The sequence below is a fragment of the Chamaea fasciata genome, unplaced genomic scaffold (genome assembly GCF_029207755.1).
Source record: "Chamaea fasciata isolate MVZ Bird 193981 ecotype frontalis unplaced genomic scaffold, bChaFas1.0.hap1 SCAF_8, whole genome shotgun sequence".
NCBI lineage: Eukaryota > Metazoa > Chordata > Aves > Passeriformes > Sylviidae > Chamaea > Chamaea fasciata.
Window position 1 is genome coordinate 1,387,076 of NW_027094093.1, and position 129,520 is coordinate 1,516,595.

At 46.9% G+C, this 129,520-nt stretch overlaps 5 protein-coding genes across 5 annotated transcripts; 2 read left to right on the top strand and 3 right to left on the bottom strand.

Moving 5' to 3' along the window:
- Positions 1-24,150: 24,150 nt before the first annotated feature.
- On the bottom strand, positions 24,151-31,746 carry ASB1 (ankyrin repeat and SOCS box containing 1). Its single transcript, XM_066189221.1, has 5 exons — positions 31,675-31,746; positions 31,422-31,568; positions 29,380-29,682; positions 25,947-26,332; positions 24,151-24,529 (listed from the first exon to the last, which is right to left on the bottom strand). The coding sequence occupies exons 1-5, from the start codon at positions 31,707-31,709 to the stop codon at positions 24,396-24,398; spliced, it is 1,005 nt and encodes a 334-aa protein (XP_066045318.1). The 5' UTR covers positions 31,710-31,746; the 3' UTR covers positions 24,151-24,395.
- Positions 31,747-50,569: 18,823 nt separating this feature from the next.
- Positions 50,570-77,147, bottom strand: TRAF3IP1 (TRAF3 interacting protein 1). Its single transcript, XM_066189356.1, has 15 exons — positions 76,948-77,147; positions 76,302-76,370; positions 74,809-74,970; positions 73,824-73,964; positions 73,240-73,692; positions 72,484-72,561; positions 68,005-68,080; positions 65,963-66,061; positions 64,174-64,255; positions 63,845-63,928; positions 63,412-63,523; positions 62,881-62,917; positions 62,277-62,353; positions 52,500-52,723; positions 50,570-51,080 (listed from the first exon to the last, which is right to left on the bottom strand). Exons 1-15 carry the CDS (start codon positions 77,068-77,070, stop codon positions 50,915-50,917), a joined length of 1,983 nt encoding a protein of 660 aa, XP_066045453.1. The 5' UTR covers positions 77,071-77,147; the 3' UTR covers positions 50,570-50,914.
- A 2,084-nt stretch (positions 77,148-79,231) lies between these two features.
- USP40 (ubiquitin specific peptidase 40) lies at positions 79,232-103,888 on the bottom strand. The gene is made up of 32 exons (XM_066189357.1): positions 103,835-103,888; positions 102,033-102,249; positions 101,743-101,810; positions 100,872-100,985; positions 99,937-100,101; positions 99,369-99,515; positions 97,685-97,828; positions 96,575-96,703; positions 96,229-96,327; positions 95,530-95,637; positions 94,685-95,006; positions 94,179-94,260; positions 93,163-93,334; positions 92,605-92,689; positions 91,769-91,839; positions 90,596-90,915; positions 89,679-89,805; positions 89,281-89,338; positions 88,955-89,008; positions 88,450-88,538; positions 87,964-88,050; positions 87,461-87,497; positions 86,916-86,980; positions 86,747-86,821; positions 86,211-86,337; positions 85,034-85,128; positions 83,788-83,906; positions 83,243-83,308; positions 82,812-83,022; positions 82,593-82,688; positions 81,765-81,859; positions 79,232-81,258 (listed from the first exon to the last, which is right to left on the bottom strand). The coding sequence occupies exons 2-32, from the start codon at positions 102,229-102,231 to the stop codon at positions 81,153-81,155; spliced, it is 3,732 nt and encodes a 1,243-aa protein (XP_066045454.1). The 5' UTR covers positions 102,232-102,249; positions 103,835-103,888; the 3' UTR covers positions 79,232-81,152.
- A 5,712-nt stretch (positions 103,889-109,600) lies between these two features.
- On the top strand, positions 109,601-121,348 carry LOC136293037 (UDP-glucuronosyltransferase 1-6-like). The gene is made up of 2 exons (XM_066189299.1): positions 109,601-110,509; positions 121,232-121,348. Exons 1-2 carry the CDS (start codon positions 109,661-109,663, stop codon positions 121,346-121,348), a joined length of 966 nt encoding a protein of 321 aa, XP_066045396.1. The 5' UTR covers positions 109,601-109,660.
- A 3,547-nt stretch (positions 121,349-124,895) lies between these two features.
- Positions 124,896-125,998, top strand: LOC136293038 (UDP-glucuronosyltransferase 1-6-like). The gene has a single exon (XM_066189300.1). The coding sequence runs from the start codon at positions 124,997-124,999 to the stop codon at positions 125,996-125,998; it is 1,002 nt and encodes a 333-aa protein (XP_066045397.1). The 5' UTR covers positions 124,896-124,996.
- The last annotated feature ends 3,522 nt before the right edge of the window (positions 125,999-129,520 follow it).

The following is a 129,520-nucleotide window of genomic DNA, read 5'->3' on the forward strand; positions in this document are numbered from 1 at the left end:
GCACCAGCCAAAAGGCGGATAAATAAACGTCCAGGAATCTTGTTTATCATATTTAATCCATCACATTTCCCAAACAGCCCCCTCCAAAAATGCTGCAGCAGTGTTTACATCATTCTGATTGAAGGCTACATCCGTGCATGCAAATGCCCTTGCTGGATGTAGCTCCAGTTTCACACGAAGGCAGTCCCAACCAGAGCAAAAAAAGTTTTGCATTTCTTCCGTCTGTCATTCCTGCCCAACCCAACCACCCAGCATTTGCACACTCATTTTTATTTTTTTTTTCCCTTCCTTTTCTCCACTTTTCTGGTGAGTGTTACCTGATTCTGTGATTTCTTGCTAAATGAGCAAGTGGAATTCACCTGGGGGCCACGAGGAGAGGGTTGATCGCTATGCCAGGGAAAGTGGCACAGTGCAAGCACTCAGACAAGCAGCCTGGAAGAGTTTGGCATTGCCACCATCCATGGCAGGGCCACTGAGGCTGGGAGCATCAACCTCCCAAGTGGGGAAAACTGCGGGAGTCCACCTCAGGCCACTGCAAATGGGAGATCCTGACAGGGAGGTGTGAAGGGAAGAGGGAAAAAGCTCTTTTAGCACCAAGTTAAGGAGTAGGAGATAGTCACTGAATCCACATGAAGGCAATGAACCCAGGCAAAGGATCATTTCAGCAGCTGGACTGGTGGAAGGTGTCCCTGCCCATGGCAGGGGGGTTGGAATGAAACGAGCTTTAAGGTGCCCTCCAACCCAAAAAATTCTGGGGTTTTCCTGTTCTGTGGTGGTGGAGCTCAGAAAGGACCACAGAGGGTCCAACACGCCACATGTGACTCCATGAAACATCTCCTGACAGTTCCAGCTCTTCAACAGATTGACCAGCTAAGAAAAAGTAAAATTAAAAAATAAAATAAAAGGGCACTTCACCTGCTTGGGATCGGACAGCAGTTTGTCTCATTGAAAATTACATTTTCTATTTCTTTCATGGGCTTTTCCTGCTAAAAGGAAGACAATCAAAACTGTCATTTTCCATTCTCACCTTCTCCTCCACCACCTTTTTTTGTCCCGTGGCCAGAATCACTCATCGCGCAGGATGCAATTCATCCACTGTAAACCACATTTTGCCGTGGGAAATGTCACCCTGTGCTGCCTCTAGTACTGTCCAGAGGTTGGATTTCTAAAAGAATTGGAGACAGACAGTGTAGAAGGGTTCTGATTTGGATGTCCCCTTGGATTTGGGGATGGCTTTTGAACCCTTATGGTTGAAAATCTCCAGCCCCAAAGGAAACAGCACCTGTTTCGTCCAGCCAAGCAGCACAGACATTTCCCAGGTGGCTCCTTGCACTCCTTGGAATAAAAATAAGGCTGTCAGGTGATGCATCACAGAAAGATCAGTATTCTGCCTGTCAGAAAATACCCACCCCTTTATTTATAAGTGCTCTTAGCACGCCTAACTCTGAAATTAGGGCCTTGCAGCAGACTGAGACAGACACCGCTCTCTCAAGCAACAGCAACCCGTACAAATTGATAAAAAAAGCTTTCATCCCTGTAAAAAAAAAAAAAAAAAAAAAAAAAAAAAAAAAAAAAAAAAAAAAAAAAGAGCCTGTAAACCCACTTTTCCCCTTCTTCCTTCACCTTCTGCCTACTCCGAAGCAGGAGCTGCTTCTGGCCTCCAGATGTCAAAACCCACGAGCTCTTCCCCTTTTTTGCTATTTTTGCCTCGCGCTTTGATCTTTAGCAACGGCTTCCCCGGGAGGAGGAGGGGAGGCACACGGGGTTTGGGGGCTGGTTTGGGTTTTGGGGTTTGGTGCTGCTATGCCCCCTCCGAGGCTTCACCCCCTCACTTCCCTTTGCCTTCCAGAGGGAAATCCATACCTCCCCCCCCTCCTTCCCCCCCCCAAAAAAGTAGGGTGGAAAGTGAGGGAATGGCAGGGCTGGGAGGATGGGAAGAGGGCAGGGTGGTGGGCAGGGAAGGATGTGGGTGGGCATGGCTAGGCAGAAGGGGGGCAGGATGACAACTTCCTGGGGACTCAGCACTGAGGCCTGAGTGGGGATGGGTCCTGTGTGAGGTGGGAAGGAGTTCGATCCATTATTTTGGGCCAAAACGGGATGCAGGGCTTGATGGCAACCTCACCTTGAGCCACAGGGGAGCTGGAGGTGCAGAAGGCAACAGGCCTCTGCCAGCCCCTGCCCCAATCAATCTCACGTGCTTCAGGGACCTCCAGGCATCCCTAAATAACATGGAATTCCCTTCCAAAGGCAACTGAGTCACACCCAGAGCACCACTTTGGTTATAATTCACTGCCTGATCAATGGGCTGTACCACCCCATGCTGTCTTAGCCCCACTAACACTTCAACCCACCCTCTCTCCCATGAAAATGAACAAATAAATCAGTTTCATGCCAGAACACACCAGAAAAATGAAACTATACTGCCAGCGAGATTCATCCCTGGAGCAAAGGAAGCAGTCTTACAGCTGGAGAGTCAATGTCCAGTTGGAGAGTTGTGAATGTCTTCTTTTTGCTTCCCTGCCAATTTTTTATTGTTGTGGTGGGCAGTATCAGGAAGTTCACACAGCACAGCTCAGCCTCACTCAGCAACTGCAGGCTGGCAAAACGTTGCCCAGAGGATCGTGTGGCTCAATGCTTTTATTGCCAAAAAACCCGAAACAAAGCACCAAAACACACACAATAAAAACTGAAGGAAAATTTGATGAATTTAAAAAACTGTGGGGACAGGAGGTGGACATTAATGTCTGTGACCAAAACAAAACAAATCCTCTCAGGTATTTGCACAAATTCTGCATCCCTGGATGAGAGCTTGGGGGTGGGGAACTGCCCATATTCCAAGGGATACCTGGACATGGCACTCAGTGCTCTGGGCTCGTGACCAAGGAAAAACACTTGAATTTGTGTTGAGTTTCCCTTCCCTCGGCTCCCCAGCACCCACCTCACTCCTTGTTATCCCCCCAGCCCTTCCCTGCTCCTCCCACCTCGCTCCCAGCCACCATCACCTCGTTGCTCATTGTGGTGACACAGGGGTGACACAGCAGAGTTTGGACAGACTCAGAGCCCCCTCAGCCACCTCCTCGTCCCCAGAGGAACTTGCCTTCACCTGGAGAGCAAAGTGCCACACCTTGGGAACGCTGCCAGCCACCACCTACCTTCTGCTGGGCGTTCTGGGGCCCAAAAACCTAAACTCAGTGTCAAGAGCAGGCAAACAGGTGTTTCCTCACTATGTACACGTAAACAAATGTGTGTCCCTGGCGTGGCACTGAACCTGCTGGCCGTTTTCTGTTTAAAAGCTTTGCTTCTGCCCCGAGGCACTCGCAAGAACAAGGCCACGATGCACATTACAGACAGAAATCTCCTCTCCTGCAGCTGCAGTGCCTCTGTCCCTTGAAAACGGATCAAACCTCGCTGCCTCCAAATGAATTCCTGCATCCCCACGAGCTGCATAGTTGTGGCTGTTTAGTATTCCCAATTTAGGCATTGGCAGAAACAAAGAGTGAGTGAGTCTAAGAACACATATGCTGAGAAAGGCAGTGCTGAAGGGTATCCCACCCCTCATTTAAATGGGAGAACTAAAATATCTCTGTGTGTGTGTGTGTGTGTGTGTGGAGAGACACAGGCACAGCATTTGCTTATCCTGTGCCCCCTTTGGAAAAGCGTTAATGCCTTCTGGGAAATGTGGAGAAAACGTAAATATCTGGTTCCGAAACAGCGCAGTTTGTCACTGTGCTTTTCTGACTTCCCTGCAGCAAAGCAGCAAGGAAAAAAACACCAAATGCTTCAGCTGCCTCCGTGTCCAAACTTGTTCTGTCCCTTTGGAGCAAGTTCTTTCCACATAGGATTTTTTATGCTTTATGAATCACAGAATCACAGACCGGTTTAGGGACCTTAAAGCTCACCCAGTTCCACGCCCTGCCATGGGCATGGACACCTTCCACTATTCCAAGTGGCTCCAAGCCCCAATGTCCAGCCTGGACTAGGACACTTCCAGGGATCCAGGGGCAGCCACAGCTTCTCTGGGCACCCTGTGCCAGGGCCTACCCACCCTCACAGGGAAGAAAATTTTCTTGATATCTCATCAAAATTTCCCCTCTTTCCGTGTGAATTTCCCCTCTTTTAGTTTGAATTTTCCCCCTTTTTGATCTGAATCATCAATTTCTCAATTGAATCACCAATTGGTATTGCCTTGGGGTAAAATAACCTCTGCCCCAGCTGATTTCCAGGGAAAGGGCTCTAGATGCAAGAATTAGCCTCAAATCCCCCCATTTCCTGACTGATACTCAGACCATGAGGGGTGGGATGGTTCCTCCTCCAGAATCAGCCAGTTCAGGATGGGTGTCCGTCCTCCTGAGGAGCACCAAGGACACCAGAGGAACAGCCATGTCAGTGACCCCAGACTGCAAATGAGTCAGCAGGTGTGGAGATGGAGAGGTGCTCTGAGCCCTCATGTTCAGGGAGAAGCTGATGGTCCCCTCCATGGGGAAACACAGCTCTGGAGCAGGAATTTCATCAAAACACCACGGCAGCCCAAAAAACCCTAAAATTTTGCCGTGGAAATGTTAATGGAGATGGTGGAATCAGACCAGCTACAAAACACTTCATTAACGTGCATATAATTAACAGGTTCCCACCACGCAGCCCCCCATGGGACCCTCCAGTATTACGGGATATATTTTAGTTTGCCACAAGGTAAAAGCTCTTGCCTCCAAAAGGTTGTTATTCCCTCAGTGGCTCTCTCCAAGTGCTGAGGATGTTAAAGGAGACATCTAGCAAGGGCAGCAGGAGGGCATCAGTTTCTCCTGGTTTTTTTTTTTTCCCTTGCTGGAAAACTGGCTGCAGCTGGTGGCCCTTGTGACCTGAATATCTGCTGTGTCACACAGAGGTTTAAAAGCAAATGTTGAGCCACGGGCAACAGGTTTGGGAGAGGTGGGAAATGGAGGCACGAATTTTTGTTGTGAGGGAAGATGAGCCTGAAAGGCAGGATCCCTGCTACTGGTGACTGGGATGGAAGTCTCCAGTGGGAAAGGATTGCTGACCACCCCCTGCAGCCCCTGGGCTCCCTCCCAGCTGCCTTTGCTCGAGGTGTTTGCACAGGAGCACGGCAGATGAGGCACAGATGACCAAAAAAAAAGAGACTGTGTAAACATTCACCCCAAACACGCTTTTTCCCAGACATTTCTCTCCTCCCTAGGTGGAGGTGACACCCAGTGGTTGTTTGCCATAGCCTTTGGAGCCAGCATGGATGGAGAAGGGTGGCTTCTCTGGGACACCCAGCAATCCCTCGGGATGAGGCCAGGGAGGATGAAAATGCATGTGGGAATATTTGCCCTGAATTTATGGACACCAATAAAACTGCTGGGGAGGAAAGACAATCAGGGCAAACTGAGAAGTGTTCCAGCATTCGCATTCCTCCACCTTCTACCCCAGGGGCGGGGAGACGCTCTCCCTCATGTCCTGCCAGGAAAAGAGATGGCCGTAAAACTGCTGAGATCATTTGCAGTTCCCCCCCGCTTCCAGTCTGCAAACCTCATCCCTGCTCCCCTCTCAGAGACTAGGAAACAGTTTGGGCTAAATTAGCGTGGAAGCTGGAAAGCCTGGGATTGGAATCATTTCCCCGCTGGCCTTCCAGGGGCTCCGACGGGAAAAGCCCCCAGGCACAACCAGAGTACAAGATCTCCTGCCAGGTCCTCTCCTGCTTACACCTCTCCATGCTCCACCTCTGGGATCTGCTTTAGCACTTAGGTGGTGGGGCAGCGGGGGGAGAAGGTTGTTTTTCTTCTCTTCAGCCTTTGCAAATGGACTTCCAGATCCCAAGAAGAAAAAAATAATAATTGGCTCAGGCAAATGCAGGAGCTGAAAGGCATCACTTGGCAGGTGGAGGTGTCGCTTCTCCCATCACTCCTTTGGTTCTTTATTGCAAATGCAGACCCTTCCTGAAGGGAATGGTGAAATGCTGAATGGCAGATGGAGAGGGACTTTGGACAAGGACAAGACAAGGGGAAATGGCTTCCCACTGCCAGAGGCCAGGATGTTGGGAAAGAATTGTTCCCTGGGAGGGTGGGGAGACCCTGGCACCCTGGGTGCTCAGAGAAGGTGTGGCTGCCCCTGGATCCCTGGAAGTGTCCAAGGCCAGGCTGGGTGGGACTTGAAGCAAGCAGGGATAGTGGAACCTGTCCGTGCCCACAGCAGGGGGTGGAATGAGATAAGCTTTAACTCTCTCTTCCTACCCAAACCATTCCATGATTTTATGATTCTATGTACTCCTGGCCTCCAGGATCATCTGAAAGACGGTGGCACAACCCATCCTGCATGTTTTGGGGTTGAACATGCTCCAAACAGACTTGGGAACCACAGAGGAACCAAAGAGTGCTGAGTGAGTGCACTTATGCTTCAAAATGCAGCTGAAAGCTTCCCAAAATCACCTGTGAAGATCGATTCCTGCGTGGATGGGGACTTCGCTCCCCCACAGCTCAGGAAAATGGCCTTCTCCCCACTTTTCAGGACTACCTCACTCTCTGGAGCTGACACACGGGCCTGCAGCAGAAGTGGGTGTAGGACCCAGACTCCAGCAGGACCAGCTCTGCCTGTTAATCCCCAAACCAGCCTTCCCTCCCGATGAATAGGAGGCAATTCCAGCACTCTGGCAAAGCCGCTTGGAGAGAGGTGATGGAGCCCTAAGGCTACTCCTAAATCTGTCACATAGCACGTGCTCCTTCCCTCAGCACTTACATATTGATATTGCTGGGGGAGAGAAAAAACCCAAAAAAAGCACAGCCCTGGCTGTCCCTGTGGATCCCAGAGGAAATGGTTTTATGGGACTCTGGTGGATGCAGAAAATAACTTCCACTTAACGGCAGGCGTTGGCTCAGCGTTTGCTGGCCCAAGACAGATCAAACACTTCAGAGCAATTCCCAAGTTATTGGTCCTCCAGCTCAGGGGTTCCCAGCCAAATCTTTATCCTCTGCTCCTAAAAGCTGGTTCTACTTTAATATTCAGGAATAATATCCCTTAAAACACGCATTTATGAATGAGCAATACTTTCCTCACCTCCAGAAAAGCCCGGCACCGGGCTGGAGTCCAGGATGCAGCAGCAGCACCTCCTGCAAAAAAGGTGCTGAGTGGCGGTGTCCAGACCCCTCAAGAGCTTTGGGAATTAGATCCAGCCTGCCATGGGCACCTTTGCAAGCTGAGCATGGGGAAAATCACCCCCAGCCATGATGTTTGGTTAATGAGCATCTGTACAATGCTTTCAGTCGTTGTGTGAGGACATTTTTAGTCCTTGCGGCCCTTCATCCCTCATTATCCCAGTTTTGAAGTTTTCCCGGTTTTATATATATATGGTTGTCTTTTACTGTTTGAGGATGGTTTTTCCCATATGCCCGTGTTTTGTCCCATAATGGTTTGCCCGAGTTATTTATCAATCCATCATTGTTATGTGACACCTGGGTCCTGCCTGTCACTTTGAAGCCTCACTCTGACCTCTAGAAAGTTCTAGTGAAGACTTTAAGTGATTGGTGGGGTCCAGGTTCCCCTTCCCCCCTTGTCTCATGATTTGTTCTATGGTTTGTCATTTAGGTTCAGGGTCACTCCCTTCCCGTTCTGGATTGGTTCCAAGTTGTATCCTCCCCACTCCCCCACCCCCAGATTTAAGGTGAAAACCCGTGAGTTCAGGCGGCTTCAGCGGGCTGACTCCTGGGTGAAAGGAAGTTGTGTACATTTAATAAAACCCAGCTGAAGTTCCCCAACGGAGTTCCATCCCTTTATTTCTCGCATGGTTCACGCTTCTGCTGAGGCAAGGACTCAAAGGATAGGAACTTTATTCCCAAATACAGAACCGTACCTTTTTGCAACGTCGGTGCCAGAGCCGGCCAGGAAGCCCGGGCAAAAGCCCCAGGAAAGGCACCGCATTATCCAACCAGCCTGTAGGGATGAGACTTGGTCCCCCAGGCCGACCAGGCTTTTGAATGGACATTGCAATGTCTGAGTGCAGCATGGGTGGACTCAGGATGTTTGAAAAATGAAACGGCACCCAAGCTGGATGAACCTTGGTGGCCAAAACCTTGGCGCATAGGGAAAGAGCATGTGCAGCTCAGGGAAAGAAAAACAGCACAAGGTAAATGGAAAACTCTCACCCAGGGCTTTGCTAATCGACACCAGCTGGTGCTCTGCTAATATTTTGATAAAGTCCTGTTTTCTCTCCAGAACAGAAACTTTACAGAGAATTTTTTTTTCCCTCCCCCACCCCTTCCCTGCCCTTTCCTTCTGTCAGAGTTCTGGCATGGTGTAAAGGGGAACATGTGTAGCAGACAGAAATGCTGGATGAAAGGAGACGAAAAGAGAGGAGGGTAAGAAATCCCTCAGCTCCATCAGCACATCAAAACCCAGGTTGTACCCCTACAGTCCTCTTCTCCCTCCATCCCCATCCCAGGCTCCCACAGCCTCCTCCTCCCAGTACTAAAGAAGAGCAGAGCCCACACAAAGGGTGGAGGATTCTCCTTAAAAATCTGAGGAACCAGTTCATTCCATATCCCCTGCTAGATTCCTCTTCCCAGCCCATGCCTAGAGAAGCTCTGGAAAAGTTGCAGGGCTTGGTTGTCGCAAAATCCAAGGGAGGGAGATTCCAGCTGTCAGACCCAAGGGAGATTTCAGGAATATGCCAGTTTTATGCTGAATGAATGTGTGAGAAAAGGGGGGGGAAAAAGAAATTATGTCAATGTCAGCAGATTGGATTTTGTGATCTTGGAGGTCTTTTCCAGCCTGAAGAATCCCATGATTCCAATGACCCTCCCAGGGAGCATGGGGGGTTTATTTTATTTAGCCTGCTGTTGGATAATGAGACAGATGTCCACACTGTGTCTTACTTTGGATAGATCTAAACCAGAAACAAATGTTTAAATGGGATGAATGAATGTGTGGAGTGTACCCTGATCCAGGATGTCTGATTAAGCCAAGAAAGAGCCCCTGAGTCTTTTGGGTTTGTTTTTTGTTTTGTTTTTTTTAATAAACCCATTTTATCATTTGAGGGAGCTGCTTTCTAGATGGAAAGTGGGAGTACCCACACAAAGGAGGGATTCTTGGAACACAGTACTTTTCCTGTAGGGGAGAGTAAACCATAGGTGAGAAAATACAGCTGAAAATAGGCAAAATACAGGAAAATGCAGGAAAATACGGGAAAAGTGGTGGCTCTGTCTCCTAGTTTGATCCCCAGGGGGATGGGGAAAAGAAAAGCCTCTTGGGGAATGCTGAGTGTCTGGAGGAAACATAAATGCTCAGATGCCTATGAAAGCTCCAAGCAGTAATTCCAAGGTGGAACAGAGATCAGACTCACCTTGGGAAAGAAGAGGGAGAAAACAAATGCGGAGTGAAGCGGAGCAGCAGAGGCTGCCCGGGTGAAGATCAAAGGAGAAGAGCGGGTTCAGGAAGCCACCTTTGGAGCCAGGGATATCTCTGGTTGCCCTGGCCTTCCCTGCACAGGTGTCCCTCTGTTTGGACAGCTGTCCCTGCCCCCAGCTGCTCCGAGGGGTTGGTGCCGGTAGCTGGGAAGCTGCCAGGGCTCTCCAGGGCAGCCCGGAGCCTGTGTGTGGTCAGGGCACTGCCTTCCTTCCCTCCCAGAGCCAGGGATTATACAGAGCACAGCTGAGGAACTCTAAATGCTCCAGAAGGAGGAGAAATGGGAGCTGGGAATTCAGCACTGTGGCTGCCCGAGGCACCACCATCAGTCAGTAGGGTTTATTTTAATTTTAAAAGCAGATATTAGGGATGTATCTGTACTTAATGCCTGTCCCAAAAGTCTTCATCCTTTCTAAAGCTGAAACAGCAACCAGAGCAGCCCAGATGCCCCCAGCTCACTCCAGAGCAGCAAAAGCAGGGGAGAAGAGCCATCGTTCCACGGGAGTGAAGGGTTTGTCCCCCCATTTGTCACCTCTGGCAGGCAGGGCTGGGGCTGCCATCTCAGGACAGACCTCTCACACTGGCTTCATCTTCCTGAAGGCCAGAGTCACCTTCTGGTCCTCCTGAGCCCCAAAAGCAGCTCAGCTCGTGAGGCCACAGTGTCACCCTCAGCGAGGTCCTGCCTGAGACTCCTCTTGCCCTTTTAATTTCCCTCAGCACATTGCCCTGCCCTCAAATCTTTACTTCACTTGTTGGGTTTGGCTTCTCTTTTGTACTATTTTTGGAGGAGTTCAGAACATGTTTCTGACTTTGGCCATCTTCTTCCTATAATTATTAGTAATATTTTTCCTTCCAGACACTGGCCTCATTCCCACGTTGGCTGCAAAGCTTCAATCGTCATTTAATTCAGCCTTCCTCTCTTTCCAGGAGCACCTTTTCACAACACTGTTAGTGAGGTAAATCCATGGAAAATAAAAACTTGGATAACCAGGGGCTGGGGCTTATGGAAAGCACCTTGAAATACATCCCTGGGTATGTTTTGTCCCAGAAATGCTTCCTCTCCCACTTCCACGAGGCCTGGTAGGACTTTCATGTGCCTGACAGGACACAGGGAGACCCCTAGCACCTCAGAAGCTTTAAAATGCATTTTTTTCTCCCTCAGAAGTTGGGATCTGGCAGCCTCCTGCAGTGGGGATATGCATGTTTGAACACAAGGGACCTCTTGACTGGATAACACCTCCCACACCTGGGACCAGCCAAGGGTTCACCTTCGGAGCCCCAGGAACCAAGAGAGGTCCCATGGTTCCAGCAAGGAAACAAGGAGACCTCATACAACACAGGGAGATTCCCAGCATCTTAGAAGGATTAAAATACAATTCTTGCTCCCAGAAAAGCTGGGATCTGGCAGCCTCTAGAGTGGGATATCCATGCTAGAGCCGAAAGGATCCCCTGAACAAGCCTCCCCCTTTTGGGACCAGACAAGGGTACCCTTTGGGAGTCCCAGGAACCAATGGAAGACCTGACGCCCCAGCAAGGGGAAAAAAAAGGAAGAGACATGGGAAAGAAACAGGAGAAAGAGTCTAGTAGAAGCAATAGGTATTCCTGAGCTTGACAAATATTCCTTCTCCTCTGTGGTACTGGCACTCTGTCTGCTCTCCTTCAACCCTGAGACTGTGCAATATTCCCAAGACATATCCCTCTCTGAGTTCCCCAGAGCTCCCCACCTCTCCTGCTCCCACACCTCCACCTTTTCTCCTGCCTCTATGTGTGTCCTTACGCAAAATTAGCAAGCAGCATCTTGGGGAAAACTTTAAAATCATTTTAAAGGGACTGATGGGAAAATAATGTCCTTGCCAAAGGAGCACGAGCCAAGTGATGTTATTCCCAACAGGCTTCCCAGGGGCAGGGGAGTGCTTTCAGCAATGAAATAACACAGCCTGTGTTGGGACCCCCACCCACCTTCCCTGGATTGAGCAGCACGACGATATCTTAAGGCACCACTGGGTGGGTTTTCCAGTAATAAAACAAGGAAAACCTTCATTTTCCTGGGCCCCTGGGGTCTGACCCAAAGCAGGCTCCTGCCTCCATATAAAGGCAGCACAGTGCAACTGGGAGAAAATTCCTTTATTTGTTTGAATTTGATATTCCTGCCTGCTTTGCCAGAAGCTTTCCTTGCCCTCCACAGTCTTGCACTGCACAGCAAGTGGTGTTACACAGGACATCAATTAAAATATCCAAGGGGATTTATCCCACTGAGTGAAAACAAGATGAAATTCAGGGGTTTTCCCATTTGAGCTCGAAACGAAGCAAATCTTGCCTTCTCTTTGGGGTGAAACTGAACCACAAAGAAAAACCTGGGGGGCAAGGTAAAGGAAACCAGGTAAGCAGGGTGGGTTTTTTCCTGAACTCATGTGACCCCAAACCACATAAACCAAACACTAAACTCAGAGCTGAGCTTCAACATGGCTTCAACCACATGCAATTATCCCAATTAAAGGAATTTTTTTAAGGCCCTGTTAGATCCTGCCAGCTTTTTAAGTGGGAGCAAACTTGCTTTGCCAGCAGATGTTGCCACTTTTGCAGTGGGGCTGGAGTTTGGGGCCGCGTTCTCGGAAAAGTTGCGTGCTCAGGCTGTGAGGAAAGGCAGGGACAAGGTTCCCTGTCAAGATGAAACACATTAAAAGAAGCTCACATGCTCCCTGATCGTGCTGTGCCAAGCATCAGGGAATGTGACCAGCTGAAATTGCCTCCCAAAAAAGAAAAGCTAGGGGCTGGTGGGACTGCTGGAACCCGGGATTATTGAAAAAGAAAACAAAACCTGGAAACGTTTGCCGAACGAAACCAGATTTTGGTGATTATTTTGTAATTATTCATGGTTGGAGGGATAAGAAAAAAAACCCAGGATTTAAATGGGCTTATTTGTTTGTTTGTATGAGTCCAAATGCTAATGGTGATGGTTAATAGGAATAATAAAAAAAAAAAAAGAGGGAAGAAGTGTGTATAATTGGCATTCAGTGCATTAGTTCCCAAGTCAACCAGCAAAACTGGTCTTATCACTGAGGGCCCTGTGTGGATTTTATTCCTAAATCTGCCTTTCAAATCCTGGGTGCTGTCCAGGAATTACTCTAATTTAAAAAAAAAAAAAAAAATTTAAAAAAAAAAATTAAAAGATATCCTGGAGGTTTAGGAAGTACATTTCCCTGTGCACCACACTCCATCAATGATGCTGGCATGGAAAACAAGGGAAAAAAGCCCATTTCTTTCTCATTTTTTGTAAATAAATAGATTTAAGAATAATTCTAGGCCGCTTTGAAATGACTCTGTGCCCCTTGGAAGTTCTGCCTTCAATCTGAAAGTGATCTCAGGAGTCCAGGAGTGTTGGCGAGCAACAGAACTGGTGGCTTGACAAGCCCAAGGCAGGATGTGAGGATTCAAGGTTCCCCTCATGCTCCCTTGTCTGCTGTCTTGAATATCCAAGGACAATTATTCTGCAGGCTCCCCAGCTGGGCAAAGATGCCACAGCCCTGCAGGACAAACCGGCAGGACTGCACACACCAAACACAGAATCCCAGCATGGTTTGGGATGCAAGGGACCCTAAAGCTTATCCTATTCCACCCCTGCCAGGGGCAGGGACACCTTTCACTATCCCAGGTTGCTCCAAGCCCCAACGTCCAACCTGGCCTTGGAAACCTCCAGGGGTCCAGGGGCAGCCACAGCTTCTCTGGGCACCTTGTGCCAGGGCCTCCCCACCCTCACAGGGAACAATTCCTTCCCAATATCCTGTCCATTCCTGCCTTCTGGCAGTGGAAAGCCATTCCTTGTGTCCTGTCCCTCCGTCCCTTGCCCAAAGCCCCCTTCCATGGTCAACAACAAAACAACCAGCTCAAACAATCGTCCTGATAGCCTGGGAGGTGACAAGTCTTCCCAATGTCCATCAGTGATTTACGAACATACATTCCCCTGACACCTCAGACATTTGAGGGCCTCTGAAAGTGCCTAAGCAAGAATGGAAAAGCCCAAACTCTCTCTGCTTCTCAGAGCGTGGCCTTGCACTGACTCAGACCGAGACCTCACAAGGTCCCAGACGTGATGTCCCAGACATCCTGAATGGTGGCACAGCCATTCCTGACCTCTCTTGACTCCTGGAAGAGCAGCCACTGCCTGAGGCTGTTCCTGTTTCCTGTTGGAAGCAGCCCTAGCCATGAACAAACACCACGGGTGGGCACTGAAACCTCCAAGCTGAGACTTTTTGGGTTCCTTCCTAAAGATGGGAGCACTGTGCATGGAGCTGCCCCGGGTTATTCCAGACAGATGTGCCAGAGGTCCCAGATCCTTCTGGAGCAGTGCTGGGAGACTTGGCAGCCCAGCTCACCAGCCCTAAAGTGGCAACATCTTTGAGCAATTCACTCCAGTCCGGGATGTCTGAAGCATTTTTTCCACCCAGAGACCTCATCCCGGCCCCTGTGGATGAAACTCTTGGAGAGGGCTGCGTCCTGCTCCTGCAGCGTGGCATGAGAGAGAGCTGGGAGTGCAGCCACAGGCCAGAAGGAAGGGATAATTTCCTGTGAGGAAGGGCAAACAGGTATAGGGATTCATTTTCTGGAGACATGGCCAAGAAATCCTCTTTCCTAAGGAAGGATGGAAGGGGACAGTTTTGGGGGAAAGGTTGAAGGAGCCTCATGAGATGGCAGGTGCTGACCACAGGAGCAGCAGCCTTCTCTTTCGTCCCTACTCAGGGGACAGGGCTTGCCTGCTGCACCAGGGATGCTCCATTCTTCCAGAGGGATCCAGACCCATCTGGTGATCCTGGCTGGTGGGAAAGATCCTGTTCAAGCCTACTTTGACAGGGGCACTTTAACAAACCCCACCTTGCAGCTGCCAACAGGCACTGGCATTAGCTGGATTTATAGCCAAGCTTTATCTGTTGCCTGCAATTCTAATTTGTGGCTCGTAGGCCATAAAATTCCAAGTTTTCCAGGCAGGGAGAAAAAAAAAAAAGTGATGATTGACTGTTACTGCTGCCTCTTATTTTTTTTTTCTTTTTTTTTTTTTTCCACTGGAGCTGTTCCTTATGCAGTTGTAACCAAATGGTAACCAAATAGATTCTCTAATGGCCAGAGCTGTTTATTCCAAAACAGTATGGATTTTCCATTGGTGATTCAAAAACCATAGGGTGTCGCTTTCCCTGCTTGGCATGAAGCAAGGTCAAGCTTTGGGGATACAGAGAGGATCCTGATGAAAACTGTCCCTGCCTCAAGGAGGATCCCTGAGAATTAAAGTGCCTTTCACTGTGGGTGAATGATGGATTTTTTAAAAGCCTCTCCAGCCTAAGCTGCAAACCAGCCATTGGTTTCCCAAAGTGAGTATTTATTAGACTCTGCACAGCTCAATGCTTTTTAATCCCACTTAAAAATCCATTTTTCTTGGTCAAGCTTACATTTACACTGGAAACTGGGTTTTGAAAAGAGCTTCATCAATAGTGCCCAGCCTACCACACGCCAGGGATGCTTCCTCTGCCATTCCCACATGGAATGACAGAGCCATGCTGAGCTCCACCTGCTTCCATCCTGCAATTTGGGGGCTACGGAGCAAAGTTCCTCTCCCTCCTGATCCAGGAGAAAAATTGGAAGCATCTTAGAACTCCAAAAACAGTTGCAAAGCTGCAGGAACCCAAAGGAAGGTGGGTGGGGGGAAACGCAGCAGCTCAGAAAGATGGGGTTTGTCAGGTGGGGGATTTTCCACATTCCCGTGAATTCTGAAAGCCTGGAAAACGCTGGCATGTTTACCTTGCAGAGGGGGGGAAAGCATCCAGACTCTGGATTAACGCACCAGGCTCAGGTGCATTATTCAGTGCAGGTTAGATCAGGGATTTGGGCTTGGATTTCCAGGAAGGTGTGGAGTGATGCAAACGAAGGCTCAGGAGAAAATAGCCAGGTGGGATCAGTTCCTACCTCCGCAACATGGGAAAGGCCCAAAAAAAAGAACAACTTTGGTAAGTGCAAAGGAGATTTGGGGAAGCTTTTTTGTGAGGAGCACCAAGAACTGGAATAAAATACACGGGAAGAGGGTGGGGCTCCTGGGAAGGAGGCTCAGTGCACATCCCTGGGAATAGGTTAGACCAGGAACACGGCAAGCGTGCGGGAGAGCGCTGGGCTGGGCAGAAGAAGAGAGTCCAGCCCAGGCACAGCTCAAGGGACCACAAAGCATTTTGGCAAGCAGAGCCTCCCTGGGAGCCAAAGGGCAGAGCAGGGAAGCTTCCTTGCAGGCCAATTACCTCGGCAGGAATCTAAAAGATATTCCCATTGCCTGCGAAGCCGCGCGCCAAGTCTGGTGTTTGTTTGTGTCTGTGTTTATTTCTCAGAGCGTTTCTTTCCCTGCACCCCAGGGAACTGGCTGGATGCAAGCTCTGGCCTTCTCATGGAATAAGAATTAACTCCTGGATCTTGGCAGCACTGGCAAGAGACCGGCTCCTGCTGAATTGCAGCCTGACGCAAGTCCCATGAGCCACAACATACCCAAAAATCAAGTTCTGCCTGTGCCTCATCTGCCTGAAGACCCAAAAAGCCCAGGGCCCCTCTGTCCCCTGATTCTGTGTTGCAGCATGGAGCTCTCAGCACTGCTTGGGCACCTGCTGTGTCCAGGCCACCCAGAACTTGAAGCGCCCACAATCCACAGCTCCTTGTCAATTTTACAGGTGAACAGAGGGGCAAAAATCAAGAGTGAAAAGTGCAGCACTGCCTCACACAGCAAAATAAAGTTTGCCCAAGTCCAGTTTCTCACTGGGGTTTGGAAGTCCTGAACCAATTAAAATCTTCTGGTACAGACTGGTTTTGCTACTCCAGTGGGCGACGTCACCTTGCACGAAGGGAGGCTCTGACCCATCCTTTGAGCGGCTACTTCTGCTGTTAGGAGAGGGTGAGTAAGAGCTGAAACACGTGGGGACTTCAGCATTTGGGGCCATTTGGTGAAAAAATCCTCTCTCCCTGTCCCCAGTGGGGCTAAACCAACGTCAGTGCTCGGCAGTTGCAGGGAAATGAATCGCCGGGTTGGACTTCCCGCACGCCGGCGGTGAATCACAGCCACCAGACGTGGCACTCATCCAGGGCAACCAGCTTGGACTCGGGGAGTCTGGGCACAAAGAAGTGATGGAAAAACCCTGAATTCAAGGAGAAAATGGGCCTGGCTGCGCCCAGGCTTGGATGCTCCCATGGGATCCAAGCCACATCAAGCCGGAGGGCTCATTGCTCCATCCCCCATGTGGTGGATGGATGCAGAGAAGGGCAAGAGGCAGCTTCAGACACTGGGAAGGCAAAATGCTGATGCACTTATGGAGTCACCTGCACAGGGACATAGGGAATCCTGTCAGGAGGAGGGAGCTGTGGGTCTGACCCCTGAGCAGCATCCTGGGCTGTGGAACCAGCTCCATCTGGGAGCCCATGCATGCCTCGTTTTAAAGGGAGGTGGTCTCAGGAAGCACAAAAAATCTATCTGATTCGTAATCTAATCCTCGAGTGACATTCATGGCATGGGAACTGTTTTCCATGGAAACCTATCTGCAGGAGGACATCCATGCCAGATGCCTTGATTTAATCAGCCCATGTAATATCCTCAGTTATGTTCAACATCTGACCTCTGCTAACCAGATCGGGCACTTCAAAGCCGGGTGAAGCATTTTTCATGCTGGAGAAAAGAACCACGGAATCTTCAGAGCTGGAAGGATCCCACAAGAATCACCAAGTCCAGCTCTTGGCCCTGCCCAACAGTCCCACCCTGTGCATCCCTGAGAGCATTGTCCAGACCCTCCTGGAGCTCTGGCAGCCCCAGGGTTGTGCCCATTCCCTGGGGAGCCTGGCCAGTGCCCAGCACCCTCTGGGGGAAGAGTTTTTCCTTTAACTGGATGGACACCATAGCTGGGAACCAAAGTGAAAGTCCAGCCAAGGTTTCCCAGTGAATTCTATGCTGGTTCAGAGTTGACATGATGCATTTTCACCATGACTCTGTGGCATTTTGAATGATCTCTTGTGGGAAGCAAGCACAAACCTGCAGCTGTTCACAGCAGCACAAAGCTCAGAGAAGTCTGAATGCACAAATAATCTCTAATTCTCCCATTTTTTGTCTTTGGATAACACAGAAATATGGGATTTCTGTTTACCTGCACCCTTTGGCCTCTCTTGATGCACAGACACATCCACAGAGGGAAGAGGAACAAGGTTCCCAGCAATGGGAACAGTAAAACTTCCTGGCCTTGTTTGCGTTGGCACAACAGCTTCTGCTGACATCTCTGCATCCTTCATGGTCCACGATGCATGAAATATCCCGGGTTATCACTGAGCTGAAGGTTTATGGATCCAGCCCAAAGTTCACTGAACACCCAGCAAGAACAACTCCCAGCAAGAGGGACCAGACACTGTCTCAGGCTGCTGAGTTAAAAATAGTTCTCAACTGTCAGATCTCACAGCTGGCCCCCAGCTCTGTTTGAGTGATGGCCCATGGCAAGGGGTGGGGTGAGATGGGCTGGAAGGTCCTGGGAATCCCTCTGGGATTCCATAATGCTCCAGCTTGAAGAAAGTTTGCACTGATGGAGGTTGGTAAATAAAGGACCTGATACTAAATGGAACTTAGGACAACTGGGAATTTCTGCTTGCTTAATGGTATTTATAGGATTTATTGATGAACGTAAAGCCTTGAACACCTTCAGACAACAGTCTTACAACCTATTTATTATAAAGCCAAGTTCCTTTACAGCTCAGTACGATGGACCTGGAGGTGAATGCCCAGGTGCCATGGGCACCTTCCACTATCCCAGGTGCTCCAAGCCCCATCCATCCTGGCCTTGGACACTTCCAGTGATTCAGGGGCAGCCACAGATTCTCTGAGCAACCTCAGGGCCTCCCCACCCTCACAGGGAAGAATTCCTTCCCAATATCCCCCATCTATCCCTGCCCTCTGGTAGGGGGAAGCCATTCCCCCCTTTCCTGGAACTCCAGGCCCCTGTAAACACTCCTTGTGTAAAGATAAGGTCAAAAGAATAAAACTTACAGAAGCTGCTCCCACACTGATATAAAATGCTCAATCGCTAAAATTATCACCAAAAAAAAATTTTTGGTAAAAACTGCATTTTGTGGGAAGTGAAACAAGGGGTGAACCCATTAATACATTCCAACTGCAAACAAAAGCAGGCTCAGAAACACCCACTAAACAATCCAGCCCACTCCCTGTGCCTCCTAAATCTCCCGTGCCTCCAACGGGTACTGCAGGCTCACAATGCCATGAGTGACACCACAACATGGGGCTAAAAGCACTCAGTGCTATTAAAACTGTTTCTTAATTTAACTTCCAATTTATGGAGGCATTTTACCATCCTTCAACTCTCATTTTCTCTGAGGAAACGCAGGCCCCACTTTGCGAAACGTTAAAATAAATGGATGTCGCCAAATTATTAAAATGAAAGGCAAGCGCAGTGTTGGCCAAGCAGATCATGGCTGGAGCCCAGCTTCCCAAATTCCCCGAGCAGCTTTCAGCTGATTGTGGAAAGGCGCCATCAGCGGGAATGCCGTGTCTGCAAGCATCACCTCACCCTGGTATGTTTGGAAAGCTCATGGACAGCCTGTGCCACGGGGAGGGGAGCGTGCACGGATCGTCCATCATCCTGATGCCTTGAGGGGGGTGGCTGGAGCCATAAATCAACAACGTTCTCCTGCTCCATCCTACCCACCCTGCCTTTATTTATCTCTCCGTGCTGGACCATGGAATCGCAGAGCACTTTGGGTTGGAAAAGATCTTAAAACCCATCCTGTTCCATGCCCCGCCATGAGCAGGGACACCTTCCCCAAGGCTGCTCCAAGGCTTGTCTCAGTTTGGAATTTTTAGACCCTTTTTTAGGAGCAAGGCCATGGTGGCACACGTGGACTCCTGGCCAGGCATGCTCGGGCTGGCTGAGTTCCTGTTGGAAAGCTCCGTGTGCCTCTCACAAACAGCAGATGCTCCAGGCCGGGGAAACAAAGAGCACTTTCCTGTAAACAACAGCACACTGCAGCCCTCTCCCAGGCACGAACAATGGGAACCAACAAAACAAGTGAAAAGAGGTGGAAAACAGAACAGTGCACGTGTGCGGGGAGGGGGAAAAGTGCTGGATGCAGAGGGAAGAATGGGAAAAGTGCTGGATGCAGGTGGGAGAACAGGAGAAGTGCTGGATGCAGGTGGGAGAATGAGCTCCATGGGGGCTGCAGCCTCCTGTCACTGTGCAGGGCTGGGGGGGGCACAAGGCTTGGGCAGCCACTGCCCTCTCCATGAAATCTCAGAAAGTTCGGGTGGGAAGGGACCTTGAAGCCCATCTCATCCCACCCTGCCAAGAGCAGGGACAACTTCCACTAGCCCAGGCTGCTCCAAGCCTTGTCCAACCTGGCCTGGAACACTTCCAGTGATGGGGCAGCCAGAACCTTTTCCTTCTTTTTGTTCCACAACCCTTTTCTTTCTCTTTCTCCACAGTTGCAACTTGCAGGGGTCACAAAGAGCTCCTTTGGGAAGGAAGACAAGGCTGGAGGAGCTGATGGGGAACAACGACAACAAAAAGTTAAATAACTTGGGGCTTCCCCAGCAGCGCCTGGGGAGTGGGACCAACAAATCCTAGAGGAAATGCTCTGAGACTGCCAGAGATTTGGTCAGTTCTCATTGCTCAGAGAGAATATTTGGGCATCACACAGTACAAGAAGAAATATTTTCCTCGCTGCTGCGAGAATGAGATTAAAGAGCATGAGTAATAAGGAACATGTTGCAACGCAGTTATATAAAGCAAGGATGGGCTCTCAGGTGAGTCTGTCACACAGGAAATTCAGAGAGGAGACCAGAAATCCCAGCTTGTCTGTCCTGGAGGGGACAGGTAAATAACATGCAGTTCCTTTAAACAATTCCACATTCATTGTCCCCACACTGGCAGCTCAGACACAGAGATCTCTCTCATTTGAGGATAAATCTCCAGTTCCAAGCTGCTGCACAGAGATGTTGTCACTGACTCATGGGTACCAATTCGGGGTGGCCTGGGGGAAGATGCATGGAGAGGCAGGAGGCAGACATTCCAAATTAGAAGAATATCAAGGCTGGATGTGTTAAAATTTAAGATCAGGGCTTGTTCAGCTTTGTTTTTCAACACCATAATTCTAGACCATTTGATCATTTTCTTCCAATTTAGGAAAAACTCTGGTTTTGCCATCAGAGGAAACGCTGGCACCAAATCAGACAAGCATCTCCCGAGTGAAAAAAGCAGGAATCCTAAAAAAGGGACTGTGCCCTTGCCTGGAGGCAGCTGCAGGGACTAAATCCTGAGATGCACCTGCTAATCCTCAGGAAAAACAGAGCATCTAGCAGGAAGTCTTGCTGCTCAAGCTTGTAGGGAGTTTTCCAGTGAAAATGCCACAAAATAAAAAAGCTAAGTTACAAGAATCAAAATATTTAGAGGAATTACATCTACTTGCATGCCAAGACAAACTGAGGAGCTGCATTTCCAGAGCTACCAAGGGAGCAGGAGCAGAAATGAGAGGTTTAAAGAGCCCTCTTCAGCCAGATGTGAGGGTGGAAAAAATTCACGATGCCCTGAAAATCGCCCAGGATGGCCAAGGCAGGAGGTGGCATTGGCGCTGTCCCTGTAACTCCCGCACAGGGACCGTGGTTCTCCGGCCCCCTCCAGCGGCTACAGAACGGGGAGAGGCCGGCAGGATCCAGGATTTCCCAAATCCAGAGCTATCCTCTCCTTCTCTGTGCTCTTGCACCGGAGTATCTTTATTGGGCTGCACATGGACCCAGGCTCACCACAGGTACCTCCCGCCTGCCCTCAGGTCTGATCCTGCTGCTGTCCCAAACCATTCTGAGCCTGGGAAAAGCCAACAGGCACTGAGGGGCACTTCTGGAAGTGGCATTTTGTCCCCTCTGTTGTGTCCTGCCACGGTTTTCTTCACTGGAAGAGGAAGGGCTAAGATAGTGCAGTAACTCAAGGGCTGGTTTGGGGCAAAAAGGGCTTTACTTGACTTTGGGGACTAAAAAAACAAGAAACAACAACAACAACAAAAAACCCCTCCAAAACCAACCAAAAACCCACTTCAAGCCAACAGATGCCTTTCCCACACCTTTTGCAAAATGAGCAGGAAATGATATTTGGATCCCAGCTACCAGCATTCCATGCCCTGGAAATCCTCCCCTAGCAACAAAGACAAGAAAGCCAACGTGAAAAGACAGCTTTGGAGCAGCTTTGGCTGATTCCAGATCTGGTTTGGTTCTTCAAGCATTTTCCAAAGCTTCTTATCCTGTCCCATTCAAGCCTCCAGCAAGGCCATGCCATGCACACTGACATATTCTGCAGAAATATAGTGGGCATTTTTCAATGGATGGAATGTACACTGCAGGAATTTCCGCCCCCCACAATTACACAAAACTCGATTTTTACTCACATTATCTGAGCATGCCCCATGGACAACATGGATAAAAACACCTTCACAAAAGGGAATGCTTTGCTACATAGGAGGGAATGGTGAGGTCGAAGCCAAGGAAAAACAAATGCTGTTTATACAGTATGAAAGGATAGAAATGCATGAATTATTGAGATTTCATACTGGAAGACTATTGTTTCCTGGGTTTAAAAGGACAGGGTAAGGCAGAGGATGTAGGATTTGGCCCCATAGGACAAGACAATGAAGTCTATGAATATCCTGAATCTATTTCAAGATTATTATCTCTCTACAGTGAAAATTCCAAATTCTCTGTGTATTAAACCAGCTCAGCAAAGCTGAGCTGTTTAAGTAGCCACAGCAACCAATCTCCACAGGGACTTCATTCCAACAGAATCCTGTTCCCTTACAGCTTAATTTTATGTGAGTTGTCCCCAAGCTGGACTCATTCCAGGCCCTCATGCCTAAGGTTTGGCCTTTTCCAGAGGCAAAGTCCCTCATTGAAGATGGGAGTTGGATGGATGATCCAGGCACTCCAAAGCTTTGATTCTGCACAACTCCAAGTCACTGATGAACCTCAGGCTGGTTTGCTACTGGGCTGGGAGGACCATCCTTAGATCCGTGCTCAGGGGACTCCTTTGGATGGGATCTCTAATTAACATTGTAACAGGCTCAGCTTTAATTACAGACCGGACTTACATCAAGCACCCAGTTGAGTCGACTCTCTCAATTCCTTTGGGCCACCCTCTGTCCCACTGAGGCATTTCACTGCAGCTCATCCCAGGTGAAACCAGCATCCAGAGGCTGGTTGAGCACAGGAACCCCAATGGTCTCAACCCCAAGGCTGCCAGAGCTTCTGGAGCATTTGGACAAGGCTTTCAGGGATGCACAGAGTGGGATTGTTGGGGTGTCTGTGCAGGGCCAGGGCTTGGATTCCATGATCCATGTAGGTCCTTCCAGCTCTCCCCACATCCATCCTTACCACCTTCACCCCAGTGGGGGTCCCACTTACAAACTAAGTAAAAATCCTTAGGGAAAAAACAAGGATTGGGTTTTCCCTAAGGATTCCCAAATGTCTTGGCATTTTCTCAAGACAGCCCATCTCATTTTCTGCCTCCCCATACTGGAGCTCGGGAGCATGGTGAGCTCCTGCAAACCATTATGGATCCCCCAGCAAGGTGCCAAGAAGCTTTACAACCTGTTTGCATCTCCCAGGCATGTTCACACCTCTATAAAGCCAGTGCACAACTCGCTGCCAGCGCCAGGAAAACCGAAACCAGCTGCGGGCCTGGGAAGGGAACGGTGCAGAACTCCTCACCTGCCCACAGCTCCACGTCCATTGCATCTCACCTGGAGAAGGTCTGGAAATATCCTCTGTTTCTGTTTGCTTTTGCCTTTATTTATGCCTCTGGGAAAGGAACATTTTGGAACCAGTGTTGAGGCCTATGGGGTAAATCCATAGGGGCCAGGGACAGGGCTTGGAGCAACCTGGGATAGTGGAAGGTGTCCCTGCCTATGGCAGGGGCTTGGACCTAGGTGAGCTTTAAGGTCTCTTCCAACCCAAACCAGGCTGGGATTATCTGATCTTTAAGGTCACATCTGGAAAATTACCTCTGCCAGCTGGATGAGCATGGGAAGAAAAGCTAGCAAAGAAAAATCATTAAAAATACCCCCAAAACAACACCACCACCAAAATAAAAAATAATAATAAAAAAACCAACCAAAAAAAAAAAAAAAAAGCCAAAAAAACCCAAGCCAAAAAAACCCAAGCCAAAAAACTTGTAACACAGTGACTTTACTTGAATCAGCAAAGTTAAAGCAAGTTCCAATCATCACCTGAGATTTTTCCCAAGATCTTGAGGCACCATCATCTCTATCCTACTCAAGTTGCTGTTTTGACAATTCCTCTGCACTGACCCTGTCACTGGCTGACCCTGAGAACCCAACAAAAGGCTGCTGACTCCCGGCACAATGACTCTTCTGGGAGTTTGTGGCATGAAGAGGCACTGGAAAGCAAAGGCACCCAGGCTGCTGGATGCAACACTGTGATTCCAACCACAAAATCTCCCAACTCCTCAAACCCCCCCCCCCGCTTTTTTCTCCCTTTTCTACAATGCAAACAGAACAGACATGTTACGTGGATCTGGGTGGGTTTCCTCTGGTCTGACTGTGGGATATGGAATAAAATGTAGGTAGGAACTTCTGGTTTTATGTGCTGTGATGGGAAAAATAGTTTAATAGAGACACCTTCCCACACAGAAATGCCACAGAGACCCCAGGCCTGTGTGTGTGTGACACAGATCAGTAACAGAGGTTACACACTTGCCAAAAGCTACAGGATATATTGTATTTACTCCAGCAGCACCCACACACCTTTAGCAGCCTCTCCCCAGGGAGATAAGACACACAGAACTGCTGCACCCTAAATCTGGAGGGGGGAAAAAAAATCCACAGGAGCAGGGAATTATGTGCACTCCACGAGGGGTAAAGGGGCAGGATTGGCACCTGACTCCGTCAGGGCGCCCATTTACAAAGTCACACTGTCCCCAAAAGCAGCCAGCCGCCCTTTAACTGTGTTCGTGGAGTAAAAATTGTTTAATGGGGTCTGGGATTGGGAGGCTGTGGATCAGATCCAGGCGGGATTTGCCAAGGATTCTCCGTACAGTTATGCGGCACAGAGACAAGAGGCTCCGGGTGCGGCCTGCAAGGAAAAACACAGGGAAGAATTACTGGGGAAAGAGAGAGGGAGAACAGCAACACCGAGGCGGGGCAAGAAAGCCAAGCGTGCACGAACCCCACCTTGTGAGGAGGCCAAACCTCCTGGATTTGGAGCAGCCGCCACACGGGCAGGTTGGAAGGGGCAGCTGGAGGCTGGGTGGGCTGGTGAGCACGGAGGCCATCACTGCCCAGCCCACGGCAGGAACAGCTGTGCCGGGGGCGTTAGCTTGGATATTACGCAAAGGTTCTTTCCCGAGAGGGTCCTGGGGCACTGCCCGGTCTCCCCAGGGAATGGGCACGGCCCCAGACCTCCAGGGTGCTTGGACAACACTGAGGGATGCACAGGGTGGGATTGTTGGGGTGTCTGACTTTGATCCTTGTGGATCCCCTCCAACTCCATGGTTCTATTTGGATCATTTTAAAATTATGTAGATCGTATTTTTTTCTCACCCATCCCCTTGGAAACAACAGCACTGACAGCCAGCTCAGGCCTTATCCCAACTTTCCTCTGAGTCCATGGAGAGCTCTTCCAGCACAGGGACAAGAGGTTGGTGGTGCCCATGTTGATTCAAGAACTGGACTTCCATGGCATCACTCCATTATCCCATATGCTCCACCTGAGGAGTCCCATTTGCCTCCTAAACCCAGGCCTAGTGGAACTTCAGCTTATGTCAGCTTCCTTCAGCAGAAGCCCAGGCAGGTTTGAAAACCAGGCCCATGCAGAGCTGAGAACCTGGGGATGTGAGTTGTATCCCACAGCCTGAATCCCTTTGGAATTTCTCTGGAGTTCAAGAGGGAACTTCCAGCCACTTCCCATTTCCACCCCTGGTGCGAACCTGTGGCCTTCACTAGGTGGGTTTCCAAGGTGCTGCACTTTTCTCCACCTTTTTTCACCTCCATCCTGCCCCTTTTTACCACCGTTGGTGGCTTTCCTTCCCAAGCAGTCTGTCCAGATTAAACCCCCTCTTGCATCCGGAGCCCAGGGTCACACAGGAACAGCTGGGACACACTTGTGTGGCTCTGGAGGACTGGATGCCACTGGTGATCCCCAGCTCCAAAGCCTAGCTCGGATAGGACTCCCAAGCCTTGCCTACATGAGCAGGCAACGGAAAAGAGCTGGGAGAGGTGAAAAAGGTGGAGTAACAGACAGAGGTTGGGCTGCTGAAGGACTCAAGAGGGGAAAACACCGTGTGAAGGTACAACACGCAACAGGGGAAAAGCAGAGAGTGTAGAAGTCATTAATGCTTTGTCAGCTTGTTAGACCCCATTATCTAATTGCTGAAGGAGTGAGGACAGCAATACCCACCCCACCACCTCAGCAGCACCTTCCCTTCCAAACAACCCCTCCAAAGAGCTCTCCCGGAACCACGGGGCCGCTCCAGGGACCCAAACCCACTCACCCCTCGCCTCCTTGAACACCTCCAGCGCCTCGGCGTTCACTTTGACCCTCCCTGTGGCCTCGACTCCCAAAGCCTCCACCTTGACGAGGTTGAGATCCGCTCCAAAGTCGATGAGGAGGCGGACGAAGGCGGGCTCGCAGCCGTGCCGCAGGACGGCGTCCAGCACGCACACGGGCGAGCCCCGCGAGAAGCCCTGCACGTTGATGGGCCCGCAGCAGTTAAAATCCGGGTTGGCTCCCGCCTGGAGCAGCAGGCGGAAGCAGGGCAGGTTGTGGTAGGCAGCGCTGATGTACAGGGGACACACCACCAGCGTGGTCAGCGGCCGCAGCGCCTGCCCCGGCCCGCGGGATGCCAGCTGGTGGTTCACGTCCACGTCCGCGCCGTACCTGCTCCAGGAAGAGGGAGGGAGGGTTGGGAATGGCAAGGCGTGAGGCTGAAGGGCTCATGCAGAGTGAGAGCCTCTGGAACCCGCCCATCCCTGCCCTCAGATGGGCCTGGCAGCGCTTCTGAGTGGGGGCAGGCAGCCAGCACAGTATGATCTCCCAGAAGCAAAGAAGTTTTCCTGCCCACAACAGCCCGGGATTTGGAGAGAGGAGGAACAGCAACATCCTTGCCCTCCTGATGGATTGGGTTTGCATGGCCACGTTTGGGTAGTGGGAGGATAACAGGGGTGGCTTCTTTGAGAAGCTTCCCTCATGTTGGATGAGGAGGAACAGGTGTTCCTGAGCTTGGGGGAAGGTGTTTTTTAAGATTTATTCCACTTCTCATTACTCTACTCTGATTTTATTAGGAATAAACTGATATCCCCAAGCTGAGTCTGTTTTGCCTGTGATGGCATTTCGTGAGTGATATCTCCCCCCTTCCTTTATCTCTCCTGTTCCTTATCTCAACCCAGGAACTTTTAGTTGAATTTTCTCTCCTCTCGTGTCTTGGCACCAGGGATGGCTCAGCCCCGAGCCAGCACCACGTAATGCTGGATGCTAACGAGCTGCCTGGGGAGCAGGGATGTTTCCAGATGACTCCACTGAAAAGGGATGCTGAAATAACTTCCCTACCAGGATAAAATGGGAAAAAAAAGCAACACAGGCACTCAATCCCAAACTGCAGGGAAATGGAAACAGGAATCTGCACTCCACAGTGAAATACTCGTGACAAACCCCTGCTCCCAAAGGAGCTGGAGGGGCTGGAATCTGCTGGGAATTCCTGCAGGCAGTGGGGACAGTAATTCCATGTTCCTCCCACGCATCTTGGATGGGAAGAAGGAGGAAGACAACACAATCCCTAAGGAGTAGCTGGTTTTAATTGCAGAGCCCTGTCCATTCTACGCACAGAGGGAGAAAAGGTTCCTTCACCCACCAGTCCCCCTCCCCAAACTGCAAACTGAGCACTCAGAGAAGCGTTTTTTTCCTAGATAGCTTTATATTCCTTGCAAAAGTTCATAAAACTAAGGACAATACCTGGGGAAAAATCCCACCTCAAAGCAGGCACAGTTCTCCCTGAAACCAGCAAGGACTGCTCCCTATCCATCAAATATTTAACCAAATCTTTCAGTTCTGAGCATGGGAAGAGTCTCATTTAAATTAAGCACACCCAGAACAAGGGCTGAGAGAGTCCTCGAAGAGCTGCAAATGGCACAAAGTGTATTTTTTCCCTTAAAATCAGATTACACAAGCATTTGGACAGAGCTATCAGTGCTGCTGTGGGATTTCCATAGGGCTGTTGTAAGGCCATTGCCTCCTGAGCAGACAGCAGATCTCCCTTCATTTCAGTCCTTCCCTCCCCCATTATCTCCACCAAAATTCTCAGTGGAAGCCCTCAATTCAAAGCAAACCCCCAAATTCTACTTTTAGCAGGGTCAGGCATGCACCTGAGGGATGGGGGGGGATCTGGCAACTCTCTTTCTCCCAGTTTTAGCCTGGCAAAAAGATCCTCTCATCCTTGCTACCCTCAATTCCACTGCAGGTAGCAGTGGATTCCACTACAGCATGACCCCAAGTTATGAGGAATGTCATTTATACTCTGGCATTAGAACCCTAAATATTTCCAGCAGCCTCCCAGTAAAAATGGATCCCCATTCCATAGCCACGTGTGGATTTATTATTCATGGATGGGATTTCATCTCTTGCTTGGTTCAGCACTTGTAGGAATGCTCAGGGATCCCAACGGTGCTACCATGGGATTTTCAAACCAGGTGATGTTTAGACACCTGCAGCACACCTGACTGGGTTCAGGTTCTCTCAAAATAGTCCCTCCTGTCTCAGGAAAAGTGTCTTCCTCATTGCACTCCCACTGCCAAATCCTGTAGAGCCAGCACTTTAAACATCCCTGTAACATAAAGGCTGCATTTTTCACTAAGCAACTCTGCACAGATCTGTGAAATCCCTTCTCCGAGATATTTGAAATTTTGGGCAATCTGACAATTTGGTATTAGCTTAGCAGCCTTGGGAGAGACATTGCCTAATAAAAAGAGATTGGACAAACTCCAGTTCATTTTTAATCCTGAAAGTTGTCCAAAATCTTGCTTTTAATATTGCTGGTGAGGTATCCCAAGGAGCAGACACATAAATCAAGGCATCAGCTCTCCCTGTGCTGCTGAAATACCATTTGCTACATTTCACCCTGCCTGGGTGGAGAGAGCAGGGGAGATTTTTGGCAATGCAGCGAGTTGAACCCTGTATCAACAGGCCCGTGCTGATGGGAACATCCTCCTCTCAGCTTGTTGGGAAAGGAGCAAGGAGGGGGGGATTATCTCCCCTTCTTCCTCAAAGCCGCCCTTGTATGAAAATTTGAAAAAGGAAGAAAACCCCCAAGGGTTTTCAATCTTTTCCTATTCAAATCCTTTTGTTATTTTCTAGCATTTGAGGTCATCAAGGAGATTCCTTCAACTTTCTTCTCTTTCTCTGTTTCTCCCTACAACCTACATTTTCCCATTATGCTCCATTATTATTTGGCATCCACGGCCCACATAGCTGTCCAGCACGATCCCTTGGACAGAAACCTTCTATTTTAAAGAGAAGGGATAGTAAGGGCACATCACAGAAGCAGCAATTCAAGTTCCCACAGCCTCCTCCTACACCCTGAGCCCTGCTGGTGCTGCCAAGGGAGTCTCCTGAGGGAAAAACCAACACCCAGGGAGGTTTTTAGGGGGAATCCACCTCCCTCCTAACTCCAGTCAGGAGCGTGGTGGAAGTAGGGGGGATGGCAAGGTTTGGATCTGACTGGATGGAGGGCTCAGAAGTAGAGACTCCTCTCTTGGGCTTGGATTGGAACAGTTGGGAACAGACCCGCTGCCAAGGCCAAGTGACAGGAAATCCCTTTGGGCACCCCTCCACCCTCTCCTCTCCAGTTCAAGAGGTGTGGAGGCTACAACCAGCAAGGAGGGAAGGGATCCCAAGGGAGAAGGAAAAGGGAGAGCCCAGCCCCGAGCTCTGACCTGATGAGCTCCCGCAGGATGTCTGCGCGCCCCACCCGTGCCGCGTGGTACACCGGGGTGCTGCGGTGGTGCCGGCTCCCGTTGGGATCAGCGCCGGCCTCCAGCAGGATCTTGGCACACTCCAGGTGCCCGTTGACCACGGCCACGTAGAGGGCTGTCTGCCCCTTGACGTCCACCAGGTCGATCTCGGCCCCTTTGCGCAGCAGGAAGTCGACGCAGGGGCCGTGGCCGGCGGTGGCCGCGATGCGCAGTGGGGTGCAGGGCAGCCACCCGCAGCACCACACCGACTTCTCGTTGATCCGGCTGCGGGGGGGAACACGCAGTCAGAGGAGCCCCCACTCCCTCCAGGAGGGTGCCTCCTGGAAGCCTGGGCACTGAAACAGGCTCCCCAGGGAATGGGCAGAGCCCCGAGGCTGCCAGAGCTCCAGGAGCGTTTGGACAACACTCCCAGGGATGCACAGGGTGGGGTTGCTGGGGTGTCTGTGCGGGGCCAGGGGTTGGACTGGATGATCCTTGTGGGTCCCTTCCACTCAGGATACAATTCTCTGATTTCTGGCACCTTTAGCAGCCCCAAAAAGCCCCCGTCAATCACCTGACAGATACTGCCTGGACGGATAAAGAAAAGCAGTGCTTGGATGGTGGGCTTTAGTTGTGCCAGGGGCGGCACACCTGCACAAACCCTGCTTCAAAAATCGCCTATTAAAAAAACCCCAAAACTAACCTCTCCCTTTTGTCTCTTTTTAAAGGGAAATGTCCCAAATTGGTAGCCCAGAGAAGCTGTGCCTGCTCCATTCCTGGAAGTGCCCAAGTCCAGGCTGGACAGGGCTTGGAGCTACCTGGTCCAGTGGAAGGTGTCCCTGCTCATGGCAGGGGTGAGATGGGATGAGCTCTGAGGTCCGTATCTACCTCCAGATTCAAAGACATCACTTCTCTGCTCATTCCTCACCTGTGGAATGGAGCTGTGGGCCCCACCCTCTTCTTCCTGTCAAACTCTGCTTTTTCCTACAAAAACCCCTCAGCCCAAGGGGTCCCAAGAGCCCCAGCTGCACAGGTAGCAAAAAGAAGGGCTGGCTCATTCTCATTTTTTGCTGAAATAACACCTTTTTTGAGGCTGGGAAACATTTAGCACTCTAAGCAGATTTCTCCATGATGCAGGAAAATTAATTAACTATCCCCATAGTCACAAGGTTAGCACTGGGCAGATTTTGTAACATGGGGTGTTTCAGGTTTACAGTTGATTGTAATCCCTTTTGTATGTTTTTCTTATTATCCGTAGGCTCCTGTTTTCCTGGTATCACATTCCTATCCTGATCTGAAAAGAGTTCACGCACAGCTGCCACAGCCTCATGAGCTGCTGCGAGATTTGCCTCCTGGGAAACCAGAGGAATGATCTGGGGGAAAGGAGAGCATTCTCCCACCCTGACACCTCTCTGATAAAAACCCCCATGCCTGGAATTGTCCAAGGCCACGCTGGACAGGGCTAGGAGCAACCTGGGATAGTAGAAGGTGTCTCCGCCCGTGGCAGGGGGTGGGATAAGATGAGCTTTAAGGTCCCTTCCAACCCACACCGTGCTATGGAAAAACGGGATGAGATGGGGGTCACCAGAAGGAGCAGGCTGTGGGGGCAGCAAGAACACCCCAGGAAACACCTCTCCCCAAAAACAGTGGGTGGGATGGGAGCCCCCAAGAGGTGCAGGCTGTGGGAACAGTAGGAAGAACACCCTGACACCTCTCACAAGAAAAAAGGGCTGAGGTGGGAGTCCCCAAAAGGCGCAGCTGTGAGGATGGTGAGTGAAGCATCCTCCCTGACGCCTCTCCCATAAAACCCCCATCCCTGGAAGTGTCCCAGGCCAGGCTGGAGGGGGCTTGGAGCACCCCGGAATAGTGGCAGGTGTCCCTGCCCACGGCAGGGGTGGCACTGGATGCTCTTTGCGGTCCCTGCCCGCGCGGTCCGTGGGAAGCGGGTGGGATGCGGGGCACCCCGTGGGCTGCGGGGGGAACAGGCGGGTGGCGGGGTCGTGTCCCCAGGGCTAAGCGCCCACCTCTGGAAGCTCTCGTCCTGCAGCAGGCTGCGCAGGGTGGGCAGGTCCCCCACGAAGGCCGCGTCGTGCAGCCGGGTGTCCTCGCAGTGCTCCAGGGGGTGGTCGCAGAACTGCTCCCGCAGCCATTCCTTCAGGTTGCGACCTGCGCTGGAGAGAGGCACACAGCGGCATGAGGAAGGGCTGGCAAAGGCGGGGTGACCCCGCTGTTTTCCCCCGGCACGGCCACCCCCGCCGAGCCCCCAGCCCACGGTACCTGCCCGGGGCGGGCGCGTCCCCGCCCTCCGCCATCGCGCCCCGCCGGCCCCGCTCGCCCTCCCCCGGGCCTCCCTCGGCCCCTCCTTCCCGGCCTCCCTTCCCGGCCTGATTGGCCCCGCTTCTCTTCCTGCTCCTCTTAAGGTGGACTCTTCCCCGCGCCGCCGGCCCGGCCGCTTGTTTTCCTCCGGGAATTGCGGCTCCTTCCTCCCGCTGCGGGCGGCAGCGGAGCTCGGGCAGCTGCGGTGGGCATCGGACGGTGCCCCGCAGCTTTTATGGGCTCCTGGTGTTCTACCCGTTTCTGGTCGTTTTGCTGATTGTATCTCGGCTCTCCCGCAGCGCAGATTGCGGGATCTTCAAGCATCATCCAGTGCAGCCCTGCCCAGGATGCCCCAACAATCCCACCCTGGGCATCCCTGAGAGCTCCTGGGGCTCTGTCAGCCTGCGGCCGTGCCCATTCCCTGGGGAGCTTCTTCAGTGCCCCAGCACTCTGGGAGAAGAACATTTTCCTGATCTCCAGCCTCAACCTCCTCTGGCACAGCTCCAGGCATTCACTTGGGTGCTGTCACTGGTCACAGAGAGCAGAGATGGGAGCTGTCCCTCGGGAGGAAGATGGAGGCCATGCTGAGATCTCCTCCCTCTCCCTCCTCCTCTTCTCCAGCTGAACAAGCCAAGTGCCCTCCTCATCCCTTCACCATCTTCATTCTCTCTATTCCCTTCACGTCTTTGTGACCTTTCTTTGAACACTCTCTAATAGCTCTATATCCTTATTATTGCTCTCCAAGCATTTAAAACACACCCTCAGCTTCCGAGTGCACATTTTCGAGTCTCCAGTGGCAGCAGGGAATGGTGGTCATCCCTCCCTCCCTCCCTCCCCACTCCTGCTGCTCTGTGACAAGCTATCCCTCCACAGATGCCAGGCTCTTGCTGCCAACCTGGCTTCCTGTAACTGTTGTAATTTGGGCTCGAGGAACACACAGGAGAGGGGCACAGTCTGCAAATCAAACCCACTCCCTCTGCCTGCTGGAAGATCAGAAGGGGATGGGACTGATGGGAATTTCAGATCTGCTGGCGCTGCCACCTTCCCCTGCCTGCAACCCTTATGCCACTGGATGAGGCACACCCGGGGCTAAGAATTCCTTGCTTGGTTTCTAACCCCAATTCACAACTGCATCTAGAGGCTCTGTATGCCCCACTCCGTGTCCTCTCCCAGGCAGGGGAGCAGTCATACACATCCCAGTTCCCTGCTGCATCCCTTACACATTTAATGGGAATACATTTAATGAGCTCCTCCAGCTCCAGTGGAACAATGGGGGCTCATCCAGAGGAAAAACCATGTTGGTCCGTGGGCTTTTTTTTTTTTTTTAAACTTGGAGCTGATTCTTCTCTCCTCCTGCAGGGAAAGTGTGGACAGATGAGAAGGGGGAGCAGAGGATGCAGCACTGTTTATTTGCAATATATCCACGTGGGCAAAGCAGAGCCCTAGAGGGGAATAAAGCAATGGATAAACAGGACAGACAAAGCTGGAGTTGCTCATGGTTGGAGGTTCTTTCAGTTCTTGCTGCAATGAAGACGGAAAGTTCTTACATACCATATCCCACTAGATTTTCCAGCAGTTTAGCTCCTGAACCAGGCTTTTATTCTCTCCTTTTTTTCCCCCCCTCACTTTTCCTTAAATGTACGTGAAAAGCAGCCCATCCCAAAATGGGCCGGTGAGTTCTTGTACAGCAGTGGTGAGAGGGAGTGACTGTGCAGACTCGGCCTCCAGCTCTGAGAATCCATAGGGGTTCCAGAGAAATCCCATGGGGAAATGCACAAAACTCTGCCAATTCATATCGCTCTAAGTGGCTGCAGCAGGGAAGTGGAAATTTGCAAACAGCTCACCATTTGGTGAAGACCTAGGAAACGCTTTTTCCAAGTCTGGAGAAATTGTTTTGTCCGACATATCCTGACTGCTCCTACCAGATGTACCAAGCTGAGAGCACAGGCTGCTGGCAATCCACACAGAAACTGGAGCCTCCAGGAGGAGGCTTCCAGGGTCTCAAAATAGCCACTTATCCAACACATGCTGGCTCACCTGCCAGGCAAGACCTGTTCTCCAGCTCCTAACCCTGAAGCAATGTAAAAACAAAAAAAAATTATTTAAGTAATTAAATAAATAAATAAAGCAAATAAAACTCCTCCTGCTGCTCCAGAGGATCCCTCAACCACCCCCTCCACACTCACTAAGATTTCCCACTGCCCCTCCTGAGCAGACACATCCTCCCACTCTCCATCCTCATGCTCCAAGCAAAACAAGGAGTTCACCCATCCTGCTCCTGGAAACAGGATCAGGAAAGGAACCAGCCCATCTATGGGGCCCCGCCAGAGTCCTTTCCCCACAGGAACCTGCTCCTGTCCTTCCTTCCTTCCTTCCTTCCTTCCTTCCTTCCTTCCTTCCTTCCTTCCTTCCTTCCATCCATCCATCCATCCATCCATCCATCCCTCCCCCACACCACTGGAGAAACTCTGCCTCACTTGAACGTGGGCAAGGAGAAAAGAGGGGGCAGGGGTGAACTGTTAATCCACAGCTTTTACTCCCTGGAATAAAGCCAGTGGTTGCATTTAGTGCCAGACTGAGAAGAAAATGCACCTCCCTCCCTCTCATTCCTGGATAAACATGGACATCTTGGGAGCCTGAAAAGGACAATGATTTATACCTGGTGCTAAAACCAGTGGTTAGTCTCGCCACCGCCACCACCTCCAACACCCTTTTCCAGGGGCACCACACCTTTTAAATCCACCCAGGCTCCTCCCAGACCTTCCAAGCAGCAGGAAAAAAGCTGCATTATGAAATAGTTTGCAATTGCAACTGTTTCGATGCCAGGGTCACAGTGAAGAAAAAGAAAGAAAGGAAGAGGGAAAAAAAAAAAAAGCCGTGACCAGAAGTGTAATTCACGCTTAGCTCAGTCCATAAAACTTCTCCCTGCCTGGATCTAAGCCATCGGCTTGGATTTGTAGTGAACTCTCAAATGAAGTTGCCCTAGTGATAAATAGATCTTTGGGGAAAGAGGTGAGGGGGAAAAAATCCCTCATCCCCTTGTTTTTAGTGCAGCCCGACGTTTTTCTGGGGAATTGGTGTAGTTCCTGAAGTGGACATGAAGGCATGCATTAACAACAGAAAACGGGAGAATGAGAGATGGGAGAATTGAATTCCAGCATCCAGGATGTCATTAGGACTGGGGCTGGAAGCACAAAGATGACAACAGAAAAGTTGCTTGGAGTCCAGGAAGTTAATTCTGCTGCAAATGGGCCTAAATACCTCTGTCCTGAGGGGAAACAGCCAGCACTGAACATCAGCCAGCTGAATTCTAACCTTCCATCAGGTGTCCAGCACTTCGATCCTTCAATCCAGACCGGGAGAAAGCGAAGGGTGTGGAGTGGAGATTATACTGCAACACCACAGAAAGGCAGGGACTAGAAAATCCCACCCATCATCATCATCCGTCATCATCATCATCATGAGACAGGGCTGAACAGTCACGCTGCTGCTCCCAAAGAAACTGGGACAATCCATCCTGACAGTGAGGAAAAAGGCTAAAATTGAGTGAAGAACCGCCAGGATTAACACCATTAAGGAAAAATGGCCCCCCAAAAAGGGGAGTGTTCCCTACTGGTTGTGCCCAGAGGGGTGTGGGTCACACCACCTCTGATCCTTGGAATTTTGGTTAGGATTTTCAGCCTTGCCCAGAGGGTGCCTGTTGATAAGGAAACAGGGCAGTGATTGTCCTATGTGCCTCATTCATTTCTCCCAATTAAATTATGGGATTCCTTGCTTTTCTCTCATTCTTTTCCTATCATTTATTTATGGCAAGGGTGTGAAAGGGTCTGGAAATCCTTGCGTACTGCAGGAACACCTCAGGAGTGTGAAGAACTCAAATCCATCAGCCCAGTGTCTCCATGTCTTCAGCAGGATCCAACCACAGGTTGATCCCAGCTCATGGATCAAGCACGGTTGCAGATACTTTTTCTCCAGGGCTGTCATCATGAACAAGTTTGAGGCAGGGAAGGAAAATGCTGATGGAGGTTTTATCACCATTTTCCAGGAGAAACAGCCATCCTTTGATGGAAGATGTGGGAATATCAAGAGAAGCAGGCACCTCCTTTACCTCAGTCCACAAGGGAAACACCGCCTTACAGGCAGGTTAGAAAATCCAGAAAATGTTCTGAGGACAAGTTTCCATCCACGGCAAAGGGCTGCCCAGGAATGAGTCACTTAGGAACGTTTTAGCCCAACTCCCACCGGGGGATTTGCAGATAAAAGGGATCTATTTATATTCTTAGCTGGTTTTGGGTTGTTTTTTTTTTTCCCGTCTTAAAAAAATACTCAGATTTTGTTGGGGAAATAACACTGGAAAGGGGTTTTTTGCACTTCAACAACTTCTTTCAGCACCCGTGTGGAATTGTCAGAAGAAATAGCTCAAGGAAAACAAGAGTGGGGGGAAAAGAAAAGAGCTGGAGAGGAGAAAAGCTCATTTCCATCATGCACAGGAACTGGACCTTTATGATCCTTGTGGGTCCCTTCCAACTCAGTGATTCTGTGATTCCACATCCCTCCCTCTTCCCCTGAGTGCGGTCACTGTCCACTTCATCCCAAAGCAGCGTTTCTGACACACAGAGAGGTCCAACAGTGAACGTTTCATAGAAATCAGTGAATGGTTTGGGCAGGAATGGACTTTTAAAGATCACCCAGTCCAACCCATCAACCAGTGAATCTTCCATAGAAATTACAGAACAATTTGGGCTGGAAGGGACCTTTAAAGATCATCCAGTCCAATCCATGAAGGCATTCCAGGCAGTCCAGATCCATGCCCAGGGATTCAGCTCCCAGTGCCTTGGGAGTGAGGTTTTAAATGAGGTCTGCTGCAAAATTTGTTGTGATCAGCACCGAGTAACCCTGTCAGAAACCTGCATTAGCCACAAAAAGGCTCATCAAGAGCCCCACAGCAGCACCTACACCTCCACACTCCCTCAGAGGAGTTGGTTTGTGAGGTGCATCCATCTAGGAACAGGCATCAGGAGCTCCACGGCGCTGGACATCTATGGAGAAAGCACAAAGGTGACAAATTCTGTTGAAAAGGAGAAAATACAGCAAGCAGGGGACTGTGCAAAAATAGGAGACATAAACAGATGAATTAAGCTGGCTCTCCAGGCAGCTCTGGCCTTGCAAGTGCTTGACTTTCCCACCTTAACACCATGCTCTCAGCACACTTATTTCACCCCTGAAATTCCTTGAAAATACAGCTGCCCACCCGCCTGCTCCACAGCTTAGAGAATCCCAGCGCTGAGTGAGTGCAGGCACTTAGGGCTGCCCCAGGCACAAGGGTCTCTTTATGGAGTGGCTCTCCAGGCACACAGGACCTGGAGCAGCCTCAGTGAACTAGCAGAGAAAAATAAACATCCTTCTCATGGAAGTGCCTCACACAATTTCATTAAGCCGGGCTGCAGCGGATGTGTATTTATTGAATGGAGCCCTCAGAGAAACAAAAAGGGGGGAAAGAAGCCCCTGGGCTGCTCTGCTGAGGGGGTTGTTTAATGAAACCCAACAAAGCAAGAACCACCTCCGCCCTACTCAAAGCCCAGCACTAAAAAAAGAACCCCCAAAGTCATTTTTAGCCGCGATTTCCGTGAGCGCACTGCAGGCTCCAAACCATTCCCTGAGGAAGGAAAGAAAGGTGTCTTTGGGAAGGAGGGGCACAGGAATTCTGAGCAGGATTCCAGGCAGCGGCATTCCTGCCTGTTTTCCAGCAGGCCCTGGATGCTGGCCCACCTCTGAGGTGGGGTGTGAACACAAAACACTTTCCCCGTTGTTTGCCTCGCTCCCATCCCGGCCTGCCTGCCACTCGCTAATTAAGAAAATGAAATTAACCCTCAGCTCCACACGTTCCCTCCCAGGGAAGGGATTTCTCTTTCAAGGTATTCCAGGTCGTTTTTCTCTGCTTATGTTGTCTCTTTTTTTAAATTGGATTTGCCTCCAGGGATGCTACTTAAGATGTTTCAGTTACCAAAACTCAGCTTCCAGTCTTGTTGCCCAGAGAAGCTGTGGCTGCTCCTGGATCTCTGGAAGTGTTCAAAGCCAGCTTGGACAGGGCTTGAAGCAACCTGGGATAGTGGAAGGTGTCCCTGCCCATGGATTGGGATGAGCTTTAAGGTCCTTCCAACCCAAATTCCATGATTCTGTGAAAAAATAACTCCAATGATCCTTTTTACAGCACCTCTCCCACCGGTGATGCAACATTTCTTTTATCAAATGACCCCAAGTTCCTGTTTCTCCTCTCAAAAAGAGGTCATGCAGTGGAGATGCTTTAGAAATGTCACCCTGCTGTGCTTGAGAGACACAGAAAACACAGCCAGCAGTGCCTGAAGGACATAAAAATGTTTTACTTGTGATCAGGGCGGCAGTAGAGCAATAAAAACTTTAAATGCTCCTAGAAAGGTGTGATCTTAGCTTTCAGAATCACAGAATGCTTTATTTCTGCACTCAGAAAGGTTTGCAAAGGGAGGTGAGTGGTTTTGCTACGCTTGGCTGGGCTGGGGCAGAGGAGCAGAGATAATCATTATCATTATCCCTAATTAGGGATCCATACAAACCTCCCTTCCTCAAGAAGTGAAAGTTAAACTCCAATACAACACAGTTCGCTCTTAATTTTGTTTGTTTAATTAAAGCTAAACCTAAAGAAAATGGCAAAAAAAGAAAAAGAAAAAAACAAAAAAACACCCCAGTCACCAGCACCTGGTTATTGCCAGAATCCAAGGGTACGCAATCTGACTCCCACTGCCTTCATCAGCTCAGGATTTGACAAATCAAAGATTATTTAGATTTTTCAGGGCCTTATAACAGCGCAGACAAGCCAAAAGCTGAGCACTCCAGCCTCAGCCTTATTAGCAGCCATTTTCATAGCCATAAACCAAGAGAACAATGTCTCATTTTCTAATTAATGCAGATTGTCATTAATAGATCCCAACAAAGCTGCCTTTCATTCTTTTCCTCGCTGGTGCATTTGGTGAAGCACTTAAAGGGGGCCAGCCCAGTGCACGCACAGAACTGTTTTAATTACATCCTGTGAATTTATTTTTCCAGGGAGAAATATTTCTCAGGGAAAACGTCTATAAAAGTAACTTTAGAAGCAAAGTAATTTTGTGTGTGTTTCCTATAGGAAATCTGTTTAGTTTAAGTCCCAGGTTCTAACACTCCCTTTTTGCAGCAGCGTGACCTGGAGAATGCTGCTGACAGCCACGGTAAAATCCCGGTATCTCCTTCTGAAATGAAACTCCTGGTGGATTTGGGAGCTATGTCTTGATGGGACCCGCCCTCCTCCCCTTTGATTGGATTTTCGTCACGCAGGGTGGGGGTCACAGACGCCCCCCCCAGGAGGGGTACCTCACCTTCAGGGCTGCTCCAGGTGGGGGTGCTTGTGAGTTATTTTAACTGTCATTTGTTTAGCCAAGGGCTTGTTTGGAGTCTCCCTGCTCCAAAGAGAAAACCTTTATGGATTTTCCAGCCATCGAGAGTTCCCAGGAAATGTATCCTCCAGGAGGGGCTTTGCTCAGGTTTCAGTGTTTATTTCTTTCCCTTAGGAAGCGACAAAACTGGAAACTCCAGCCCATGGCCCCTTTGTCACCATTAAACTCCCTCTGGGTTCTGCTTTTTTCCACCTTCATCCCGATCCTCTGGGAGCTGCACCAGGAGTAGCTTCCCTCACCTGAGGAAAAGGGCCTGGCTTCCAAAGGGAGGCAAAAGCAGATTTTCCTCTAGATAACAACAAGGAGTTGGACACTCCAGAGTGTCCAGTGTGTGCCCTGCCTGGTGAGGGAATTCATGTGACCAGGCTGGCCTTCCCAGACTGGAAAATCAGCCTGGGTTTGTGCATGGAAGAATGGAATGCTCAGTCTGGAAAGGCCCTCTAAGACCACTGAGTTCAGTCATTTCCCAGCACCATCAAGCCCACCACTAACCACGTCCCCAAGTGCCACATCTACACGGCCTTTAAGTCCATGGATAAAAGCCCATTTCAGGCACAAGTCAAAAGACTGAAAGAAAATCCAGGGAATTTAGCAATTCCATCTGCAGAGCGGGGAGGGTAAGCTTTGCCAGCTACAAAACCCTCTCCTGGTTCCTTCCTCGTTGCGGTGATGGAAAGTTTCCACTTCTCGCTCCAGACAGTGCATTAGTAGTACCACAAATGAGTCTGTAAGGACCAGTTTTAATTTGGGGAAAGCCAGTCTTTCAATGCTGCAAAATGTGCTGCCACATCTCCACTGCCAAACACACGTGGGAAATGTGCGGGAAGTGCCGGAGGCCAATGATGCAGGAGAACCGTGGAATCACAGAGGGATTTGGGTTGGAAGGGACCTTAAAGCTCATCCAGTTCCACTGTGGCCATGGGCAGGGACACCTTCCACTATCCCAGATTGTTCCAAGCCCCATCCAACCTGGCCTTGGACACTTCCAGGGATCCAGGGGAAGCCACAGCTTCTCTGGGCACCCTGTGCCAGGGCCTGCCCACCCTCATAGGGAAGAATTCCTTCCCAATATCTGAAATAAACCCACTGCCTTTCAGTTTGAAGCCATTCCCCTGGAAGAAATTACAGCTACAGGAAGGACCAACTCACCTGAATAGCTCCTAAAACTCCAGGAGGGTGGAAGGTGCTGTGTTGAACAGAGAAAACGTGGAACAGCAAGGCTGGCACTTCCTAAACACTTTCCAGTTGGATTGGTCTGAAGGAAAAAGCCGCTCTTGGGCCCAAGGCCTGGTGGTCTCCAGATGGATAAGAAGTCCAAGGCTGGAACATCCCATCCTCCTGCAGGAGATTCATGCTGACTCCAGGGGACACCTCAGGTTTGTGCATTGAACCAACTCGCCCTAGACAGTGAAAAGATTTAGTGCCTAATGTGAGAAGAAATCATGGAAATCCTTAGGATACACAGCAGGCTGCAGTTCTCACCCTTGGCTGAGGCCTTCTTTGAAGGCTTCCACGCACCAAAAGGTTCAAACGACTTTTTCCGTGGCTGATACTTCCCAGCTGGCTCTCCTGGCAAGGCAAGGGCACCCAGCTGTTCTGTGGCAGGGGACAGAGGAGATGTTGAGGCTTTATGTCCCATCTCCCCGGCTTGTCCCTGGGTAAGAACCACCCTGTGAGAGCGCTGGGATTTTGGTCATTTCCTCCTTCCTTCTCTCCAGGGGTTTTAATTAGCATTGCCATTGCACTCCTTAATTTGACCACACGCCTTGCTTCCAGTTTAAGCCCCCCTTTCATTTTTTTTCCCCTTGTTCTGATCCCTTTAAGACTCAGCTGTAAAACTCCACAGACCTTGTGTCGTAACACTTCATAATCACACTTACACTCTGAGTAACCTGACAGAACTCAGCTTGTTCCTGGTGATCCAGGGGGATTGGGAACAGCATCTCATCCCTTGCTGCCGAATGCTTCCCACTGCAGGTTTTCTTGGCAGGGCTCTGTGGCAAACCACTGGGATGAGCTGAGGCACCTTCTGCAGGGTCCTGCATTTCTGTGGAGGGGGGTAAGACAGAAAGGGAAAAACAAGATTCTTTTTGGGTCGTGAGTGCCCAGGACAGCGATCTGTGTGTGAAGAGAAGCAGGAAAACGATCTGTGTGCGAAGACAAAAGCCTGCCAGTGCAGAAAATGGAGTCAGGAATCCTTTGGAGCACAAACACACACATGTGGGCACATTCATCCACCGAAACTGGCGTTTCACTCACAGGTCACGAAATCCTGGAATGGTTTAGGTTGGCAGGGTTCATAAAGATCATCCCATTCCACCCTCTGCCGCGGGCAGGGACACCTTCCAGTATCTCAGGCTGCTCCAAGCCTCAGTGTCCAACCTGGCCTGGGACACTTCCAGGGGCAGCCACAGCTCACAGGGAAGGATTTCTTCCCAATATCCAATCTAAACCTCATCTCTTCCAGTTTAAAGCCATTCCCCCTTGCCCTCTCAGCGATCATTCCCTTCCTCCACCCTGCAACGTGCTGCAGCCCTGTCCTTGCACATTTTTCCTCCTGGCTGCACTTTTCAGGCCCTGATCCAGCCCTCTGAGGAGCTTTCCATCGGCTCGAGCAGCTCTTGGATCAGGTGCCTCCAGTGAAATCTGTCCCAGCCAGATCCCATCACGGGGGTGTCGTTTGGGAGCCTCAGTTGTAAGCCTGGGCTTGGCTCCCTCGCTGACCTCTGCACAAACCTCTCCTCGTTTTCCTTGGCTTCTCCCGCGGCTTTGCCGCTGCCTGTGGCTTCGGTGGTGGCTCAGGTTACTCGCTGATGGCCTGTTCTCCTACCTCTGCCTTTCAGGAAGGGTTCACTCCAGGATTTATAACGGGTTCTTGGTAGTACCCTCTGTACTTCGATCTGTGAAACCATTTCAGTTTAACCACCTGTTTTCACACACTCATAATTTCACAAAGCATCCACCTTTTGGGATAAAATTTTCCATGCTTCAGCTCTTGCCTGAGGTGCTAGTTTGTTGGGGTTTTTTTGCCTTTTTTTTTTTTTTTTTTTTTTTTTTTTTTTTTTTTTTACTTTAAATAAAATTCCAAAAGAAAAAGTAAGTTTGATCCAAATCCATTCCACATTTCTGCGCTTGGCCCCAGGCAAGAAACTTTCCTTATTCAAAAAAAACCCACCCCCCCAAAAAAAAAACCCCCCCCAAAAAAACCCCAAGAAAAAAAGAAAAATAATTCTAACCACACTTCTTGTTGTGAAGCTCAAAGGAAAAAAAAAAAATCTGCTTGGGAGCTGCCACAAACACTGTAGGAAAAGTATTGGAGCCTAGCCATGGGCTGAAAACCTTGATTCATCCCAAAGACTTGAAAATGAGGTGCTTCTCCTTGCCTTGCTGTCAGGCCGTGGGTGGTACAGTGCCTGTGGTTCCTCTGACACCAGAGCCCGCGGCCAGGCTCTGCCCCAGCCTCTCCTGGAGCCAGTGGGAGCTTTTCCATAAAAATGGATTTTTTTTTCCTCATGCTGGCAAGTCCATCATTAATTATGGGTGGGCTCAGAGTTCCCTGAGGTCAGGAGGAGCTTCCCAGTGACATCAACCACTGGGCAGGTTCAAGGGGCTTCTGGGGGAGAAGCCGGCACAGGTTGTAAAATATATCCCAGGTTTTCCTTGGATTTTTCACTCAGGGCTCCTTGGGAAATGGAACACAAAGAAGTAACAGCAGGCTGTGAGATCAAGCAGTCAAAGTAATCAGGAAATGGTTTTTAAAAGCTTTCCATTGCTCCAGAAATAATGTCTCAGCTTCCCTGAGCCGTTTGTGTTCTCCCTGGTGTTGACAAACACATCCCTCGTCCTATTTGAGCCTGTCCTCATTCCTGTCACCAGAGCACGCTGTCCCAAGCCACCCGAGAGCCCCACACAGGGCAAACAGAACAGTCCTGACCCCAAAACAGAGCTCTGCCTGCCCCAAACACAATTTTCCTCCTCCTGCCTTGGAGAGTTGTCCCACTAATTGCCTCCATGGATTAATTCCTGGTGGCACCAGCCTTCACTCTGTACTCCAGCTTGGAAATCCATAACCTGGAAGTGTCCAAGGCCAGGCTGGACGGGGCTTGAAGCAGCCTGGGATAGTGGAAGATGTCCCTACCCATGCCAGGGGTGGGACTGGATGGGCTTTAAGGTCCCTTCCAAGCCCAACCAGTCTGAGATTCTGTGATTCTTGGAGTGCAGAGACACCTTTCAGCCCTGGCTAGATATTTTTCCCAATATCCAATCAAAAAGAGTGGGAGCTGACCACAACATGTCCACGTTGATCAATCCCTGCTGAGAGCACTGGGAGTGTGTGAAGGTGTGAAGGTCACCTAGGACAGGTAAAACTGTGCTTTACTATTTGATTTTACAAAGGGCACTTTGCACTTGAACAAAATAAGGACAAATTTTCTGACCAGGCACTGGGAATGAGCTGGAAGTGAAACCCAGTAGGCATCAGACACTTCACACAAACCCTTGGCAAATTTCAGAGTTAAATGGACACCAAAATCTGCCCTTGATAACCCAACATTTCCCCCAAAGTGCAACAGAACCTCCTGCCCATCACCTCCTTTCCCGCAGGCCCTGCATGGCTCCATGAATTTGGGAAGGGCTTCCTGCCTTCTGGGGGGGCTCCAAGCACACTTTTCTCCCCTGGGGAGCCATCCCACAGTGGCTCCCCACAAAGCCCAGCCTGATGCTGAGGGCAGCAGTGGAAGCTCCCACACATTCCCCACCTCTGGATGCAGCTGGATGCCTTGGGGTGGTCCTGTGCTCCTGGAGCTCTGGGCAGTCACACATGGAGAGCAAACACAGCCCCTGACACCTGAGAAAGTGACATTGGAACAAAATCCCACGTTCTCAGCGCGTTCCTGCACGGCTCCCAGTAGCTCCACCGGCAGCTTTGGAGCCAGCACAATAGAACAGTATTTGGGTGTGAGAGACCAGGGGCTCCCACCTCGCTCCAAAGACAAGGATCCCATTAATGGGAGCTCCCAGCTCACAGCCCAGCGGGGTTAAACATAAAACCAGCCCATTCCTGACACTTCACTGGAATGCCAGGAGCTCGGGAGTGCTGAAACTGGAGGAGAACACCTTCCCTTCCTGCCAGGTTACCTGAGCAGCACAAAGCTATGGTGGGTGGCCTGGATTCTTCCTGGCTGCAGGGCTGGTCCCCTGCAGGAATGCTGAGACCATCTCTTGCTCTCCTGTCCTCGTCCCATGTGTAGGGACAGGCGCAGTTTTCACACTGAAAACCCGTCACTGTTGGAAACTCTCCACTGGCTCTTCTGCTCAGTAGCTTCTCCACATCCAGGCTGCTCAGGATCATGGTTGGATGGAGTTTGGAGCAACCTGGTCCAGTGGAAGGTGTCCCTGCCCATGGCACAAGATTATCTTTAAGGTCCCTCCCAACCCAAACCGTTCTGGGATTCTGTGCTCACTTTAAATCCAGGTCTCTTGGAGCACCCTCCAGAACTGATATCCCTTTGCTCTCCTCTCAGAACGTTTGTGTTTGGACCCAAACTGATGGGACTTTTGCTCAGCTGCCACCCTGCCAGGAGCAACAAGAAGCAGGAATAAAGTTCCCAGTGAGACTAGAACAAATAAACCTTCCTGTACATCGAGCCGAACAGCCCACAAAGGGCCCTGCATCTTTGTACAACCCAAATAACGCTGCCTCTCCTCCACGTGCAGCTGCCAGGGAAGAAAACCCCACAGCAGTGCAGGGAGATGCCCAAAGGAACCTCTGGCCCCACGGGAAGCTTGTGCTGGAGCAGGGTCCAGGCAGGACGTGTAGCCCCATGGAAAGAGAAGCCCACACTGGAGCAGTTCCTGAAGGATTGAATCCATGGAAAAGGGACCCACACTGGAGCAGGGAAGAGTGAGGAGTCCTCCCCTGAGGAGGAAGCCGCAGCACAGCCCACGAGTGAGGAGTTACCACAGTCCCCGTTCTGACCCCCTGCACCATTGGAGGGGAGTAGAGAAAACCAGGAGTGAAGCTGAGGCTGGGAAGAAGTTGAGGCTGAGGGGTGTGCAGAAGGTGTTTTTAAATTTTAGGTTTATTTCCTGCCCTACTCTGATGGAACTGATGATAAATAAATCTAATTTCCCCAAGTGGAGTCTGTTTTGCCCGTGACAGTGATTAGTGAGTGATGTCTCCCAGCCCTTAACCCAAGCCTTTCCTTACATTTTTCTTTCCTATCTGGTTGAGGAAGGGAATGATCGAGCAACTTTGGTGGGCACTTGGGAGCCAGGGTTAGGCCACCACAGATGATCAGGGGAGTAACTTGGGTGTTGTAGAGAGGAGCATCTCTTTCTCTTCCCACTGCCACCTCTCCAGTTAAAATAAAATAAAGTAAAATCAAACAGCATTGTGCAAACGGTTAAGGGCTGTTTGTCTTCAGCAGGACGTGTGGAGACAAAGCTGCTGGCACAGGGTGCCCATAGAAGCTGTGGCTGTCCCTGGATCCCTGGAAGTGTTCCAGGCCAGGTTAGATGGGGTTTGGAGCAACCTGGAATAGTGGAAGGTGTTCCTGCCCATGGCAGGGGGTTGAATGGGATGAGCTTTAAGGTCCCTTCCAGTCCAAATCCCTCTGGGATTCCATGGAAGCCCAGGTCTCTGTGTTCTGGTCCATCAGTGTCCCTTGTGGTTGTTTCCGTCCCCTCCCGTGCTCCAGCCCCCGATGCTGACCCAGGCCCCACCTCAGGTTCGCTCCAGTTTCCAGCCCTGTAACGTGCACTGGAAGTTCTGCCGAGATTATTTGAATTGGACAGGGAAACTTCCTTTCTCCCTCCTGATGTTAAAGCCAGAGCAGCTTGGAACCTCCAGCTCAGAGCAACTTATCCAAACAGCTTCTCCTTCCCAGACGTGGATCCCCAGCTCCTCCCAAGCTCAGCTGACACTTGGGCTCCAGCAGCAGGAGATGCTGTTCCAAAAAGCAGAGAAAATCTGAAAGCACAGGAGAAATCAAGTACCTCTTGCCACTGAGCTAATCCTAGGGAAAGCTGCTGGCCAGGAAGCAATCCCTGTGGCTGGGCTGCCAGCCCAGGAATGAGGAGACGCTGGGCAGCTCCTGCCCCACTTCCCATCCCTTTCCTTCTAGATCCATTCAATCCTCTGTTTGTTACCAAAGCTCTCTGTTAAACCTTGAGTTTTGTTTAGGAGATTGTTATAGAGGTGGGATGCTGTCATTTTTTCCTGGATGCAAGAAAATCTTTTCAGTTCAATGCAAGTAAAGGGACCCACACTGGAGCAGTTCCTGAGGAACTGACCCCATGGATAAAGGGACCCACACTGGAGCAGTTCCTGAAGAACTGACCCCTTCAGAGATGGTCAGAGGTCCCCTTTTCAGAGAGAGGTCAGGTCCTGTTATGCCCTGGCCATGCAGGATCTGCTGCCCTTCCCAGGGAAAGAAAATTCCTCCTGTTTGCGTCTGTATTTGGGCTGAATCTGTTATTTCAGGTATTTTAATACTTTCTCCTTTTCCTTCTCTGCCTTATCCTGCACAGGGCAGAGTGAGCCCATTGCCTTCTGCCTGATGCTTCTCAGTAGCCAAAAATTGCCCAAAAGGGGAAAACAGCTGGGAGGGCAAAGCCCACCTTGCACATTCACCACAGACCTGAATACACCCAGCCAGGAGCCTCAATGACCCAGGCAGCACCTGAGCACACAAGTGGCCCGAAAAAAGCAGCCAAAGCCATCCATTCCCTGCCCATTTCTGGGTACACAACAAAGCCAAGCCTGTGGGAGCCAGCAGGGCATAAAACAAGGCCGACCCGAGCAACCCCTGCCTCACAAGTCATAAATCTGGGGGGGGGAATTCCTCTCCCTTTTCTCCTGGGAAGCGTTTCCCTCCTGTGGTTCACTCTCAGCTCGTGGATATGGGTAGGAGGGGGTGGGACCTAATCCTTTTTTCATCACGTTAAATTAAACTATAAACCATACCTCTTAATTCCTTTTAATTAAATTTCTCCCTGGAAAACGGAAATGTTATTTTGCCATGTTTTTTCACAAAACAAGGCAGGGAAGAGACAGACCTCGGTGTTGCAGGGAGTTTTCCAAGGAGTTGTGGGGGCTGCCTGAGGCTCTCCAAGAGCTGAAGGCTCTCCATGGCTGGCAGATCCCAAATCCATCCCTTCTGCTAGACTGGCTCACCTCCACAAGGGTAAATCCGGGAGGAGGGAAGAGCACAAATTCATCTGAGGCAGAGTCCAGCCATTTTAGATAGTAAAGTCTTAGTGCCAACCCATCCCCTTTGGATGCTCCTGCTGTAGAAAGGACACACTCCCAAAAGTCCTTGAAACGCTTTTACACAGCCTCAGTCCTGCCTTTCTCTCCTACAGCATCCATCTGTGGTGGTTACTTCCCCAGTGGGTGGATCCAAGGGTGCTTCGTGGGAAGAAAAGATTGTTAAAAATCACTGGAATATTTCGTATTTCAAGCAAAACTGTTGGAGCAAGACCAGCAAGAGCAGGCACCGGCTCAAGCAAGTGCGAAGCCCAGACTGGACTCAGGGACAACATGACTGAGTTGGAGATGCGATGTTCCACACATCAGAAATTCCTGATTTCAAGGCAAAAATAGCAATGCTAATGAGGATAATGAGACTGGAGCAGAGGTAGAACTCTTTTCCCAGATCAGCAGACAGCCTTGAGCCGCAGCCTAGGAAGACACAAAGCCCTCAGCATTCACCTCTGAGGCCAAAGCTTCCACGACACTTCCACACCACTCCGCACGTGTTCATTCCACAGCCGCACATTTCCCAGCAGGGCCACAGCAAGAGTGAGCTCCGTCCGCACTGGGGACACTGCAGGGCATCAGGGGAGTGGGATTTTGGAGGTAAGGGGGTCCAGAGTTCAAAGAACCCACAGGGATCATTGATCCAACTCCTGGCCCTGCACAGACACCCCAACAACCCCACCCTGTGCACCCCTGGCAGTGCTATCCAAAGGCTCCTGGAGCTCTGGCAGCCTGGGGCCGTGCCCAATCCCTGGGGAGCCTGGGAAGTGCCCAGCACCCTCTGGGGGAAGAACCTTCTCCTGATCTCCAGCCTGACTCTCCCCTGGCACAGCTTCATGCTGTTCCCTCAGGTCCCGGTGCTCAAGGAATCAGCTGGATGTAGAAGCAGCTCAGATGACCAGCCCAGCTGGACTGGGGACACTGGGCACTGGTGTCTCTGGTGAGGTCCCAGGTGAGCAGAGGGTCCTCACAACCCCACCTGGCCCCTCTTATACCTAAATTCCACCCAAATCCTGTATCACACACCTCAGCCCTCCAGCCTTGCCTTCCCGTGCACTCCTGTACACAAAATTAAACCTCTGCCATTCCCACCCTCAGTCTCCAACACCCAGAGCACTCAGGGATGTCTGAGCTCCAGTGGAGACCTCTGAGCTCACCTCACTTGTCCCCTTCCTTCCAGCCTCCTGTCCCTGAGTCCGCCTGGCCTGGGGAGGAGCGAGTGTCACCCCTGTCACCCCGCAGTGTCCCTCCCTGCCCAGCCACGGCGCTTTGGGATCCTGCCACCAGCGGCACCTTTCCAGCTGAGAAACATTCCCGGCCCGAAGGCAGAGGGGCTGGCAGCCCCCTCCCGACCTGCTACACGGCACAGGAATGTCAGGCACGTCGTGAAACACAAATCCCGCTTCCCAGAACTGTCAGGCTCCATTAGCGCCGCAGGGGCTGACAATGAGAAGGGCTTTCAATCCCAAACCACCGCTCCGGCGAAGTTTCCTTTGCTAATGAACCACCCACAGGCTGAAACACAACTCCCGGGCCCTGGGTGCGCGCACACACGTCTCCTATCCCCTCCTCCAGGCACAGCTGCTCCCGTCGTCTTGGTGCTGCATCCTCAACCTGCCTCAGCTCCCAGGCTTTGTTCCATCCCTGGAAGCCAGAACAAATCCAGAAAGTTAAGGCTGCGTAATGTTAAAATGCAATTAAACCTTAATACCAACCAGTTCTTGTTTGAAGTGACAGTCGAGCAGCAAGCGCAAGAAAATGGGCACATGAGGAAGCACGAAGTCGTTCCTGAGTTCTCCCAGGCGTCCAAGCCCAGGCTCCCCACCCTGAGAAGGGGCAGGCACTTCTAACACCAAGGACAGATGGACACCAGGGTCATGTCACCAGGCAAAGACCACTCAGAGCCCACCAGCAGGGACACAATGAGGGGAGGCTGAAGGGAATGGCATGGAGCAGCTGAGAGAAAGGAAAAATCATGATTGAAATCCTGCCAATCCCAGGCTCCAGCAGCACCACGCTGGATTTTGTGCACGGAGAGGTGTGGGAGGGGACCAAGGGGTGACAAAGGCTGGGGGACAGGTGAAGAATCTCTCTGTGCCCTTCAGGGGTGACTTGGAGCAGTGGGAAGCTCATGGGGGCAAACACCACCTGAGCAGGCGCCTGAGCAATCCCACCAAAACCTGTATTGTACAATCCAAGTATTTAATGGGAAAAGGCTTTCACCAACAGTTCTGGGCTTTGGAGGTGCTGCTGGACATCCTGAACCACTTTTCCTTCATGTGCTGAGACCCAGGATGCAGTTTAGGTATTGGAAAAGGGCCATGCAAACACAAAGAGCTCAGTGTCGCAGGCTGCTGTTACCAGAGATCAAAAAATTTTTCCTCTTCCTTCCCAAGCCCCCAAATGCTTCTCCACCCCTTCCAAAACCCCACACAGCAAAGCCTCCCAACCCTTCCAAACATCTGTATTTAACACCCTAAACACTCAGGTTATGCTGATGGATCCTTTGGTAGACTTTTAGGTCCAGACACCAGATAAAGAAACCATGAAGGAAAAAAAAAAAAAAAACCAAACAAAAACCCAACAACCCAAAAAAACCCACAGGTACACCAATCAAAGAAGGAAAAACAAGGCCACTAACACTTCATCCACAACCCAAACAACATCATAAAATCCTTGGCAACAGCCTTGCAGGGGACTAAAGCCTCTGCACCCAGCACAGAGTCACACAGTTGTGTCTGCACTAATACTCTTTGCAGATTTAGGAATCACTAACGCTGGACTCTCATGGGCAGAACACTCCAAGGGTCATTAGGAAAATGCACCAGACATCTGCAGTTCACTAAAGAAAAATCAGTGGAATTATTCCCCAAGAAAAAGCTACGAGGACATGCACTGGGGAGGAAACAGGTACTTAAATTAATCCTTTCCAAATGAACATATGCAATAAAAATGGAATTAACACCTGTGCAGATAAAACACTTCAGCTCCCTTACGTGGTGATGCTCGAATTGCATTTTCACTTGGTCCTAATCAGATTCCTGACAGCTCCGAACAGGATTCAGGAACCTTCTGACCTGCAGGAGTTTGGAACATTTAAGGGGGGAAAGGAGTTCTTTAATACCCATTTATCAGGATAGCATGTTCAGAGGGAATTTCAGGAGAGATATGGAGAAGGAGATGAAGGATGAAGTGGCCAGGGAAGGAAAGGGAAGTGAGAAACAGCAGCTCACAGTTAAACAAACAAGTTCTTTTAATAGCTCTGCAACTCGAGCTTTCAAGTGAATATAATTTTATCCTGCATAATATCAACATCTAGAAATTAATGCAATAATGGGTTTTTTAATATAATTTTTAGGGTTCTGGTCCCTAAACATTTTATACCTGAACAAGGCATATCTGCTATTTGGGATTTGGTTTTTTGGTAGCAATGTCAGTCAGTGAGTCCCAAGGCTCTTTCATTTCTTTTCCCTCTTCTTCACCTTCTTGAAGACAAGTTTATGCTAAGAACCATCCTCTGGATTTTTTCTTCATTACTTAAAATATTTGCTTTTACAGCACAGATCTTGTCTTGCTGGTCTTTAATCAGCTGCTCCAGTTCAGCCAGGTCAGCTTTTAGTGGTTCCACAGCGCTGTCTGTGATGCTGGAAGAGAGACAAGGAGCGTGATGTTGTTGGAAACTTTCAAGCTGCTTCAGGTTATTTAACCCTCCAAGAAAGTACATTTCAATACCTGACAGGCTGCAAAGTATTTCATGGAATCACAGAATCCCAGGATGGTTTGGGCTGGAAGAGACTTTGAAGCCCATCCAGTCCCACTCCCTGCCCTGGGCAGGGACACCTTCCCCTACCCCAGGGTGCTTCAAGCCCCCTCCAGCCTGGCCTTAAAGTTGTTCCCACCCTTCCTGAAAGAAAGTTTGGAATAAGAAGCACAAAGCTAGTAATATGGAGAGAGGGGAATATTGTACAGAGAAGATCACCCATAATTCAACATTAAAAATCACTTGGCTCATCTGGTTTTTCTGCTAAACTCTGAAACAAAGGACAGAGAAGCTGTGGCTGCCCCTGGATCCCTGGAAGCGTTCAGGGCAGGGCTGGACAGGGCTTGGAGCGCCCTGGGATAGTGGAAGGTGTCCCTGCCCATGGTGGGGGTGGGACTGGATGAGCTTTAAAGTCCCCTCCAACCCAAACTATGCCATGATTCCATGATGTAGAAAAGCAGCCATCAGGAGCTGCTGACCAGGACAGGCAATGCCACACTAGCAGGAAATTTCATAAATCCTACACTAATAAACGCAAGTTACATTTTAATAATAGTTTCCCATAATTTTGCTTATCTTCAGGAACACTGCATAGCCAGGAAATGTCAGTCTGCAGGAGCCTGCTGTCATTCTGAATTACCCAGTCACTCAAGGGCTCACCACCTAAAGTTCAGATCTCCAAATCCTTTGGTTTTCCCTTCCTTTCCACCACAGAAATCACCAAGTCACTAGGAATCACATGGGACTTCGCTCACTGGGATGCCGCAAGTGTTCTGTCACAGAAGCAAAGCAAAGAGGGATGAGCTTCCCAATCCCAGGACATGTGGGAAGCACTGTCTTCTCTACGGCTGTTGCTCTGTAATCCTGCCCTGAAGGACTAAAAGTGCCTCACTGCACTGATTTGTGACACATTGTACCAGCAGAGAACTCAGCTAAGAATCCCCGCATGCTGCTGCTGCTGCTGCTGTACACAGATTCAGGGAGCAGCAAGTCTCTCTGAGCTGAATATGGCTCCAAAAATATTGATCCCTATCTCATGTTTAAGATCACAGCCCACACAGCTGGAAGGGATGTTCTGTTTTCGAGGAGTGTACAGACACAGAGGTGAGACAGGTAAGGCCAACAAAGCTGTTTCAACCACTGTCATTGACACCAGAACACGACAAACCCATGGCACAAAGAGCAGGCTGGGATTTAGGAATCCACTCCTGCTCTGGGTTCAATATTTATGTTGTTTGTAAGTTTTAAGGGCCCCTAAAATCCGTCTCAAGAGAAAACCCCAGCTGGCCCTGGTCACACTCACCTCTGCTCCCTCTGCAAAGCCTCCGCGTGCTCCCTGTTCTCCTGGCGCCACGTGTGCAGCTCGTTCCTCATGGCATCCATGTCCTCCTGGATGTAATCCACGATCCTGCCCAGCCTGAAGGCATTCTGGCACACAGTCTGAATGGACACCTGGAACTTCTCAATTTCTTTGGCTACCAAGTCTCTCTCCCTCTTCCTGGATGCTTCTGAGACAACTGGCTTCTCCTAACAAGAGGGACGAAGAGGGAAAGTATCAGCATTAGGGAAAACTGTTGCTGCAGGCTGAATGAAAGATGTTTGGAGACTGCAAACTGGGAAGTAGCTGGAGAAGTGTTTATGACAGTCCGAAATGGAAGAGAAGAATTGTGGAATCACAGAATGGTTTGGGTTGGGAGGGATCTTAGAGCTCATCCCATCCCTGCCATGGGCAGGGACACCTCCCACTATCCCAGGTTGCTCCAAGCCCCAGTGTCCAACCTGGCCTGGGACACTTCCAGGGATCCAGGGGCAGCCACACCTTTCTGGGCAAGCTCTGAAAGCAGCAGCAAGTTCTGCTGCTGTGTGGGAGCTCCAGGGCACAGCCTTCTCCAAGTTCTCTGCATCAGCCCCTTCAAGATGCTTCTCTCCCTCCACTGTCCATATCTGGGTTTCCAACTCCTGATGCTGCTCCTAACAAGAGCACTTCAGAGCTAAAACAGCCCATGCTTTTTCCCTGCCTTGCACTCCTGTTCACGGCTGTTAAGCCATACAGGCTGCAGGTGTGGCCTCCATAAACTCCACTACTCCAAATGAATTTGGGCTTGTGCTGCTTCCCTCATGTGCAGCCAGCAGAGTCTCTGTGGTGCAGCTCCTGAGGCCTCCAGCTCACTGCAAGTCAAACTCAGTTTGCTCCAGAAGTAAAGCCAGCAGGAGCAGAAGGATGCTGTAAAAAAGAGCAAAGTGATGCCACAACTGCTAATACACTGGAATAATCTTATTCCAGCAAAGCCATTAAGGAAAAGTCCACTGGGATTTTCTCCCCAGTGAAGAGAAAACAACCTCCTTCTTCTTTCTTTCCAACACTGCTGCAGGGTCAAATTCCCAAACCCAGACACACAGAGCTTGAAGTAGAGTTCATTTAAAGCCACTTCGGTCGTTTATTATATGCCGGACAACTAGAAAGGCCTTTCCCTGCCACCGCAACCAGAGGCTGAGCCAATTCCTAGGCACAATTCCTGCTAAACACAGAGGTGGCAGTGCTGGGACAGGGAATCGGTCCCGCTGTCCCCTCCTGCCCTCCTCCCAACTGCCTGGCTTCCTGTGCAAGCTGGGGGCTGTTTGCTCAGCTGGCTTTTGGGAGGCTGCAGGGCCTCCTGCCAAGCACATTTCAGCAGCCCTGGGCTGGCTGGAGGACTCAGGGACACGGAGAGATGTGTTTGAGGAAAACACTTTGCCGAAGATCCGAAGGCTGAGCCTCGCTCGGGGCTGCTGCCCGTGCTCTGCCACACACGCGGAGCAGCAAAACGCCGGATTTCTGACTTCACTGGGAGTTCATGTTTGAGTGGTTTAATTAGGAACTGGGCTGAGGTGACAAACGCTGCTGAACCCGTGCCCTTCACTGCCAAAGTCACTTCAGGAGTGCTGGCTGAGCTGTTAAAAACAACAAGGCCCCAAATTCCCTCCTGTTCAGGCCATGCCTCCCTCGCAGCAGCAGGTGTTCCATTACACCACACAAACCACAGGAGTCAGAGCTTTCCTGGAGCCATCCATGCATTTGCTGTCCTTTAGGATGGAAGAGCTGCAATCTCACAGCTTTTCAAACCCTTCTCTCTCTATCCTGACTCTTTTCCCACTCCTTTTCCTACTCTGCGCTCCACCAAAGCCGAAGGGAAAGCTCAATCCACAGCACGGGATTTTCCACATGGGGCTCAGAAGTGAACAATGCAGAAAAGCACCTCCAGTCCATCAGCACAGTTGTATCAGATCCAACAGCTTCCCAGGAAAAAAATCCCATTCCCTTGTTTTTCCTCTCCTAAGTGCTCCAAATCCTTACCACTCTCCTCGCCGCCATCCATTATCCAAAGGCTCAGCCAAGAAATACGGAATTTATTTCACATATAGCACTCTCAGAAGGGAGAAGACTCAGCCATTATCTGAGGGTTGGTGTGTGAAAACCTGCTTCATTTCTATTTTCCAAATGCCAAGTTTTGGAATGTTTCCCAAGGCATTCTGCTGGAAAAGCTAGCAGTCCATGGTTTGGATTAGTGCACTCTTCATGGGATAAACACTGGCTGATGGCCTGGCCCAGAGAGGGGTGGGGAATGGAGCCACATCCAGCTGGGACTGGTCACCAGTGGGGTTCCCCAGGGGTTGGAGATCTTTTCCAACCAAAAGGATTCTGTGATTCTATTTCTCATCCTTGTAATGCTGGCATGACCTCTCCGATACCTAGACAGACCAAGTGGCCACACTTCCCTCCACAGGGAATTACAAGATCAAAATAAAAAATAAAACAGAAATGAAAATCCCACAATTCAGTAAAGAAGCAAACCAGAACTGTATGCTTTAGATACAGAATGTATCTATATACAGATCTATAAATACATAGCTCTGTAAACTCAGGTCCAGCTCACAATTTGAAATATTCCAGGCTAAAATACATAGCTGCTTGAAAAGCTCAAGTAAAAACAACAAAAAAATTTGGAATATTTTTAATGAATCAGTTACTTAAAGTGTATTAGTAGATACTGAAAATTAATTCTAGTGTCCCTGTAATTCCAGTTCTTTGTGCAGTTGAATACTTCAAAAGTGAGATTAAAAGGAGAAAACATTATCCCATCCAAAGTCAGTCATGGAATTACAGGATTGTCACAGTTGGAGAACACTTTTAAGATCATCAATGCCAACTGGCATTGCAAGAACTGAAACATAACACCACTAAAATCTATTAAATACAATTTGAAATAAAAATCTAGCAAATACTATTCATACAGGTTCATCAATAGACTTGTTTAAAAATTAAAACAAAAAAAACCCAGAAATTGATAATTGTCTTTGAAACACTTATATGATATTGAAGTGGTGTAAGAACTCCCGCGTTTCAAGAAAACTCCAAGAAAAGCTTCCTCCCAAGAAGGATTTCCCAACCTGAAGGCTGCTCAAGGGGCACATTGTGTCCCTCATCCCACAGGTTAGAAAAATCACCATCCATTCTTTCTTTGTCTCATTAACACCTGTGCTACCAAGATCCCAGAATCCCAGAGCGGTTTGGGTGGGAAGGAACCTCAAAGCCCATCCAGTACCAAGCCATGCCATGGGCAGGGACATCTTCCACCACCCCACGATGCTCCAAGCCCATCCAAGCTGCCCTTGGACATTCCAGGGATGGGACAGCCACGATTCCACATCCTGCAGCTCAAGGCTCACAATTATCACCGTGACACTCTCAAGCTTTGCCAACTCACGCTGATTTGACGTAATTAAGGGGAGAGAAACCCATCAGTGCCTGTTCCCAGCTGCACAGTTCCAGCTATGGGTTAAAATCTCAGGAATGATGGCAGATGGTTTCCTACAGGCAGCGACGTGGGCGGTACGAGCCCCGAGTGCCACCTTTGCTCACTCTGCACAAACTCCTAACAGGAGATTTTCAGCCAGGAGAAAAATGCCAGAATCCGAATTGTTCCAGGCTTTTTCATTAGGCCCTACACCTCAACGAACCCCCCTTTCACAACAGCCCCAGAACCAATAAATTACCCCTGTATAAAAGGCTGGATCACTTCTGTAGGCCCAACACGTTTCCTTTCCTTCGTGTTTTTCATAAGGCACCAAGATAAATGTTTACTTTGGATTCCTGGAAAAAAGGCTGCTTTTCCCATTACCTCAATGTGAGCAGAACACAATGTGGACTTGGGTGCAGGGACCCGAGGAATCTGAAAGCAGGAATTTTCTTTTTTAATCAAGAAGGGGGAAATTATCAACAAGGCTCCAGAAACCACCAGAATTTCAAGAAACAGCATTTGCTAACTTTTATATACCTTCCCCTTTGTTTCTTTTTTTTTCATTAACGGTTTTTTGAATATGAATCAAATTAGTACAAGCATCTATCAAGCATTTTAATAGTTTCTACAGCCCCTTTTAACTCTATTATTATGTCCCAATAGGAAAACAGACCCAAGTAATCACAGTTTTATTGAGCTCCACCATTTCCCCCTACCTCTTTCTACAGGACAGGGCAGAAACTTCATTTTGGACAAGTAACTGGGATATATCCAGTGCAAAACCAACAAGGTGGGGTGCTTTTTTATTGTATAAAATATATTTTTTGATCATAAAAGGGTGTTTTCTTTTCCTGGTTTTTACAGAGTCTGTGTTTTAAGTAGATTGTAACTATCCACCAGGGATCCCCATAAGAAACTCTTTCACAGAACCAGGGGGGAAACAGTAAATGTTAAAGCATTTCAAATGAACAGGATGCTTTTTCTGCTGATGCCAGGTATGGGGTTCAGGCACAGGGCAAGGAGTTAGGAGACACAATGTTCTTTATCAGGAGCAGTTCCCAGAGTCAGTCTGACCTGCTCCTGAGCTGGAAGGCTCCACAAGAAAATAGAAGAATGGCTCTTTCAAGAGTGCTTTTTCAAACTCCTTTCTCCTTTTTTTTTTTTTTTTTGGAGGGTGGTGGTTTTCCCTTCAGTTCATATTCAATCCTTCCAGAAAGAGCTGGACTTTTCACCCACCCCAGCCCACACACCCATCCTGCTTTCCTGGCAAGAAGTCAGTTCCCAAAATCTGCTGTTATTTGGGGCAATATTCAGCACACAAAGCAAAATCATGGAATGGTCTGACTTGGAAGGGACCTCAAAGCCCATCCCATTCCACCCCTGCCATGGGCAGGGACACCTCCCACTGTCCCAGGCTGCTCCAAGCCCCAGTGTCCAACCTGGCCTTGGACACTTCCAGGGATCCAGGGGCAGCCACAGCTTCTCTGGGCACCCTGTGCCAGGGCCTGCCCACCCTCACAGGGAACAATTCCTTCCCAATATACCATCCATCCCTGCCCTCCTGCAGTGGGAAGCCATGTCCCTTCACCCCTTGTCCCCAGTCCCTCTCCAGTTCTCCGGGAGCCCCTTTAGGCCCTGGAAGGGCTCTAAGCTCTCCCTGGAGCCTTCTCCTCTTCTCCCTGGAGCACTCTCCAGGTGAGCAGTCCCAGCTCTCCCAGCCTGGCTCCAGTGCAGCAGGGCTCCAGCTCCAGACAAGCCAGGAGATGATTCCAGCTGTAATTAGTGACAGCAGAGCCCATTAATTTACCCATGATGCCACACTGGTGCCAGCTCTGCCCAGCATTCCCTTTCTCCACACACTCCCTGTGTCCAGAACCTCTTCCTCCTGAAAGAGCAGCCCCTTCCTGGTGAAAAGGAGATAAACCTGCTCCTTGTGTTAAACAACTTCCCTCTCCCCAGGCTGTGCCCCAGCACCTTGAAAGATGTGACAGGCCCTGTGCTGTGTCCTTTACACACTGCACCCTCTCTCAGGGGGCAACCACAGCTGCCTCAACACTTTTACACATCCCTTGTGTCCGCAGATCCATCTGCTGTCTCACTTGGATTTATAGTGCACCCACAGGACAGGAATTCCATGGTCTGGGGCACGAAAGAGCCCTGACACCAGGATTATCCCAAGAGTGGCCCTGTTCCTCTGTTCACAGCTCGTAGCACAACTGCTTGGGGGACACATTTTTGGTCCCTGAGAGCTGGGAGCAGTGGAAGGACCCTGGAGCACACACTGTTTCCATTTGACCTCCTGTGCTGCTCAGCTGCTGCGTTAAAAATCCTGTTTTTGAGGAACTGTGTGCTTGCACCAGAGATTTCCCACTGAATTAGCGTCACCTCACCATCAACAGAGATGTCACAGAGGTGAAAACCCTTCCATAGGTGACTTCTCCATTTCCTTGTCAGCATTCCTGAGGACACATCAAGCTGGCAGGATGCTGTGGTGGGAATGATGAGCCTCCTCCAAACACCTGAATGAAGGGATTTCTGACTCCAGCTGCTTAACACAGCACATTAATTGCACAGACTGGAGGGCACAGCCAGAGCTGTAATGTAAAAATGTGATTTTTAATGTAAAAATCAATGACCTGCAGCTCTTCAAACAAACAGAATCAGCATTGATTAGATCTGTCCTGAGCTCTGAAATGCATAATGTACCACACACTGGTAATTCAAGTTAATATTGCCCAGGTGCTGAGCTATTCAATACCACTTGTTCCTCCCAGAAGCCTCCAAGCTGCTGCTTTTCTGAAGCCCTTTTGGTAGTGCAAAGATGGGAATTCTGTTATCCCACTTGCTTCAGCTATTTAATAACCTGCCTACGTTTTTCCACACGTCAAATAAATGAAGTGGAATACAAAATGGAACATCTGTTTCTTTCTCTGGTTAACATTAGAGGCTTAGATTCTAAACAAATACATTTAGGAAGTTTTTTTAGGAATTTGTTAGGCTGAACACAGCTAATCAAGGCAGTAAAAATCTTGTGTATTTCCAGAATGACCTCTTTGTTTGACCTCAAAATTGTGTATATTATTTTAAGTTTCTGCACATGCAAAACCTAGATGATGAAAGTCCCAGTTTTCTTTCCTTCTCCCTTCTTTTCCTTTATTAAAACTCCTTAAAAAGCAAATGCATGTTTGGGAAACGCAGCACAGAAAGGGTTTTGGAGGAATGTTTTTAACATAAATAAATGTTCCCCAGCTATCAGCAGCTGGAAGGTGTGAAACATCCCTGAGAGGGCACCAGTGTTACATTTGGATTAAGTATTAATCCACCAACTTCACCTCATTTCTGGTTGATTAATCCCCAATAAATCAGGTAGATCCATTGATTTTTTTATTTTTTTCTGAATACTGGAGTTAATAATGTATTAACCAAAAGTTCCAGCACTCAGCCTGCTATTTTTTCTCCTCTTCATTTTCCCAACTGGCAGAAGATCAAGGCTTTAAAGACTAATGAATAGAAGTGGGAAAATATTTCATTTCTTTTGAATGAATTGAATAGTTTAATCAAGTGAGGGAAGATCAACATTCTAGTGATAGAGGGAAGATGGAATTTCCCAAAGCAAGTTTTCTGTCAAGTATTCCCTGGATTTTTGGATACCTTACTCCAAAAATATGGCAGCACCCTTAATTTTACTCTGTGATGCACAACACAGTTTGGAATACAGTTGTATCCTGATGCAGAAGATATTTCTCCTGGAGAATTTGATGGAAAACAAATTAAATAGACAGAAGCATTCCCAGAGGCAAGGCCACATTGAGAAATTTGGGTTTTTTTTACTTTTACTGTCACAGCAACTCCATTCTCTAAAATCATTTCCCAGGATTCAATCGTGTTCCTAGCTCTTGTTTTCTGAACTGTCAAGTGCCTGTCACATACTCCAAGCATTTTTAATCATCTTTTCCATTCAACTCTGCTGTCAGGAAATCACACCTGTCTGGATCACAATTTCAGGAAAACCACACTCCTGTCTGGATCACAATTCCAGAAAAATCACACTTCTCTGTGGATCACAATTTCAGGAGAACCACACTTCTCTCTGGATCACAATTTCAGGAAAACTAGAATCCTCTCTGGATCATGATTTCAGGAAAATTACACTTCCCTCTGGATCACAATTTCAGGAGAACCATACTCCTCTCTGGATCATGACTTCAGGAGAACCACACTCCTGTCTGGATCACAATTTCAGAACTAGACCCCTCTATGGATCACAATTTCAGGATAACTAGACTCCTCTCTGGATCTTCCACACCATAATCTGAAAAGCAGTAGCAGCAGAGGAACCTCCTGCAGTAGCAGCCAGCTGCTTGGACAGGCGATCCCATGGTGTTCCAGGAGCTTGGGCAGGTTTCCACGTGATGGACTAGGAAGTCAGCAGGTTTTTTTCCAGAATTAGTTGTCTATTCTCGGCACTGCTAATGCAGAGCAGAGTTTCAAAAGTGCAACAAAAGCCAAACAAGCACTGAGTGAATGTTTCAGGGGCTGAAAACCAGCCATGGGACTCAGTGGTGATTGTAGAGGGTCACAATAGGCCATTTAAAAATATTTAAGGGGTTAAAAAGGGACTGGCTTAGTTTGTTACTCTCAGTCAGGGAAAAAAGCCAACCAGAAAATTTAGCACAGACACCAGAGGAAGCTTCCTGAGCTTGAAATCCATGTGATTGTGTGAATCCTCACCCATTATGCTGTTCCATGCCCAGCGCTGGACAGGACACACCACACCAAGCAGGGCAGCCCACAGTGAGGGAGTGCTGAGAGACAGCATTAATGAATTCCTAATGCTCTTCCCAAACTGAGCCTGGGAACTGATGATCCAACAGCACCATCTAGTTATAAACCCGGGAACGGGAACAGCTGCATGGCTTGGGCTCAAGTGCCAGCTCAGGAATGAGCTTTGGAGCTGCTGCAGAAACAGCAGAATCAACCTGGAACCCTTCTTTGTCTCCAAACAATTCTCTAAAGGCAGAATTTCAGCAAGCAAGCAAATTTTCCCATTGGATAACCTCATGCCAAGCAGCCACAGGTGTTTCAGCGACCACAGGGACCACAAGAAGCAAATTTCTAACAAATGGATGCAACTCAGCAAGCTGGGGAAAGCTAAAACCACTCCTAACAGATTATGGACAGCATTCTAAAGGTGTATTCCTCATTTTAGAAGGATTTGGTTTCTTCAGTTATAGAATCATCCCAGAGGAATTTGGGCTGGAAGGAATCAAAGTCCATCCAGTCCCACCCCCTTCCAATGGGCAAGGACACTTTCCACTGTCCCAGGCTGCTCCAAGCCCTGTCCAGCCTGGCCTTGGACACTGCCAGGGATCCAGGGGCAGCCACAGCTGCTCTGGGCACCCTGTGCCAGGGCCCCCTCACCCTCACAGGGAAGAATTCCTTCCCAATATCCCACCTAACCCTACCTGGGCTCATCAACCACAGCCCTTGCAATACATGAAAGGAATTTCCTTCTTCCCAAACTTCAGAGGGAAGGATATTCCCCCAAGAGTCAGATCTGCCATCCCAACTTTCCCAACGTGCTGGAAAAGAAAGGAAAGCCAAGAGAGGCAGACACGAATCCGCCTCAAGAGTCTTCAAGAGTCACCACTGATTTCACAGAGCTCTGTCAACAGCTGGTCTCAAACACTACAGACCATCCCTGAAAAGAATACAGGTAGAAAAATCCGGTTTTCTATCACAGTACTGAATTAAGATTAAAATAAATGTGACTGGAAGATATAAGAGCTCATGAATTGCATTCACCTCCCCAACACATCACATACTTGTCTAATTTTATGAGACTTTTATCACAGCAGTGCCTCAATGCCTCTCCCCAGCACATCAAAATGGATTTAGAAACGTTCCATGGGGCTGAGGGATAGCAGAGTCCATCTCACTGTCCTGCCTTTGCTGCCTCTCATACCAGGAGCTCCCCAAGGCAGACAAAGCCAGAGCTCTCCGTTGTAACAGGAAGACACTCAAATATGGGGAGCTCAAGCTCTTGCTTCTGGTTTTTGATCACTGTTAGACCCCTCTCACACACTTTCTAAGTGATCAAAACAGCAAAAAAACCCTACAAAACCTAGCAGAAACAAAACCTACCCTCCCTTTCTCAACTGTGGAAAAAATCACCTAAGCAAGACAAGACATGACAGAGAAAAGCTTGATCATAAGTGGAATAAAACATACTTAAAGCAAAGAAAAAGGTCACAATTACAACATTTAATCTCCTAGTTCTTTGAAGGCCAATGCCACCTCACCCTGTCTGTGGTCTGTGATGATTTCTGTGATGCCTCATAATCCTTCTTTGTTTCTAGGATTCTTTTCACCAGCCCACCTGTTGAAAAACAGTGATTTTTCTAAGCATTGATGGACACTAAACAGTTTCAAACATCCAGTCAATAAAATAAAACCCAACCGTTTCGCTTTTTAATGCAGACAATTTTTAGAGCAACATAAACAGAATTTTATTTTGTATTTTAAACACTGACACATAAGGTATTTGTTATTTGACCCCTTTTCTGCCAAGCTTTTCTAGAACTTGTCTTTAACTCCAACCTCGTATCTCAGAGCTGACAAGCTGTACCTGACACTTGAAGAAATGTTAATTTATGAGCTTTATGCAGAATTTTAAATCCTGCTGACATTGAGTATGCATAGAAAATGTGTCCCTAACAAAGCTGTAAATCCAGCTGCACAGGAAAACAAGCCTGGGTAAATAAGTTGGTTTTCCTGCAAACGTTGCAAACCCCTTCCCTCAGGAGGGATTGAACAGCTCTGTTCAGCATTTTAAGTGTTCAGCATTTGGTTTAAACCCAGGGGTTGATTCTAGATCTGTATAAACATAGATAAAAGCAAACGTACCATGCTTTTGATCTTCAACCAGCTCCACTTCTGGCTCCTACACATGCAGGAAAAGAGCTTTAGTTGCAAAATGTTGGCATTGCTGTCATATGGAACTATTCAAAAATATTCAGCTGGAGGATAGTTCAACAAGTCAGGAAATCATGGAATGGTTTGGTTGGGAAGGGAGCTTAAAGCCCATCCCATTCCAACCCCTGCCATGGGCAGGGACATATTCCACTGTCCCAGGTTGCTCCAAGCCCCATCCAGCCTGGCCTTGGACACTGCCAGGGATCCAAGAGCAGCCACAGCTTCTCTGGGAATTCCCGCCCAGCCAGGAATTCCTTCCCAATATTCCATCCAGCCCTACCCTCTGTCCATTCCCTGGGTCCTGTCCCCCCATGCCTTGTCCCCAGTCCCTCTCCAGTTCTCCTGGAGCCCCTTTAGGCCCTGGAAGGGGCTCTGAGGTCTCCCTGGAGCCTTCTCTCCTCCAGGCTGGACATTCCAAACAAAACATGGAAAAAGGTTCAGTAAGATGCAGCAGGAACAGACCTTCGGCAGCTCTGGCAGGGGCACTGCTGCCTCCACCACGAACTGCTCATCCTCCTCATCAGAAACCTGCTGCTCCCTGATCACGTTCGGGGCCGTTTTAGCGCTGCCACTCCTGTCAGGGACACAAGGAAAAGGGGAATGAATGGAAATACTGAGAGATCTATCAAGAATAAACAAAACTCAACTAAAAGCCATCAGAAAGTCACAGATTCCCAGAATCACTGAGGCTGGAAATGCTCTCCAAGTCCAACCTGTAAGCAATCCCCACCCACAGCACATGGAGTACAACATCCAGGCCTTCCCTGGACACTCCCAGGGATGGGAGCTCCACATGTCCCCACCATGAGGTGACCACCCCAAACTGGTGATGCCAGAGGAGCTGGGGAGGGTGTGCTCCAAGGAACACCCAGTCTGCATCTCCCTCATCCCTCACCTTTCCGGGATTAGGAGCTCAGTGCTCTCCTGATGTTTCACGCGCGGAGGTGCCGGCCTCGCACTACCAGGACGAGGAATCCGTCTGGAATAACAGTGGGAATGGGGAAAAAACATTTTCATAAGTGACACAGCAACACAAGCCTTTGCTGAGCAAAAAAAAAACAACCCAAAAAATCAAACATTCAAAATAAAAACCAAGTTCACCATATCCATAACACCATCACTATGGAATGCACAGAGGAAATGCAATGTTCTCCTCATGAACTTTACTAACACTCCATGGAAGCAGTTTATGGATGAAGAACAGAATAAAGGATGGAAACACACCTTTGGGCAGGCTGAGGTGGGACATCAGGAGGTGCTTCTCCATTTTCAGGCTTTTCAGGATCCACGTTCTCCGCTTCTCTTTCTATTAAACAAAACAACATAAAACTGGGGTTTAGCTGGGCTAGGAAAACGTAATTTTTTACGACAGCATTTGGAATCTTAGCACTGCATTGAAAAAAACAGAAAATTTTCTTTATTTTTGTAAGTTTCTCAATATTGTGAAATCCCTCCCTCTATGAAAATGACATCATGTCACTCAATGCTTTTGTTTCCCTTAAACTCTTATCCTCCCCTACTGGGATTCTTGGTTGAGGTGGTGGCTATTCCTTGAGTAAAGTCTACTCAAAGCATCTAAACTCAGCCCAATTATGTTTAAAAATTCTATAATACATCACAAAAAAGGCAAAAAGCATTAGAGAAGGGCTTGATTTATTAAAAAGCACTTTTTTTCATTAGAAGTTTTCAGTTATGTCCGATGCTGATCTTTTGTCATTGGAATGTTTCTGAGTCTCTGGCAAATTAATCTGTAAATGACAAATACACTGATTTTTCAGGATTGCACTTATCCTGAAATCTGATCAAGTTAGTTAGGCATAAAGCACACAACAGGAATTACATCCAGAACCTGGGAACTACTCCCAGGGCCAGGAAAACTGGAATACAGAGCCTCATTGCTCTGCAACAAAATGTAACTGAGGCAGACAGAAACAATGCTCTAAAACATCCAGGAAAATCAGTTTCTTTCAGCTAATAAACAGTGTTTTATAATCCTGGGCACATGGAATGGCTTGGATTTGGGATCTTAAAGATCCTGAACGTAAAAAATGAAGGGTTTACAGTGCCTTGGTGAATAAAGCTGAAAATCAAGATCAGTCAATAAAATAATGGTTGAGCTCGATGATACAGGTTGGACTTGATAATTTTGGAGATCTGTTCCAACTTTCATTATTCTTCTGATTTGGAATATTTGGTTCTCACACCACCAGGGGATCCAATCCAAATCAATGATGAACCTGGGGATACTCCTCTTACATCCATCCCAAATATAACATAAACTTATTTTCCATCCCAGATGCATTACAAAGGACAAGACAGCTCCAAGGGAATGAAAGGGAATTCACATGGAAGTTCTCCCAGCTGGGGAAGGTCACACAAATATCTTGGCCATCCATCCATATTTCATTAGGCTGCCACAGCCACGAGGCCCTGGAGGCCAAAGGTGGGCTGGGAAACACCTCCCACATCCATGGATCCATCCTCCCAATCAGCTCAAGCATGTGGATCTGGAGGGAACAAAAATGCAGCTTTTTGCTGCAATTTCAGCTCCTCTTCCTGCATTTTGCTTCCATGGCTCCAAGTGTGTTGTAGCTGGATACAAATCCATGTCTTGGGAGCTATATCCAGCTTGGAGGAGAAATCGAGAAGTAAGAATGCAGGGATGGAATTTTCCTCTGGAATCCTGTAAAATGCAAAACACCAAGACTCCCAAATAGTTGCACAAAAAGGCAACGTGCAAAGATTCACTTCTTAGAGAGAACAAGTCACCAAAGGATACAGGTGCAGCATCTGCCTCTTGGAAAACAGAAGAATAGGAAAAAGAAAATAAAAGTAATTGCTTTATCTGGGGCTGGACCTTTTTCAAGGCAAAATATGAATCAGATGTGATTAAAACACACAGCAGCAGTTGGATTAAGTGTAAATCACCCTCCTTACATCATTTAGCTGCATGGATTTGACCCAAACACTCCAGCTGGGCTTTCCATGGCAGTCACACTTTAACTCTCCCTACCTTTCTGTTTTTCTGCAAGGCCTGGTTCATTTTTCTCCTGCAGCTCAGCAGCACCATCCTCTGAAATCCCATCTGCCACACTCCTCGTGTCCATAGCTCCTGTAACAAACCAGTTTATAGTCAAATGAAACCCAAGAGCCAATAAAAATTCAAAATAAAAAGCCATGCTAAATACCTGCTAGGATTGCTTTAAGGGCTACCCTAGTTTAATAAACCCTCTTCAGTGTCAATAAATCACATTCAAGGTGCACAAAAACTTTTTAAATGAGTGCTGACTGGACTCCTGAAAGCTGAAATATTCAGTATAAACCTCTATCATTTATCTGCCCATGGAGAAGAGACATTCCCTCCTGTTGTACATTAATTTATTTCCAGTTAATAGAAGATAAAATAGAAAGCTCTGATCATCATCACTGGTGTGCAACATGCATCAACACAGCTCCAGAAAGTTTCCTCACCCTCTGGATTATTCACCTATGGCAGTCCCACTGTGTCAGAAAAAAAAAGATGGGTAATGCCCCAAAATATTCCTGGCTCTGGTAAACTAAAATTTACATGCTGCATCAGGGAAAGAGGAGTATTTTAAAATATTCACCCTAAAGTCATTCCCTGTATTAAACTTATCAGGAAAACTGGATTCTGGTTTTAAAGGGACAGTCCCATAAATTGGGTGTGTCTGGTCCTTGCAGTTTAGTGTCATGTAAAACAAATATCGAAATCTTGGGAAATAAAAGAAGTTATAGGATCAGCTAAGGATCACTGAGTAGTAAAATAAGGCTGCAGTTTTAATGGAATCCAGACAGGGGATTTTTTCAGCTGCCAAATTATTCAGACTTCACAGCACAGGAGATGTGACATAAAAATTTCAATTTTCTAGCACCGACTTGAATGAGGCTCCTAAATTAACACACATTCAGATCCCAAGTGCCAGGGTTTTTCCAAGGTATTTACGGTGCCCAAACAGGGATATTCACTATCCTGAAGGCAAGACTGATTTAACTCCAGTATTTTGCCTCAGACACACAGAAACCTAAACCAGAAATAATAAAAAAAAAAAAAGTGGGTTCTTGGGAAGACACCCAGCAAAGCATGATCTCTTTATACAAATTATTAATAATGAGATTGGCAAATGAAGTGTATGAAGATCTTCATTGGTCTAAACAGCACCAAGTTTTAACCAGAACTGGCTCTTTCTAACAGGCATCAATTCACATGTGTCACTGAATCTTCTGAACAGAGACATTAAAGTGATTTATGTACCGTGACTTCTTCTTTAGAATTAAAATACCAGGGGCACAAAGCTCTGAAAGGAAACTAGGAACAATCACTGAAATAAGAGGAGGTGGAAAGGCACTGAAATACAGACAGAGATTGCAGTTCTACTGCTGTTGTCTGAGCTCTGGATATTAGCCACTTGTATTCCTTACCCAGGAGTTTCTCCAGGCTCTTCCTCTTGGTTTCCTACACAAAGGGATGGCAGTGCTAGGCTAAGATTCCTTTCTTCCTGATGTGCAATATTTGGGATATTCTGAAGATAATCCACTTTCCAGTCAGTGTGTAAATACAATATTTAAAGACTGAACTACAAAAGTTGGTGACATAATTGCAAGGAAGCACCTCCACAGAGAAATAGTTTATTTGGAAAGCCTGGCCCAACTGCCTATTAAACCCAATAAAAATCATTTCAAGGCTCAAGCCCTCACTTCACTCTGCTGTAAACACTTAACAAATGTTAAATGTCAGAAATAGTTGCAGACAAGTCCAAATGCTCATTCAGAGAGTAATTACACAGAAATTACCAAAACCAGGCTGAATTTGTATCTCCAACTGTGCACAGGGAGCGAGAGCAAACTGAACTGAATCTCGCTTCCTGTATCCCAAAACCATGCAGGAAGATTGCTTCTTGGATTCACAAACGCAGGCTGGGAGTACAAACCAAACCCTGACAATAATAAACAGGGATATTTAAGTATTTCTGCTATTCCTGCTCCATAACCCTCCAGCACATTTGTCAGAAATAACAATATCCTCCCTGTGGTTACCTTCTCCTACAGGCTTGGAGTGATGCCTTGATCCTTTTGCTGAAGGCTGCTTTGATATCCTTGCAGGAGTTTCATTCTGGAAAAAAAATGACCAAAATAAAACAAAAAAAAAGGCCAAAAATTATATAACAGTAGATTTTAAAATTATATAATTATATCTAAAATTTACTTCCTTGTGTTGCTTTTCTAAGTATTATACAGAGCAAATATTGACCCAAGAACTGATCTACACATTTAGGCTGAATTTATTTCCCTCAAAGCCTGTGGATATTTTTTTCCTGGATAAGTGCCAGCTGTTTTCTTTCCCAAGAACTTATTTGATGGAAAAACAACTTCCAAATGAGAACGAAGAGTATCCAACCTCATGGAATAAAAAGGTTATAAAAAGGAGGAAGAGTCCTACAATCACCTCTGTGTTTCAGCTGCATCAGATACAGAGCTTCTCTTCAACCTGCTGCAAATTCTTTTAGATTTCATTCCAAAACAGAAGCAAGGATTTAAAAATTCGTGCTACCAGGCTTGCACAGTCCATTACTGAAATGGCAACTTCCCTGGATAAAAATCCTGCCTGTTATCCAAAATCCTAAAATGTGTTTAGCACCTCCCGGGATCTCCTTCCTTATGTGATTTTTGTCTTGCAGTTTTCATCCAAGATTATGTGTCAGCCCTGCTGATCATCATTAAGGTTGGAAAAGACCTCCAATGTCCATACTGATAACCTGAGAATCACAAATTCTGCCATTTTTATGCCATCAAAGAATGGTTTGAGTAGAAGGGACGTTAAAGCTTAAAGCTCATTCCCTTCCACCTCCTGCGCTGGGCAGGGACACCTTCCAGCAGAAGGAAGTGTTTTTCCTCTTTAGGAAATTCTGGTGTGTTCCAAGGAAAAACAGACAGGATTCCAATCTTCAAGTGGTTCATCTTAATTTTAATTCTTCCTAATTACCTCCACAAGCCCAACACTACGGAAGGAGGGAAAAGAAAGCTCCTACGCCATCAGGAGCACATCTGGCACACTCCAGCCCCAGCAGTGCTCTGGGTGAGGTCATTATTAGCACAGGTGGGGAGGGAGCTGGGAATAGGTGCTGAGGCTGCTGCAAGAGGGGATTGGGTCATTTATTTATGTGGCTACAAACAGAAATTTTGTGGAGCCACATGTGCAGCCTGGCAGCAGGTACAGGGTGAAAGCTGACGTTGACTCACTGTGGCAGCACACAAAAACAGAAAGCCCCCGATATTTATGATTGAGGGGCTTTCCAAAGGGAGATAAAAGAGGTTACTCCCCTTCAAGACTTTGAAAAGCAGCCACTGGAGCCATTAAAGGGAAATCTTGCACTTCATCTCACACCATCCTGGAAAAAACACATTACAGTGGAATCCTTGATGGATGCATGCACGCTTCCCAGTCCTGGGTAATTATGTTTCCACATGGAGACGATCCAGAGCCTTCTGCAAACCATCCAGGCTGCTGCTTTGTCCTCATTATTAACCTTTAAAGAGGCCGAATTTCACTTCAAGACAGAAGAAAATGCTTGTTGGTGTTTCAGAGCTCATTATAAAATAAGCCACTGTGACTTCCCCCTCTAATTCATCAGCTCTACTGATGGTTCTCTAATAATAAGTAAGAATTAAGTCTGTGAACAGCAATTTCATTCCATCAACCCTCCACAGTACTTTTCTTCTAATTAAATCCACAGTGCCAGGAGGTATATTTCCATCTCTACAATATAAAATGTGCAGGTATAATTTTATTTAAATAAAACCACATACAAGGAAAGATCTCCTCTTGCTAAGGCCAATTTGAGTGCTGTGCTGATAAAACTTATTAGGAAAATACCCACCAATTATCTTTTCCTCATCTAAAGTCTCACAAGATGATGTTCTACTGGTATTGGATTCTGCAAATTAAAACTTCTCAAACACAAAGAGATGAGAGAAATCTCTGTTTTTAAAGCAGTTTAAATGCAGGATTTTCTGATGTAGTGACACCAAAGAGAGAGGGACATTCCAGCTCCAGAACAGAAATATTTGAGCCACGTCCTGCAGACTTCCACGGAATGATTCTCTCTGCTGTCCTTTTATTTTTTTTTTTTTTAATTCCAGTTTCATTACATAACCTAAATAAGTTCCAAAAGGAACAGAAGTTCATTAGGTAGGACTTAGAGGCTGCTTCAAGTGACCACTTCCAGAGCAACAGAGCTTGCAGGGCAAAAATCAAACCCATTCTGCAAGTAGCCAGAAGTGACAGGATATTACAGAAAGTTTTAGCCAAGAGCTCCAGCTGCCATGGGAAACATGGAAGAGACTTTTCCAAGGTGTTTGGCCTCAGGGGGAAATGATTTACCTGTTCTGCAGCCACTTCCAGCACCAGATGCTCTGTGACCTCCCCCACCTCTTGTCAAGTCTAAATAATAATGATCTTCATTATTTAGAAGGTTCAAAAGGCCATTTTAAATCTGATTTTTCCCTGAGATGGACTGAGAGCGAACAGAACACAACTCAACCCTGATCCCAAACTGTGGGATGCAAGAGCCAGCCTTGAGGCAGCTTCTGATTGCCATGTGGTAGCCAAATGTCTCTTAATTCCTACTTATTCCTGCTTTCTTCTAGCTCCAGAAAATTATGGATACCCATGTGATGACTACTGCACACTGGGTAACACAAATAGTTTCTTTAGCAACAGAAAAATACATTTAAATTACAAAAAGGAGTCAGCCTTAAGTAGATTAGAAAGCTGGGGTTGATAATTAGCAGCAAGAAAAACTGAGCTTTGCATGAATAGAGAAAATCTCATTAAGCAAAGCCAGGGACTAAAAGTGACAGCTTTGCTGTATGTGTAGAATATTAAAAAAAAAAAAAAAAAATCTAAATTGATCTGTTCTCTAAAGTAAATGCAGTAAAAAGTTAAAGACGTTAATCCTGAGGGGAAAAAAAACAGTGGCTGACTTGTTGGGTACTGCCTCAAACTGTTTCACTTCTATTATAGTGAATATATATGTTCTGTAACTATCTATAGAAAAGATACATCTAAAAAGCTAAAGAGATATGCTGAAGATTTATTAATTCTGCAGCAGAGACCACAAAATATGATTCAATATCCTTCACGTGCACAGAAAGTTGTTTGCCTTCTTTTGAATACATTTGTTTCCCAGCCACATGACTCATGTGGAACCACTGGTTAAATTGGGGTAAATCCCTGGAAATAAAGGTTGGGAAACTCCTGGAGGATCAGAAGATCAACCCCAATCCAGGAGGTGCAATTTCCAATGAACTCCTGCTGAAATTCCCTCTAAATCACTTTGTGCAACTATCTCAGCTCTCAAAATTCACTGGGTACGTTTTCATGTCATCTCTCCCTTCCACAGCTTTAAAATGATGACATTTGCCATGCTCTGCTCTGAAGTTTGTGTTTTCATCACCTCAGAAGTGAGCAGCCTCCACTGTTACGCAAGCAGGCAGAGGCAGGAATGTCATTTGGATTTCAGGTAATAATTCCAAAGCTTTGGAATCTCTCCCAAAAGCACTTAGGAGGGGAAATGAAACTTTACTGCCCCACTACATTATTGTGGTGCCCAAGAGCACGACGAGAGTTTGGGATGAGGCTCAGAATTTCCATTAGAGACCAAATTTGCAGGAAGTTTGACTTGGCCATGAATATTGGCTGGAGGCTACAAAAAAACTCCCAAAAAACCCCTTTTATAAGCTCTCCCTCCCAGTGCCAATAACATACAGAGTTTGGTTGGACTGGAGTCAAGGAGAACCATAAATTTGTCATCTCACGGGGAAGACACGATCATGTCAGTGGGCCCAGAGACTCCTGCTCGACCTGGGATCCTGCCTGGTTTTTCCGCAGCTTGTGCTGCTCTAGGTTCATTTACTGAAGTCTCCCCTCTTTAAACATTTGGCCACGTGGCTCTATAATTCCCCAAATTGCCTCGGGTCATTGGGAAGCAGCAGATGGAGGCACAACAGTGTGTCACAAGCAGCAGCTTCTGTGCAGAGGCACTGAGCTGCTCTTCCAGCTGCAACACGTGGACCCTCATACAACAATGGACTCATTTTCTTTCCAAAACAGTAACTTCTGCTAAAATTCAAAAATAAATACAAAACCCCTATCAGCTTTCCAGGAAAGATTCTGAGGAATAAAGAAAACTCATGGCAGGGGGTTGGAAGAGATGACCTCTAAAGTTCCTCCCAACCCAAACCAGTCTGTGATCCTAAGAAATGTCCAAAATATGAATATGCTGAAATAAAATCTGCAAAATGAAATAAATCAACAAACTTTTATTTTTTTTGCTCGAAGCTCAGAGAAATTTCTAATAAATAAACAACCAAAAAAACCCAGGGAAGCATCTGTTTCATGTACTTCCCAGCCCTAAAACTTGCAATTTACCTACCTTTCAACCCTACATTGTTTTTGAGCAAATTCCCAAATCAAAATGCAACACTTTGAATATTCCTGCCTCCTCCACTACTGACCTCAGTGTCTGGCTGGCACTTGCTGTCTTTAGTTGGCCTCTGTGGTTTTCTAAGTGCGGATTCTTCGGGATCTGAGGGCTGGAAAGAAATGAACTGGTTTAGATTCAAGAGAAGCATTTTGGTGCCCATCAATCCTGAATTTCTAACAACAGAACAGAATGGCAGAATAGGAAATATTTAGAGGGGGAGAAAATAGAAGAATAACAAAATGAAAAGCAATGAAAAGGTGGCTCTCAAGGGAGTTCAGGACTTAAAATCCTTAGAATATCCGGGAATCCCAGACTGGTTTGGGTTGGAAGGGACCTTAGAGACCATTCAGCTCCAACTCTGAGAAGGCCCTCCAGCACCTGAAGAGAGCCAACAAGAAAGATGGAGAGGGACTTGGATAAGGGCCCGGAGTGACAGGACACAAGCAATGACTTTCCCATTTCCAGAGGGCAGGGTTACCTGGAATATTGGGAAGGAATTGTTCCCTGTGAGGGTGGAGAGACCCTGGCACAGGATGCCCAGAGAAGCTGTGTCTGCCCCTGGATCCCTGGAAGTGTCCAAGGCCAGGATGGATGGGGCTTGGAGCAACCTGAGATAGTGGAAGGTGTCCCAGTCCATAGCAAGGATTTGGAACAAGGTCCCTTCCTGCTGGAACAAGGTCCCTTTCTGCTGAATGAGCAGGAATACAATCAAGGAAGAGCACTGGAACGAACACAGTCCCAACCACAGCGTGGGGAGAGTTCTTCCCCAAAATAATATTTCAATTACCTTTTTCTCTGCTTTCTCCTTTCCATGTTCCCTGAAATGCTCCCCATCTTTTTCTCTGCCCCGATCTCTTCCTCTCTCTCTGTCTTTCTCTCCTTCTCTGTCCCTGCCCTTATCTTTGTCCCTTCCTTTCAGCCTGTCCTTTTCTCTTCCTCCTTCATGTCTTCTTTCTCTTTCCTGTCCTTTATCATGCCTGAGGTCATCTCCTCGCTCTGGGTCTCCTTTTCCTTTGGTTTTTTCTGTTTCTCTTCCTTGCTTGGTCACTCTGCTTTTGCTTCTTTCCCTCTCTTTTTTTTCTCCTTCCTTCGAGGTGTCTCTTTCAGGTTCTTTGTGCCTCTCTTCATTATTCTTCTGTTTATCCCTCTCCTTTTCTCTTTCTCTGCTCTCTTTCAAATCTCCTTTGAGTTTTCTGTCTCTGCTGGAGCTTCTGTCTTTGATTTCAGTGTCTCTCCTGCTCTAAAAAGAAAGCAAACACCAAAAATCAACTCCAACACACAGTGACTCTCCAAACACAAAAATGCTAAAAAAACCCCAAGCAACTAAATCATGGTACACCAGCACCCACCCCCAAAAAATGCAAATGCTACCTCTTTATCCCTATGGCTTTTTTGTTCTCCTGCTTTCAGCTCTCTGCTTTCTTTGTCTCGAGGTTTAGAGGGTGGAGGTTTCCCTGTAACATCAGCTTTTTCCCCAGCCAAGACCCTTTTTACAGCAGCATCACTGGACAGCTGCAAGGAACAGGAAAAACACTGAAATGAGTAAATTGTTTCATTAAATAATTAATGTAGTAGTTAGTATTTTAAGAATGCAACAACTCACTGTAAAAACATAATAATTCAGTGAAAGAATGCAATCATTCTGTGTAAGAACAGCCCTTGCAGTTGTTTTCAACCAGTTATCAATTTTGTCTGTTATTGTATTTCCATAATCAAAAAAGCACAGTGGAAAAATTACCTTCATTCCACAACTAAGAGATTTGACTGAAAGGAGATAAAGTCAAAGGTGAGCAACTGGTTGTATAATTACTGTGTCTGTAGCCCAAAATTTTAAAGATTACGAAGCTTCATTTTGTGCTTCAAATCTAATAGAAGTTATTAAAAGACAAACAAATAAAGTGAACAACAGCGAGCATTAAAATCCTCAATATTCAGAATGCATTTGTGTGGGAAGCTAGCTCAAACTCTGGCTAAAGATCATGAACTCTCCATCCGCTGTTACTAAGGGGTGACAAAGTGTTTCTACTGTGCCATTAATGACAGCAGAGGGGTAATTAAGGCACAGAATCATTTGGGTTGGACAAGACCTCCAAGGTCATTGAGTCCAACCTGTGACTGATCCCCACTTTGTCACCAGCCCAGAGCATTAAGTGCCACATTCAGGTGTTCTATGGACATCTCCAGGGATGGGGACTCCAAACCCTCCTGGGTGGCCTCTTCCAAGGCCTGACCACCCTTTCTATGGAGAAATTCCTGCAGATGTCCAACCTGAACTTCCCCTGGCACAGCTTGAGGCCATTCCCTCTCCTCCTGCCCCGTTCCCTGTGTGCATAAAATCTGTCTCATTCTGTCCTACCTTATTTAAGCAACACTTCCCAATTGCCTGAAGGAATTCATTGGTTTTCTCAGGCTCATGTCCAGCCACAACTCGTGCTGGTTTCACTGACAGTGGCTCTCCTGTCACCATCACAACAGCATCGATGGCCTTCTGAAGGAAGTTGATTTTGGAATCCTTATCCTGGTAAAAGAGCAGTTAAGAGAAACTTTAATCTCCACCATTATCATATTTGATATGATAGTGTTTTAGTTCCCTAATTATACTTTACAAACAACCTGCCCCAACTGCCTTTCAACAGAGATCATGTCTTCCAGTGATTATGTAAAATCAGAAGTAAAAACTAAAAGACCAAATAAACAAAGTAAAGCCAAGTGAAATTTCACAGAAGTCCTCACAATTACGGAATCTTCGCGATTTCAGTCCTCCTTACAGTTCTCTCCCATTGATTACTCAGATAAAAATTATTGTCCTGATCTTCTACAACTCTAAGAGAGATCACAGTAAGGATCCAGCCAAGTCTTCCTCCTGATCAGTTTTGGGAAGAGGAACTCAAGGCTGAGACACTTTCCCCCACACTCCAGGATTTTGATCTCCTTCTGCCTGAGCTCTGGAAAACCCCATGGGCTGTGAAAGAAATTTGTGAAATGAATTCTCAGAGAGATAGCAGCACGTAGATGCAACAAAGACCTGCTCAGGAGCTGCTAGGAAATCTGCTTTTCGGGTCAACAAGGACACTATCAAAAAAGCCCAACAATTCAGTTATAAATTACTCCGTTTTAGTTATCCTGACAGCAGCAGGAGCAGTCACAGAAATAAACATACATTAATCAGTGACTAAAACATGCAAGAACTGGCTGGAGGGATGAGTAGTCAGGCTCCCATAGCTCACACTTCAGTTGCTATGTTAAACAAACTCCACGGGATCAGCTGCTTAAGTGGCAACACACAAACACTGCTTTGTTTGCCAGGAATCAGCAACCAAAGCTCCCAAATCAGGCTGGGAGTTGAAGAAATCAGCATCAGCGCAGTCAAAAATCAGGGGAAAGGAGCAAATAGAGAGCAAAGTCACCCTTGGACTTAAGATAAAGAGTTTTCAGTAATAATATTAACATTCTCTTTCAGCAATCAGCCAGTTTTATACTGCAATAAAGCTACTGGGGAATGCAAATCCTAGACAGGTGAATCCTGGGATATTAAACAAGGATATTTAATGTATATATTTATATACCATATTTATATGTATTTGTACGTGTACTCAAACATATAAAGCTTTATATTTAGGGCCACATATTCTGCCGAGAGACCACAAGACTTTTTAAAACCCATCTGTGCACAAATTTACAGGTGTTCACCCCATGGAATGCACAATATAACCCACAGGCAGGAACTTTTACAACTTCCCCACAAAAATAACAACAGGTCCTTGATGCTGAACAAAGAAAAGACCAAAAGAACCTTCTGGCAAGTTGCAAACACTGAGAGCTAAATAAGTAATGAGGTCCCATGCCCACCTTGACGTTATCTGACTTCAACTCGAAATCCGTGTAAAGTCCTTTCAGAAAACCTGTCACCCTAATCACCTAAAAACCAGAAGAAATAGAGTAAGTTAAAAACACTTCAAGCCTATGTTCAATAAATCCTGTGGGGCAACAGTAAATGTATCCTTCACGGAAAGGGCGCTCAGGCATTGAAGAGGAGTCTCCATCCCTGGAGGTGCCCAAGGAACGCCTGGACGCGGCACTCAGAGCTACGGGGCGGTGCCAAGGTGGGCATCGGACACAGGCTGGACTCCGCGATCTCGGGGCGGGGGGAGGCTTTTCCAACCCCAATGATTGTGTGGTTCTCGGATGTTTCACTATCCCACACTGCTCCAAGCCCCAATGTCCAGCCTGGCCTTGGACACTTCAATGGATCCAGGGGCGGCCACGGCTTCTCTGGGCACCCTGTGCCAGGGCCTCGCCACCCTCACAGGGAGCAATTCCTTCCCAAAAACCCCACGCACGCCTCTGCAAGCGTGACTCCCTTTTCCTACTACTTTCCCACTCCAAACCCCCCGAACCCACCCAGCGCCCCAAAACCCCAGTGATTTACACAACGCTCCGGGCATCCCCCGCAGTGCCGCCCGGCCCGGGGGGGACCCCACTCACACCCACCCACCTCGGAGATGAGGTCGTGCAGGTATCGGAAGGGCGGCTTGCTCAGCAGCGCGTCGGTGAGCGGCGGCTTGCGGATCACCTGCCCCAGAGTCTCCCGCGTTTGCCGCGACACCGCCTCGTTCATCGCGGCGGGGCCGGGCCGGGACCGGGGCTCGAACCGGGATCTCGGCGGGACCCGCCCGGCCCCGGCCCGGCGCTCCCGGCGTGCCCCGCGCGGCGCGTGCGCGCGGCCCGTTGCTAAGGGACACCGCGGCCATAGCAACCGGCCCGCCCCGCGCCGCCCTCAGGGGATGAAAACAGTGGAAACACCCTCCCCAAAGCTCCGGAAACAGCCACAAAACCCCTGTAAACAACCTCCAAACCCAGGAAACAGTTCCCAAAACCCCTGTAAACAGACCCCAAAACCCTGGAGGCAGACCCAAAACCCCGGAAACAGCCACAAACCCCCCAGAAACAGCCCCAAAGCCCTCCGGAAACAGCCCCAAAACTGTACCCCCTGCCCCTCAGAGCAACAGGCAGCAAATAACATGTCTTAGGGAGAAAAGCTGTGTGTCAGCGGAATCGTTTTGGGAAAAGTTGTGGGGTTTTTTTTGTTTAAAGGGTTAAAGGGTGACTCTGTGGGAGCCAGCACAAGAAAAACGGGGACTGTGTGGAGCACATCTAGAGAGGTGGGCAGGGAGATGCTCCAAGGCTCTGGAGCCAGGCTAGGAGAGCTGGAAGTGCTCACCTGAAGAGGAGAAGGCTCCAGGGACACCTCAGAGCCCCTTCCAGGGCCTAAAGGGGCTCCGGGAGAGCTGGAGAGGGACTGGGGACAAGGAATGGAGGGACAGGACACAGGGAATGGCTTCCCACTGCCACAGGGCAGGGACAGATGGGATATTGGGAAGGAATTGCTCCCTGTGAGGGTGGAGAGGCCCTGGCACAGGGTGCCAGAAGAAGCTGTGGCTGTTCCTAGATCCCTGAAGTGTCCAAGGCCAGGTTGGACACTGGGGCTTGGAGCAGCCTGGGATGGTGGAAGGTATCTCTGCCCATGGCAGGGGTTGGACTGGATCACCCTTCTGTAAAGGAAGAATCAGATTTAGGAATAAAAAGTGGCATTATAAAGCAAATCGATCTAGTCTTAGTGCAGACAAAGTTTTTCCAGCAAAAAGGAAGCTGCCACTTCCAGGCCAAGCAGGTAATTCCACCTGGGCTCCTGCCAGCAGGTGCTTGAGGGAAGTGAATTTTACCTTCCCCCCAGCCCACTGCTGCTGAGGTTCCCAGACAATCCCTGACCCTGGGATCTGGTGATCCTGGGAAGAACAGGAGGTGTTGACAGCTCCCACATCCCAGGGCAGTGAAAGAAGTCTCAGAGGAAGCAAGAAGACTGGGAAGAAGCTGCTCTGGGGAAGAGGGATGTTTATTTTGGGTTTGTGTGGTATATCTGGGTTTTTCCACTGATTCTCTATGAAACATCTGAGATGCCTGAGGTGGAATCTCGGGGTGGGGGGGGGAGTTTAAATTTGGCCTCATTTGCTCATTTTCCTGCAGAGGCACCCCAAGGAAGCAAAGTTCCATTTAACTGAAGAACCAAAAGCCACGGCTTCACCACCCTCACAGGGAAGGATTTCTTCCCAATATCCCATTTAACCCTGCTAAACCTCTTGGAAATGCCACGAACTCTGCACCACGCTTGTCAGGAAGGATGCTGAGAAGTGTAGAAATCTTTCAGCTCAACTCTGGGAGATTTCCCTGTACCTGGAAACCCCCAGTCTCCAAGTCCAGAATCCCAGAAAGGTCTGAGCAAGCTGGGATGAACCAGATGACCAAAAAGAAAAGAAAACCAAAAAAACCAACAAACCCCTAAAAATAATTAACTTCCCAGAAAGTGGCTTAATAGGCTCTAGAAGCTAATTGCTAATTTCAGTCAAAACCTCTTGCTCAAAATAACCAGTTCAAACAACTCATTAAAACTGGGATTAAATTTTTTTCCAAGGCTTTTTCTAAGTCTAAGGCTCCAGAGTGGCTTTGTGTTCTGATGGAGGAACCTTCCCTGCCATCCTCAGTGCTTTCTCCACAGGGACTGGAAACATAGGACAAAGCAAAGCTGCTCCTGCACTCAGAACCCTGAGCCAGGGCCAAGCCAGGACCCTCAGGAAAAGACACCAGCCACAAGGAATGGGGGAACCTCCCCCAGAGGTGGGAATGTTGGTTCAGGAACGTTGGAAAATTAAAGCTAGTTAATGCTCGTGTCAGAAACCAGTTTGTGCTGTTCCCAACCAGTGAGACATCCACAGACAACCCAATTGGGCAGATAAAAATGGCATTTTATTTTGTGAAGAACACTTGAAAAATAAAGACGAAAGCTCTTCCAGGCTTTGCAAATAACCATCAGAACGCACAGAGTCACAAAGACTCTGTTTCCAAAAGGTGTTTCCTCTCCCCAGCCCTGTTTACCATGAACTCACTTGTTGTGGAATGGCCTACAAGAGTTTTAAGGAAAAAAAAAACCAAAACCTTGCATTCTGAGCCAACATTAGAAATAATCCAAGATTGGTTCAGTGCAGGTGCTGCTACATTACACTTGAACAAAGGCACAAAATTCCCACTTGGAATTTGCATTTCAATTTCTCCAAATTCAGTGTTCTCAGGGAGAGACCAGTTATTCAAGAGGGGAAGGCTGAGCTCAGTCCAGCTTTCCAGCAGGAACCAGAGGAACTAAAGTGACAGCAAATAAACCCAGTGGGCTGGAACCATGTGGGAACACAAACCTTTGGAATCAGCACCTCTGATCCCTGCCGTAAACCCAGGCTCACAAGAACACCTGATGTGGAAAGAAGGCGACACAAATTAAGAAGGGAAAACATTCGCTGCCCTCCCCTCAGGCAGAAAAATCTATCTATGAAACTGGGATTTCAGGATTCAAGTGAGTGAGGACATTAAAGAGCCCCTTCTGCAGAGCACAGGAGCACCTGCTGAATTCTAAAGATATGCAAAGAAATACATAATAATCATGTGTTTCACGGTGCTTTTCACTTTTTTTTTTGCTGATGGCAGAGTGTCAGTTTTCACCTTTATGCCGTCTGAAGTACCAGAATAGTGTTAACCTATAAAAGGTACATGAAAAATCTCACTTAAGCCAAAATCTGAGGAATCTGCTCAAGTGGCAGCTCCTACTACAAAACCTACACATACAGCAAATAGGTCAAATATTTACTGCAGCCCCCAAAAGCAAACTCGTGTTTTGTCCTGTCATTATCACAGATTTAATTAAGGACAACCAGGCTCACTTTGGAGTTAATACTTCAGAGCCTTTGACCTGGAGCACAGCTCAGTGAGCTGCTTGAAGTCAACTAAGGACCCCAAAAGAAACAGGTTCTCCAATGTAACAGAGTATCAGAACAGCTGGAAAGATAGAAAATTAGGGAAATTCCTCTGAAGCAGAGCACTGAAAGTAAATACAAGCCCTTTTTTGAGTACAGTAAAACCCACTGAAGATCAAACATCGGATCTGTCCTTTTTTTCCAACCGTTTTGTCTTGTTAATGAAGTTTGGGAACAACAAAAATGCCCTAGAAACTGCAAAATGAAGTTTTACAGGCAACAAAACAAGCCCCAGAAACTTCAAAATCTAAGATTACATTCCTGTTGTTCCGTATCACAAAAGGTCTCTAGGTTTTACATCTTGACAGATCCTGGACTGGCTCTTTTTGAGCCAATTTCCTACACTTTGCTCATCGATTTCCACATTTCCGTAATTCTGAGGGCTGACTCCAGCTCCTACAGACTTGTGTTTAGAGATAAAGAGAGAAAAGCAAATTCTGGTAGCAGCAGCTTCAGTGATCAGAGATGGGAAAAAATTCTAGAAAGAGATGATTATGACTGCATTAAATGTCAGTAGTGATGGTGCAAGAGGTCAGATCTGACCCAACAAAGCATTTCAGGTGGTTACAAAAGAGTCACTGAGGGGTTATACAATATATTAATCCTTTTCCTCCTCCATAAAGTGCATTTACTCAGCCTGAGAGTAAGTACCACACTGAGAAAGGGACCTTAAAGCACTTCCCCAAGAAAGAGCAGAAGAAAATCAGAGTTATCCTGAATCCTACAGCCAGTTTGTGCCTCAGGGATCCTTGAAGACACTTTGGGAAAGTCCCTCTTGCTGCTGGAGCTGAGGCCCTGCAGGCCAGGTTAGTACAGGGTGGTGTGCGCAGAGCAGCTCCTGGTGCTATCTGAAAACCCCCACGTTGATGGAAAGAGCCACTTCTGGTTTGCGGGGCTTCATGGGGAACTTCTCCTCAGGGAAAAAGGGATCCTGGACACGCTCCTGGCGGCTGGAAAACAGAAATAACACAGTTAATATTTAGTGCTGGGCCTTAGCAGGGTGAGTCTGGCCTGAACTCTTGAGTTCCAGTGAGCTGTGAAAACAGCCTGTGCAAGGTCAGGCCAGCCAAGGGTTCATTTTCAACTCCATGATGCGTTCCAAGAGGAAGAACCATGAGGCTCAGTGGAGGAACACTGAGAGCCAGGAGTTTGAATTATACAAGTGCTCCCTGCAGGATTACTGGAACTGTGTGCTCTGACAGCACCCAGCTACCACTGGCCTCAAAAATTATCTAATTAGGCTGAATCATGGAATGGTTTGGATTTCAAGGGAGCTTAAGGACCACCCAGTGCCACTCCCCTCCATGGGCAGGGTCACCTTCCACTATCCCAGCTGCTCCAAATCCCATCCAGCTTGGCCTTGGACACTTCCAGGGATGGTGCAGCCAGAGCTTCCCAGAAAAGCAGCGAACGCTTTGCATATTTCTAAAGGAAAATGAAACTTAATGCTTGCTACCTTTTCCTCTTTTCCAGAGCCAGCTGCCTTTGCTTCTCTTTCCCAATGTCGTCCCTGATGGTGCTGAAGTCCTTGGTGTCATCAAGGAGAAGGTTCTGTTATTAAAAAGGATTGGAGAGATCAGAGTCAGAAGGTCAAACTATTTCCCAGCTGTTCCTCGACTGACACAGTAAATTTCCAGACTGTTTGACTAGTTTTGCACTGATTAATTTCAAGTTAATTAGAATTGCAATCGTTTGAAGTGGAAGGGATATTAAAGATGATCCAGTTCCACCCCTGCTGTGAGCAGAGACACCTTCCACTGTCCCAGGTGGCTCCAAGCCCCATCCAACCTGGCCAGGAACACTTCCAGGGATGGATTTCTTCCAATAGGCTAAAACAGCAGGATAGGACATCACATTTTTCTCCCACTGCTCTAAAACCCAGCCAGCATGTTCTTTCCTTCTAACTAACCTGACTGCTAGCTCAGAGCTCAATGCTGGGTAATTCCTTTTCATACCATAAAATAGAACTGTCATAGTTCAGCAATCCATATGTAACAGGTTTGTATGTATGATGTGATTTTTAAAAGGCACTTCCTTAGATTTTACTCAGAATTTGAAAAAAAACAAGTCAAAAAATTGAGGGGAAGAAAAAAAATCCAGGAGAAAAAAAAACAAACAGCAGCAGCAGCAAGAAATTCCCTATCAACACAATTCAGTGTCCAAACCCACATCTCAGGACTCTCAGAAATGCAGCAGGATGAAAGAAAACCAGGAAGAAGATACTGCCAAGGTGACATTGCCTGAACCTGATCCTCGTGCAACAATTAAATCCAGGGAAATTTACCTTCACCCCAATGATGTCTCCATCCCTCAGGTGATAAGGTGCTGACTGCAAACTCTCCTGCTTTTTCCTCCTTTTTCTCTTGGAGATTTGCTGTGTCTGAACAAAATCAAAGCAGGAGAGTTTGGAATTCTCCTTGAATTCAATCCCTAGGCAACTGCAGCCCAAACCAACATGTGCTCCTCTCCAACATCTGTTGGATTCTGTCATTACAGATCTTACCCAGCTAGATATTGGCAGCCACTCAAATCTCTCAGGGAAGTATTTGGCTATTTCAATTTTATCTACAGGGAGACAATAGTGAGAAGCCACTCTTTGCCTCAGAGCCCAGGTCGTGCATTCCTTGGAGATATCCCACACCAAATCCCGGGAGTCGGAGTAGTCCCTCTCTCCTGGTATTCCCATCTGGACTCGCAGCAGTAGCTCGTGGGGGCTGGCAGCAAGATGAGAGAATAGAAATTCTTGTGAGCCATGCTTTCAGAATTCCCAGCTCTCCCCCCTCTCCTGCCCTCCCTCACTTTGTGAAAAAAAATAAACAGCTTCCAAGGTTTTCCCATATCCCGAGAGCCCTGAAGTCAAAAGCTGCTCAGTTAAGGCTTCTTTCAAATGCAGAGCTGCAAGAAACAAGAGAAATAAAGATCTTGAGGTCTTACCCCAAATTCTCTTCTTCTTGCAACGGTTCTATGCAGATTTCCACTCTGGCACCCAGCCTGTATTCACTGAAAATAGAACAGAGCTTGTCTACATGGCCCTGGAACTGGGCTGGGAGACCTGGGGGTGCTCACCTGCAGCAGAGAAGGCTCCAAGGGAAACCTCAGAGCCCCTTCCAGTGCCTGAAGGGGTTCCAGGAAAGATAAAGAGGGACTTGGGACAAGGCATGGAGGCACAGACAAGGAGGAGTGGCTTCCCACTGCTGGAAGGCAGGATTAGATGGGATACTGGGAAGGAATTGTTCCCTGGGATGGTGGGGAGGCCCTGGCACAGGGTGCCCAGAGAAGCTGCGGCTGCCCCTGGATCCCTGGAAGTGTCCAAGGCCAGGCTGGATGGGGCTCGGAGCCAACTGGGACAGCGGAAGGTGTCCCTGCCCCTGGCAGGGGTGAGACTGCTCATCTTTAAGATGCCTTCCCAGACTGAGCTGCTGAATCTCCCCACAACCCATCCCACATCCAGCCTGCTGCACATTCCCCAGGAAACCCACCTGAGTCTCCGCTTGTTGTCCCGGAGGAGCTTCCCAGGGCGTTTGCTGTCCACTGTCCAAGCTCTGAGGAACGAGGGCAGGGGCACAACCTGCTCCTGGCAGCAGGGTAAGGTCAGAGCCTGAAAAACAGAAATACTTTGTCCATAATTTTAACAGCCAATCTCCCTGGAAAAATAGAAAACCACCAGATTAACTCTCTCAAAAAAGAGGGCAAGGTATTGAGATTTATTCCACACCAGCTGCTGCTTCTGGCTATGAGCAAAATACTAACTTTTCATCCTCAAAGGAAGTTGTATTTCCTTCCCTCTCAACAATTCTCAACTCAACTTCCATTTCCAAAGTACCCAATTTCTTTATTTTAACCAAAATTTGAACAACTGGGAGGGAATGAGGCTGTTGCAATCATTGCCCCAGCCTCTGGCCAAGTGCTGAACTCCTCTAAGCCCTTCCCAAGGACACAACACTTCCATGCTCAGCCAGTTCTCCTTGTTCAAGCTGCAAACAGTTCTCCATAGCAGCAGCCTGGCAGAGCCCAAAACTGAAGTCATATCCAAAAAAGTGTTGGTATGGAGCAGAATCAGGTGAGACATCCTTCCCCATGCAGTTCAAGTAGAACAATCAACTGCTTAGACCACACAGAGCCTTTTGGTAGGACTGGGTTATACATCTTTGTGGGTTTGGGGTGGGGTTTGGGTTTAGTTTTTTCTTTTGGGATGTTTTGCTTGGTTTTGCTTTTAGTGTATTAAAACCATACAAAGGTATTTTAGTTTCTGGCCAAACAAAATGAGCCAGACCTTCCTGGCTGTCAAACCTGTGCACCCCAAAGCAATTCTTCACTCATCAGATTCCACATACAGAAATTAAAAAAAAAAGATGCAGAAAACTAATACAGAACAATGTGGAAATGGCGAAGTGGCTTTTTAGGAGGTGCTTGTTATGTGTGTGCTTCCCATGGAGAGATTTTACACTGAGATGAAGACAAAAGCTGCAAAGCAGAGCTTCAGCTGAAGTGCAACAAGGCTCCCATGGGCCAGGACATGTGACAGGAGTATGGGGATAGCAGGGACACTAAGGAAGTGTCTGAGCTACGTGCTCCAGCTGCCTCTTGGTACTTACCAGTGACCATGGCATAAATGCCATGGCACAACAGACTGGAGACAGGGGAAAAGGAAATAAAAGAGAGCTGTTAATAGAGCTCAAGTCATCACAGCGCTGCCGCACAGTCCAACAGAGGAGAACATCTAACCTGCATCTTCAGATCTTCCAGAGAGGCCTCTCCTGCTATCTCTATCCTGCCAGCATAACAGAGATCCAGGCCTGGGTGGGTGGGCTCTGGTGGAGCTTTGAAGCGGGGAAGAGGGAGGAGGAAGAAACAAATAACAGAAGAGTCAACATGATTCGTATAGTCCTGAGAGATAACAGTCACTTCAAGGTCACATTTCACTTAGAGGAGTCTGGAGTCCACTTAGAATATCCAGGAATCCCAGACTGGTTTGAGTTGGAAGGGACCTTAAAGGTCACCTCATTCCAACCCCTTGCCATGGCCCTAATCAGCACACAAAATACATCCTGATAATTTCCAAGCAGTTCCTATACAGATCCTATACTGCAAATTTCAGAACTAGGAGCAGTTATTCCCACTGATAAACAATGGTAGTTACTGGTTAAACATACTGCAAGTAAAGCTAGGTTGCTCTTAGCACCACTACTGAAATCAACAGGGGAGAAAGTGGAACTCAGAAAAGGTTTGGGGCAGAAGGAGAAAAATGCAAAGAAAACTTCTACAAGAAGGGTCCTGCCCTGCAGCACAACTCAGCACCAGAGGAATATTATTTTTAATACAAAATGAAAAATCAATTTGTTCCCCATTTTCCAATTCTCTTATTTCCACTTCATTTTCTTCTCCCTTCTCAACCCTCACTTGATTTTGCTGCCTTGGCTGGTTCCAGATCTGACCTTTAGGAGAACAGAGTTAAAATACTGCATTTAAGGTCTTTGACACTATGCAAGCTTTACCCATCCCTCCTTTTACAGCTTCCTAAAAAGCAACACAGCTTGAAGGGAATTAAATGTGCCTTCAGGAGTTTGGCATTTGAAGCCAATCACCTCTATGCTCATGAAGGAGACACTTTACAATGCTGCCACTGCCTTCAGTACCGAGACTGACAAATAAAGAGCCCGCGCTACAAAATTTAGTGGGGTTTTGAGCAAATCCAACTGAGGAACATCCCTACAGCAGGATTATCCAGCATTTATGTCCAAAGCTGCATCTGTCTCCTGAGTTGGTTCTTTCACCATAACCTGGATCTAACTATGCAGCCCCTCCTAGGTTTCAGAAGGGTTTTAAGGCTTTGGATTAAAATTTGGGTTTGACTCAAAAGAGCAACCACAGATGACTCCTTTCAAAGCCTGTCCAAGCTCACCTGCTGCAGAAGACACCTGCAAAGCCTCCATCTTCCAGGTGATCCCATTCACCTGGTCTTGTGCATTCTCTCCATGTTTCTTATGGCTTGAAGGCTTCAGCCACCAGATGGGGATTTTCAAGAAACCCTGGAACAGAAAATACCATGTGGCTCAAGTGTTGTGTGCAGACAAGGAGAAATTTCACCTTTAGCACAGGAAGAGAGAAAGGGTTTGTTTAAAACTAAGCTTCTGAAACAGGCTGCTCAGGGAAGTAGTAAAGTCACCACTCCTGGAAGTGTCCAAAGAATGTGTGGATGTGGCAGCTTGGGATGTGATTTAGTGGGGAACATGGTGGTGGTGCAAAAATAATGATGCTACAATTTTGCAAGGGACGACCTGTTCAAAGCCAATGATGGACAGGGCTTGGAGCAACCTGGGATGGTGGAAGGTGTCCCTGCCCATGGCAGGCTGGCACTGGATGCGCTTTAAGGTCCCACCCAACCCAAACCACTCCGGGATTCCAAATCTCCAAACACTGCCCACACTCTCCTTTTACCTTTTCTGGAAGCCTTCCTTCAGTTATAACCAAAGTGTCTCCTCTGCAAACGTTGAGTTCCTTCAGGGTAGCATTCTGCAGGAAGAAAAGCATAGGATCCCTCTCAGCCCACACCTGCCTTTCTCCCCAGGGAGCAAAGAACCGGTGGATTAGAACAGGCTCCTCTTACTTCCTGACTTAATGCTTCCCCTGCTTCATAGCACCAGTCAAGCCTTCTCAAATGCCAGTTGTCACCTACCAAAACCCAAAAAGATACATGCAGAAAACTAATTAGTCAATAATGCCAGTGTGGGAAAATATTACAAAACCCTTAGGAAGTGTCAAGGGTCCTTTTTTTTTTGTTCTTTATTTTTATTTGTGTTTTAAACACAACTCTGACTAAATGAATTATCACTTTCATCATCCCCAGACCTCTTGCCGTATGAAAATCATCTTTTATTTGCACAGATCTCTCTTCCTCACCTATCTAATTATCTTCCCTGGTTTCAGAGGAAAGAGAAGGAATTCCCATGTGTCAAATTGATAATTTGAATCTATGAAAAGCTCTTTAAAAAAACCCCCTATATTATAAAGACTTGACATTTAGAATTCTTTCTCCTCCTCACGTTAGAATGACATACAGATCATTGAAAAAACTTACAAGGTTTAGGGTAGGAAGAGCTGTCTTAAAAATATTAAAAATTCCTTTAAAAATATGTAAATAACACAACTAACCTGATAATCCGCATTTCTCCAGCATTAAATTGAGACACTGAAAAAATAAACACAGAAGAGAGTTGTGTCAATGCTGAAGATGGGAAATAAATCTTTCAGAAAATCTATGTTAGAATTTTCTGACATAAAAAGTGACTGAGTGCTGGTCAATTCTTAAAACAAAATAACTAAATAGAGATGTATTTGGGCTGTATATTAAACCCTTCACAGATGAGATGGTTTTCAGGCAAGAAATTCACCACGTCAGCTGAGCCAGCTTTCCGAAACTGGTAGAAAACTAAACCTGTGCTGTCAGTTTGTTCCTTTACTTGAACAAATTCTGCCCCAGAGTTTGCAGATGTGCCTTTTAAAAACATCAAAGTTGCAAATTCAACACTGGACTGGTAGCACCAGAGCTTCCTTCACTCTGTTCATGGCTCTTCCCAACTCCTCTGCCTCCAGTTTTGTGCAAGGAATGTTGTCCAGGAGCTTGAGAGCAGAGCTGTGAGAGCAACCAGCCTTACCTCTTTGACCGAGGCAGTCTCCTCCACAACTATCTCCATCTCAGGCCTGTAGTTTTGGTCACTCCCAACCATGAAGTACAGGAAGAGCTGAAAATCCAAATGCAAACTATCAGAATAAATATGGAAGCATAAGAACAGGTCCTATGGCAAGAATGTCATCAAACAGCACAGGAAGCAAAGAGTTACAGCCATCAGCAGATCCTCATTAGCCACCCCTGGTCTCTAGAAATGCAGCACTATTCCTTCCCCTGCACATCAAGGCCAGGATGGACAGGGCTTGGAGCATCCTGGGATAGTGGAAGGTGTTCCTGCCCATGGCAGGGGGTGGAATTGGATGAGTTTTAATGTCTCTTCCAACCCAAACCATTCTGGGATTCTGGGATATTTACAACTTGCACATTCCAAGAGCAATATACCCCCTTTTTTTCCTTTATTCTCTTTAGGAAAGTCACTGCACCAGGCTCCTCCCATCCCACACTGCTGTACCTGAGTGGACGTTGGAGCTTTCCCACGACACAGCCCAAGCAAGCTTCCCATTTTCAGTTCTGCTTCTTTGACTGTGTAATCCTCAGGCACTACAGGGAGGACAAATAAAAACATCAATTCTATCATCCTCAGAGCAAGCGAAAACCCTTCAGCGCCCTCTGGGGAGGTTAACTTGCTCAGCCCTGACTACAGATCTGTGAGAGTCCCATGAGGAGAACAAAGGCATGGAGCTCTCTCAGAGTCTATCAGGAGCACAGGTGGATTAGGGATGTAAGCAATAAAACCAAGCTGAACATTTCAGTTTAACCCCTATCTTTGTATTGATACTGTTAATTAACTTTAAAAGTGGAAACCTCCCCCACCTCCCCCCCCATACAACTGGTTCAGTTAAGCCTGGGAATCAGTGGAGTTATGTGTGGGTACTTCACCCAGGAAAGGACAAATAGAGACTCCAAATCTCCCCAGTGAATTTCTTACAGAACAGTGATACAATAAATCAATTTACCTGGAGACAGAAGCTTCCCATTGCCACTAACAGGTCTAAGACAGCTCTCATTTGCTGCAGCAAAAAGGGCAGGAAAGAGAGAAGTATTAAGTAATTCAAATAGGAATAAAATAGGAATTTGGCTCAGAATTTCAGACAAGTAACACCTTTAAGACTAATTACAACAGGTTCATCCTAGAGGCCTCCCTCTGTGACATCAAAAATATAACTGTAGAGAGACTCCTCAAGACTCCATCAACAGTCTCAGATTTTATTCTTTAACTAAACCCACTCAAAAGCCAGTAAATTGTAACATTAGCAGATTGATAAAGCAGCTGAACACTTACCCAGCTCCTCCTCCAGCTGAAGCTCCCGGATCGCTTTCATTTTGATATCTGCCATCACCTAAAAGACAGCGACATTAAAAGGGATATGAACACCTCCAGCCTGGAATGCCACCAACACCCCTCCTTGTTCAAGTGCCAGTACACAAAGACAATCCTTCCCTCCTCTTTTAGCTTTGGTTACTGACACCATCTCAAGCTTCCATTCACAGGACGATCCAAAGAGAAAACTGCTTGACACTAAAACACTGCACTGGTTTACGCCACCTGCAGATATCCCAGGGATTGTAACTCTGAGCTGAACACTAATTTCAGCAGGGAAAAGCTCCATCCCTGAGGCTAAATCAAATGAGCTGGGCCAAGTGCAGTGGCCAGGCTGTTCAGGAAAGCAGAGTCCTTACTGTTTCAATAGTGGCAGTGATTTTAACATGTTTCTCCTCCTCTTCCACACCACAGAAGTTTTTCACTTGGAGCCAGCTGATGTCATAGGTGAAGGCAGTCAAATTCCCACTTGCCACGTTGACAAAGCTGTGGGAATCAGCAGTGCAGAGACAGTCAGAGACAGGAAAACTAAACATTGGCAGGGCTACATCACTCACCAGCACAGCTCCCAAATAAACGGATGATGCCAAAGTTGTTCGTACTGATGGCATCTAACAGGACAGAGGCCTCAGGGAGCACAGAGTGTCATGAGACTATTTTCCAGGCAAATTATGTCATTCATGCTTTAGCAGAGGCCTTTTTAGGCATTTTCTCTATTTTTTCCTATTAAATATATCTTTACTTGTCACAAAAGAGTATCAACATGAAAAACAGCGAAAGTATTGGTAAAGTGCCACATTCAGTTACAGATTCTCACTCAAGGTAGCAGCATGGAGCTCCTTTTGTTGTGTCATAGCCATCAACAATGCACTGCACACAGATTTCTCTCTATTAAACAAACTTGTGCTGTGTAATATGATTAACCACTGGCCCTAAAATCCATTTGCCTGCAGCTGGTGACTCTGGCCTGAGCTTCTCTTTGTTTCCACAAATATGCTCCTGGCAGTGTTGGATTCACTGAACATGAGTTGTTCCTACCGGGTTTTATCCCCTTTATAAGTGTAAATCAAAGGTTGTGGCTGCATTTTGAGGGCAAGAAAAAAATCTAACAGCTGATAAATAACTGGTCTCCAAAACTTAAGATGAAAATACTTGTATTTGTAAGCTCAAAGTGATAATTAGTTACAAGAATATATGCTGTTAGTATAATTTGAACAAAAAGGTTTTGCCAAAACCACTTTTTTTGTTTAACTACAATCATAATCAGAAACATTACCTCTGGTCATGGCTGTCTAAGATCAGCACAGAGCATCCATCCCTGAGCCCAACACTTCGGACTGTTTCCTTCATGTCTTCCTCATGGAAAACTTCCCAGTTCTTGGCTTCTCTGTCTGCTCCTGAGCCATTTTTGAGGATGATGCCCCCAGCTGGAGCCAAGGCCGAGTGCAGCTGCCCCAGGCTGGTGCTGCAGGAGAACACATGCTGGGCCTCGCTGAAGTGCTGCCCCTTGCCGCCCTCGTTGTGCTCGGCCAAGCGAAGCACGTTGAGCACCACGGGCTCGTGCTCAGGGCCCGTCAGCACCTTTGTGCCTCCGACCTGAGGGAAAGGAGGAAGGAATGGCAGCTCTGTGTGGGGCTGATCCAGAAAATACAGGAGAGACTGGGCAGCGAGAAAATTGAGACCAAAAATGGATACTATCCCCTCACAAACAAACCACCTCAGACCAAATTCTTGCTGAATGAACAACCAGAGTAACCCAGAGGTTGTGGGAGGACAAAGCACAAAGTTGTCCAGAGCATCAGGGCTGCCTCTGGATCCCTGGAAGTGTCCAAGGCCAGGCTGGAACAGGAGCAGCCTGGGATAGTGGAAGGTGCCCTGTCCACAGCAGGAAGTGGAATGAGATCCTTAAGTCCCTTCCCAAACCATTCCAGGTAACAGCAGCTGGGAAACCAGTGGACACTTGGCAAAATCTAGAATAGAGGAACTTAGACCCTCAGGATGTAAAGAATTACCCAAATGTGACTGAATATTGTGACTTTACATTTTAAAGGCTTGAGCTATCTGACATTCAATCTAAATTCTTTGTTGAAGAAAATTTATTGACACAAACACTGCAATAGAAAAAAAGATACCAAAAATAAAACCAAGACAAACCCTGACTCTGTTACTACATGTTTGGGTGGTTTTGTTTGGTTTGGGGTCTTTTTTTTCTTAAGAAAGCCAAAATAAAATGGATAGTTTTATAGTAAAAATCATTTTAAAGTAGCATTTTATTCCACTAGAAAGACAGAATAAAATGCTGTGCTTCACAACCACTTCCAGGTTAAGCAGAAGCCTTAGTATTAAAAGGAAGATGGAAAACTACAAAAGCAGCACAGGACTTCCAGGAGACTTTGCACAGTCTTATCTCTTCAGAGCTGACAAGGAAGGAAGTGCTTGGTTCCTTTACCTCTTTCCCATTCCAGACAAAGATGTCTACTCCATCAGCCAGCCCAATGCCATCCAGGGTCAGCTCATCTCCTAAAAAACAGGAGCAAATCATCAAGCTCTTGCTCCCCACAAAACACACAAACAGGGTCAGCAAGTTTTTAAAAGTCACTGCACTTTTAGAACTGTACAAGCAGCGGGAGGAATATTAGACCAGCTCTGAGTATCTGTTTTGATGTCAACATTATGTAGAGTTGTGTTATGTGCTGGTTCAACATTGATTTTCTGAGGTTGACCACAGAGAACATAAAAGTTAATAAGTTTTCAAAGACTGACATTTAGAATTGCCTAACAAAGCAAAGCTGGAGACAAAAATGATGATTTGAGAAACTGATGTACCCTTAATAAATTAATGAACTCTTTATGTGAGCATTTCCCTTTACAAATGGGAAATTCCTACTTCAGCTGAAGTCTAACCTACATTTTCCTTTGATGTCACCCTGGCTCCTCTCTTCTATCCTCTCCTCCATCTATTAGGCCAATCCTATGAAAGCAAACATCCACAAGCAAATCAAGGGCAAGACACAGACTGATACATTCTTGTCAGCAGATGTGCTTAGCTTGCTTAAGATCTGCAGTCTTACTGCATTTCACAACAAAGATTTCACAGCAAAATCTCAAAATTACTCATTCCACTAATAAGAGTGAAATAAATAATTTAAGTAACTTAACAGGAGTTTGAGCTGGAAGAGTGTTCAGTAATACACATCTCCAGGATGGTTTATAGATGAAATCTTTGATGTCTGCAGGAATTTAAATACAGCAACAGCATGGAAACCTGGCATGCAGTGCTCTTACCATCAAGCACCTGGTACAGGTGTAATCCTGCTGGTAAAGGCTTGGCCATGCTGAGAACCATGTCCCCTTCCCAAGACTCCAACATCTAGTTGGGAAAAATAACCAGAAAAATTATGTAAAAAGTAACAGAGCAGTAACTCACAGCCCTCACAATAACTGCAATCTGCTGAAAGCTGCCACAGCCTGACTCTCAAGCTCACTTGGTGACTCCTTGGAAAGACAAAGACAACTCTGTCACAAAATGAAATATTAAGAATAAGCCTGGAGTTGTGCAATGTCAATCCATGGCCATGCTACATGCTGCCCAAATATAATTAATTAGCTCATGTGAACTTTGAAGTCTCTATAGTTAAACTTCCAGCAAATTCATGGCTTCAAGCACAGACCCCACACCACTCTTTCCTCCTGTGTAAACTCATATTAAGTTTTTAGCCTCCTGAACTCCATTTACTGTTGAACATTTCTCCTTGACACAAAGATTGCAGCATAAATATATTTGTAGAGGTAGCAGTAACTCAGGTAAAAGTGAAGTTTGAGTTTATTTGATAGAGCAGGTACCTGGAACACTGCCTGCCGAAGGTCTCCCAGTGTTTTCCTTCTGTCAATAGTCAGATCTACCACGCTCTCTTTCCAAGAAAGTGAAGGATGCAAAGCCCCGTTGTGGAATTTATAGCAGGAGCTCAGGTGGAGATGTAAATCAATGCCATTGTTTGCTGAGTCACATTCAGCTCTTTGGGAGAACAACACAACAAACTGCTGAATTTAACACCAAACGGGTATTTCTGTGTGGCTGTCCTGGAATTGATCCCCCCAGGGCTAAATGCCCTGTCACATCCCTTCCCTCCTTTATACCTGTGCCTAGTTGTAGTAGCAAACATTTAAAAAAATAAAGGAGTGGAATTCACTCAGAAACAGAATCTCAGGATGGTGTTGGTGTGGAGGGCCTTAAAGCTCATCCAGCTCTCCCCCCTGCCATGGGCAGGGACATCTTCCCTACCCCAAGCTGCCCCAAGCCCCGTCCAACCAGGCCTTGGACACTTCCAGGGATGGGGCAGCCACAACCTTGTGTGAAATATTCCACAAATTGTCACTCTTGTGTCTGTATTTTGATATCTTAACTGTGATTCAGGTGTATCAGCACTTGTGTCCCTCAACACAAGGGAAAGTTTGTCCAACCTGAATACCACAAGCTCTTCACTTTTCTGGCAGAGAATATCATTTATCTGTAAATTCACTGTAAACCAAGTCCTTCCCCCTTCTCCCAGAGGAGAACTACCTCTATAAACACAATAAAGGTAATGCATTCCACTCTCTTTCCAGAATTGCAGTGACTTTCACCAGAAAACAAGTACAATCTGAAACTGTAAGTATGTTTCCCTTGAAATTCTGTAGGCTGCCTGCTAATAGGGAAGGCAGAGAACCAGCAGAATACGGATACAAAAATTATGTCCTTCAATTAACCTCTATGACATTGAACCATTTCAGTTCTGACTCTGCTCAAGGAATTTCTTTCCTTTAGGATCCCTTGGGAGTCTGCAGATGGGAGCTGTTTGAGTACAGTGACACCAATATACCTCTTTTTTTGCAGCTCTGTATTAGCAGCATTCATTTCATTCAGCAGGTGCTCAGGAATTTGGTACCTTGGATTTCCTCGTGCTGAAACAAAAAAAAAAATAGGCTTAAAATGTGGTTTAGCAAACAAGAAAAGGGATCAAGAGGAGACATTACAGTACAATAATCACTGAAAACAACTGCGAGATGATATAAAGAACAAACAAATGCTTTTACTCCTTCCGATCAACCTTTCTTTAAGGGAAATTAAGGCATAAATGCCACTAACAACAGCTTGTATTTATTTCAGCTGATGCTCTGCCATTACTTGTGGAGCAGGGTAAAAAAAATTAGTCAGCTAGAGCAAATTAACAGGTCACCACCTTCTTGTATCTTCCTTTAACTCTTTTTTCAAATGATCACTATAAGGAAAACTGAGAAAATAAAGTTTGAAAAGGACAAAAAAGCCCTCCAGAAAAAATGTCAAAGCAGGACGCCCCCCCAGAATCTCCAGATGAGCTTTGTGTACCTTCAGGGGGCCTTTTCAGCTGAGCTTTTCTGTAGAACAGCATGTAGGCACTCTCTTTACCCTGGAATTGCTTCTCAATATCCTTCTCCTTGATGGGCTGGACTTTGGAATCATTCAGATCAAACCAGTGGCACCCAGCAGAAGCAGCCCTTGGCCTTGGGGGGTTTTTCTCACAGTTCCACTGGCCATCATTTTTCTGGGATGGACTCTGGAGACTTTGTCCATGAGAATCCAGCTTGAACAGGAGCTTGTGTGTTTCCTTCAGGCCGACCTTATTTCCATCAGGACTCAGCTGGAATACCTGAGGATGATTCTGCAAATACTGAAAGGGAAGCAAGGACAGGATGAAGAAGATGCCAAGTTTTACATGCAACAGCCTGCATTAAGCAGCTCCATCCGACTCTCCTCAAAGTGAAACAGAAACCCCATTAATTCAACCCTCATTTTATGGTGCTTTTCTTCACGTATTTTCTCAGTTTAACAGCGTAAAAGCCTCACATCCACACTACACACTTACATTTAAATATTTCTTGTGGAAACTGCAGGTAGCTCCCTTCAAAAAACAAGCAAACATCAGTTTTCCACCCATCTACAACACAAATGCTTAAGACATCATAAAATACAGCAACCAATTGGAAAATCGTTTTACTGGGGAAAAAAAAAAATACACAAAATCTCAGACAGACAATTCCTTGGGAATCTTTTGTTCCCTAGCCTGCTAAGCCACATTACAAACTTCTCCTTGCACAAGGGTCCATATTCTCAATCATCATCCTTCTGACTTTTCAATAATATAAATGATTTAAAAAGTTATCTAAAACCAAAACTAGCAAACCTGTGATTACCTTTCGTAATGCTCCATATTGTTTTCTGTATTTCTTATTCCAGGACACCCCTTTCTTCTCCAGTAATTTCTGTCCTAATTGATCTACAGGAATTTGTTTAGCTTCTTCCTGCAGAGAAATAAAAAACTAAGGTAACAAAGGCTACAAAAGTCATGGGGTCAACACAAAGAAGCCAATTTTGAAGTGTTTTAATCATTCCTGGTTTTTAATAAGCTGCTGTAGCATCATCTGGAGCTGTGTCAGAGGGGGTTTAGGTTGGATATAACCTAAATATAACCTAACCTCATAGAAAGGTTCTACCCCTAGAGGGTGGTGGGGCACTGCCCACGCTCCCCAGGGAATGGGCACATTCCCAAGGCTGCCAGAGCTTCAGGACAATGCTCTCAGGGATGCACAGGGTGGGACTGCTGGGGTGTCTGTGCAGGGCCAGGAGCTGGATCAGTGCTCCTTGTGGGTCCCTTCCAGCTCTGGATATTCTGATTCCCTTTACAACAGCTTTGGTGAGCAGCTTTAGAAATACTCCAAAAGAACCTTTGTCTGTATGAAGAGCCACTGTTAATATTAAAGCCAAGTTTAAAATGCTTCACACCAAGTTCAGAAGAGCCCTGGACACTTAAGCCTGCCCAATCTCACAAATACCAACCCCTTGCAGGTTCCCTAGCTCCAAAACCAAAGCAATGAACTCCTTACATACCATACCTCTGATAAAATCCCTTTCAAGACTGCCAGTGGATTTTCTGTTTCTTTGGCATTCTCAGTGTCGCTTAAAGCCTTCTCTTCAATCAGCCTATCTTCTTCCTGGGTAAGAAAGACACTCACAAATATTGTGGTTTCACACACAATTAGAGGACTGTTCTGTGCTGACATCATCATACACAATTTCAGAGTGTGAAGGATATTCTGATAAACTGCCTTTATCAGTGAGGCAAGACACACAAAGCCTCTTTAAAATATTAAGTTTGGATGTACTTTCATCCACTAGCTCTTAAGACTTTTCTGAAGAGTACAACCTCTAAAGCAAGGAAGAAAAGCCTTTGGGACTTACTTGGAGTTGCCAGTTTCCTAATTCATCCACATCTCTGATATAAACATGATAGTGTCCTCCATAGCAGCCACCTTTGTGTATAATAACAGAGAAGAGCTCATACATGTACTCTGAATCATCCATTTCAGTCTTTAAAAAGAAAAACAATAATTGTAACAACAACTGAGGTCAGTCTCACACAAGGACAGCTTTACACCTTCAGCATCACTTCAGACATTTCTCAGTGTGTGTCTGCACATGCAGAGACTGAAATGGCTTTTGAGGGCTGGTGACACAAGGAATGACTGGCACAAGCCACGGAGCAAGGCACAGGCTGATAAATCCTAAAATCCCAGAATGGTTTGGTTTGGAGGGACCTTAAAATTCATCTGGGGAAGGGACAACTTCCACTAGCCCAGGGTGCTTCAAGTTCTGTCCAAGCTGGCCTTGGCCACTTCCAGGGATGGGGCAGCCACAGCCTCCCTGGGCAATCTGTGTTATTAAACAAGCAGTAATCTGAACCATACTGGAAATTCAAAATATTTTCAATTTCAATGTTTGCTCACAACTAAGCTTTTTTGTTTAAAAGAGGAGAGAAAAGAAGCAATACCTACAAACACTAAAAAGCCTTCCTCAAATGCAAACACTGAGAAATTTCCAAGCTTGCACTGCAACACTTCAAGAAGAAAATTGCCTCTTCCATAACAGTGCCTCTGTTGTGTTGTTTAGGGATCAAAATTTGTCATCAAGCAATGGCATAGCTCAGTTTATAACCAGAAACATATTTACGAATGCAAATAGAGATTCCTGACAAAAATGGAATAACTACAGGCACCTAAAGCACATACAGCTCAATTTATACATAATGCTATCAGAGAATAACCACACAAAAATAAATTTCAATTTCCACTTCCAGATAATAATCTTCCTGTCAAGGAAAGGTTCAATAACTTTCGGATAATTTTTTTTACCCTTCCCCCTTGTAGCTACAAGGGAGTTCAGTCCAAAAGTGGAGGAGGACACCACAAAGTTACTCAAATACTTGACAAAATGCAAAATAAAAGATAACCTTGAGCTGAAGGTTCTCTGCTGAGCATACAGAAACGTTTAATGAATGTTAGTAACACCCACCTGCTCACAGAAAGGCCTCAGGTTGATCTGGATGGGGAACGTGTAGCAGCTCGTTTCCTTGTACCTCTCACACTTCTCAAAGTCAAAGTTGAACCTCAGGAGGGAAATGGTGAGGAAGGGAGGCAGCTTGCGTAGTTTAGCAGACTGCAAAGGAATTTAAAAAACACTTTAAGCACAGACTCGGAACAAAATTGTGCTCTCACCTTGCTGTGGTCAAATCCTTCCACACCAAAGCTTTGTTACCACCAGAGGGACAAGACCAGTGCCCTCATCTTTAAAATGTCTTCACTAATTCTTGATTTCCCTTCCAAATACAAGGCCTAAAAGCAACCCAGATCTTCCCCCCCTGCTGAGCCCCACATCCTTCTTGATTGGTGATCACCAGTCCCATATTTGATCCTGCCACAGAAAATAAAGGACATTGGTGAAATTCCAGTCAGTAGCGACATTTCCATAGCCCACGGGCTCTACACAGGCAGTCACAGAACAACCAGGAGCTAAAGTCTCCCTCATTTCTACAGGGGAGCACCCTCCAGGCAGGGAAGCCAGGATAATCCATTTTAATGATTCCAGACTAATCCAGATCCAACCACTTGATGGGTGAGCACAACAAGAACCCTGTTGGAAAGTAAAACCAACTATCCTCTACCACCTGTGACAGCAGGTGTGGGTTCCATGGCCATGTTTCTGAGCCTCTCTATGTCTCTGTCCTCCTCTCCACTGGCAGAGTCGTAACAGGAACACACACAGGGTTTAAGAAATCCCCTGAATTAGGAATTCCATTTGCATCCACAGCCTGGCAACTTTCAGCACTGTGATTTCCTACCAAAATTCAGAGTTCCCACTCTCCTCCTGCATGGATGAGCACTTGTGAGAGGCAGACAACTTTACCCTGCCTTGAACCCAGCCCAGCTAAACCCCAGCCAGCCCTTGCAACAAGACACGTGAGGCACTGCTGAGTGTTCCTGAACTCCCAAGTCACTGAGTAACCTGGCCTGACCTCAGCTTCCCTTTGAGGTACTCCCTCCATATCCAGAGGGCTACAGGGTTTGGACTTCACCAATCCTGCAGGAGGTGAAGGAGCTCTGGCTCTGTGAAAAGGGCAGAGTGTAACTAAGAACCTGAGTCTGCTTCCCTCCACAAAAACAGAGCAAGAGATCCCATTCCCTGCACAGAGCAACAGCTGCTTATTGTTCTTCTCTCTCATCTGGGTTCTCCAGAAGTGAGTTTCCATGATTTCTCTCATTGCACATTTTTGTTTTATGCTCCAACTTGTCTTTCAGCCAACCCTTCAAAATGCCTAGAGCAAGGTGCAGCAGAGGTGTTGAAAGAGTCAGTACTCTCCAAATTATACCACACTCAGTGTTAGGGACAAAAAACTGCAACAACATTTGGGAAATGAGCCACAGGAGCTTTTCTTGACATTCCTGCTGAGGTTTTACAGAATCCCAGAACAGTCTGGGTTGGAAGGGACCTTAAAGCCCATCCAGTGCCATCCCTTGCTGTGGGCAGAGACACCTTCCACTATCCCAGGTTGCTCCAAGCCCAGCCTTGGACACTTCCAGGGGATGGAGCAGTCACACGTTCTCTGGGCACCCTGTGCCAGGGCCTCCCCACCCTCACAGGGAAGGATTTTTTCCTGATATCCCATCTAACCCCACATCATCCCACCCCACGGTGTTACCTTTGAAGCTTCAACCAGTTTATCACAGGCTCCACATCGATACAAGTTGTCATTCTCAAAGTATTCTTCTTCCACGTACATGTTCCACAGGGCCTCCTCCAAGCCAGCCACACCTTTGACTGCCACTGTCAGGTCTAAGAAATCTTCCTGCGCAGAAAGGACAAGAAGAAATGAGGTTCTGAGGAGAGCAAGTTGGTGGTGATTAGAAAGATACCAATCCTATTCATCATAGAGATGGGCAAAAAACCCTCAAATGGTCACAGAAATTAGTTGTTAAAAATTGATTTTTTAAATTACGAAGAGCATAAAAGACTCTAAAGATATGTTTTGCTGTTACCTCACTGCACTCTGTGCTAACTACATCTACCATCTACTCAGAAGATGCAAAGCATTTGGGTTTTCTACCTCTCATTTAGAAAGTGCAGGCAAAGACTTACAGTCCAACATTCACTACCTGGATTCAACATGGCACTCAACAAGGATGACATTATTTCTGGACTTTAAAAGCAAGAACATTTAAAGTCAACAGCCTGGAGAGAACCCCCCAGTGGAAGATCCCTGGCTTTACCTGTCTCTCACTGACATTCTTGCACTCCTTACAGACAATCTGGTTGACAATAATGCCATGGTACAGGCGGTTGATGAGGTCATGGCCCGACGTCCCCACGAGGGAAGTCTCCAGAGCACTGAACAGGATCCTGTTCAATTCCTGCACATCGTGCTGCCTCATCTCCTGCAGGAGGAAAATCAAACAGGAAGGAATGAAACACTGCTGTGCTTGGCTTATAGCTTAAAAATAACACATCAAGTGTCCCAGAGCCTTAGACTACTCATGCATTTATTCCTTGAGTAGTGAAGTACTACCTTTATTACTGTTATTGGTAATTTGGTTATGCTACAACCCACCTAAGACACTTTTGCTTGGGAAGAATCATGGAATTCCAAAGTGGTTTGGGTTGGAAGGACCTTAAAGATCATTTTGTTCCACCCCCTGCCATGGGCAGGGACACCTTCCACTGTCCCAGGCTGATCCAATCCCCAATGTTCAACCCTGCCTTGGACAATTCCAGGGATCTGGGGGCAGCCACAGCTTCTCTGGGCACCCTGTGGCAGGGCCTCTCCATCCTCACAGGGAACAATTCCTCCCCAATATTCCATTTAAACCTGCTCTCTGTCACTTTGAAGCCATTCCCTAGATTTAGATTAATCTCTGCCTGACAGAGTTCAACTTGGGTAAGAATCAAAGTATCTTAGGACAAGTAAAACACTCCTGTAAAAACAAAGGAAAAGCAACTGGAATTGCATCTAAGAGAAAAATCATCTTCTGTTCCTCCCTGTAAACAACTGCCATGGACTCCATGTGGAGATCCAACAGGATACACCAAGAGCTGACCCAATTCAATGTCATCTCTGCAGCTTGAAGGATTTTAAGCTATTTCCTAAACATCAGACTTCCAGAACCCATCTCTATCCAGGGAGAAGTGTGGGGATGGAGACTGGCACCTCATGGCTGCTCCAGCCAAAGCTCTCGGTGAGGTCTGTGGTGGATGCAGCCTGCTGGTCCAGGAGCAGGAGCTGAGCAAACAGGCGCTGCAGCTGCAGCGGGATTATCCGAACCTGGGAACAACAGCAAGGGAACACAACCAGCACATCAGACACAGCCTTCAAACCACTCATGCCAACAAAAACAGAAGCAACTTATTACAGAGCTGGTGGTAAACTACCCCTGCCTACTTCATTATGCATATTACTCAATTCACACCAAGCAGTCCGACTTTGTTCCCAAAAATCTACAGCACATCACCTTACACAGCCAAGTAGAATGGTTTGGGCTGGGTGGGACCTCAAAGCCTATTCCATTCAACCTCTGCCAGGGGCAGGGACACCTTCCACTGTCGCAGGATGCTCCAAGTCCCAATGTCCAACCCAGCCTTGGACACTTCCAGGGATCCAGGGGCAGACACAGCTTCCCTAGGCATCCTGTGCCAGGCCCTCCCCACCCTCACAGGGAACAATTCCCTCCCAATATCCCATCTCTCCTCGCCCTCTGGCAGTGGGAAGCCATTCCCTGTGTCCTGTCCCTCCATCCTTCATCCCAAGTCCCTCTCCAGCTCTCCTGAAGGGCTTGGTGGTAGGGTGGAATGAGGTGGGAGGGAGAATATCTCAGCAGAAACAGATTCCATATCTGATCTCCGAAGCAAAACCTTATGGCAATGAAAGCTCAGAACTGTTGAAAGATCCAGTATCAGCCAGACCAAACTGCCTCTCTGTGTCAAATTTAGGATATTACTCATTTTCCTAAGTTTCTCATGAACTGGAACCACATTCCTCCAAATCCATGTCAAACAGTCACAAACAGGAAAGTTCCCAACACCTTTGCATCTGGTTTCCTGCTGTCATCCAGAGTCCCAAGTTCTTCAGGTCCCAGGGAGAACAAAGCCTCTGCAATTGGCAGAAAATTATTACTTAAAAAGTCAACATCCCCTCTTTAAAAATTTAACGTGTTTTAATGTCAAACACTATGACTTTATTCTGCAGTAATTTACTTAAAGTGAACTGTGCCCCAAAATCACCTGAGTCCACTACTAAATAAATAACCAGAAGTTCAAGTCTCACTAAAATATCAATCTCAACATTATTTTAAGAAGATCTTGAGCACCTCACCTCTAAATTCAGGAGTGAAAAGCAGAGTCTGCAGAAGGGAATTGAGGTAGCAGGTCCCACCCTGATTTTTGATTCCACTGAGGTTGGTGAAATCCCTGGGAGCTGGAGGCTCAGACTCTCTGGGCTTTGATTTCTTCCCTTTCCCACAATGATTGTTGGAAATAAAGGAAAAATCTTCTTCAAATAAGTCCCCAAACATTGTGAAGACAGAAGAGTCCTTCAAAAAGATAAAGTAAGAATTTACTGTAAAATATGCAGTTGAACCCGCCTACCTCAAATTCTCCAAGATAAACCTGGAAGCCCTGATGGAAGAATTTGTTTATATTTTTTCCCACCTTATTCTGGTCATTCTAAAAATTAATCCATGTAAAAGTATAAATTAATGTCACAAGAAAGGGTGAATTAAAAGCATTTCTGTTACCACAGGTCTGAGCAGACTTTTCACCAGAATCAAACCCACCACAATTCCATTTTGCACAAAGCTGTTATTTATTTCTACAAGTGAACTGTCCCCTACTTTGGATTATCCTTATCCACCTCCTCCAAATCCCTGGGACTTCTTCATCCGAGCCATTAAAGCAGAAAGGTTTTAAAGTTTCACTTTCCCAATGAACATAAATACGAAATGAATCACTTTGCCTCAGCTTTTCCTCCTTTGAATGCAGCTCTTGACTGCCTTAAAATCTCTGCAAAGGCCCTTCCTCCCAGGCTGCTGGATGGAATTCCTGAGCTTGGCACTCATTCCAAGCTGTCTCCCAGCCCTCACTCCTGTTTCCAGTCAGGCCTGTTGCACTTTATCATTTAGATTCTTCTCCTCCCTGGATGCCCAGCAGCTCCTAAGTGGATGGTTTGTCCCAAAAAAGGGCCATATCCAGGAGACACCACCCACCCACCACTCCGGAGAGGCACTGGAGTGCCAAATCCTCCCTCGCTCCTTATTTCTGGATCCTCCCTCCCTGAAAAACCACACAGGAATAGCAATTGGAAGGGATTCTGGATGGCCCAGGGCCTTCACAAAGCAGAGACAGCTCAAGAGCACAGGGCCTCGGGCTGGAATAAACCCCTGGCAGGAGAAACCAAAATCCTGGAATAAATCTATGGCAAGAGATCCCAAAATCTCTCTAATAAATCTATGACAGGAGATCCCAAAATTCTCTAATATTTCCATGACAGAAGATCCACAAATCCCTCTAATAAACCCATCAGATTCCCAAACCCGTCCAATAAATCCATAGCAGGAGATCACAAAATCCTCTTAACAAATCCAGAACAGAAAATCCCCCCAAACCCTTTGGGATATCAATGACAAATGATCCTAAACCCCTGTAAAAAACCCACTGCTGAAGATCCCAAACCTCTCCAAAAAATCCATGCCACGGGTTCCCAAAACCCTCTAATAAACCCATGGCAGGAGATCCCAACATTCTCTAATAAAGCCCTAAGACTCCCAAAGCCCTCTAATAAACCTGTGGCAGAGGTTTCCCAAACCCTCTAATAAACCCACCGCAGGAGATCCCAAAACCTTTTAATAAACCCACGGGAGGAGATTCCAAACCCCTCCAACAAACCCGCGGCAGGAGATTCCAAACCCCTCTAATAAATCTGTTACAGGAGATCCCAAATGCCCCAAGAAACCTATGGCAGGAGACCCCAAACTCCTCTAATAAATCTGTGACAGGAGATCCCAAATCCCCATGGCAGAAGAACCCAAAGCCCTCTAATAAACCCATTCCAGGAGCCCCCCAAGGCCGGCAGTGTCCCCCGGGCCGGCGGTCCCCGGCCCCTCAGGGCCCGCCACTCACCGTGCCCGGCCCGGCCCTCACGGCCACGGGCCCGAGGCCGCCGCCATATTTGTTGTGTGGCGCCGGGCAAAGCACGCCGGGACCGGCAGCCAACGGAGAGGGCGTGGGCCCGCGCGGGGCGTGCTGGGAGTTGTAGTTTTCCCGGCGTCAGGGCAGGGGGTGTCATGGGAATCTGTGGGACCTCCATCCCTGGAAGTGTTCCAGGACACACTCGATGAGGGCTTGGAGCGACCTGGGATAGCGGAAAGTGTCGCTGCCCATGGCGCGCGGTGGAACGCCACCGTTTAAGGTGAGCTTTAAGGTCCCTTCCAAACGAAACCATCCTGACATTCTACAAAGACCAGCTCCCTCTTTCAAACACACAGTTGTTTTGTATCGCGGATTTATTACAGGGATTTGGGATCTCCTGCCATGGCTGTAGTAGAAGGGCTTTGGGATCTTCTGCCATGGGTCTATTAAAGGATTTTAGGATCTCCTGACATGGATTTATTAGAAGGGTTTGGGGATCACTTTTCATGCACTTTTTGGGATCTCTGGATTCGTTGTAGGAGTTTGGCATCTTCTGCCATGGATTTATTAGAGGAGTTTGGGGATCTCTTTCTGGATTTGTTAGAAGGATTTGGGGCTCTCTCTTCATTAATATATTGGGGGGGGTTGGGATCTCCTGGCATGGATTTTTTTCAGGTGTTTGGGGACCACCTTTCATGGATTTACTGGAGGGGCTTGGGGATCTATTGTCTTGAACTTATTAGAGGGATGTGGCATCTCCTGTCATAGATATATTAGAGCGGTTTTGGCATCTCTGTCTGGATTTATAAGAGGTGTTTGGCATCTCCTGCCATGGATTTATTAGTGGGGCTTGGGGATCTCCTCTCATGGATTTATAAGAGGTATTTTGGGATCTCCAGTCATGGATTTATTCCAACCTTGGTCTGTGTGTTGGAGCTACCCTAATAATTTCCTCCTGAGTATTCCCTAATAATTCCTGAGCCTGGAATGGCCCAGTGTGCACCTGACAGAATCATCAAGCTTGGAAAAGACCTGCAGGATCACCAGGCCCAGCCTCACGCCACCACTGCCATCATCACCCCTAAACCACATCCCCAAATGCCACATCCAGGCTCCTCTTGGACACTTCAAGAGATGGTGACTCTACCATCTCCCTGTGCAAATTTTTCCAATGCTTAACCATTCTTCCAGTGATATTTTTTTTTTCCTAATACCCACTCTCAACCTGCCCTGGTGCAACTTAAATCCATTTCCTCTCATCCTTTCCCTTGGGACACAGCAAGACAGCTCGATCCCACCTCTCCTCCTGTCAGGGAGTCATAGAGAGTGACAAGGTCCCCCTGGAGCCTCCTTTTCTCCATAAACACCCCCAGTTGCCGCAGCTCGGTGTTAAAAACGGGCCAGGACACCAGTTCCTTTTTAATAGCCTTTATTGAAAACAGCTCTGGGTGGGGGCCCCAGGGGCGCGCACATCGCCGCTGCTCCCGATGGATGACACAAGAGGAGGAGGTGTTCAGCTCTGTGGCACGGCAGGGCTGGGGCTTCCGTCCTAGCCAGAGTCCCTGGGAAGACCCTGGCTTGTTGTAAGTCCAGGGTAGTCATGCAGAGCGGGTGTCATTCAACTGACGGTGACGAGGCAAGGAGCCCCAGCAAGTAGCCCGATGTTTTTTCCCTGCTCACTGGTGTAGTTTGGAGTCCTGTCTGGGCAACGGCTCGCTGGCTCTAGGGGTTTTTAGGTGTCCATTCCACTTCCTTTGGGCGATGTGGTCCATGGGAGTTCTCTGGTTTGCATGTCAGGTGGTGTTGTCGCCATTAGGGGTGTGCAGGGAGCAGCGGAGGCAATGCCTGCTGGGAAGGATACAGTTACAAACAGGGTACCAGTATGGAATGGGGGGATGAGGGATAGGGGTAAAGGGAAACAAATGAACAAGTCTTTAACCTATTCAACAATACTGAACAAGTAAACTTGTAACAGTCACTTCTAATGATCACAACTTTAACCAAGAGCTCGTACTTTAGGGTTTGATTTTTCACACTCAGGAGAATTTTTAATGCCTTTCCCAGCTCTGGACAAGGCTGCCCCCAAATTTGTGACTTTGCACAAAATCCAGCCTTCCCACTCTCCTTTAGCTCACGTGTGAGCAGGGAGCGATTTTAAACTCGCCCTGCCTTGAACCCAGCAAATTCCAGAACTCCTGGCTGGGATAACCTGGGCTAACCAGGCCAAGTGAGGGAGTTTTTGGCAAATTCACCAACACTGAGGTACTGATTAACTTCACCCATCCTGGGATTGCCTTTGCACCCATTCCTTACACTGAAGACTTGGATGGAAAATTGATCCTGCAGCAGGAGGGAGGGGAGGGCAGGACATTTCCCTGCCAGCCCTCTCCTTATCCCACTTCAGCAAACACCTGGGGTGCCATCACAAAATACACAAGTTAATCTTTTTGTTGTGGGAAAATGCTGTTTGCTAAACTGATCAGCTTCCCACTGCTCAGTTCCAAGTGTGCTTTATAAAAATCTGAACAAACTTAGTAGTTGTTCCTATGATGTTTTTTCTTTAGAGTTTAGAATAGTAGCTTCAGAGAGTATCTTGGTCTCTTTTACCACAGAGCTTCTCCCTCCTACTCTGACGCTCAAAAGTTTTGTTTTCTCAAAAGCCATCCTGACATAAAACTGCTCTCTGCCATCTTCCCAGTACAAATAATCAAAGACCATGGTAAAACAGGAAAAAATCAATAAGGCTGATCTGAGGAAAACAACATGCAGTTCATTTTGGTACATTGACCGTGGTATGAAGGGAGATGAGAGAAGTTGTGTGCCTGAGGGATGGAGGCTGCATGGCTGGGGTGAATATCCTGGGGTGCATTATTTGTAATGTTGGCATCAATGGCAATGCTGTGAGGCTGGGGAAATCACGTCCGTGCTGATCCTGCCCCTTGGCTGAGTCAGGTCTGAAACCTGAGGCTGCAGTGGTTGCTAAAACACATTTAGTGCTGGTCTTCTTCCTGGTGGGCAGGAGTTTTCAGCTACCTGAGGGCCACCTCCCAGGCTGGGAAACAACTCTGTAAAGTGAGAACTTGGGCAAGACAGAGAGAGGTCAGCCTCTCTGTAGACAGTTTGGTTCGCCAAATTTTGTTCGGTAATTGGGAGGTAGGGTTTTGGGAGAAAAAGGCGAAAACAGGCCTAACTAAAAAGTAAAACAGATAGATTTTATTAACATACAGTAAAAGAAAAAATAAGAAAAGGAAAAAATAAAAGCCCCACCACAAATGAATTTCTAAACCAACCCTTTCTTCCACCACAAACTGTTCACTTTCTACGAACAATGTAAAGAGGCAGAACTCAGAACTCCAGGTCAGTACTGTGGAGGATCAAATCCCAAAACACCAGTTCTTGAATAAAGTGCTAGTTAATTGTTGTATGTTTTTAAGGTTAATGGTTTCTTCTATAAATTGTTAATTGTTAATGTTTTTTGATAAGTTAAGATCCATTTAATTACCGTTCATACTGCACCTATACCCCTTTTCCATCGGGTATCAGTTCTGCTGCTCCCAGGAGAACGTGTGCCCAAGACCATATGCAAATTCGAGACCTCCGGTACCATCCAATACCCAACAGCAATGAGCCAACATAAAACCAAGGACTGAGAATAACTACTCCAGGCCGTCAGAACAATAATGAACCTCAAACCAATCAGAGCTGAGTTCCACCTCATCACTGTAACTCTAACAAGCACTTAACCAGACAGACAGCCCTAGACCATGAGGCAGCATCTTCCTAGAGACTCTCACGAGGACGGAAGGCCCAGATCTGCCGTGTGGCGGAGCTGATCTCCTCCTCCTCTGCGTCATCTTGGGAGCAGCAGTGGTGTGCGTAGCCCCTCGAGCCCCCACCCAGGCTGTCTTCAATAAAGGCCATTATCAAAGGAGCTGATCTCCTGGCCCATTCTTAACAAGTACCACTTAAAAAATAGGCATTCGTTCATTCAGTCTTTGAGAGAACTCTCTCGTGTTGTTTGGTAACTTTCCACAAGAGAAACAGTCTACTTGTGGCTTCTAAATCGTACAAAAGCAGTCTGCCCAGGAAACTTCTGCAGCTGTGGAACTTCCCATATCACAGAGCCTTTCCCATGACTACATATGGGCCGTAGACTCACAGATTGGGGTCATACCTTTAAAAAATGAGCAATTTCAAATGCAAAGGATTTTTCAACTCAAGGAACAGAGATGTCTTCTCACTTCTTCACTGGCAGGGGGCTTCTTCTCATCTCTCTCTGTTCAAACCTCTCATGAGATCACCCAAATCACAGTTTCTAATTCAATATTCACTCACTCCATCACAGATACCTTTGCACAAATCCACAAATCATCTCCCCAGTTCACACTGTCCACGATTTAAAGGATTATTCTAGCATATTATGGCCTGCTACCATAACCCGTAGGAGATTTTCAGCCTAAAACCAAGGCAACTTGTCATCTCTATCACTTAAAAACTCACTCTTCCTTTACTGACTTTAAGATTTCCATATTGTCCCTTTACATGTCCCGAATTTGGCCTTTTCTCTCATCTCTGAGAAGGGTTAGAGTCTAAGAAAGTCTCAATGTGTGTCAGGAAAGAGTTAAAGCTTGCCCAGGCCTGCAGTGGTTATGTGATCTCTGCTGCAGCAGCCCAAATTTTTCAAAGCCATGCCGGTGAGGGTGGGTGGGTGAAGCTGATGAATGCTTTTGAATGCTTTCTTTTCCACCCCGTGATCTGAAGGCATGAGGCGCTCAAAGCTGCTCTGTAAGGCCCAGCGTAGGGTGGGGGGAGATCCCATTCCCCCCGCTCCCAGGCCAGGGGTGCTGGCAGCCAGGGGGGCCAGGGCATGGCCCTGCCACAACCCGCCCCAATCCCCACGCAGCCCCAGACACGGGGCCAGCCCTGCCAGACTGCAGCACTGCCACCGGCACACAGTGCGGGGCAAAACTCATCTGGCCCTGCCTTCGCTGCGAGCTCTTGGGGGCTCAGCTGAGCCCAGCCTCCCTGGGGCAGCAGGGCCTAAGCCAGGCCCTCCTTGGCTGCCCACGATGTTACCTGGCCACCAGATGGGGGGAAAGAGAAACTCTCAAACCCAGTCTCTGTTTATATGGGTATTACCAGAAGTTGCATTCAATTTTCTGAGTGGTCAGAACTGCATGTCAACCCAAAACATGACCCCTAATAGGTCCCCATCCTTCCCAGAGAATTTTAAGGTCCTAGTGCAACGATGTTCTATTAACCAAAAAAACCAAACTATATCAACCCATGACACTCTCTCAGCACATTTTGGTGGTGTCCCTGACACTGAGGAGATTCCTGCCAGCTCAGAAGGGCCTCAGCCTTGTCCTGAGGGTCTCCTGCTCCATCTCTGCAGGAATCACCTGAGAGATGTGTCTCCAACATGTCTCCAACATGGAGAGGCTGTTTTCATTTGCTGCTGTGGGCTTGGGAGTTGTTGACAGCAAGGTCACCTCCCTGGGTCCTGGCCAAGGTGTATCACAAGACACAACAAAGATGAGGAGTCCTGAGGAATCCCAGTAGCAGGTCAAGAAGCTCATTGAAAACTGAGGAACTCCAATGACTCAGCATTGAAAAGGTCACCAAATCCTGGCGTTCGAAGTAAGGAGGGAAAAGGTAAGATAAACCAACCACGATCCAAAGCTGTGAATCATTAACAACAGGATTATAAGAGAGGACAGTGCTACAAATCCACTCATCAGTTGCTTTCCAAAGTATCTACAAGCTACAACCTGCAGGAGAAATCACTTCCACAGCCCCTACCCCAATCACAACAACATGGCATTAAGGCTTTGCTGTGCCTGGATTTCCATCCTCCTGCTCCTGCCCAGTTTCTCAAACGGAGGGAAGCTCCTGGTGGTGCCCATGGTGGGAAGCCACTGGCTGAGCATGAAGGAAGTGGTGGAGAAGCTGAGCGAGAGAGGACACGAGGTGGTGGTGCTGGTTCCTGAGGTGAGCTGGCATATGGAGACAACACAGGCCTACAAGGTGGTCACGCACCCGGTGAGGCAGACCCTGGAAGAACTGGATAATGTATTTCAGGAATATGTCACTGTGCACCTGACGGAGAAGCCTTTCCCCCTCAATGTCCTAGCAATGTACAAGGCCTATCTGCACACTTACAACACCTTCTTTGGGCAGTGCAAGGACCTGTTCCGCAGCCAGGAGACCCTGAGGTTCCTCAACCAAAGTGGCTTTGATGCCATCCTAACAGATCCGATCTTCTTGTGTGGGCCCATCCTGGCCCATCACCTCTCCCTTCCTTTTGTATTCTTCATGAGGGGATTCGGTTGCAACCTGCACTTTGCAGCCCCACAGTGCCCGAGCCCTCTGTCCTACATCCCGAGACTCTTCAGCTTCAACTCAGACCACATGACCTTTTTCCAGAGGGTAGAAAATGCCCTGATTTCCCTCCTGGAGCTTGACTACTGCAATGGTTTCTATGAAGAAGCACTCAAGTTTTCCTCAGAAGTTCTTCAGAGGGATGTGTCCCTCACGGATCTTGTGAACTCCGCTGCCGTTTGGCTCCTGAGGTTTGACTTTGTGTTCGAGTACGTCAGGCCAGTGATGCCCAACATGGTCTTTGTTGGGGGGATCAACTGTGCTAAGGAGAAACCACTGCCTAAGGTAATGTTCCTTCACCTACATATTGTACATTTCCCAATGAAAAGTCATTATTTTGTTTCCAGAAGTATATCGCTATTGATTTTTGGTTTTAATTTCTGGTCATGATTTAATTCAACCAGGTTTGGGTAGTTGTTTTCCACAGGCTGAAATCAAATAATCTTGATAGAGACTTATTTGAACTGATGAGAGTTTTGTAGCAAACCAAACAAAAATTATTTTGTCTATCATGTAAATTCCTGTCATCAGTGAATGTGTATTAACCACCAACCTGATCCAGTTTTGATTTCATTTTAAAGGCATCTGAAAGGTATTTCTTTCATCAGATCAGAAATCCTTGAGTCATCTTTGGTTTTTACTCCAGGCTCATCAGCATCAGTTTATTGGCTTTAGTTTTGTTTTCATGACAAATTCTTTCCAAACATGCTGTCTGTGGTAAGTTACTCCTGTTTGTGGGGGTGAAATATAAATGTCACATTGAAATGGTGAGAATTAATCTTAGAATCATGGATTTCGTGAAAGACACTTGAATGCAGAACTCAGATAGGTTTTCATACCTGTTCCTTGACATCTGCTTTCACCAGAATTGTTGTGCAGGGTTTTTAAAGCTAATCTAGAAATCTAAATCTACTTTGATAGTCACCATGTCATCTCTGATATGGTAACAGTGGACATTTCTTTCCAGGCACAAAGCAGGACACAAATCTCTTTCCTAGATATTGCTCCTGTGAAAAATTACCCTCACTTTTAAAATTTCAAAGGTTTATTAAACCTTAACAAAATACAACAAAAGACTGAATAAGGAGAAAGGGCAGCGCTGGGAGTCTATGACCAGCAGCCATATACTCATCTACCAAATGGATCCTTTGCCTTTTATACTCCAAGCCCCTCCCCAAGTCTTCTCAGTCAACCCCCTTCTTCACTGTCCATTGGTGGAGATCACTTTCTTACATCCTGATTGGAGGTCAGGTGTTGCCACAGTAACAAACTGGCCCTCCTCCAGTGCCCTGATTGCCAAGGCCATAGTGTGACAACAGTGTAAGGGAAAGAGGACTATGGGAGGACATATTACAATGCATCTAAACCGTGAGGTGACCCTAAAATAACCAGGGAGTTTGGTCGAGAGCAAAATGCAGATCCAACCAATATGATCAATGCTACGTTCTCCGTTTATTTCATCCAAGATGGCAGATTTCATACAGTCTATATAGTTTACAGTTACAGGTGTATTCTCATTGGCACACAGCACAGGAAAGAATGTAAACACTTATGGTTGAATAAACTCTTAAGGCAGCTACTGTGTCCATACCAATTACTGTACTTGCTAACTACTATAAAACCTTCCAACCCTTGCTAACACCTTAAGTTATAATTCTAACTGCGCCACACTCTTGGCACTGAATTTCCACCTGTGCCACTAAACTCCTACAGGCCTCAGGATGAGGCCCAGTCTGGGTGATTCAATTATAGTCCATATCTGCTACACATGTACAAAACTTCTTCTAACATACACATAATATTTATCCCTTAATTGTGTGAACCAACCATCTTGTTATTTATCTATAACCCCCCTTTTCCTTTTCTCCAAGTCATTTGGCTCAAACAATTAACTCCCATTTTCGATTCTGATAATCTACTCCTACTTCTCAAAGTTAAAATTTTTTTAACTAGTCATGCTAGCATCTGTTGATGTGGGCATGGACAGTGGGAACAGAAAAAAACCTCAGGTTTTCTTTAGGCACACTTATTGATTAATTGTTTGGAGCAGACAAAAGGGGATCACAGAGTTCTGGTATGGTGTTTTACCCCCATCAACCATGCCAATCGGGTTGCTACCCATAGCAGGTGTATCTTTGGGGTGAGTATAGAGGCCAACTTGGTCTTGCCCTCTAGTCCCAGTTGTTAATTGCGCCCGTATTGGGTTTTGAAGGAAAAGATAGATGAGGAATGATAGAGGTCTGGTATGGCCTTTTTGCCCCCACCTTACCATGCCTACGGGGTTGCTGCTGGCAGCAGGGCTATAGAATCTTCTCAGTGGCGAACACAGGGGCCAACCCAGTCTTGTCTTCTATTTCTTGCCTTACACTTGTTAGTTCCTAAGCAAACCACCCCAGCACCTCTTACTGTTCCCTGTGTACCTCCCCTCAATAGATGCTTGCAATCTCCATCCATTAAAACAGAACATTTACATTAATAACTGATACAGTTCAAACTCCCTGCCCAATGTGTTACTTAAATCAGTCCTCGAGCTGACTGGTGGAAGCTTGACTCTACTTTTCACACCTCCTGGCGCTTCTCTGGTTATCTCTCGGTCTCTGCTTAACAGTCAATCTCGTCTCACCCAGTCTGAAGACTGTTATAGTCCATTCTTTGGGTTCTTCCACTGGGCCTTTAACTCTGTTAGCATGAGACCATCCATCCCTACTCTGTGGTTTGCACAGCTGATCCAGTGGTGAGCAATACCTGGAAAGGACCTTCCCACTGAGGGTTTAGAGGCTGATCTTTCCATGACTTATCATTACCCAATTTTCAGGATTAATACTATGAATTTTGAAACCCAGGGTGGTAGTTTGCAGAATTACCCCTTTATGCCTTAGCCCTTTTAAGGTTTGTGCCATAGACTGATACAGGCTGTGTAGTGACCAGCGTGTTGTAAGTCCCATGAAGATGTATCAAGCTCTGAGGGCTGACCTGCAAACTCCCAGAAACGGCTTTAAAATAATTACGAGACAGCGGATCAGGTGTGCTTTGAAAAGAAAAAGGTTTTAATTAAGATAGAAGATAACAAACAATACAAAACAAAAGCAAAAGCCGTGCACGGTGCAGAGAAGCCTCTAGCACCTGATAAGGCACACCGAAAAGCACCGAGCACCTCTGTGCTCATTCTGATGTACTTAATGATTTAGGAGGGTTTTTGGCTTGCTGCCCAATAGAAACAGCTACAAGTTTTGAGGTACATTTCAAAGATCCAACCAGTACCCCTGTGCTGGGCCAATTATGGTGAGCGAAGAACAGAAAGTTCTGTGTCTTCTTCCTTGAAAGTCAGGGATGAAAATAAAACTCCTTACCCAAAATGGCAACACCCACTTGGGTGTTGGGGTGCACCACAACATCTCAACCTTTTAGAATTCTATTACAGAAAGACAAAAAAAAAAAAAAAAAAAAAGTTACTTTGAAAAAATTCTCACTCTTTTCTGATAATTATAGCTGGGCTAATAACTTATTGCTTATAATTTGGTTCTATAACTTAACTGTAGTTTTATGGATTAAGTAATTTTAAATTTGTTATCCTTTCTTCTTTTTCTAGGCAATTATTTAAATTATTAATGTTTTAACATCAAAATTCAGTCTCTCATTGCTTTGGAACTAATAATTTGCCTTTGTCTGGTGAGATGCTTTCAAGAGAACTATATTTTCTTCTTTATATAGAACTGGGACTAACAAAACCCTTCAACTTCTTCAACATACAACTTGAAAACAAGAAAATAATATTATCATCACAGCAATAACTTATAAAAACTTTTTCAGTGCAAAGAATACTTTGCTGAGTAATCTTTATCTAGTGCAAATTTCACAAAAACTCCATCTCTGCTTTGAAAATGCTCCCACATCCATGCTGTTGGGTTGTGTCAAAGTGTAGAAATCTTTTTGAAGCTGTGGTCTGTGGTCACCCAATGGCCTTTGCATGCTCTTCCCCAGGCATTCCCCGTGTGTTCTGCTGTTCTTTCATTTTGCAGCTTGACATCTTTTGCAGGGACTCACTCAGAGTCTGCACCTGTGGAGACATACAGGTGCCACAGAGAACAGGATCCAAAATCTGTGCTGTTTCTGGATATTTTATGAATATGAGAGATTAAATAACATACACATAGCTTAGTTCAACCTTTCTATAGTAGATAAAACCTCTACATACGTCCCCATTTTTATCTTTCAAGGAGTGTTTTCAGTAATCTGTGTGCTTTTTTTACAATAGACTGGCTTTTGGATGAATTAGTTATATGTGTGGTAAATTTGATGTCTCATACGTTGAAAAACTCACGCAATTTGTGAGAAATGTGTGTTTTGGCATTAAGAATGCTTGCAAGAAATGTTTTATTACTTTTTTGGTTTTTTTCTTTTATGTGCTGAGGCAGAAAATGCTTTTAAAATATGTTGATAGAAAGAAGTACGTGTTTAATTATTTAAATGACTGACACTATATGACATCTGTCTGCTTTTAACTTTGGGGGTTTAACCCCTGTTTTTCTGTTACAATTAAGTTTTTTGGCAGTCTGGATATGATTGTAATATTGCTTTGGCTTGATTTTGAGATATGTGAACATTTTTCTAACTGCTGATATATTTTGATGAAATAATTCATGGCTTATTTAAGCCTGTTTAATGTATGTGTGATGTAATATGTGTAAGAAGTAAAGTTCCTGTTGAGAAGGAAAAAAAAATTAATTTTCAAGTAAATGATATCTTTTGGCTCCTAGAAATTTTCTTTCAGCAGACATATTTTTCCTTTTTTTACTATACCAGCAACATAAAAAGAATTTTTTAAACTTAAAAAAGTTTGGTTATTTTTAACTTAAAAAAACCATGCACAGCAGCTGCTAGTGTGATTTTGAGACATGGCTTTTTACTTTTTTAAAATCTGATTTTTATTTTTTGGTGTCTGGATTTTATTATGTGATCGCAGGGTTCTGAGATTTTTGTGAGTTATCTGTAAAAAAAACCCCAACCAAACGGTTTTAGGGGGGTTATTATTTTTTAAAGGTTCCTAAATTAATTTCAAAGATGAATTTAATAACTTCATGATTTAGGGTAATGAATAGAGAATTTTTTCGCAAAATCTATGAGGGCAATTTGTAAAACTTTTGAATTTTGAAGTGAAAAATCTTTTCCTGAGAAGGAAAATATTTGGAACTTAGCTTTTATAATTAGTTGTGATATGGACTTTTGGGCAAGTTAATATTGTTTTGCTCAATTAACAAAATATAAAAACTTATTTTAGATTATTATATTTTTTTCCTTGAAGTTTCACTGGAAATTAGCTTACAAAGGCTGTAGATTTTCTTCTAAAACTGCAAATAAAATTAAAAAATAGGTTAGGGTCTCGCAGTATTTTCAAGGTACATTGACCTTCTTTGGTGAATTTAATGTTACGTCTTTACTGCAAATCTTGTATCTGGTGTTGATGAGACGGCATGGTCGGCTGTTTCTGCTTTGCAAAGTTTCTTATTTTTTGTAAATGTCATCTGTTCTCATTGAGAGCTGCTGCTTCTCTCTCTCACAGCTTTTCTTGGCTCCCAGAGAGCCTAGCAGAGAAGCCACCTTGCTTTCACTTTGTCCCGCCAGCAATTCGGAGCCAGGACCAGGGTAGCTTGACTCTACCTGGCCGGAGCTGGCATAGGGCTAGTTCAGGGGTCCCAGCTCTGTCTCTTGTCACTGCGGCCTCAGTGCAGGGGCTGGCAGCCGCTGCCTCACAGTCTGCTCCCACCAGGCTCTGCTGCAGCATCTGGTTCGGGCTCTTGCTTTGGGCTGGTCTTCATCTCCTGCCGGGCACAGGAGGTCAGGAGGGGAAGCTCCCTCCCCATGCTGCTTGTGTCGGTTTCACTCGGGCACCCCCAGGGGCGTGCTGCTCCATGCAATGACTGAAACTCATCCCCTGATGCATCAGAGAGATTGTGGGATTTGTAAGAGCCAATATACTTTGGATAGGGGTTTTGTTTACTTCCGGCTGAATGGTGGCTGCCATGTTGGAGGGGGTAGTTTCGGAGACATCAGTTTTGGCCACACTAGTTACAGCTAGGGCCATATCGTTCCATGCTGGGGCTGGGACTAGGTACCGCCCATAAAAGGGGTGTGTCCCAAAACTGGGTTGGGAGGGGACTCTGTGACTGTCAGAGAAGGCATGCTCTGCAAGGCAGGGCTCGGTGGTACTTACTCATGAGGGGCAAAATCCCATGCTGTAGCAAGATGGCTCCGAACACGTGCTCTTCCTTTGTTCACAAAGAAATCACCCTCGGCACGGTCTTTTCAAAAGTTCGCACAGCTAACTTCATGAACTTGAATCTTGGGACTACCACCAGAAGGAGGATAACAGGAACACAAAAGGACAGAAGGGTTAAGGGGTCAAAGAGCAAGCTTGCCTGGCCAGGGCTTACTCAGTCCCCACATGGGAGGAAGGGGGGGTGGAAAGACAGATTGGAATTGTCTGGATCAGTCTGCTCCCTAACTTTCAGGGTTGGTGTAAGAAACACGTTGCTTCGCAGGACGGCAGAATTAAAGCATGCCTTTTTTCTTTGCAGTTTCAGGTATGTTTCAACTCACTGTGAGGTTTTTCACTTTCTGTTGTTATGAAGTCTCAAAGTAGAGCTCTCTTTTTACTATAGATTGCTTATCTTCCACCCCACACAAAGTTGCGTCTAAGTTTTTCTGCTGCCGTACCTCAGGAATTGTTTCTAGACTCATTTAACAAGCCTTTGAGCGTTTCTTCTCAAAATTAAGGTCTTAAATTGCCAACTTAAAATTAAAATTAAATAAATGTTTCACTGGACTACTGAAATCTGGGTGCTTTTTAACTCACTGGAACAGCTTTCAGAGGCTTCCCCAGGTCCCTTGGTTATCTTCTGGCTTCCATAGAATCGCGGCGACTCTGCCTGCAGTCTTGGCTCTGCCAGACCAGGGTGTTCCCTCTCAGGAGAGTGAAGTCAGTCCTTCAGACTTCGCTTCGTGTTCTAGGATCCAGTTCTAGCTAATGTCTCCCTCCCACCAGCATGGGAAGTTGCCTAAAATACCCTCTCTTCTGGCATTTTGCCCCCAAATCTGGTGGGTTTTTTTCACCACCAAAAAATTCAGCACAGGCCCAACTTAAAAAAAAAACCAAGGGAAAAATATGGTCTGTGTAGATGGATGGCCAGTCTACAGAACTCGACCTGGCCATCTCAATATAAGAGGTCCAAGCTCAAGCGCCAATTGTTTGATTTGATACAGGCTGCATGGTGGCCAGTGTGTTACAAGCCCCATGAAGATGTATCAAGCTCCGAGGGCTGACCTGCAAACTCCCAGAAACGGCTTAAAAATAATTACGAGACAGCGGATCAGGTGTGCTTGAAAAGAAAAAGGTTTTAATTAAGATAGAAGATAACAAACAATACAAAACAAAGGCAAAAGCCATGCACGGTGCAGAGAAGCCTCTAGCACCTGATAAGGCACCCCGGAAAGCACCGAGCACCTCTGTGCTCATTCTTATGTACTTAATGATTTAGGAGGGTTTTTGGCTTGCTGCCCAATAGAAACAGCTACAAGTTTTGAGGTACATTTCAAAGATCCAACCAGTACCCCTGTGCTGGGCCAATTACGGTGAGTGAAGAACAGAAAGTTCTGTGTCTTCTTCCTTGAAAGTCAGCGGTGAAAATAAAACTCCTTACCCAAAATGGAAACACCCACGCAGGTGTTGGCGATGCATTGCAACAAGAGACATATGTCCTGGCATTTGCTTCCCCTTCCTTATAGGTGGCAACTTCCTGTGGCAAGGTCAAAAAAGGTAGTCCAAACATCATTTTTTAGGGTGAGACTCCTAAATCTGACCGGGTTTGGGTTCTAATTCTTAACAGAGCTAAAGGGAGGAATTTTATCCATGGCATTTGAGTTTCAATCATCAGCTTAACTAGAGTTCTCTTAAGAGTTTGAATCATCTTTTCATAATGACCAGAACTCTGTGGATGCCATGGAGTGTGTAACTCCCATTTTACCCCAGGCCTTGAACAACTTGCTGTAATATATTAGATGGAAAATGAGTTCCTTGGTCTGGATCGATCTTATTCACCATCCCATATCGGGGAATTATTGATTCCAGGAGGGTTTTACTAACAACACTGGCATTGGCTTTAGCAGTGGGTACTGCCTCTACCCAATGGGTTAAGTGATCTACTACCATTAGCAAAAATTTCTACCATAGTACTTGAGGAAACTCCGTAAAGCCTAGCTGGGTGTTCTGAAAGGGCCGTAAAGCTAGTTCCCCCCCTCCTTTGAGTGTTCTTCTCATGACTTTCCTATTTACTTGTTGACATATCACACACCATTCAGTTACCTGCTGAGCTCTTCCAAAAATTCCTATGCAGCCCATCCTTTAGGAATTGATTGCTCAGTGCTTGGGTACCCCAATGTGTTGTACCATGCTTTTGAGAAATGCCTTCTAGCATTTTCTTGGCAAGTGGTTTATTTAACAATTGCCTCCCATCTGGTAATCTCCACTTCCCCTCATTTTCTTTGCTCCTGTTCCAAGGAGCTCTCTTTCTTCTGTCTCACTAAATACAGGGATTTCTTGCATTTCTCCTGTGGGGGTTAACACCATGATTAATTTTTCCATCCCTGACTCAGCCGCATCCTTAGCTTCCGAATCTGCCAAATTGTTTCCCCTTGCCTCCAGAATAACCCCATTTTGGTGTCTTTTAACATATACCACTGCCACTTCTTCTGGTAATTGTAAGGCTTCTAATACCTTCAAAATAAGCTTTTTGTGAACCAATCCCTTTCCCTTTGAATTTAATAGTCCACTCTCTTCCCAAATCCTTCTAAAGGTATGCACTACCCCAAAAGCATATTTTGAGTCTGTAAACACCGTTCCTCTTTCTTGTGTTAACATTTCCAGAGCTAGTTTCAGGGCATATAACTCATATGCATGGGATGACCAGCTGAAGGTAATTCTTCCCTTTCTAAGGTTACCAACCTTTCACCTATTATAGCATACCCTGACACCCGGTGCCCCTGGATTACCCTTGAAGATCCACTGATGTACAATCATCTTCCCCTTTGGAGCGGTTGATCCATTAGGTCCTTTCTTACCGTAGTTTGATAATTAATAACCTCTAGGCAATCATGCACTAGTCCTTCCCCTGGTTCCCCATACAAAGGCTGGGCAGGATTGAGATGGTTATCCACAATTAGCTCCATATCATTATCTATTAAAATGGCTTGATACTTTAACACTTGAGAGTCGGTAAGCCATTTCCCAGCCTTTTGGCTTAGCATACTTCTAACTGAGTGTGGGGTGTCTACTTTCTATTTTCCCTCAAAGGTTAATTTCTTACTTTCTTCTACTAGTAGGGCGGTCACTGCTACTGCCTGAATGCAGGTTGGCCACTCCCAGCTGACAGTTATGATGAATAGGCCACTGGTTTCCTGGATCCTCCCCAGTCCTGGGACAGTTCTCTGTGGGCTACCCCTTTTTCTATATCCACAAATAGATAGGAAGGTTTGTCTAAGGCAGAAAGATTCAATGCTGGTGCACTGACTAATTCCTGTTTTAAATCTTCAAACTTTTGTTCATCATCCTTTTCCCACCTAATCTCCTCTTCTGATAGCATACAAGCGCTTGACAGCCTGAGTGTATCCCTCAATCCATAGCTTACAATATCCCAACAAGCCTAAAAACCTTCTAACCTCCCTCTTAGTTTTTGGCTGTGGAATTGAGACTATCCCCGTAATCCTTTCAGGATTCAGTCACTGGCTTCCTTGACAAATTACTTGTCCTAGATATTTTACCTCACGCTCTACAAATAGGAGTTTTCCTTTTGATACCCAAAGTCCTTGATTTCCCAGAAAATACAATAACACTATGGTGAATTCTCGGACTTCCTTTTCCTCCTCTTCTGAGAGAAGGAAATCATCTGCATATTGGATAAATTTTAGTTTGGGTGTGATGGAGAAAAGTTGCAATACATCTCCTAGTGCTTGACCAAATAGGCTGGGGATTCAGAAAACCGTTGGGGTAACCTTGTCCACCAAAGTTGCTGCTTTCTTTCTGAACTAAGGTCCTCCCATTTGAAAGCAAATATATCCCTATATTTCTCTGCTAATGGGCAAGCCCAAAAAGCATCTTTCAAGTCTATCACACTGAACCACTGGTGTGGTGGGGGAATATTACTCAGTAATGTATAGGGATTGGGCACTACTGGGTATTGATTTACTGTTCTTTTTGTCACTTCCCTCAAGTTTTGGACAAGCCGGTAAGTTCCGTCTGACTTCTTTACCGGCAATATGGTTGTAATATGAGGAGACATACATGGTTCTAAGGTCCCTCCTTCAAGCAAATCTTGGATCACCAGCTGCAATTCTTGTCTCCCTTCCGGGGACAGTGGGTACTGTCGTACTCAAACTGGATGGTTTTCATGTACTAATTTTATTACTATAGGATTCATGTTTAATTTACCTCACTTTCCTAGTTTTGCCCGCACATGGTATGAATCTTCTCTTCATCTTCCTCCTTTAACTGGAGAAGTTTAACTACCATTTTCCCTTCCTCTGGGAGTGCCCCAATGCCCAACTGCACCTGTAGATCCCATCCCAATAAATTGCACCCTGCCTCTGGAACTAACAGAACATCCCCTATTCCTATTTTATTTGTCGCTTCAAACTTCACTGGCTTTATAACTAATGCTTTAAACCCTTCCCCTTTTGCGCCCACTACTTGCATGGTATCTTGACTCTTTTCACACCCCTTTGGAATTTTATAAACACAAGTTCTTTCAGCCCCCACATCTACCAGAAATTCAAGTTCTTCCTCCTGACGACCTATTTCTAAGATTATCAAGGGTTCCTGGTGATATTCTGTCCCCAGGAGGTAGAGTCCCTGACACCCCTGGTCTTCTACAACCATCTCATTCTCATAGACCCTCAGGTCCTTTTCTTTTTGGGAGAAAATTTCTCCCGATATGCCCATTTTTCCTTTCTCTGCAGCCTGGCACTCCCGGTTCAGCCCCACACGGTGCTACTGTTCTTGGTGCCCTTGAGTCGCTGTGGGCAGCCCTGCATAGGCGAGCCTATGGTGCCGGGGCTTTTGCCAAGAGGCACTGATCGCCGGTTCCATCCAGCGAGCTGCCGCCCCCCTACCAGCTGAGCTGGTGGCATTGGAGATTACAGCGCTAGACTTTGGCGCTCCAGTCTGAGAACACTGCCACTGGGTCAGCACCTGATCCTCAGTGGCACCACTGCGACTCCCGCTGGGCTAGCAGGTGCTGAGAGCCACTGCGCCAGGTCCCTGCTGGCCATCACCCATGTGGGTTCCTGCCTGAGGCCTCTGAGACTCCACACAACCGAGTCCACCTCTGATCCTCGGTAGTGCCACGCATGATCTGCACCTAGTGCTGCTGAGTCAGCAAGCCCTGCAGTTTACAAGACCCCCACACATCCCAAAGTTCTCGACACTCAGACTGGGTCAGCGAAAACTGGAAGTTACTGTGCTGGCCACCGCTAACACAGACCAGCTCCTGCTGGCGTTTCTCACTCGGGAAACATACAACTCTTTGTCCACTGTCTGCACTCTGGGAATGCCAGACCCTGCCACTTGGCAGTTACCACTGCTGGCAGCCTCGCACTGCTGCTTTTTCTTATCTCTCTGTCACATGCAGCCCTATTTGTCCAAATGTCCAATATCCTGAAGCTCCAACAGACCAGGAACGGGTCTTGTGTACTACTTGTCTGGAGCTGATGTTTCTACACGAGGATTATGGATGAACAATCTGGCCAAAACAATTATGAGGATGGTACTCACCTTCCCCCTCTCCCTTTTCATTATTCAGGCTTCCACTGTCCCTGGGGTTTCGACCTGCGATTACCAATGGTCCCAGGAAAAATCGATTGAGCTGCTGAATTTACAGAAGGGTTTGCTTCTTTCTGGAAGACTCCTAGGGCCAGGGAGATGAGGTGTATATCCTGGACAAGTCCCATTTGTGAGAAACAATGCTCACTTTTAAAATTTCAAAGGTTTATTAAACCTTAACAAAATACAACAAAAGACTGAATAAGGAGAAAGGGCAGCGCTGAGAGTCTCTATGACCAGCAGCCACGTGCTCAGCTACAAAATGGATGCTTTGCCTTCTATACTCCTAGCCCCTCCCAAAGTCCTCTCAGTCAACCCCTTCTTTGCTGTCCATTGGTGGAGATCACTTTCTTACATCTTGATTGGAGGTCAAGTGTTGCCACAGTAACAAACTGGCCCTCCTCCAGTGCCCTGATTGCCAAGGCCATGGTGTGACAACAATGTAAGGGAGAGGGGAAAGAGGACTATGGGAGGACATATTACAGAAACATAACTCTACAAAACTTCTTCTAACATACACATAGTATTTATCCCTTAATTGTGAGAGCCAACCATCTCATTACTCATTTATAACAGGGGGTTTGAGATCTCCTGCCATGGGTTTATTCAAGGATTTTGGGATCTCCTGGCATGGATTTATTAGAACGGTTTGCCAACGGCCTTTCATGGATTTCTTAGAGGGGCTTGTGGATCTATTGTCATGAAGTTATTAGAGCGATATGGCATCTCCTGTCATAGATATATTAGAGTGGCTTTGGCATCTCTGCCTGGATTTATTAGAGAGGTTTGGCATCTCTGGCCATGGAGGGGTTTGGGGATCTCTTCTCATGCCTTTATAAGAGGTATTTCAGGATCTCCAGTCATGGATTTATGCCAGCCTTGATCTGTGTGTTGGAGCTACCCTAACAATTCCCTCTTGAGCCTGGAATGGCCCAGTGTGCACCTGACAGAATCATCAAGCTTGGAAAAGACCTGCAGGATCACCAGGCCCAGCCTCATGCCACCACTGCCATCATCACCCCTAAACCATGTCCCCAAATGCCACATCCAGGCTCCTCTTGGACACTTCCAGACACGGCGACTCCACTAACTCCCTGGTCAAAAAATTCCAACACTTAACCACTCTTCAGTGATTTTTTTTTTTTTAATATCCACTTTTTTGATTCTCCCCTGGTGCAACTTAAATCCATTTCCTCTCATCCTTTCCTTTGGGATATAGCAAGACAGCCTGATCCCACACCATTTCCCATCAGGGAGATGTAGAGACTGACAAAGTCCCCCTGAGACTCCTTTACTCCATAAATACCCCCAGTTGCCTCAGCTCAGAAGATTTTTTAACACCTTCCCCAGCTCTGGAAAAGGCTGTCCTCAAATTGGTGACTTTGAACCAAATCCAGCCTTCCCACTCTTCCTTGGCTTATGAGTGAGCAGGGAGCAGCTTTGATCTTGCCCTACCTTGAACCCAGCAAATTCCAGAACTCCTGGCTGGGATAACCTGGGCTAACCAGGCCAAGTGAGGGAGTTTTTGGCAAATTCACCAACACTGAGGTACTGATTAACTTCACCCATCCTGGGATTGCCTTTGCACCCATTCCTTACGCTGAAGGTTTGGATGGAAAATTGATCCTGCAGCAAGAGGGAGGGGAGGGCAGGACATTTCCCTGCCGGCCCTCTCCTTATCCCACTTCAGCAAACACCTGGGGTGCCATCACAAAATACACAAGTTAATCTTTTTGTTGTGGGAAAATGCTGTTTGCTAAACTGATCAGCTTCCCACTGCTCAGTTCCAAGTGTGCTTTATAAAAATCTGAACATACTTAGTGGTTGTTCCTATGATGTTTTTTCTTTAGAGTTTAGAATAGTAGCTTCAGAGAGTGTCTTTGTCTCTTTTACCTCAGAGCCTCCCTCTTCTACTCTGACGCTCAAAAGTTTTGTTTGCTCAAAAGCCATCCTGACATAAAACTGCTCTCTGCCATCTTCCCAGTACAAATAATCAAAGAACTTGGTAAACCAAGAAAAAATCAATAAGGCTGATCTGAGAAAAACAACATGCAGTTCATTTTGGTGCATTGACCATAGTATGAAGGGAGATGAGGGAAGTTGTGTGCCTGAGGGATGGAGGCTGCATGGCTGGGGTGAATATCCTGGGGTGCATTATTTGTAATGTTGGCATCAATGGCAATGCTGTGAGGCTGGGGAAATCACGTCCGTGCTGAACCTGCCCCTTGGCTGAGTCAGGTCTGAAACCTGAGGCTGCAGTGGTTGCTAAAACACATTTAGTGCTGGTCTTCTTCCTGGTGGGCAGGAGTTTTCAGCTACCTGAGGGCCACCTCCCAGGCTGGGAAACAACTCTGTAAAGTGAGAACTTGGGCTAGACAGAGAGAAGTCAGCCTCTCTCAGCACCTCTTTGTGGTGTCCCTGGCACTGAGGAGATTCCTGCCAGCTCAGGAGAGCCCGAGCCCTGTCCTCAGGGTCTCCTGCTCCATCTCTGCAGGAATCACCCTGGCATCCGTGTCTCCAACCTGGAGAGGCTGTTTTCATTTGCTGCTGTGGGCTTGGGAGTTGTTGACAGCAAGGTCGCCTCCCTGGGTCCTGGCCAAGGTGTAACACAAGACACAACAAAGATGGGGAGTCCTGAAGGATGCAAGTAGCAGATCAAGGAAGTCATTGAACTCTGAGGAACTCCAGTTACTCAGCATTGAAAGGGTCACTAAATCTTGGCATTCCAAGTAAGGAGGGAAAAGGTAAGACAAACCAACCACGATCCAAAGCTGTGAATCATTAACAGGATTATAACAGGGCACAATCAACACAATCCACCCATCAGTTGCTTTCCAAAGTATCTACAGGCTACAACCTGCAGGAGAAATCTCTTCCACAGCACCTACCCCAATCACAACAACATGGCTTTAAGGCTTTGCTGTGCCTGGATTTCCATCCTCCTGCTCCTGCCCAGCCTCTCAGACGGAGGGAAGCTCCTGGTGGTGCCCATGGTGGGAAGCCACTGGCTGAGCATGAAGGAAGTGGTGGAGAAGCTGAGCGAGAGAGGACACGAGGTGGTGGTGCTGGTTCCTGAGGTGAGCTGGCATATGGAGACAACACAGGCCTACAAGGTGGTCACGCACCCGGTGAGGCAGACCCTGGAAGAACTGGATAACTCCTTCAAGGAATATGTCACTGTGCACCTGATGGAGAAGCCTTTCCCCCTCAATGCCCTGGCAATGTACAAGGCCTCGGTGCATCTTTTCAGCACCTTCTTTGGGCAGTGCAAGGACCTGTTCCGCAGCCAGGAGACCCTGAGGTTCCTCAACCAAAGTGGCTTTGATGCCATCCTGACAGATCCGTTCTTCATGTGTGGGCCCATCCTGGCCCATCATCTTTCCCTTCCCTTTGTGTTCTTCATGAGGGGATTCGGTTGCAACCTGCACTTTGCAGCCCCACAGTGCCCGAGCCCTCTGTCCTACATCCCGAGACTCTTCAGCTTCAACTCAGACCACATGACCTTTTTCCAGAGGGTGGAAAATGCCCTGATTTCCCTCCTGGAGCTTGACTACTGCAATGGTATCTATGCAGAAGCACTCAAGCTTTCCTCAGAAGTTCTTCAGAGGGATGTGTCCCTCACGGATCTTGTGAACTCCGCTGCCGTTTGGATCCTGAGGTTTGACTTTGTGTTCGACTATGTCAGGCCAGTGATGCCCAACATGGTCTTTGTTGGGGGGATCAACTGTGCTAAGGAGAAGCCGCTGCCTAAGGTAATGTTCCTTCACCTACATATTGTACATTTCCCAATGCAAAGTCCTTACGTTGTTTCAGGAAGTTTATCGCTATCGATTTTTTCCAAAAAATCTGGTTATGATTTAATTCAACCAGGTTTGAGTAGTTTTCCACAGGCTGAAATCAAATAATCGGGATAGAGACTTACTTTAATAGATGAGGGTTTTGTAACAAACCCAACAAAAAAGGGATTTCATCTATCATGTAAATTCCTGTCGTCAGTGAATGTGTATTAACCACCAACCTGATCCAGTTTTGATATAATTTTAAAGGGATCTCATATGCCATTTTTATGGCATATTTCTTTCATTGGATCAAAAGACCAAGAGTCATCTTTGGTTTTTACTCCAGGCTCATCAGCATCAGTTTCTTCACTTGAGTTTTGTTTTCAAGACAAATGCTTTCCAAACATGCTGTCTGTGTTAAGTTACTCCTGTTTGTGAGGGTGAAATATAAATGTCACATTGAAATGGCAAAAAATAATCTTACATACATGGATTTGGTGAAAGATACTTGAATGCAGAACTCCGATAGTTTATCATACCTGTTCCTTGACATCTGCTTTCACCAGAGTTGTTGTGCAGGTTTTTTAAAGCTAATCTGGAAATCTAAATTTACTTTGATAATCACCATGTCACCTCTGATATGGTAGCAGTGGACATTTCTTTCCAGGCACAAAGCTGGACACCAATCTCTTTCCTAGCAAATTGCTCCCTCACTTCTCAGTTGTGGTCACACAATATCTCTGCGCAATATCTTTGAGCTGAAGGGCTGGAGTTTTTTCTTTCTTCTTTCAGATTTCTTTTATGCTCTTTGACAGGCTTACAGAGAGCCCTCTAATCTTGATTAACAAGGCAAAAATATAACATTACTAACTGGAATAATAGGATAAAATTATATCTAAGCCATTCTATCATGGTGGCGCTCACGAGAGTGGTGCTAGTTTGATTTAAGAGGCAAATTATTGCTAATTATACAATGTAAGTCTTGACTTTCATATCCTGAAGGTCTCAGAGATGAAAAGCATTTGTAACTTTGCTACAAGAGTAGAAACACCCTGCCCTCATTTTATCCCTGCCAGCTCCTGTCTTCACACTCCTGATAGGTGAAAATCACCTGTTCCACACCTGGAAAAATCTTGTGTATTTTTCACAACTTTCTTCAGTCTCCTTTTCTAGCTACATTTTCCTCCACAGCAGAGGAATTTCTCCTTTTGCCCTTTGAATAGTGTCCAGGAGCTGAGGGTAAACGAGAGTAAAGTGAGTCATAGGGCAGAAGTGAAATCTGCCTGTTCACACACACCGGTAAAGCCCTGGGTTGGTCATTCCTGTTCAGAAACATAATCCTATGAGAAGAATAAATAGCTCTTCAAAGCCTATTGAACCCGTAAAAGGCAAGAAAAGAAAAAGGATTACTGGGAGAGGGAGAGAGAACAAGAGATTCAAAATTCAGATCCTTTCTCAGACAAGGAATCCACAGGCCGTTCTTGTACACCACTTCCATAGTTTTCCACAGGCAGGGGAATGGGGCACTGTGGTCTCATTCCAGATAAGAGTTACTCTCTGCAGTATCTGATGTGGTCCTGTGGAGGGAGGAGCTGCTCTGAGCTGAAGGAGCTCAGGCCTGTGCAGAACTGGCCCTACTTATCTTATCCAGCTGGAAATCCAATCCTAAATTGTGTAAGGATCATCACAGAGGTTGTGGGAGAACATGAGACCAAAGGGCTGGGCCTGCAGGAACACAAAATGCATTTACACCTTGACTAAGCTGCCTCAGGCTGATTTCCTCTTGTCCCGCACTTTGCATGGGGATCTGTCTCAGCAGCAAGTAAACCTTCATTAACAGGCACAGAAATCCCAAGTTTCCAGCTAATCAAGTCTCTGGAAGTTCAACACAATGCTTGCAGGAATCAGAGCCAGTATCTTGCCTTGAGAATTACCTGAAGGCTGGCATGGTGATATTGCCAATAGACAAAAATCATGAGGCCTGAGACACTCTGGTGACAGTCTCATCTTTAGCCAAAATTGATGCAAAGTTGCTTTTTGGCCAGCCAGCTCAGAAAACCAGAGTTAGTATGATTCGATTAAACCAAAGTTCAAGAATTTAAGCTACAGCCACTTCTCAAAGTTCTCCCTGGTTTTCTTCTAACCTATACCTCCCAGTACTCATTTAAAGAACTGGTTAACTGAAACCATTAAATTAACCCCAGCTTCAGGTAGGTCACTACTCAAGTAAAGAAAAAGTGTAATTGAATAAACATTTTTTTCTCATGAGCACAGGGCTGAAGAGAGGACAGGTCCTACCTTAAAACCCTCTCCTTTTCACAATGTTTCTATTTATGGCTTATGAAACTGCAGCCCTGGAAATGATTTGTGTTCTGTGATTTGTTTCATGCTCTCACAAAAATTTCAATTCCTTTCCAACTCATATAACTGCTTTTATGGTTTGAAGTCGCAGGGGAACCCCGATAATGAAGGGAAGTCATCAAAGCAAATGCAGATCCAATCAATATGATTACTGCTACATTTCCCCTTTATTCTGTGAAAGATGGCAGGTTTATACACTCTATATAGTTTCCAGTTACAGATGAATTCTAATTGGCACACAGAAGAGGAAAGAATGCAAACGCTTATTGTTTACCAACCCTTTAAAGCAGCTACTCCATCCACACCAATTACTATACTTGCTAACTACTATGAAACCCTTTCACCCTTGTAAACACACTTAGTGATAATTCTAAATGCAACACACTCTTGGCACTGAACTTCTAACTGTGCCACAACTCCTACAGGCTTCAGTGCTGAAGCCTAAAGGCCTCAGCAATGTGGCTCAGTCTGGATGATTCAACCACAGCCTATATCTCCTACAAGGGGTTGTTTCTCCTTGAAAGGTAGTGTTATCTCCACACTGTGAAAAACCTGAGGGGGAATCAGGCAGGTTCCTTTCAGCAGTCACCAACCTCCATTTCCCAGATGCTGCTTAGCACCAGCAAAATGGTCTGGGTTCAATGACACGACGATTCCACCATGGATAAGCCTGATCCTTCATCCAGAAACCAGGGAAATCAAATTACACAGAATCACAGGCCAGTCTGGGCTGGAATGAATTTTAAAGTTCATCCCATTCCACCTCCTGCCATGGGCAAGGACATTTGCCACTATACCAGGTTTCTCCAAGCCCTGCCCAGCTTGGCCTGGGACACTTGCAGGGATCCTCAGCTTCTCTGGGCATCATCCCCACACTTCTGGAGTTGAGCAACCTTTTCTTTCTTGCAGGATCCAGAGCCTAATGGGTCAACAATCTCATCTCACAGCAGGAAAGCAAATCCAGTGCATGAAACCAACACTTCCAGGCTGCCACAACAAATATCAGGGGTTTTAGCGGTGCTGAGATATCTCTTTGCTACTCTCTACCCTTAGTGCCACTCAGAAATCCACACAGCGTAGCCAGTCCCACTCACAGGTTTGAGAAAGTTTTAGTGCCTTTTAGAGCTGAAGCAATCATAGGGTGAGGGGCCCAAACCCTGCAGAGCTGCTCCATCACTCCCTGCCAGCTCCAAGAGACTCTCTGGAATAACCCACACAAGCTTTCTCAGTTCTGAGAGAAAAATAAACCTACAGTCCTGGCTCAACCAAGCCTTGATGTTCTTTGGT

Bases quoted from the DNA above. Each gene is read 5' to 3' on its own strand.
- ASB1 (XM_066189221.1), bottom strand. From the start codon at position 31,709: ATGGCGGAGGGCGGGGACGCGCCCGCCCCGGGCAG. The intron at 29,683-31,421 runs GTGGGCGCTTAG...TCCCCCCCGCAG, and splicing joins CAGGACGAGAGCTTCCAGAG to CCGGATCAACGAGAAGTCGG. The intron at 26,333-29,379 runs GTCAGAGCTCGG...TTCCTGGAGCAG, and splicing joins ATCCTGCGGGAGCTCATCAG to GTACGGCGCGGACGTGGACG.
- TRAF3IP1 (XM_066189356.1), bottom strand. From the start codon at position 77,070: ATGAACGAGGCGGTGTCGCGGCAAACGCGGGAGACTCTGGGGCAGGTG. The intron at 74,971-76,301 runs GTGGGCATGGGA...CTCTTTTACCAG, and splicing joins TGAAGTCAGATAACGTCAAG to GATAAGGATTCCAAAATCAA. The intron at 51,081-52,499 runs GTGAGTGTGACC...TCTCTCTTCCAG, and splicing joins GCTTTGCAGAGGGAGCAGAG to CATCACAGACAGCGCTGTGG.
- USP40 (XM_066189357.1), bottom strand. From the start codon at position 102,231: ATGTTTGGGGACTTATTTGAAGAAGATTTTTCCTTTATTTCCAACAAT. The intron at 94,261-94,684 runs GTACACAAAGCT...TTTTTGTTTCAG, and splicing joins GCTGAAAAGGCCCCCTGAAG to CACGAGGAAATCCAAGGTAC. The intron at 81,860-82,592 runs GTAAATTTCCCT...TTTTAATAACAG, and splicing joins GAGACATCATTGGGGTGAAG to AACCTTCTCCTTGATGACAC.
- LOC136293037 (XM_066189299.1), top strand. From the start codon at position 109,661: ATGGCATTAAGGCTTTGCTGTGCCTGGATTTCCATCCTCCTGCTCCTG. The intron at 110,510-121,231 runs GTAATGTTCCTT...CTTTCTCTGCAG, and splicing joins AGGAGAAACCACTGCCTAAG to CCTGGCACTCCCGGTTCAGC.
- LOC136293038 (XM_066189300.1), top strand. From the start codon at position 124,997: ATGGCTTTAAGGCTTTGCTGTGCCTGGATTTCCATCCTCCTGCTCCTG.